This window comes from Cavia porcellus, unplaced genomic scaffold (genome assembly GCF_034190915.1).
Source record: "Cavia porcellus strain 051 isolate PalLab524CR breed Dunkin Hartley unplaced genomic scaffold, mCavPor4.1 scaffold_17, whole genome shotgun sequence".
Taxonomy (NCBI): domain Eukaryota; kingdom Metazoa; phylum Chordata; class Mammalia; order Rodentia; family Caviidae; genus Cavia; species Cavia porcellus.
The window spans coordinates 15,784,784-15,927,500 of record NW_026947500.1 but is presented as its reverse complement, the minus strand read 5'-3'; the positions used below and the strand labels follow the sequence as shown (position 1 = coordinate 15,927,500).

General features: G+C 49.4%; 2 protein-coding genes and 2 long non-coding RNA genes across 12 annotated transcripts in view; 2 read left to right on the top strand and 2 right to left on the bottom strand.

The window, feature by feature from the left end:
* The window catches only part of LOC134470851 (igE-binding protein-like), a 22,620-nt gene extending 7,276 nt beyond the window's left edge, over positions 1 to 15,344 (bottom strand). The window contains exons 1-2 of one of the 2 annotated variants that reach the window (XR_010040033.1): positions 14,883 to 15,344; positions 1 to 2,709 (exon numbers count right to left, since the gene is read on the bottom strand). The exon at positions 1 to 2,709 is cut by the window's left edge and continues 659 nt beyond it. The gene's annotated coding sequence lies outside the window, so the exon portion shown is untranslated. The remainder of the gene's footprint in view (positions 2,710 to 14,882) is intronic. The other variant, XM_063227254.1, reaches the window with a different exon arrangement.
* An 8,123-nt stretch (positions 15,345 to 23,467) lies between these two features.
* Positions 23,468 to 40,090, bottom strand: LOC106027182 (uncharacterized). 2 transcript variants are annotated; one of them, XR_010040032.1, is made up of 4 exons: positions 39,684 to 40,090; positions 39,279 to 39,473; positions 29,325 to 31,235; positions 23,468 to 26,286 (listed from the first exon to the last, which is right to left on the bottom strand). It is a non-coding gene; the product is annotated as an uncharacterized LOC106027182 (long non-coding RNA). The 2 variants fall into 2 exon arrangements; XR_001200746.2 differs by lacking the exon at positions 29,325 to 31,235 and having other exon boundaries at positions 39,684 to 40,074.
* Positions 23,642 to 89,127, top strand: Syk (spleen associated tyrosine kinase). 7 transcript variants are annotated; one of them, XM_063227250.1, is made up of 14 exons: positions 23,643 to 25,525; positions 50,650 to 51,087; positions 52,641 to 52,801; positions 65,929 to 66,067; positions 66,651 to 66,732; positions 67,081 to 67,106; positions 68,804 to 68,872; positions 74,665 to 74,731; positions 75,919 to 76,096; positions 81,316 to 81,525; positions 82,529 to 82,718; positions 84,189 to 84,329; positions 85,175 to 85,287; positions 86,747 to 89,127. In XM_063227250.1, exons 2-14 carry the CDS (start codon positions 50,674 to 50,676, stop codon positions 86,817 to 86,819), a joined length of 1,863 nt encoding a protein of 620 aa, XP_063083320.1. In that variant the 5' UTR covers positions 23,643 to 25,525; positions 50,650 to 50,673; the 3' UTR covers positions 86,820 to 89,127. The 7 variants fall into 7 exon arrangements, with proteins under 7 accessions (XP_063083322.1, XP_063083320.1, XP_063083321.1 ...); XM_063227247.1 differs by having other exon boundaries at positions 23,644 to 25,525; positions 74,665 to 74,755; XM_063227248.1 differs by lacking the exon at positions 23,643 to 25,525 and adding an exon at positions 41,434 to 41,658 and having other exon boundaries at positions 74,665 to 74,755.
* Positions 89,128 to 94,182: 5,055 nt separating this feature from the next.
* Positions 94,183 to 106,720, top strand: LOC134470850 (uncharacterized). The gene is made up of 2 exons (XR_010040030.1): positions 94,183 to 97,009; positions 101,815 to 106,720. It is a non-coding gene; the product is annotated as an uncharacterized LOC134470850 (long non-coding RNA).
* The last annotated feature ends 35,997 nt before the right edge of the window (positions 106,721 to 142,717 follow it).

The following is a 142,717-nucleotide window of genomic DNA, read 5'->3' as shown; positions in this document are numbered from 1 at the left end:
CAAAGTAGAAGATAGAGAAAGAGGAACTAGGGAGACCTTTTCCAAAGGGAGGTGCCCCCCACCCCACCCTGCAAACAATGGAGGGGTGGGGCCAGGGAGAGGGGATGGAAAAAACCAACAGAAGGAGCTTGTACAAATGAGAAGGGGACCCACAGCCAGAAGGGGCAGGGCGGACGGGAGAGAAAGGGATAAAAATGAACAACAGTGACAGACAAAAAGAATTAAATAGGTGGCATGCACACACACCAGGCCCAGTGATGACTGTAATCATTACATACTGCAAACATGGACAGCACGGACTATGAAAAAATAAAATCTGCACTTAGAGAGATCATGCTCAAAAAAAAAAAAGGAAAGAAATGAGTTGACAAGATTATAATGAACCAGGGAAAAGCATGCACACTTATTGGTGTGACTGACTGAGACAACCACTGAGCCTCATAGAGTTGAAAAGGTGAAGACCTGAGCTTTTCTGGAGGGAAGGCTGTCATTGTGGGTCTGGTCACCTTGTGATGCAAATGAGGTCTGCTGTGGACAGCCACTGTGGTCACCTTTGTCTGGGTCTCTGGGTGTCCACTCCGATCTTTATCTCCTGGGTACAGAGATGGAGCTGCTACCAGGTGGCAGTGCTGCTGCCCATACCCTCTGTTTATGAATGCAGATGGAGGGAAACGTTGTTCTTTCAAAAGTGTGGCCCTGACCTAGACCCAAGCCTCTCCTGGTGAGTGGGCTCCATTCATGGACTGAGAGGAGAGATAACAAGACTGCATCGGCAAACAAGCCGGGTCTGGGAACCAGAGCTACACGGAGGCCACCACCAAACTAGGAACAGCCAGACCCCAGACTCTTCTGGCAGGTGGGCTGGCAAACAAGAGGAGCCAATCCCACCCCTTACCCCCATAAGCGACTGGCTTATCCAGAGAAACACAGGCTGTGATGACAGCTCTGGAGGTGAAATGCCATTGGATGCCTATGGTGCTTTGGTGCTTCACTAACACTGCAGGTCCAGGGCCAGTGGTCTGATCATGGGTTCAGAGGGCAGCGGTACACAGTGTGGCATCTAGGGGGATCTCCTTCCGAGGGTGATAGCCTCTGTTGATTCCCAATGGTCTTGTTTTGAAGTCTTATATTGTTTCCATTCTTTCACTGGGTTGTTTCATGCTCTTTTGTTTTGTTTGATTATGTTAAATCTGATGGCAGGAGCAGCTGTTTCAAAGATAGCAAGATATATCATGGTAGCAATTTTGGATTTACTATTGGCTTGTTTGAGGTCCTTTATGGCATTGTTTTGTTTTTACTGTATCTATTCTATTCTGTTTGAGTTTTACTATGTCCCAAGGTATCTGCAGCTATTTTGAAGAATCAAAAGACATTATGGTAACTATTGTTGAGTTCATAATGTTTTGGAGTCCTGTATCTCTTACACTGGTTTGTTTTCATTGGTTTTATTCTGTTGTATTTTCTTTAAAATTAAAAATTAGGGGGGAAAAAGCGTGATCCTTCAGGGTTCATCCTGGGCCTGCACACAAGTTGAATCACCCTGAATGGTCAGCGGGAGGGTGTCAGGGAAGGGTATGTGGCAGTAGTTTGAGAGCCTCCCTTCTGGAAGGCCTCATGGGCACCAAGCCTGCAGGGTTTGCTATGGCTCACACAGAGGACAGGAAGAGCAGGGGTGCAGAGCCCACAGTCTGAGATCAGACGCCTGGGTCTAAATCCTTGCTCCGCTGCCCCGAGCTCTGAGATCTTGAGCGATTTGCTCAGGTCCAGTGGTCTGTTTTCCTTCTTGTGGCGCAGGGGTGGCAGGACACTTCCTTGGCGGTCTGTGTGAGCCAGTAACGCAGTACACAGATAAACCAACTCACCCCTGCACAAACCTTTTATTCTGTATCTTGCAAAGTGCTTTTATTCATAAGTGCTCTGGTCTAGCAAGGCTCAAAATGTTTTGACAAGTGTGTTCACTATAAACACACTGGGGATTGGTGGATGCACTGTAGTGGACGTGAAAACGTGGCATCTGTGGCACTAGCAGCTGGACCTCCGAGACCCAGATGATGTCTGGCCAATGAACTGTCCGCAGAGGTCACTTTTGTGGTTGTTTTCTCACTCAACACCTCCCCCTCAATCAATTTACCTGGGGAATCTAGCAGTCTCATCTAAATACCAGAGACATGAAATAAAGAAAAAAATGTAAGTTTTACATAACAAGAAGCGGCACATGCAACTCTGCAATCGTGCGATTTTGAGGCACTGGGCCCTGTTCACACCTGTCTGTGCTTGGTCATTTAGCAGGGTCACTTAGCAGTCTTTTAGCAGGGTCCGACAGCTCCTGCTGCAGGCGCCTGGACAGACAGAACCCGAGGTGAGGAAAGCACACAACCGCTGTCTCTTCTCAGGCGTGAAGAGAAACAAGAGCTCCTGTTCAAAGAGAAAAAAACCAAAAGGCCTCTCCAGCGCTTTCCCAGGCACGACCGCACACGGAAAGCAGATTTCACAAGAATCTAGCGCCCTGCGCTCTTCAGGGTCCTCGCTGGCGCTCAGGACTGGCTCCTTTCCAGCTAAGACTGGTTTTTGCCAGATGCAGTAGGATTTTCGTGCTGTGCTGCAGGGCGGGGAGTGCGCCTCGCTGGGACATGCTGCCCTCTGCTGGGAGTCAGCCGTCAGTTCAGGCAGGGGGACCCGTTGGAGAGTTGGTCACGGTTGATAAAGCCCCTGAAAAATAGGCATGAGATCTGCGTGCAAAATGGGGAAGGCGGTGGCAGCTGCAAAATTCCTCACTCTCCAGGAAAACCTAGGCGGTCAGGGGTGCGTTTGGGGCCAGAAAACCATGAGAGTCGTACGGATGTGGCGTTTGAGGAGGTGTGTCTGGGGTTAGCTGTTAGACACCGCTGGGCTGGTTTCATGCTCAGTGAAATGAGCCCATCCATAAAGAAGCTCAGAGGTTACAGAACACGCTTGTGAAGCCACTGACGGAGCACATGCTGCCTGCTTCCCACAGCTGCCGGTTATCACTGTAACTCCAGCTTCCGCCCTCCAGACACAAGCCCGAGGCTCCCGGAACAGGAAGCCCACAGTCACAGGGCTGCTGCAGGAGGGAGAGGCCAGTCCAGCCCACAGCTCCCCTCCCCGGATGCCCAGGACTCCGAGGAGCACCCCTAGCTCTTGACCCTCCACACTGCCCAAGACAGAGACCATCTGTCCTGATGCCTAGCAGACCCCAGTGGCCTGCAAAAGCAACCGTCTCCCTGTGGACTGGGCCTGCCATGTAGACCCATTTCCCTGAGGGTCGCCCAGCTGTCTGAGAAAGGCAGTGAGGCACTAGTGCAGGTTTCAAACTGGGGAAACTGGCCAGGGAGGGTGAGCTCCAAGGGCAGGGGTATCCACGGATTAAACTCATTGAGCCGCAGAAAGGTCTGCTCATGTTTTCTCTCCCTCCCTCTCCCTCCGTCCCTCTCTCTGTCCCTCTCTCCCTTCTTCCCTTCCTTCCTTCCTTCCCAAGTAGTTGTTGAGCCCTTGCACATGGTGCATGTTTTTCGGGCACTCATGTGGAGGAAGAGGACAGCAGTTGGTTACTCCTCACACACTTACACACCTGCTGCGCAGGCTGGTTCTCCTTTCCTGTGGTCTGTCACACTTCCAGCTCTGTGACCGAAACCATGCTGGGGCGTGTTCGTAACTCTGCACAGTGAGCTGCCCTTCGAGTAAACAAGCTTGGCCAGGTGGAGGGCTCCCCTGGACTGGAACCCTCAGGAAACACCACAGGTGCAGGAGAGGTGCTCAGTCCAAGACTGTGGGTGGGGGCACACAGCACCCAGCTGCCCACCATGCACCCGGACTTCAGACTGGAATTCCAGGAATTCTATCCGTGGCACTGTGTGTGTCCCTCCCATTAATCTTTTCTAAGATTCATGGGATGATGGTATCAACTTTGAAAGCTAAGAATTACAGATAGTAAATATAAAGACATGGCCATCCATGTGGATGGAGTGGATGCTAAGTGAACACCAGCCAGGATGAAGCGTTTTACCCCCGGCCACAATGCCTGAGTGGAGTGACTGCACTGCATACATGGAAATCCACACCACACCCTGGTGTGATACAAATGTCCACCTCAGTGTCTTTTCCATGTAGAAAAGCCCAACACTGGAGAAGAGGAAAGAATCACACTTCTGAGATTACACTGGGCACAGATGTTTGTTTAAATGAGGCACTGAAGCTGCCTTGGGTTATAGAGACCACCACTTTTTCATATTTAAAGGCGAGAGAAAAGTGTATTTCATGCAAAGGTGTGAAGATAACCACTGACTGCAAGTGAGATTTAAACACTTTTTGAGAGATGTTCCTCTTAACAGGCCTGACTTGTTGATTTCAAGGTGTCAGTGTGAGCAGACTAATAAAAACCCTGGGTGCATCTGTGGACCTGTGGGCCCACAAACTGAGGCTGGAGGGCTCATCCCTGATGTGAGGGCACTAAGCAATTGAATTGTAGCTTGTACAGAATACAAAGGGGAAAAAGAAAGTGTTTCCTTCCTCTGGAGGAGCTCTGGTCCCTGGCAGTGCCCTTGGTCATGGTCTTCTCAGCCTCAGCGCAGCCCAAGCCCTCAGCCTCTAACACAGACTCCTGAGAGTGACCCCCCAGGGGGCTGCTGGCCCTCCACTGCTGCTGGGTCCTCCGGGGAGCAGGCGGATGTTTGGGGTTCTTTGCCTCTGATTCTGCCAGTGGCCCTGTGACCCTTCCAACCTTTCTGTATGTATTTTATACAATTGTGTTTCTCTAGAGAAGCCTAACTAACACAATGGGTTTTCTTAAATGCTTTGAGGAAATAAAAGAAGAATCATAACATATCTCTTCAATCAACGTGGACTTGGGGCAGTGCAGGAAATCATAAGCACATGTAAAAATGAGTCTCCCTGAACAGTTGAGCAGCCGCCCTGCACTAAGGTACTGTTTTGCTAAAGGTCAGCTCATGGGCCAGCCTGCTGCTTCCAGAGGTCAAGCGGAGGCAGAACTGATTTACAGTCTCAGCGCCCGCAGGAGGGACTCCAGGGCCACCTGGCCTGGAATCTCGGAAGACAAGTTCTCCTTCCTGGACACACAGCTCTGAGAAAACTCTCCTCCAACCTGTAACTCAGGTTCTTGTTCTTCAAAATAGACGACAGAGCCACAACCTTATCTCAGGGTTAAATGAACGCTCGGAGAACAGAGAACATACTTAGGCTTGGGTAGATAATGCTTTTGGCTTTATTTGCATTTTAAAACTCCTTCAACTGAAAACAGACATCAAGGCCTGTAGGAGAAATTAAAACTTAACAGTAAGGAAACAGGATGCTTTCCCAACCCAAAACGCATGTATGGAAAGCCTACAGCTCTTGTATTCATGCACCTGGGACAAAAAAAAAAAAAAAAAAAAGAAAGAAAGAAAGAAAGAAAGCCTACAGCTGGTCTTGTACTTACTGGTGTCATGGGGTGCTGTTTCCCAGGACTGGGAAGGCAGTAAGACATTTGTCCTCACCAACTGTGTTCACACTGTATGTGCATGTCGGGGGTGACAGGCATTGCAATAGGACAAAAACAGGGGTCAAAAAAAGCAGGAAAGGAAGAAACAGAGCTGCCTCTGCAGAGAGCATGGCTCTTTACATCAAGAATTCTGATTGATTTATAGAGAAACTATTTTATTTTTACATTTTTTTTTTTTGTCTTTTTCCTTTTTTATCGGTACCGGGGATCAAACTCAGGACTGCCTGCTTGCAAGGCAGGTGCTTATGCCGCTGAGCTAAATCCCCAGCCCCTATAGAGAAACTATTACAGCATACAAAATTTAGCTACTGAAGCTGGGGACATAAAGTGAATCAACACATTTCCATTGTATACCTACGCATTATCAACAGAAATTAACGTTCACTAAAAAGCTATGCCAGTTTATAATAAAAATATTTGGGAACAAAGATGAGCAAAACTTATGCTGAGAACTATAGAAGACTGCTGAGAGAAATTAAAGCGGCCCTAAGTCGGCAGGTGCCTCGCTCTGTTTGACGGAAGAGTCCTTCTCGCTGAACTGATCTCTCCTCACACTCCCCAGACTTAGTGCGAGATCATGTTAGTCATTTCCCATCACTGCAGCAAGAACCTGGCATACTGGCCTTACAGAGAGGAAGGGTTTACTTTGTCTCAAGGTTTAGAGGGTGCAGTAACTTCACCTTATTTGTTGGGGCTATGGTGAGGTTGCACACCAGGGCAGGAGTCATGGCAGAGGAAGCTGCTCACTTCTGCTGTCTGAGAAGCCTTAGAGGGAGGCGGAGGAGGCCCAGGGTCCAGCAGTCTCCTTCAAGGGCATGAGCCAGGAACCGCAGATCCCCCCATCACCTCCCAAAAGAACCACAGACCAGTGACCAAGTCTTCAACACATGGGATTTGGGGGACGTTTCAGACACAAACTATAAAACACATCAACCAAAATTCAGAGAAGATCTTTTATAGGAAATAGCAAACATTTGCATACTTATATGGAAATAGTGAGGATCTAGACTAATTTAAACAGTCTCAAAAAAAGGTTGGAAAAATGCAGATCGTACTGCACTTCACTAATGTCCTAAGACAGTGTGACATTAGTTTAAAAGGAATAAATCATTAAAGAAATTCAGTGTCCACAGCAGAACTGCTTATATGCAGTTAAGTTATTCCTGACAAGAATGTAAGGACAGTTTAAAGAGAAAGGAAAGTCCTTCCAAGAAATGACGCTGCATCAGACAAGAAAGAGAAAAGATGCAGAGATGGAGCAAAACAGAGAGGGACCCCACCATCCGACCTGTGAGGCTCCCCGCTGAAGCAACCGCCACCGCCATTTGGTCACCCAATTATGGAAGCAACACACATTCCATTGTCTCTCTCCTGTACTAAGCTGCTTTGACTTGGGTTTCCCTCGGAGCCGTTTAAAGGACCCTGAAAATGTTGCTGCCATAGTTTCCTGTTGTGAAAACTAAAACATGCACTTGAATGAGATCCCTGGCAGCAAGGGTGTTACGACTGTTTAACTTTCAGCTCCCTGGGTTACAGTTCCCGCCTTTCAGCAGGCAGAGCAGTCCTGTACCTGCTTTCTTGCGCCTCACCACCCTTAGAGCAGCCGTCACGGTCCTGCGTTTATCAGAGATACTAAAACTATATTTATGATGGGTCCAGGCACTGTGCTGACTTCTCTGCCTGGATTGTCTGACTTTCCCCTTTAATACAGCCTGTGACGTGGGTCAGTTGTTGTCTCCGTTTCACAGATGAAGAAAGTGAGGAAAAGGAAGTTACCTGTGCAAAATCACACAGGCAGGAGGTTTCCAAACTGAGATTTGAACCCAGCCCTCTGTGTTTCTAGAGCCCCTCGTGCTAGTTTTAACCTTCACATTGTAGGTATCTGAGAATGTGGACATAAACCTAGTGAATACATTTCAGGAGTAAGCACATTACTTTTTCTAAATTTGTAACAGATTTTCACAGTTCAAAACACAGAATAACAGCTCTGTGTTACTGAGCAAATCATAAAGCTGTCATTGTAATCTTGGCAAAATGAGAAAAGAAAAATATCAGCAGTTGTGTTCCCAGGAGTCTTCCTGGTGGGTGCTCACTCAGGTCGAGCAGGTCTCGGGCAGAGTCTGTCACTGACAGGGCCTCAGCCACCCTGGGAATATACCCTGGGCCCGAGCAGCACATCGGGCACTGGAAATGGTCACCCGCTTTTGTCTGGACACAGAAATCAGAAAAGATCCTGGCCTGGGGTCCTTGTGCATGTGGGAGTGGCAGGAGAGGAGCATCGAACAGAAATTACCCGCGCATAGAGGCCAGAGAAACACTCGCTTTGGAGTGAGGCCATGTTTATGCTTCAGTTTCCACCGTTGTTTTCACTTAGCTGTTGGAAATGTGCCTGGGAGTCTGGTGAAGCCCAGGGGCTCTTATTTGAAAGCATGCTATTTCTCTTCAAAACCTGGTACTTTTGGCGTTGAAAAGGTCCTGAGTGTTGCTGACAAGCAGGGTGATTAATGCAGTGAGTGTATAAGACTGCCACTGATTGTTCTGCTACGGTAATAGCAAGCCAAGTGAAATGATATTCAGCATCTTTACAGGCTACTGTCTAATTTTCTCAGATAAACTCATTAATTAAAGTCTCCTTATTTTTTGTAGAAAATGACAAGCCAGTTTCTTCTTTACTGATAAGCATTTCTATTCTATTGTCAAGAGCAGCTGATTTTCTACATGAGCCTGGCATATTCCTTTACCTTCAAAACATTGCACAATCTATTCTACAACATATTTCTGTGATCATCAGCAGTAAAAACCCCATGTGGAGAGACAGAGGACTCTCACAGGGATCATATGGAGAGTCGCAGCTTTCTACTAGAAGCATGCATATTTCCTGTTAACAAGCCACTAAGAGGTTGTCCTGTCACTTTGCCAGCAATATTTTCATTCAACACACATTGTGTATTGTCTACTGGCCAAGATTTGCCCTGGAGACACAAGACAGGTGTGGTCTCCCTGTTCCACAAACTGATTGCTTAGCGGGCTACTGAAACTCATGAGGAGTCTAACCTGCCCAGCAATATGGCACAAAGATGCAAAATAAAGACAAAGAGGAAATCTTCTGCAGTTGAGGGGCACTGGAATGACCCAGTGTTCTCTGTGGGACAACAGGCCACAAGTCCAAAGGCTCATGGCTTTTATTGGCATCAGTCAGGGAGGTGGATGGACAGGTGTGGCAGAGTGCTAGGAGAAAGACACTGCAGGCATGGGCTATCATGAGAAACAGAGCGATCTTGTACCACATACAAAGGCGTCCACTTAGCAATACAAGGATAGCTTGATGTATGTAAGTCTGGCAGCTGTACTGCTAGGAAGATATAATTCTTCCTGAGTTTCAAGGCCTCCGTCGCAATGTTGTCTCATATCCTGGTCCTAGAATCTCTCTCTCTTCTAGCCCACATTCCAGCCACCAGCAGCGAGGAGCAATCTTTCTTGCCTGGACTCCATCACATTTTTTTCCCTTTCAATTAAGGGAACATCTGGTTTAATATAGCCAGCTCTGCAGACATCAGTGAACAGAGTGGAAGAAAAGGTAGGGGCCTGGTTTCTTCTGAGAGTGCAGCTTCGCGGTCTCCTCTAGTGGGCAGATGAGTGACCCACAACTGCTGATAAACATGCAGTTTAATTGCAGAGGTATTTACTGCTCTGAAGAATGGAGCACCGGAAGGAAGCAACAAAATAGTCAAGGAAGAGGTCTCTAATGTTGACTAAAGAGATGAGTGAGTTCGCGGTCTGTGGAAGCTGTGAGAGAAGAGTCTGAAGGAGGGCATGGAAGTGCGGAGGGTCTGGGTGTTTGGGGAGCAGCAAAGCCAGGTTGTCTGGGTGGACTGAGCCTGAGGGTGTATGGTAGGAGGCAATTAGAGAGATGGCTCATTGTTGCTTCATGGTAAGGGCTGTAAGTCACAGTAATTACTTTGATTTTGTTATAAAGCCAAGGAAAGCCAGAGGGAGATTTTTGGTAGCAAGGGGACTTCGTCTGCATATTTAAAAATATTATTTGACATAGAAAACCATATCATTGAAAAGCTTTAATTTTACTGGGTTATAAAATGAAGGCATCATTTGCATACAATAAATGCACAAACCTCATGGGCATGTCTGGGTAAATGTATAGAAAAATGTATATTTGGGGAATCATCCGCATCCACATGCTCAAAACAGAGCATCTCCATGGCCCAGGGAGCTACCTCTTTGCAGCAAGCCTCCCCTTTCCCAGAGTCAAAGCAAAATTTATGCTGTGACCTGAGATTATTTTCCTCTGGTCTGGAACTTCATCTACATGAAACCATATGCTTTATACACACTCATGATTGACTGCATTTTCTCAACGTCACGTTCTTAAGATTCCCTTCTTTTTATTGGACTGTGATGCTGTGATTTATGGTAAGAAATACCCACTGCATTTGGGCTCCATGCTTGTTTCCTAGACTACAGCCCAAAGCCCTGGGGCCCTCCACCTTTGCCTTTTGGCCTGTGACAGTGATAACTGACTGTGGGGCTCCTGGATAGACTCGAGGTGAAAGACGGGTACTAGAGGAACCAATTTCCTGATTGTAGGTTTGGGACTTTCAGGTTTATCTGGACTTCTGGAAGCGGGGGCTGAAGATGAACTGAACATGAACAGCTGATGATTGAAACAGTCATGCCTAAGTAGGGAACCCTAAAATCCCCAGAGAACAGGGTCTGCAGTTTCTGGACATGTCGGAAAGGTGGCACCAAGAGAGGGGCCCATATTCTCATTTTTCTCTGGGTTCCAGATCAGGAGCTGGCCCTAGGGATACTTGCATTTCACTATCACACTACTGATCAATAACTGGGCAGTTGCTTGTAAACACAAACATTTTGAAAAAACATTTTAAATCCTCATGACTTTATGGCTCAAAAGTTCAGGCAGGGCTCAGCTGATGGTTCCTCTCTGCAGGGCATTAACTAGGCTCATTCCTTGGCATTCAGCTGTTCTCTGGCCACTTACACATCTGGCACTGTGAGAGTGGCCGGACGAGGGGCTCCATCCAGCACCCGTCCACTGCACCTGACCCCAGGCCTGGCCTTTTGTACAGCCTTGGAGGCTCTTACCCGAAGTCCAGGGCTCCCAGAGACGGAGACATGGGCTGCCAACCTTCTAAAAAGGGTTGGAACAAGGCCCACCTCTGTCACACTCTCTTGGTCACAGCAGTTACAGGTCACCCCAAATTCCAGAGGAAGATTCTAGGACACATCAGGAAAAGGAGGCTCAGATGCAGGAAGCAAGCAGGCTGATGGCCTCGGCCACTGTGCTATTCTGCTGACACTGAAAGCCAAATGCCTGAAGTGCTGTGACAACAGGGTGTCTGGTCCTAGCTCCAGGAAGCAACCCTACCACCAAAGGAGAGGCCCCACAGAGAGGGAGGCTTCTGATGGATCTTCCCAAGATCAGAGTTCTCCAAACAGGAAACGGGTCATTTAGGACGGCTGTGTTCTTAGATACAGCGCCCTGGAAGCCCACCTCTGGACATAGTCTGCAGGGGTTCACTGGATAGAACCCTGGACATCTTCAGCCATAACTGCTAGCCACCCATGCACAACTCTGGTGGGCTTTCCTCACAGTTCCAAGCACACTGTGAGTTCGCAGAGCCATCACGGTGCAAATTCACGGCAGGCCTCCGTGCTGTGACAGGGTCCTTAGCACTGGCACACACCATGCATACCCCGCTCCAATGAAGTCACGTTTGCACTGACCACTTTACACACACACACACACACACACACACACACGCAGTGCAAACAGAAGCTAGTATCCCCTGGAGCAGCCCTGGCTAATGACTCTGGCTCATGTGAGTTACCCCAAGAGAAGACAGCACAGCTAGACCCAGTGTCTGGGCAACGTTTGGTGCCAGCACAGGTGGAGTGGTGCGCAGCACCTTCCCTTGGGACCAGAGCTTCCCAGGACCACAGTCCACAGGCAGAGCATCCTAAAGAAGCTAGAAGGAACACACTGTCCCCTCTGAGGTCATCAACAGAACTGATGTTGTCTGGAAAGATCAGAACACGTGGTTTCTTCAAACCAGGCTTCCCCTCTGCTGTGAAAAAGGAAATCATCCTATGTACAAAAACATGCGCTCGATTTGAGGCCTCAGCTGCAGGAGAAAGCCAATAAGAAGCCTGTGGTGTAACTGCCACATTTCCGGGAGCTTTGGGGATGGCTAGGGCTTTGCTTAGCTTAGTTTTGGCAAGTTTTTAGGGTCCTGACTCTGATTTCCAGGTGTCTACAACCTAGTGGGTCCTGTGGCTTTCATCGGCCTCGGGCCATGCTGCTATGGAATAACAGCAGGCCACCGGCCTGGGGTCTCTGCAGAGCTGCAGGCCCCAGCTCCCCTGCACTGACTCCCAAGGACAGGAGCAGCCTGCCCGGCTGTGGCCACACAGAGGACCCTGGAGATGACAGGTTCTTACCTTGTCTCTGGTGGTCGCCTGCCTGCTCCAGCTGCCTGGTGCTCAGCCAATTATGATATATTTAACTAAATTTCTTTCTCTTCTCTTCTTTTCTCTTTCTTTATTTGTTTTTTTCAGACAGGATGTCACTGTGTAGTCCAGGCTGGCCTCGAGCTCACTATGTGGCCTCGGCTGACCTCTAACTCATGTGATCCTTCTGCTTCAGCCTCCTGAGTGCTGGGATGTCAGGAAAGCACCACCATGCCCGGCTTTTAATTCTTAAACGTAATAAAATTCCATTTGCCCTGCTGAATTAGAAAGTCACTGAAAGGGTAAATTTAGACTTTAGGAAAAATTTTCTGATTACGACAGTTTTTAGTTTCTGAGAAAGATTACTGAGGGAGGTCTTGGGTTTTCCTCTTCCCCAGCATAGAGTCTCCAAAGATCCTTGGTTATCTGAAGCATTTTAATGTAAACAGAACAATTTTTCATCTCTGTTACATGGTTTTTTTGTGTGTTATGGAATCAAAATATCAGATTAGAAGTAACATCAGATTATAAATAACATCAGATTAGAAATAAACATCAGATTAGAAGAAATCTTCAAAGAATGGAGGTCCTAGTTTTGTACTAAAAACATAAACACGAATGTAATATTTGGGGGGCTGAGCGTGGCAGGGCACTGCTGCAGCCTGCGAGAGTGAAAGCCCAGCATGGAGAAGCAGGAAAGTGGTGAGAGGCTGCGGGTGACAGCGGCTGGTTCCCAGGAGTGGACGGCGGATCTGCAGCAGGCCGTCCCTCGGGAAAGCTGGTGGACAAGACCTTCTCTGACTTTGCAACTTTTCCCTAAATCCAAAACATTCTAGCATTGAGCTTTCATTTTAAAAATAAAGGACAAATTTGCTTTAAGGTAACATATTTCTCTGAGTCAAATTTGTTTCCTATATTGAGTAATAATATGCTTTTAATCCTTTCAATTCTACATGAGCCAGTGTCTCCCAGAGTTGTAAACATAAAACAAAAAAAACAAACTCCTTTTTAGAATCATCTATGAGATCAAATAAAAAAACTTTCCAAATGAAACCATTACATAGATTAAAAAGTTTTGAAAGAGCAACACACATTGACATGTAACATACTTGATAATGATGGTCTATGTAAATAAGCATATACTTAATTTTCACTTTTTAAAATTATATGGCCTGTAGTTTTATGTTTTTAAATGTATTCAGTTACAATTTACATACAAGGAAATTCACGTGTTGTAAGTGTATGTGTTCATCAGGGTTCTCCCTGGAGAAATGCAGCCAATTGTATGTGTGTGCATGCATGTGTGTGTGCATGTGTGCGTGTGTGTGTGTGTGTGTGTGTGTGCTGTGTAGGGGCAATGGATTTAAGGAAGTATCTCACGCACTTGTAGGAGTGGAGAGTCTGACTGGTAAAGGGTAGACCAACAGGCTAGAGATGCACACAGGGCTACAGACACTAAAAAAATAAATGCCCAAGCAGACTAAAAGATAAGAGCTCTCAAAAGCTTCAACCCCTGTCAGATGACAACTCTTTCATCAGTCTGATGAGCTCAGGCTAGGACAGACCCGGCTCCCTTCCTCACCTGGACCTCTGGGAGCCCATAGTACCATCACCCACTCTAATCTTGACTCTCACCCCCCTGCCAAGCACAAACTCGCAGCTGAGAGAACGTCTTCCCAAACATGAGTTCCTGTATGTGCCCCACACCACTTCTGGAAGGAGAGCTCTTCTTCAGGCTAAAGGCACCGAGCCAGTCAACCTCCCTCTTATTTAACCCTACATCTGCCTGAGATAGATGATCACAATTCTGAAATTCTGAAAATTCTCCTCCCGGGAATATGGGCTGAAGACTCGTCTCTGGGCCTGGCTGTCAACTGTGCTCCCGTATCCTGTGTCATGGGAAGCACAAAGAGGCACCCCTATCAGCTGCTAAAGCACTTCAGGATTCTGAAAGCTGTTAGTCACCTTGAAACGCTCCTCTGTTTCTGGCAAGAGCCGGCCAGTGCAAGGTCTGTGCTTCATCAACAACGCAGCTATCACCTTGCACTCTGCAGTTCCCAGCCCACACACAAAGGTCTGGGAACTCTCCTACCATTTCAGTGAAGCTCTGACAAGGGGGTTGTCCTCTCCTACACAGCCTGTGTCTCTGTCCCCTTCTGCTTGCTGTCATGGTTCCCCAAGAAAAGAATGCAACCGTACGTCCAGAGGCTTCAAAGCTGCAAAACGTTTCAGAAATGCACCTCTCCTGCCTGCAAAACGAGTTCAGGATCTCCACACTGTCAATGCCACCATGGCTGCCCGCCATCCTGCAGTCACCCATAGCCTGCTGGTACACCTGCCTGGACCTCAGGGTTGCCGTCTTCTGCCTTCTATTGGCTGCTGACAGCCCCTCTGTACAAAGACCCTAGCTCTGGATTCAAAAGCCAACTGACCTGGACTCAACATTCCTGAGGTTCAAAAACTTGTTTACCCTTTGCAGGAGCCCTCACAGCTAACCTTACTAATTTCTGGTCACAAAATATCCCTGCACTTCTAATTAATGACATCCAAGCTGCCGGCTGGAAGACACAAATACTCTTCTGCAGCATCTGGCAGAAACAGGCTACAAGGTATCTTGAGAAAAGCACAAATAGGCAAAGAAAAATAAAAGGTCCTCTCTACAGCCCCAATCTTGGGAATTCCAGATGTAACTGAAATCTAACTCCTTTGTTCATAAATGATGACCTGTGGCCTTAAAGATGCTTACTCAGACTGTCAGCCCCTGGGAGTACCTGGGGGCCTACCGGTGTAAACACTTGGATCCAGTTGCTAGGGGCTGTACCCCCTTTTCCACCTGCATGCTCTAACAGCCACTTCTGATCAAGAAAACTGACAAACTTACCTTAGACGGAGACCTAGCTGGTCCAGGTGCTGCGTTGTGTACTGGGCCTCCTGAATCCAACAGCTGGATCACTGGTACCAAGGACTCTGATGCAGAAATCCTCACCTTATTGTTGTGATAAACCACTCAATCTTCCATGGTGCCATGTACCTGCCCACCAAAATGAGCCTCCAGTGACCGCCTGGCACTAACTGACTGACTGTTCTTAAGCTGACCAGACTTAAAAATAAATCCCCCACAGAGGCTGACTCCACCCTGTTTGCGAGGGAAGTGGCTTTCTTAGGAATGGCTTGATACAATGCAGTCATCTTGGACACAGTTATTTTGGCTCTCACGGGGATGGTCTGCACAAGGAACTCACATAGGCCCTCAATTGGTCTGAAAATGAAAGGGTTTACTGCTTCCTGCTGCTGTTTGGAAACCTGCCAGCCAACCATGCCAAACCTATGCCCTAAACAATCCAGTCCAGAGTCCTAAGTCCCCTCTGGGGGCGCCACTGACTGAAACATCACCCTTTAAAAACATGGAACCCTGCCCTAGCAGGGCAGCAGACATCTGTTGCTGTGAACAGTGTAGTTAGTATCTGTCAGGGTATCTCTCTGCTGTGTGCCAACACAATTTTATTATTTTACCCACTTCGCTGAAAATAAGACCTACCCAGGAAACAAGTCTCAGCATTATTTTCAGAGAATGTCTTCTGAAATCATGCTAGAATTTGTTTTCTGGGCAAATCTTATTTAGGGTAAATGGGGCAATAGCTGGAATTGGGTGTTCTTTTACTTACAATCTAAAGCACTGTAACAGATAAATCCACTAGTAATTTGCATGCTTCTAATTTGACAGAGATAAAATCTGAGGACATGGCTAAAATGTGCATGTAAACGCTGCAGGAAAAGTGTAGGGCCTCAGAGTCTGGCTACAAGTGGTCCAAGGGTCACCCAGCTAACTGGAAAGACTCTCCCTTTTCTTGCCACTCCCCCACCCAGAAAAAAAGGGAAGAGGAAAAAACAAACATTTTAGAGAAAAGAGTACCTCTTAAGGAGGCGCACTGGAGAGTGCTGGCTCATACGGAAAGCGGAAGTGCGTGATACCCAGCGAGGTGGACAGACTCCTGCCGCGACCCTTCCAGCCGCTGGGACCTGTGTACCCCACACCTCCGTCTCCGACCCTGGGCCGTGGGTCGTGGAGACAGACGCCCTCGGGCGGGCGAGGAGCTGGAGCAGGACTCCCCCGGGCTCCGGAGGAGGTTGGGCTCAAAGGGGGCTGCAGGCTGGCACCTGCTGCAGGAAAGGGACAAGAAAAAGGTGAGCCCAGGGACCCCGGGCGGCACCCACCCAGGAGCAGAGCGAGGCCTGGTGGTGCCGCCAGGAATCTGCGGGATAAAGTCAGCGAACTTGCAACTGCGCAAAATTCAAAGAAGTAGTATGCCAAGGGTCCACAAAAGAAGTCCGGAGTGAAGGAAATTTTAAATGGAGTCTACAAAATAGCTTGATGAGAATATAAAATCAGTTTTTAAAAAACCTCCAGGGCGAACTGAATAAACAAACAAAATAACAAGACAGATGAGAGAAGCCAGAGAGCCAAGGAAACAACTTCAGGATTAACAGCCCTACCCAGAAATTAGGATGAAGTAGATTTGGACCAACAGTGAGCTGCTGATTTAGGAAAGGAAAATCACTCTAAATAATAAACAAAAAGAAATCACAGCAGTCAGAGTACAAAATAGGTGTAATGGAAAACAAAAGAATTATGTATGTGTTTGGAGAAACTAGTAAATGCCAAAGTATTTAAATAATACAAGTATTTATTTATTTACTTGCTTATTTTTGGTATCAGGAATAAAACTCACAGCCTTGCATTTGCCAGGCAGGCACTTGTGCCACTGCGCTAAACCCCTGGACCAATGCAAGTATTTAAAATAATATAGGTAAAATGAAAGACCTACATTTTCCAATTAAAGAGAATATTGTGCTTAAAGGAATAGAAAATAAAGTTTGATCTCTATTAATACATGTTCTTGCCAAGCTTTTGTTTTGCTTTGTTTTTTGAGATGGTCTCACTATTAATTCAGACCAGTCTTGAACTCACTATGAAGCTCAGGCTGGTCACTATGAAACTCAGGGTGATTCTCCCGCCTCAGCCTTCTGAGTGTTGGATTACATACACGAGCCATCCTGCACTCCTGCCATTTTCTTAATTTCAGAGTTAAAGAAAGAATCCTGCAGGTACCCAGGAGCAAGAGCAAGTGCCATGGATTGCGCAGGTTTGAGTGTATATCCTCCAGAGAGTCGTGTGTTGGAAACTTGGTCACAAGTGCGGTGACACTGAAGTGCTAGAGCCTGTGTGTGTGTGTGTGTGTGTGTGTGTCTGTGTGCGGTGGCAGTGGAGGGAGCTGGGAAAGGCAGTCAGACCCCTGGGGGCACTGACCTCAACAAGGATTCTGCAGTTCTCCTGGGACCAGTTCTCAGGACAGCAAGATTCAGGTGTTGCAATCCCTTTTCTGGTCTGCCTCACAATCCAAAAAGTTCTATCTGTAATCCCATAGAATTGTTATTAGAATCTCAGCAAGTTAATTCTAATCTACCACCTCTAATGCAACCCATGACAAGAATAAAGACACCAAGCCATGTTCAAAGTTAAGGGCAGCCAAGGGGTCCTAAGCCTGATCCAAGTGGGGATATGTGGGCAAACGCCCTGATCCGAGGCCTCTCCTAGCATTTATCTTCTCATGAAGAAGGGAGTGGCTTGAGGATGAGTGACAATGAGGATGGCAGGAACTATGCAGCAAGGTGACCTGAGCTGGCTGGGCAGGGAGCAGGCACCTCTGCAGTGTGCAGGGAGAAGGGTATGCAGAATGACCAGTCTGCATAACCCAAGTGGGCCAGCACCTGACTGAGTTCAGAGGCTGCTGCCACTGGGGCCACCCTTTGGGGCTGCCGGTGTTCCCGACTTAGGTTGGTGGGTGTGTGGTGCTGCTGCTCGGCTGTCTGCTGTGTAGAATTTTCTCCAGCCTTTTGATGTGATGTGGGTCATCCCATACGTTTGCCTCTTCTGCTGAGACTTTTGGTCCATTGCTAATCAGATTCCTTATTTATTATTGAGTTTGAAAGCTTTTGTGTGTATTTTGGATAAAAGTACTCTATAAGATATGTCTTCTGCTAATATTTTCTTCCAGTTTGTGGCTTGTCTTCTCATCTCTTGGCACTGTCTTTCAATAACAGCCTTCCTCTCTCATGGTACAGGGAACCGAAACCCAGGCCTCACACATTCTGGGCAAGCACTATACTACTTACACTAGAACCCCAAATCACCAACAGCCACTTGAAGAACTGTATTTTTGGTTTCAAGAAGAGAAAACTGGTCAACATAACACGATTAGAGTTCAAAAATAAGAACAATATACAATGAATACTAGGATAGCCATGCAAAGAAATGTATCTCAGCCCAGTGGGAAAAGCATTATTAATTAAAACCAGCATCACTGTTTACGCATTTGGAAGAAAACCAAGTCAGTTCTGCACATCACAATATATGTAGTTAAATTAAGTCCCAGAGGGAAGAAAGACATATGTATGAAAAGTTGAGAAGTGCAGAACACAAGAGACTGTGCAGACAAGGCACTTTATCTATTTTTATGTGTAAGATTGAACTCTGAATGCTATATCTTGTTTTGTTTTTAGAAATATTCCAGATTGATTGACATGTAAGTGACAAACAAAAGTTGTATGAATTTACAATGTCCAATGTGAGGTTGGAAGTATGCACCCATTGTGAACAACGTTTGACCTGATGGTTACTGCTGTGTAAGTGCACTGAGCACATTATGATCTGTTCTCTAGTAACAGCTAAGTGGGCATTTTTAAAAAGTAGTTTGGGAGTCAGAGGGAATCAATGTCTTTCACGAAAGCATCAAGAAAAATTAAAAACTTAGGAATTAACTTAATGAAGGACACGCAAGACCTCTACAATGAAAAACTGCAGCACTCTGACAAAGGAGATCAAAGAGAACTGATGTGAACTTTGTTCCTGAATAGGCAGAACCAATATAGTCAAAATGGTCCTATTTCCGAAACTGACATACCTATTTAAAGCAATCCAAATCAAAACACAAATAGCATCCTTCACAGAACAAGACAAAACAATCCTAAAATGCACATGGAACCAGAACAGACCTAGAAGAGCAAAAGCTTCCTGAGAAGGCAGGAAGCATCACAACCCTGGATCCCAAACTTCAACTTATACTGCAAAGTGACAGTGATGAAAACAGTATGGTATTAGCAAGAAAAACAGACATGTGGATCAATGAAACAGAACAGAGAATATAGAAACAACTCCAGGTACATTCTGTTACCTGATCTTTGACAAGGGGCCAAAAACACATGCTGGAGGAAAGAGAGCCTCTTTAACAAATGGTGTGAGGAAAATTGGTTTACACACAGAAGACTGAATCTATATCCCTATCTCTTGCCATCTGCTAAACTAAAATCCAAATAGATCAAAGACCTAAATATTAAAACAGAACCGCTTAGCTTGCTGGAAGACAACACAGGTGAAACTCCTGACACAGGCACAGGCAAGCACTTTTTGAGTAGAAGCCCATTTTCACAAAAAATCATACCAATAATCAATAAACAGGATCATGCCAATTATCTCTTCACGGTGCAGGAAATCACTAACGAAGTAAAGAGACAGCCTACAGGCTGAGAAAAATTCTTTGCCAGCCATTCCTCAGGCAGAGGACTAATATCTAAAGTATACAGAACTAAAAAACCAGAGCCCCTCAAGACAAAAGACCCAATGAAAAACTGGGAAACTGAAATGAACAGGCACTTCGCAGAAGAACTATAAGAAGCCAATAAATAAACGAAAAATGTTTAACATCACTAAGCATTAGAGAAACGCAAATGAAAACAACACCAAGATTCCATCTTCCTCTAGAAAGAATGGCTATTAGAGATCAGATAACAACAAATGAAGGTGAGGCTGCAGGGAAAAAGGAGGTGGGAATGCAGACTCTGTGGATAACCGCTACAAAGCAGTAGAGATTCCTCAAACACTGTACCTGGAAACCCCAGTCCCTTGTGACCCCAGCTACTCCTGTGCTGGATATATCTTCCCCAGGGCTAAAGATATCACATTATGGTGATACACACACATCAGTGTTCATAGCAGCACAACTCACAGTAGCTAAGTCTTGGAAGTGGCCTATACACCTATGGACAGACGAATGGATAAAGGAAAGGTGGCATTTATACACAGTGGAGACTTCTTCTGCCACAAAGGATATACTTCAGTCATTTGTGGGAAAATGGAGGCACCTAGAAACCATATGAAAGGAAACAAACTGGACATATAATCTTAAATATCACATCGTCTCTTTTACATGAGAAATTCAAATTACAGATAAAGAGCAAAATAAAAGATAGATATTAGGGAAAAAAGAAAGCTTCCTAGTGGGGTCTTTAGTTTCTTAAAACTTTGTGATTTTATTTCTAGATTTCTGTTTGCAGGGTTTGGAAAACAGTTTAGCTTCTCACCCTAAAAACCATATCATCATCATACCCCGTCAATTTCTAAAAGCTGGGGTCAAACAGAATATCCTTTACCCTTCAAAGGGAAAGGAAGAGGTTAACAGAAAGCAATAAAGCATCAGTATGGGTTAGATATAAAGCAACAGTATCAATAACATTTGAAACTTACAACTAGAATACATAAAGTCAAGCCATTGATCAACCTGGAGGGTAAAATCATTTTGGATATGGATAGTCTTAAAAATATCTACCTTTGTTTCTCAAAAGATGACTTGGAGACAACAGATTGTGTCCCACCAAAATAATGGAGTGAACCAGGAAGGAGAAAAGTATGGGATGTGAGTCACTAAGATTCCTAGGTAAGCAAGAGGCAGAGGAGTCTCAGAGAAGAAAAATAATCCCTGAGAAACTGCAGCCACAAGATGACCAAAGTTCTACTCCAATTCACGGCCCAGGCTCATATGCTCCAAACTTCCTGTTTACCTTAAAACACCCGAAGTCTAATTCCACCTTAGGTGTCGGACAGGAATAAAGGCAAACTGTCTTGGAAAGAAAGTACCTTCTTCCTGGGCCTGAACTAATCCTCAGAAATAAATTTTTCAGGACAAGGAATGGCTCACGGAGAAAGATCACCAGGAACACTGGAAGTAGCACTCTATGACCAGAAAACAGTACAAACAGACAACATAAATAGATGCAGAGACCCTTCATGTGCTGGTATTACTGTGGAAAATAAATATATTTACTATTTTAAAAATCTGCAGGTCAGGATCAGGACATGTATGAGTGAACACATCATCAGATGTGGTGGCATGTGACTGTCATTCCCGCATTCTGGGGGGCTGAGGCAGGAGGAATGAAAGTCCAAGGCCTCCCAGACAACTTAGTTTGTAGGGGAAAAAGCAAAGGCAGGGGAAGCATCTCTGTGACAGTCCTGGGCTTAATCACCAACACAAACAACCAACCAGTAAAGGTGTCGGAGGCCTTCAAGCCTAGCAGGTAGAGGGATTGGCGGGGCAGGGCATTTTTAGGACTTGGCATTTTGTCATAGTTGCTATTGGAATGCATTACACTGAAAACTATAAATCAAAATCTACTAAGGTAAAGGCAGATAAGAAGAAAGGCTGGGAGGAATGTGTTACATTACAACAAAAATTTCCCTCTAGGCAATTATGCAATGATTTTAATTTTTAAGAAATCCTGCCAAGTATCCTAGTTGACACTGATGGTAATTCCAAGAGAGGACCACAGTTATGCTAAAGGGAGCCTTAAAGATGAATCCATAACTCCACCTCCTCTCTACCACCCAAGAGCCCCTCCGAAACTTACAATCTATGTAAACCCCAGGACCAATGCCCACGTCTGACACACTGCCAACTCCGAAAACCTATGGACAATCAAAGCCTCCATTTAGGAAAAACTGCTATTTTGATAGGTTACTGAAGCCAAATTTAGTTTAATAACTAACATATAATCATAATAAAAATCCTCCACTTAGATTAAAATTATAATAGCACAAAGCAAAGGAAGAGATAATCTAGCAATCCCTGAAGTGGAAAAGGCTGAGGGACTGCTGCCAGCTGAAGGAAAACACTCTACACCCCCTTTCCTCCGCAGATGCTAAACTGACACATTACAGCTCACTCCGATTACTGTATCTGGGCTCAGGTTACCGCTTTTTTGGGGGATTGAACTCACGACTGCCTGCTTGCAAGGCAGGCGCTTATGCCACTGAGCTAAATCCCCAGCCCCCAGGTTACCGCTTTTTAAAAACAGGCACTGACCACCAGTGTTTATCAGGGTCTGGATACTGGTCTTTGAGGAAAATTTAATGAGGAAAGCTTTGTCTAAATCCAAACACAAGAGTCTCTGAAAAGAGTTTTGGGGAGTAGCAAAGCACTGCAGTGGGGGTAAGTGTACTGCAGTGAACTCTGAGGGGATTACCCTTGAGGCAAATGTGTGGGTCCAGCATATCCGTCCCTTAATGTTCTCTGTGCTTGTGTACTTCAGAATTATCCTAGCCAGCTGTGCCGAGGGATAGGGAAGCAATTTATGTTTACCCACTTGGAGTAACAAACAGCCAGGAGTATGCAAAAGTATCAAAACAGAGTTTGGACCCACCTTTATGCACCCACTAACTGGTTTTCCGTATGTTTACCCCAGCATCACAGAGGGCCAAACAGACCCACATTACTCCAAGCTTTGTTTAAAAAAAAAAAAAAAAAAAAAAAAAAGATTTTGATTTTGCAGGTAGAAGTAACCTAATTCAGTACAATGGCACATGAACAAGATTTGCAAGTTTTGGAGGAGATCAAAAGTGAATCATGAGATATTCATATATGGATGTTGAAGATGATCTATTATGGTCAAATACATGATTTCATAACAGAAGAGTGGTGTGGGTGGGTAAGTGATGATCATGATGACTCTGACATTGGTCATGGGAGCCGGAGTTCATGTGACAGTGAAAAGGAACAAAAATCAACTAACACAGACACAGGGAATACACACCACCTTGATACAGATGATGAAGAAAACAGCAACCACAGTACATATTTGACTAGTTGAAATGCTGCAAAATGGCCACAAACAAACAGAATGATCCAATGTTAGAATGAGGTCTGAAAATACAGTGAAAGTCTTGGCAAGGGAGAAACATTTTGGACAGAATGCCAGCACTGCCATTCGGTGTTGGAAATTGTGAAATACACAAAGACTAAAATACAAGTAAAACATTCTGTATACAACAATAGCCATATTCAAAAATGTGCTTTTTATGACACTACACTAGCTGAACTGAAAGCATTCATAGGTCTGCTGTATTTAGCACAGCTTTCTCATTGTGATTGCAGGAATGGAAAAGGCCTCTGGAAAAGTCATGGGTTTAAAAATGTATGCCTTTGTAGGTATGAAGACTTACTATTTTTTCAATTTAGACATTTACCTTGGAACTTGGCTATCAGGTTCTTATTCACATAGTAATAAACTGAATAATGTTGTGAACAGATTTGTTGCTCCCATTTCCCAAATTACAATGTGACATTTGACAGTTGATTTACCGATTTCCAATTGATGTTTTTATTTGCTAACAGAGTACAAGTTGACCAGTTGAGGAACTGTACACAGGAACAAAGCAGAAATCCCAAATGAAATTTCAAATTCCAATTTCAAAACATTGTACAATCTTTGAATTTCAGAAAGCTATAACATTAACTTTGTGTATGACAAAGAAAAGCAAACTGATACTGCTAATGTCAACATTTCAACACTGTAACAATTAGTAGGAAACCTGGCCAAAAGGGAAACCTGAGATGCAAACTTCCAACAAAATCAAATGTGGTATACAGGTTATTCATGAGTTATGCAGAAACTATGATGTCACTTGAAATACAAAACGTTGGCAATGGTTGTGCTTTATTCAATTCTAAATGTGTGGCATAGTTTGATAGTTTACAAAGAAAATAAAAAGTGTTAAGTTCCACAGAGAAAATTTTCTTAGGGGATTGGAACTAGAGTTAATAAAAGATTATTTACAGCAGAGGAAAAACATGTTTCTCTCTAGGGAACTATGCAAAAAAAATTGTGCGGCACACTGGTGAGCTGACAGGTAAAGAAGTGGGTGCAGCATCACAAAGACCTAACACAACAACAAAAAAGCAAAAAAGATGTCAATTGTGCCCTACAAGAAAGAACGGGAAAAACAAAAACATACTATCAGTGTAAGCAATACTTGTGTATGGAACATAGAGTTGTCATGTGTGAAGACAGCCTTGGGTGTGCAGTTGAATCAAAGCTTATTTTTCTGGTACAGTTTTATTGGTATTTAAATTGTAGTTAATATAGGATTTATTTCTGATGTTATCTTTTAGGCTTTGTTAAGGAAGTACACAGCTGCTTGAAAATATGATGTCTATTCTAAACACACAATACGAAGAATTTAATAATTTGTTGATATTTTGTCCCTGTGAATCACACATTATACACTAAGAACTTCCTGACACAACAGCAAGATCGCTGAAATTCCAGTATGTCCAAAAGAGGCCAGGAAAACAAGGGACCTGTGCTGTCAGTAAAGCAGTGCGTGTGTATGGAATGTGCTGTTGTCCTGTGTGCAGACTGCTAGGTGTGATAACTGAAGACTTTTTTTTGGTAGAGTGCTAGTGGTATTTTCATTGCAACTCATATTGGAATTTATTTCTAATGTTCTTTGTACACCCAAAAAGCAGTCGATGTTTCAAATTTCGATGCTTTTTTAGACAAATACTAAAAACCTCAGCATTTTATTTTTGTGATTTTTTTCCCGTTAAGTACTCACTGTTTAATATAATTAAACTCACAAAGTTACAGTTAGTAATTCATCAACAGAAATACTCTACAGACTAAGCGTGGGTCTCACCGACCCATGTTCATGTACCCTGATGAAAAAATCAGCCTTACACTCGAAACGCTAGGAGACTAAGGCCGGGGAAGTTTTGAGGAGGACTGCACAAGCTGTTTGGAAGCCCGAATCCTTGCTACCTGGATCACTCAGGTGGGCGGCAGGAGTCCAAGGCCGGGTGTGCAGGGGGCTGCAGGGCATCCTTGCAGAAGTTCCCCGCAGAGACTTCGTGGCGGTTCTCGTCCTCGGCTCCTGCGCCCTCGGGGCTCCTGCCTCAGCAGGACTGGTTATTATGTGGTGGTGAGCAGGCGACTGCTGACGGCTTTCACAGGAAACTGCAGAAAGGGGTGCGTGCTTCAGCCCGTTCTAGGACCGCGGCAAGGCTCGGGCTCCGAGCGCTCGGCGCCCACGGCAGCGCTGGGCGGCGGAGCGGGGACTGCGCCTCCGCCAGCTCTGGCGCCGCCCTGGCAGGGGCTTCCGGCCCGCGCTCCGCAGCCCGGGGCCCAAGTCCTCTTCCCGGCAACCGCACAGCGGGAGGGACCGCGCTCCGGGCGCCAGGGCGCGGTCGGCGGGGCAACACAAGAAAGCTGCCCGAAACGAAGAAGCGCCATACTCGAGGCGGCTGAGGCGACAGGCGAGTAACGACGAGCGGGCTCCCGAGCCGCGCCGGAATCGTCCGAGCCGTGCAGGAAACCCCGAACCGCGCCGGAACTACCCCGCCTCACCTGGCGCAGGTAGGTGTAGCCGCACTTTTCCTCCCCACGGTGTTCCCTGGAGGCTTTCGGGCAGGGACGCGGCAAATGGAGAGTGCCCACCGATACCTGGGCAAGGGCAAGTGTTCGCGGGCTGGTGCCCTTTGAAAATAGGGGGAAATGGGATAAACGCACTACAAAGGGCAGATTGTGGCAGCTTCCCTCCGGAACCTAGGCGCGGGGTCCCACTGTTGCGCGGGGATGGAGGGGCCAGGATCTTGGGAACCGGAAGTGCGGAGCGGCGGGCTCCTGGGAAGCCCGGGTTGGGACACTGGCGAGGCTCCTGTGCAGGAGGCCCGGCGTGGCCCCGTTCCTGTGGGTCCCGAGGCTGTGTGCATTCGCACCCTTCGCTCCGCAAAGAAAGAAGCAGTAGAGTGGAGGAGCGAACATTTCTGAGCCCGCTAATGTTGAGCACCAGTGTTCTGTTGGACGCGTTTTCAGTCTTAAGGAGCCCGGCCTGTAACACGTAGAGGAACCTGACTTCGAATTAAACACTTGGGGAGGTAGTGTGGCCCCCCAATCTTAAATCCACCCAAAACGGTACAGGTGGATTTCATTCTATTGTTTGAGTATTCAGAGGTTGCAGAGGCATTGCTGAGGTGGGCCCCTGCGTCTGTTGACGTTGGAAGCCGCAGATCTTGTTACCAGCTTCTTCGCCCGACTGACCGACCAAAGACTGCGCTGAGGCCCAGTAAAACTGTGGATTTTCTCTTTACTTATGTCCTTCTCTTCATTTTTTAAACCTTGAAAACATAGTAGTATACAGTCAAAACAGAAAGAAGCTACATAGTTTGTGTTATATGAGAAACTCAAGGTATAAATATAGAGGAAAATAAAAGATACAGGAAGTAGGGAGCTGGGAACCGAGGTGGAGGGGGAAAAAGGGAGGAGAGGCGAAGGGGATGAAAGGAGAATTAAACTGTGTTGTGTACCTGTACCCGCTCCCCAGGAGAAATGTAAGCATGTACTGCAAACATATACCAATAAAAATAAAAATTGAAAACGTTGCAGAAGAGACATATCTGAATCTTTTACGTTTCAAAAAAAGAACTATGATGCCCGAGAATTTCTAGAATAGAATTGATTTCTATCATCTGATAACTTCATTGTTTACATGGCAATTTTTTAATACATGATGTATCCTTTTTCTCTGCAAGGAAAGTCCAGATAGTGCATGGATGTATTTGTATTTGAGCTAAAAGACTTGTTTATAGAATATTAGGCGCTTTAAGAGAAAAAGGTTGCCTGTTGAAATTATTTTCTCAAATTTTATTCTATTCAAAGCATACTTTTATATTAATGTATTTAGAGACATGTTACAATAAATAAAAATTGACTTGTGTTTTCTGTATTTGAAGTGCCATATTGAGTTTTTTTTATATAGTCTTAGAATATTTTTCATGTTTTCCTTCAAGATACAAATGAGATATGAGCTTTGAGTTTTCACTGTTTTGAAGAGATGCAGTTGGTGGGATTATTTTATTCCCAGGTTTAGATTTCAGAAATCATTCCTCTAAATGGTCTTTCTTGGGTTCATACTTAATGTTGCTCTGCTTGTTAGACAAAAGACCTCCTAGTTGAACTTCATTTAGGCAATTCAATACGTATCTGTAGTCAGGCAGCAGCCAGCCTGTGTTTTGGAATTCAGGATTTTTCAGAACTTAGAATTTAAAGTTCGAAGCTACATATCAGAATATAGAAAGGCATTCATATATACTGACTGCTGGTTACAACTAGCTCCAGTACAGTCTGATAGTACCCTTTCACCCCACACGTTAATATTTCTGCACTTTCATGTTGGACAGTATGAATATTGTTACACAAAATTAATAAAGACTAGCTGTATGTCACGTTAGGGCAGGTACTGTCACTGAATAAAGTTCCCTAAAATTCACAAAACTATTGTTAAAAAGTTGCTTTTCAGACCCTAGGCTAAGGAACTGAGTTTGTGGTGTTTGACTTCTGATTCCCTTGAGTTACCAGCTACTTTGAAATCAAAGTGGTATATACTCACTGTGTCTCTTTGTAGGTGTGTGTGTGGTACTGGGCCTCTGCACTGAGCTACATTTCCAGCCCTTTTTATTTTGAGACAGGGTCTCACTAAGTTCCTTAAAATTCACAAAACAATAAAAACAAAACAAAAGAAAAAAAACCCAACTTGCTTTTCAGAGTTGAGGCTGAGGAACTGAGTTTGTGGTATTTGACTCCTGGTTCCCTTGAATTAATATCTGCTTTGAAAGCAAATTGTGTTTAGATAGCTCCATATCTCAGTCTTTCTGGTAAATACACAGACAATCCCGACTCTGTCCATCACCTTTGAAATAGCAATATATCACTAACAAATCATTCAAAATACGGATCCTTCAAGTAAGAGTTACAGCTTCTAACAGCAGTTTCCGAGTTTCCCACAGTCATGTGATTTGAGTGAAAGAGCAGAAATTACCCAGGAACTGGTATCGTCATCCTTTACAGCTGCGGAATATTCTTGAGAGAAAGACAGTTTTGTGTTCTCTCTGCGGCTGGCTCTATCTAATTCTGTTATCTCTACCTGAGGAATGCCAGAGCAGTGGGTTTTTTTTTTTTTTGTTTTTGTCTTTTTCCTTTTATCGGTACCGGGGATCGAACTCACGACTGCCTGCTTTACAAGGCAGGCGCTTATGCTGCTGAGCTAAATCCTCAGCCCCTAGGGCAGTCTTTGTAATCCAAGGTAATTTCTGCTTTCTCAATTTGCAATGATTAGATTCTATTCTTTCCAGCTACCCCTTCCTCAGCTCACCTCTTCTACCCGCCTTTTGTAGGTTTTTACATACATTTTTCCTCTACTTCTCCACTGGTTTTTCTGTTACTGGGAGGAAATAAATGAGAATTTAGACATTTGGGGAGTTTTTTAAATGTACACACACCACGCGAGTTTTTTTTCCTCCCTTCTAACGCAATTAAAGTCTGAAGGCAGAGGTCAAACAACATACCAAAAATAAGTGATTACAATCAAATTGGCCACCTTGGGTTTATGGAAAAAGAGATTTTTCTAATGAAAAACAGAAGATTAAAAAAAGAACTAGACTGGTTGGATTGTGGGGAAGGTCACATTTTTATGACATATTAGCTTATATCCATTTGATTTGTTTTCTTTATGAGTCAGTTTTATGTACATTTTACTCTGTCTCTTGAAAAGTTGTTGAATTGAAATCTTAAATATAAATTTAGCCAAAGCCAAAGATAGATAAAGAGCAGTATACATTTTTTACTTATATTACATTTGGTTTAACAAATCTAAAAGTGGCTCACTCTCTATTCTCTTGTTTCTTTGAAACTGCGTATTTATTCCTGGAAGCCAGCCCAAAGGTCAGAGGCGAAAACTACCCAGCCTAATTTTCAAACATTTGGTTAATATAAAAATATCTCAATGCCCAATATGCACCTTATTATTTTCTTAATCCATCAGTTTATCTTTGCTGATAACTCCTCATTCTTTGTGAGTTTGACAGTTCCTTTTTAGTTGCCATGGAAATGGTTTGGTTTGATCTGAGTTAATTTGTCTTTTTATTTAATCTTAACTTGTAACAGCTAGCACTATTCTTTTCCTCTTCCCCTAAAGCATGCCTTCCATCTTTTGAACTATTTCTTCTAGAACTATCCTCATTTGCTTATACTAAGTGTATTTCCTAATTGTTTTTGTGTAGCAGTTTCAGGCAGTGTCTGGGACTTCCTCTTCTGAGAATTAAATTGGAAGGGCTTAGACCACCTCTCACACCCCCGCCCCCAGGATAATAACTCTGACCTTGAGATTGCAGAGGTTTCAGTGGTTACTTTGCTTTGATCATTGAAGTGTAGTTGACAGCCACCAGGTCTCCACTCAGGTCTCTGCATGTTCCAGACAGCACAGCAGCTGGGAGCCCACTGCCCAGCGTTCCAGGACAGCAGCAAGGGGTGTGGCCCCTCAGATTGAAGAGCTGGGACCTTGGACACACGTTGTGGTCTGGATGTGATTTGAGTGTGTCCCTACTTCACGTGCTGGGAGCCTGATCCCTGGGCAGTGGGACCCTCCTCTGGGAGGTGGTGGTTGTTCTCTTGAGAGGCAGAGCCATTGGGCAGTGACTGGACCATGGACAGATTCCTGAGAAGGGATTAGTAGTGCTGGCATGGAGCTGGTTTGTTCCTGCATGAGCGGGCCCACAATAACCTGTATATCTGGCTTCCTGTCTTACCACGTGATCAGTCCACCTTGCTTGGGCTCCTGCATAATGCTGTTGATCATGCCCTGACATAGTCCTCACCAGATGGGACTGCCCCATCTTGGACTTCCAGCCTCAAAAATGGTCACCAGCATAAGACTCTTTTCTTTATAAAATGCCAACCTTCGGGTATTTTGTAATAACAACAACAAATAGATACGCACAACATATTGTGGTACCTTTTTTTTTTGGTACCCGGGATCTAACTCATGACTGCACATGCCATGCAGGCTTGTGCCTCTGAGCTAAATCGCCAGCCAGTGATAACTTTTTATTTCTCATACCCCTTGTTTTTCCTAGGGTAAAACTTGTTTTGTTTTTGGGGATTGCTGCTTGGCTTGCACTATGTCTGTTACAGTTTTCCTCCTACTTGTCTGACATAACACCAGAATCCCTCTTGACGGAAATGTCCACAAAGACAGAGATATACCAAGTAAATTCTTGGTTTCATCTTTCTTCTTTTCTGGACTCTCATTTTATTGCTGCATTCTGACACTGACTATTCAGTTGTGCTGCACATAGGTCAGTAACTGAAGAATGTCTTGAAATTTGTTTACTAAATATATTTCCTGCCTGTCCAAACCAAGCCTACCTTCCTTAGAATCATGTGCATAGCTCTTGGAAGTGACAGGAATCTTAGGGACAACCTAATGCAACCCACAGAGAAACAGCAAATTCCATAGGGCTTGGACAAAGTATCCTTACCCCATAAGATGTTAATACGCCAAAACCTGATGTGCTGTGGCTACCTTTCACAGAGTAAGTTCACTTCCAAGCCTACGTCCAGAGAGAACTAAGGTCATACCGGAAGCTCCTCCCCAAGGCAGGAACAGTGTGCACCACTCTTGGTCCACACCAGATGTCTGCAGTGGCTCCCAAAGTGATGTGAGTGTCCTCCCAGGGACATGGTCTCCAGTCAGTTAATACTGGGAGGTTCTGTGGAGCTTAAGTGGGAGGTTCTTGTATCTCTTGGAATCCTGCCTTGATTACAGTGCTTCCCATGCAAACCTTGAGTCCTCATAACAGACTTATAATAAAAGGAGCAAGCCTGATTCTTTCCTCTCTGCTCTGTGACTCAAGATGAGACTGTTGCCTGCCATTTACTATCCACATCTGCCATGGGACCTTCACCAGAACAGCCAATATAAGCACCAGACCTGTGAACTTCCCACCTGTGAGCCAAATAAGTCTGATTTTCTTTATAAGTAGCCTGACCTGGGTATTTCGCTATAATGATGCAAGGCTGACTAGTACAATATCTGCCCTTTGAGGGCAGGATTGCTGCTGTCTGAGTGCTTTCCTATTGAGAGGTGGGAAGCAGAAGTACTTGGTGTTGTGAAGAGTTGGGATGGAGTGGGAGGAAAAGGAAAATTTTAGGCTTATTTGCATTCAGCTGTGGTAACACTCATGATGCAGGTGGATGTCAGTGCTTCTCTCAAGGAAAGGTTCCACAGCGCCTGCAAAGAGAGATATGCAAGAAATTCCTTGCAGCTTACTTCTTCTAGGTAAGCTCTAGAAACTGCATTGGTTTCCTTCATATGGAGCGAAGAAATTAATTCCAAATTAATAAGGAGAAAACCCCAGCTGAACATTGGCAGAGCCATTTGTTGATATCTTCTGAAACTTGAAACCCTCAAATGCTTGAGGCAATCCTTGCACTTTTAGGAACTTACTACACATACAGGTTGACGAAAGTGAGTAGTTATGTGTATGCATACAGTAATTCATTGCACCATTTGATGTTACAGTACCTGAAAAGGGGGGAAATATATATATCAGTGTAAGAACTGGCTGAATAAACTATAATGTAGGTATTGGATCCTGTGCAGTCTTTTTAAAAATGTAAAGTTTTTCTGCATAAAGAGATAAAGATGTTTCAAATCATATTAATGAAAAAGCAAAATGTAATATGATATATTTTTAAAACTCATGCATGCATTTGATGGAGTTCACACTGGAGTGTCACTTACTGCATATAAATGCATTTCTGCCTATGCAAATATGCATGTGTGTCTGTGTGTAAATATGAAGAGCATATGTACCAAACTGGGGCAGCAGTTACCTAGAAGGGGACTAGAATGGGTTTGGAGGAAAAAAGATGAGAAATGTACACTTCTGATATTTCTGATGCTGATGAGTGTGTGTTTTTTTTCAACTCAGAGAAATAATAAAATAAGGTTTCCTTGGGGAAAGAAAAGGTGTGAATAGGGTGGGATCAGGAATGAACTAACATCGATCCACACCATCCCTCAGGACTGAGTGGACGATTCTGTCTTCAGAGGCGGGAGGAGGATACTTCAGGAGGCCAGGTGGCTTGCCCAAGGGTACCCAGCCGTGGTGGCTGAGGTTTTCAAATGTGTTTGTGCACTGTTGCCTGGGAGCCCACCTCGTCTTCTGATGCCTGAGCCACTGCCAGAGATACTGGTGTGGTCAGGTCTGCAACCTTCCCATCCAGCCTTCTCACGCAGCAGATGGGGGTGGGAGGACTGCAGAACTAGTCAGTAGGAGCTCATAGCACACACGTTCATCTCGGAGGAGGACCAGTTTTCAGGATTGGAATCAGGAGCAGGGTTTAACGCCAGCTCTGTGTGCCCTCGATTGCAGGATTGCAGATTGGGCAGCACAAAGTAGTCCCCCGTATTTGCTCTCTCTCTCTCTCTCTCTCTCTCTCTCTCTCTCTCTCTCTCTCTCTCTCTCTTTCTCTCTCTCTGTGTCTCGTGTGTGTGTGTGTGTGTGTGTGTGTGTGTGTGTGTGTGTGTGTGTGTGATGGACACTCCTTTGCATGGAAACCTGTCTCCATGCAGCCTGTCACTGCAGAAATTTGGGAGGAAAGCATTGATGTGGGGGTGTTGGGTGCCGTGCTCTCAACACACTACTGACTCACTTGTAGGAGGCAGACACACATAAAATAATTCTCAGAGAAGGAACATGCACTCCTACCTTTACATTTTCTACCCACGCTGATTTCTACCCAAAGCTTCTGTCTTTGCAATAATTTTTTCGTGTTATTCTTGTTCCACCGCAGACCATTTGTTATGTGCCTGCTTCATGTGAAATGTTTTTCTGATGAGAAGGACACAAACACTCCCCTCCTGGTTGAGACCCTGGGCTATGGTTTCCTGGTGTCTGTGGCTGTTTGTCTGGGCTTTGTAGGCTGGGGCAGCTGGTGACCAAAGGCTGCTGTTACTGTGGACCACCTGAGAAGGACTTGCTGACCGCCACTGCCCTAGATGCCTCTGTGGCATTGTGCTGCAGTCGTCAGGAGCCCCCAGACCTGCTGCACACACTTCATGGTGAAATTTCTAGGACCATGGCTTTGGCACACAAATGCCCACTTCAAAGAAGTGGTTCCCAAGCCCCTCCCTGGGGCGCTGTGGTCAAGACACCAGGCCCTAGAGTTTGATGCACATAAACTCTCACCACCTCTTCTATCAGATGAAGCTAAAAATACCCCACCCCTTGGGCTCTCGTCAGGTCCCAGTGCTCTATGCAAAGCACCCAGCCGACCAACTTGCACAGAAGAGGCCATCTGCACAGTGTTCATGGATAAGGGTGAGAAGTCAAGGGAAAATAGCTACTGGCACTGAGCAATTGAAAAATCAGGTCTCTTACAAGCAGCGTGACTTTAAAAGACTAGGGCAGGCCGCAGAAGCAGAGTGGCTTTGGCTCTGTGGTGTCGCCTGACTTGGAAGCAAGCAGTCTGTACACTATCTTTGGAAATTAGTAAGCAACATGTGGAGGTATTGTCCCCATCTCTTCCTTCCAGCCACAATCATTGGACAAGGGTACCCGGGGCTCATGGCACCACTGTGACACTGAAGCTCTGGGATGCTCTAGAACACTGTCATGTGGCCGCAGTCCTTGCATCTATTTCTGAAGGGTCTCGCTGGAGACCATGCTATAGTCCTGTTTGATTAGTACTTCCAGAATGGCACCTCTTTGGTGTTACCTGGGGCATTCGAAAAGTTTCTTTCAAACACTTTGCTCTATCAAATGTACTTTGGATACAACAAATTAAACACTGGAGAAAATACGTCAACCCCTTAAGAAAAAGAAAATACAGAGCCTCTAAGTCTAACCCAAGTTAGAGGAATTTCTCTGCTAGGGATGAGCCTGGACCACAATCCAGAGTATCCTGGAGGTGTTCAGGATGGATGTGGCTATTTGCATTTCAGTTACTTAAAATTAAATAAAACTAGGAGATTGGGTAGCAGTCACCCTTGTCACATTGCAAGAGCTCTGTGCCTAGGGACAGTGTCAGAAGACAGGTATTTCCATGACCACAACAAGAGCTGCTTGGTACCAGGTAGACCCGAGCCTCATGGCATCATCCCCCAGGGAGGGGTTTTACCCACCTCCTGCCCTTCTCAGCCCTTACGGCTGCTGCTCATGGGAAGGGCCTTGCAGGTAACATTTGCCACTTGCTGTGTGTTAACACCGTGGTGCCCAGTTTTCTTCTGGGAATCCAAAGCTGGGAATTGATGGGCACACATGTGCCCTACTCTGTGAGATCGCAGCCTGAGTTTTGTACACAGGGAACTGCCCCTTTCATCCTCAGTACCCAAGCAATCGCCACAGCGTAGTAGCTTCACCAATATGTGTGCACACACATTCACACCCCATGCTTTTGTAGTTCTAGTCTGTGGGCTGCTGTGAAGGAGTCCCATGGAAATAGAACTGACTCCAACCAAGTGCCTTGCAGAGGCCTTATAAATAAGAACAGAGCCTTGGAGAAACCAGGGTATTTTAATTACTTGTCTCGTCGCTGAGACAAAATACCTGACATCCAAAGTTAAAGGAGGAAAGGTTTATTGAGCTCATGGTTTGTAGAGGTTTCAGTTAGTAGATGGCTGGCTCCAAGGCAGGGTAGCATAGCACAGGGCCATGGAAGAGGAGAAATCATTCAGGCAGAACAGGGCCGACAAAAGCAGCAAGCACCAACCAACAAGCAGGGGCAGCAGCCTCCTTCTGTCCCTTCCATCTTCTATCCAGGCTGCACACCCTTAGGGAGGATGGCACCACACCTAGGGAGACCCTTCCCATTATGCACACCCAGAACTGTGCCAACCCAATCAATGGACCAGTGGAGCAACGCCACACCCTGGGTCCCAGCATCACACTCTAGATCCAGCCACTTCTGAAGAGCCTCACAGAGTCAGGTTAGGGGGGTGATATCTAGACTCAAGTCATAAGACCAAGCTAATCCAGCCTGGGTTAGATATCTGCGGTCCAGAACACAGGTGCCATTGGACAGCTTAACCAAACTCAGGAAGACAGTATGATTTTAAAATGTGACTATATTGAACAGAGTATTTTTCTTTTCATCAATCTCAATGGTACAATATAACAATTATGTATATGGTATTTGCATTGCACAAGGTATTGTAGGTGATCCAAGGATGATTTAAAGTATACAGGAAGGTATATGTAGATTACATGTAAATACCACTATGCTTGTTTATGTGAGGGACTTGAGCAGCAATGGATTTTAATTTTAAAACTGTGGAAAAGTACGACACCCTCAAAATTGATAAATATTGTTGTTTTAACATGTCTGTCTTCATTTTTCCTAAAAGAAGAATCTTCCAAAAATGTTGAAGCCCTAGGCCTTTACTGGGTGAGGAGATGGAGAGGGATTCACCCCGGCTGGGCCAGAGCTCAGGCCCATGGGTATCAGGGCTGTCATTCCTATCGCAGCTGCCTCACCGACCCAGAGCAAGTGTGCTGTGCCACTTGTTGGTCACACATGCCAGGTCCCCTCGTGGTAAAGCCAGTTGACTCACACTTTTCAATAAATGTAAATAAACCCATGCTTCTGAAAGCGGTTGGAGGTATTATTAGGGGTGAGCAGGGAGATGTGACCATCAGGAGCAAAGATGAGCTGAGGTACAAAATTCTTGCACATGCGTGCACTTGAAATCTGTTTGTGCTTGCGCTGTTTTGTGTAATAACCTGTACTTTCCTGTCTAGCTTGTTTTTGACCGCTGAGGATCTGTAGGAGTATTCAGTTTGGGTAAAGAGTGAATCTGAATCACATTTAGTACTCTTGAGTGAGAGAATACATAGTTGATCTTCTTTATTTGGGTTCTGTGTTTGTGAATTTGCCTCAGAACAGTTTACCCTAACCCCCAGACCGTGTGTGCAAATAGTTCCTGGTGAGTTGTGAACTTGCACAGGTGACCGAGGGAAGCCAGCAGTGTGTGTGCTCCAGCTGAAGAGAACAGGGCAGAGCTCTGAGGCTGGGCTGTAGCTCACGCTGTGAACAAGCATCCTTTCTCCTGGTCGTTGGGTGCCAGGGGTTTTGCGTGTTTTGTGCTTTTCTCTGGTGATGGTGGTGTTTCGGGTGAGTTCCAGCTATAGTGCTGAATGGCTGTCAGTGTCCCTCAGCATGAGAAGCTGCTGCGTGCCCAGTGGGGAAAGCTGTAGCGAACCTTGCTGAAGCACAAGTCACAGTGCTGCTGGTCACGAGGTCAGTGATAATGAGTCACAGAATGTATTCAGTAAGGCATTTCTAAACAGAAACACAAGACGAGGTCTTGCACTGACAGCTGATGACAGTGATTAGAATCAGAGCTCCCAAGGAGCAGTGGCTGAGTGTCTGCTAATTCAGTGTTGGAGGTGACCTTTTGGGACATACTACCTTAAGTAATGACAACTATATTGTGCTTTTCTTGTGTACAAAGCCTGGAAATAATTTTTAAAACCAGATCAGTGTGGCTATTTTTATTAAGAATCATGTTTGTGAAATAGTTTAATCTTTTTATAATCCACAAGTGAAGAGACTTCTTCACTTGTGTTGTACATGGGCTCACTTGATTGGCGGACTCTTGCTGTGCCTGATACTGTTTGGGAAGCGTGAGATAAATGACTCCAGAGCGTCATGGCTGAGGTGGTGGAGGGGAGCAGAGCTGGTCACATCACGACAGCAGAGGGAAGAAGGGGGAGGGGCTGTGCTATAGGCTTCCTTAGGCTGCTGCTTTCAACTCACCCTGTCTGCAGTCCATTTGGTGGTGTGCCCAAATTCGGGTGGGTCTCCCCATTCAGGCCCCCCTTGCCCATCACAGACTCACCTGGAAGTGTGATTCACTGACCCGTAGGTGTCTCAGGCCCACCAAGGTGACAAGGTGAACTGTCACAGGGCCTCCATGCAGGTAGACTAGTGGCCAACAGGTCTTGGCTTTAGCATCCACATCATGGATGGTGAGTTGATGGCATTTTGCTTTTATGTTTTATGTGAGAAAAATCTAAATTTTTATAACAAATATATTCTGACTTATGACCAGTCAAAGAACATGATATATAAGCAAGCATGACTTTGTTGTAGGAATAGTTTGTCATATTAGCTTTATCTTTTTTGACTCAAGTGTTTTTAGAGTAAACTATAGACACAGAAGTTTTCCCTAAATACTTCAGTATACCTCTGTTTTATCAAGACAGTAATATAGATGTTCCAGGACAACTCAGCCAGTGTGTAAGAACCAGGCACTGGTGCCATGAAACCGAATCAAAAAGCAGACAGATCCAGGTCTGCACAGAGTAAATTTCCCGGGGATGTTCTGACTGAAGGGCAGCAGCAAATGTGGCACTTGGGTCAGAAGAAGAGGCATAGAGATGCAGGTATAGGTACAGGTGCAGGTATAAATATAGGTATAGATAGATAGAGATAGAGATGCAGAGATAGAGATAGAGATGCAGATAACAATGACTTCATCCAAGCCAGGCTATACCTAGTTTATCTTCAGCTAGCATCAAAGAGTCAGGCATATTTCTGGAGCCAGAGAGCAGTGGGAAAGCCCCACACACGACTGTACTGGGTTTAGGGGTCTACAGTACACTAGGAAGCTGTGCGGGAAAACAGCCCAGGGTTACTCAGGAGTAAGTATGGCAGTTTGAGCTCAAGATGGCCACAGTCAGGACACACTGCACCCACCTAATTTAACTAATGTGACTTTGTACTCCTTGAGCTTGTGTGAAGCAGCAGACCCACAGGGTCTGGTGAATAGGGATATGTGGGCTAGGCTTTCTGGGAGTGAGGTCATATCCTCCCACAGGGGGCCACCTCTGCCTCCTCCAGTAGCACCAGTGCAGGCCGTGTCTGTCAGCCCACAGGGAGCACCTCCTGTGGAATCCCCAGACCAACTCTTGGAGGTGAGTTGTGTTGGTCTCATTGTGCACATGGAAGAAAAGAACTTTAAGGGTAAAAGCAGTGCAGCTGGTCTTTGGACCCAGGTTCTGTCCACTCTGGAGTGGGACTTGGAACCACTTCCCAGGCACCTCTCACCCCACAAAAACTGAGGCATTGGGGATGCTGCAGATGAGTCCTGCTCGGTATAAGGTCTACAGAATGCAGCTCAACCAAAGCGGAAGAAAGAAGCAAACACTGCCTCCAAAGCACAAAGCCCAGAGTGTTTTAGTTTTTAGTTTTTGGTGGTCTTGATTTACCCCTCAAGCTTTGTTAGAGGCCATGTGTGAGGAAAAAGAGGGATTGGGATATTAAGGCCCACAGTCTCTCCATAATTTTGGACAAAATTGTGGTCGACCAAGGAGCCTGCCGGAAAGTCCAGTTCGTCAGTTTGCTCATTGAGTTCGATTTGGTTGCAATGTGTTAAACGTTATTTCCTTCTGTATTCTTTAAGTACACAACAAAACAAGGATCTAACATTTTGAGGCAGAAGTCATTTTGGACTGTCTCAGTGTCTTAGAAAGCCTGGAAACTGGGTGCACTGCATGTCAGTTAAGAAACAGAGTTCCTGGGGACATGGGACCTCTGGTAGTGATTTGGAGTGAGGAGGAGTGGACAAGACTGGGAGCCCTGGGATTCCTTGGATTGGAAATGTGCAATTGGTGATAAAACTACATTCACCTCTCAGCCATTCATGCAGCAAATGCTTATGGGTCAGATAATCATTCATCCATCCACTCATACGTGTGTCAGAGTTAGAGACCATGGATTACATGACAGTCACGTCTTAACCCCTCACCCATCAGTGTGCAGTGGAGAAGATATTGTAGACCATCTGATACACATTAGCTGACTAAACAAACATTAGCAAAGAGAGACAGTCATCCGTTTCAGCTGTAACCCACAAAGAACTCTTCTGTCCTCCTTAAGACAGCCAGACACACTGAGAATCAGTGGCTTTTCTTAATTAACCAGATACCTGAGATCTCGGGAAAGATCAACACCTGGTGTCTGGAGACATGGGCACATCCAGAGGAGATGATGCAAACCTGCTGACCTGGGGCAGAAGCTACCAGAGCCAAGCAGTGCTAGAAGTTATTACATAGTGATTTTGGTGGCTTGCTGAAGACTGACTGCAGGCTAGACTGAGAGAGAAAAGCTCCTACAAATTGTAGGCTCAGAAAAGCCCCTATTTTCTTGGGCTTTCCCTCCAGAGAGCTTATCCTCCCTCTGGAGACCAGGATATGTTTAATTAGGTAGGTGAGGCACACAAACACACAAACAAACAACTGCTCTGGAGGAGGATGTTTATACTCACAGATCCCTGAGAACGAGAGGCACAGCACACCACAAAGGGAAGCAGCAGGGCCAGTGAAGGAGCAGCAGCAGCAGCAAGAGCCTTTATTCTGACTTCTGCAGGGAACATGAGGCAAGGAGCCAAGCAGGCGTCGAGTTGGTGGTTTGAATGATCTCGGCTTGCAGGAGCGGGCTATCCATCCCTAGGTCCCTGTGCCTGGAGTGAGAGAGAAACAATGGTGTGGTTTGTGAGAGCCTGCTAAGGAAGTAATTGAGAGATAGGCTTTTGATTGGTTGGTTTACATAGAAGTGTTTTAGTATCTCTTGAAATTGACCAGTTGCAGGAAGGACAATATAGCCAACACTCTTAAGACCCTTGATACCAAAATATTGAAAAATATAAACAATAAAAAGGGTTAATACAGACCTCATGGAGGTATTTTGGTGAAGATCTGATAAAGAGCCCGACATGGCTTGGGCTGAAGAAGAGGTGAGTTATAGTCATGAAGTGTACCTGGAGGCTTCACCACACAAAGAGTTACTCTTCAGGGAAAAGTACTCTGCCTGAGCCTTACCCAAACTGGAAATCCCCAAGTGAATTACTCATATTCCTGCACCCTCCTGACTTCCTGTGTCACTTAAAGGACAAAGTCCCCACAGTGAATATATCAGTGCTTCAAATAAATTGTTACATAGTGATAAAGGAATCAAATATCCCAGAAAATGTAATGCTCCTAAACATATATGCATATAACAATACAGCATCAAAATCCATAAGGCAAACACTGGTTAGACTGAGGAGAGAAATATACAAGTCTACTATTATGACTGGAAATTTCCTTTTCCCTGTGTAAGTAGCTGACACACCAAAGAGACAGAAAATCAGTAAGGCTCTGGAAGCCTGAGCAGCACTATCAATGGACTTGACATTTATAAACTGTTCAATCCAAAAGTGGAAAAATGCACATTCTTTTCAAGCTTACTTGGACCATTCACCATGATAAAAGATGTTCTTGAAAAACATGTGAACAAATTTAAACCAATAAAATTCATGCAAATTATTTTCTTGGAACAAAACAAAATTAAACTAGGTAATCACAAAAAGAACGGACACACACTCGTCTCCCAGTGCTTGGAAATTAAATAGACTTCTTTATAACCTATGAGTCAAAGAAGTCTCAAAAGAATTATTAAATGTTTTGAAAAAAAACTGCATAAAAATGAAAGCACAACTTAGAGAAAGTTTGGAGATGCAGTAAAAGCCTGTGTAGAGAAACATTCATAGCAGGATGTGTACATATGTCTTAGTGCATTTGTTGCTATAAAACTACCCAATGTAGTTTATATTCAAAACAGGTTTATTTTGACTCAGAGTTTAAAAGTCCATGTTCAAACAGCTTTATCTGATGCAGGCCTCATACCTCATCAAAACAGGGCAGATGGCATTTCACCGTGAGACTGTGTCCTAACATGGAAGAGATCACACATATAGGGTGGCCTTGCTTTATAACAACCCACTCGGGAAGGAAATAATTCAGGACCTGGAGATGTAACCCATGCAAGATGAATATTAATCTTTTCTCAGGGTACCATCCACAGTGACTTAATTACCTCCCAGTAGGGCCTGCATCTTAGGGGTCTACCATCTTAACACTGCCATGCGAGATACTGGGACCCCACTTGCAGCCCCTGAGCCGTGGGACACGCGCCCAAACCCTGTCCAGACTGAAGTGTATATGAGATATAAGAAATACATACAGCCAAGAACCTACAGTTCCATATAGGAAAACTACAGAAAGAAGATCAAATTAAGCCCTAATCAAGAAGAAAAGAACTGAAGCAGAATAGTTGGAATTGCAAACAGGAAAACAGAAGAGAAATAAGTAAAATCCATGTTGGTTCACTAAAGTTATAAAGAGATCATCAAACCTTTAGCCAATGTAAAGTAGAAAAGAAAGTTTTGCTGTATCCTAAGACCAAGTTCCTTTTAGTGGGGAACTCTGGGAAAGCGGATATCCTGGCTGATCGAGCGTGAATGGGCACAACCCTGTCCCCGGGCTTCTCTTCAGCTCACATAGGCTGCGGGGAGCCCAGTCCTCAGAGTGCAGCTTCACTCGGAATGTGAAATTAGAGGAGGCCGAGCACACCCAGCAGGGCCCCACACTTCTGCTTTCTGACTTGTTTTGCAAACTGACACTTTGAGGAAAGGCCACTTCCCTAGTTACAGACACAGTCCGGCAGCAGGAAACCCTCTTGCCTGCTGGGCCAGGTTTCTGCTTTCTCCCCACTTCAACAGCTCTCTTTGAGAATCCTGCCCTGCCCTGCCCTGCCCTGCCCTGCCCGCTCTCCATGCGGGCTGCTGCTGGCACGTGCAGACCCACGTGTGAATCTAGGAAAGGAAGGTAGGTGAGACGAAGGGGTCTCCTGTGGTGGGACGGTGTGATCTGGGGACCCTGGGCACTGTGGGTATGTACAAGAGGGTGTTAAGGCTCGTGGCTGTGCTTGTGCTCTCCACTGTCTGCAGAGGAGCTGTGGCGTTGAACAGTGGTCCGCAGTCCTATGTGGCCGAACCGTCTTTCTACCCTGGGCCTACCATTTACCACTTTCCATAAGCCTCAGCTATACAGTTACATGTCACGTTTGTGAAAGATACAGCTATAAAATCTCAAGAGACCATCATAGGCCTCTGGGATATTTTACAGTCATGAGTTTCCTGTAATTACTTCTTAACTGGCTAGTGAGTTTTTGTATGCGTTCAGCAAAACTCAGAGGGCTTCCTAGTCCAGATTCAGTGTGTCTTTGTTCAAATCGGTTGGATTGGCTGCTCTGGCAGCTGCAGGGTCCCTGTTCAGGTTGTGCTAAAAAGGCGGAGTGACAGAAACGTATGAATGGTGCCCAGAGGCTGGGCGTACTTTGGGGTCACATGGAAGTCCTGTCTGCTGACCTTGCTCACAGCTGTCTGTCTACTGCAGCCTTGGCCCGGCCTCCCCACCGCCTCGGTTTGCTGGGCTTAGAACAGCACCTCACTACCCTGTCCATCCGCCTCTGAGGTTTTCTCCAGAAAAGGTGAGAGCAGGAAGAGCAGGGTATTTTCATGGTAGATACTTTTTGTCCAGTAGTTTCGGCGGTTGCTGTGTCTTCCCTGGAGGAGAGTGGGTGGTGATGGTGAGTGGCTGGTGGGGCACAGTTCACGGGCCAGGTACCTTCGACGTGTCCAGACTTACTGCCTGCAGCTCTGCCCTGTCCTTCAGGGTGATCCTGGCCTCAACCCACTATTCAGTCAATGTTTTGCGAATGCCAGCTCCCGTGTAGCCCCACAGTTGTGACTGAACCCAGAGGCTCACTCACACTAGGCAGTTGCTCATCCCAGCAGGCCGTGGCCATGTGGCCCCCTCCTCTGAGCCCCCGTGCCACCTGTGCTATGCGGGGAGGAGCCACAGAGAGGGTTCCACGGGTGGGCCCGGGCTGGGCATCCCACCCAGCAGCAGCGTGGCACAGCGACTGTCCTGCCCTCTCCTTCCTGTTTTGATTTTCTGCCGATGACTCTCAGCTCACCTCCTGGCTGCCTTTCTCCCAACATGGATGTGCACAGGTCAACTTGGTTATTCTCTAGTCATGAATGCCATGCAGGGAGTGAAATACTGGCTCACAACAGAGGTTTGGTGCATTGGACTGCTTACAAATCACCACGCAGCTGTTCAGAGTTTAGGCCTGCTATGTCCATGGCTTCTTCGCTGGGCTGTGCAGACCTTGGGGTGACATTTCCAGAATGTATCATGGGAGCTGCCCGAGGCCAAGGAAGCTCTGGATAGAGGCATGGAGAGCTGGGGCTCATGCCCAGAAGCTCAGTCTGCTCGTGGCTTGAGCCAGTCATAGCACAATGCATACAAAGGTGTAACGGACAGAGAATGTGACACACACTGTCTTAGGATGGAAGGGGCCTCTTAGCTGGATCCCCACTCCTTCCCGGGAGCTGCTCCTCTCTGCATGTGGTCAGAGAGGCCTCTTTTCAGTCCAAATGGCACCTAAAATTACAACTAGCACCTGATTGTCGCTCACTGGGCCCATGAACTGAATTAACACTTTACATTTTAAAGTAGGTAGGCTGGAGGCTTATGTGTAGCCCTGAATATTGAAAGATAACATTCGGGTGGGCATCAAGGAACAATGTGATGTGTGGGAATTATATCCAGGCAGCTGTAAAACAGGATTTGGGAGCATCTCTTTAGAGCCTGAAAATGCCCAGAGCCTGGTGGAGATGGGTCAGACTTGCCTGGGCTAGGTTAGCCTTTCCTTTGTGCATTTTTAGGCCTTCCAGGTTCCAAAGATGCAGCAAAAGAATTTGGTTCTGAAGATTTAGAGGATGTTTTCAAGCATTGCACCTGTATTTCTAAATGACGGTAAAATTGTGCTTGGCAGCCTTCCTTTTAGTTTTCATGTCAGCAGTGTGGGTCCCCATATTCTAAGAATTGCCCTGTGCCTGCTCCCAGAGAAAGGACCCGGAAGGGTCCACAGAGTGAGTGAAGTCCAGGCTTCCCCTGGGGGCCACGCGTCTGTGTCCCTGGTGTTCTGGGACAGGCCCTCGGGGCCTGCTCATATGTGGTCATGAAGCGGGGCAGACACAAGGCCGATTCGGGCTCAGAGATGCTGGGTTCCATCCCCAGCTGAGGCCTGCGTCCTGCCCCTGTTCTGTGTCTTCTCCTGGGATGAGACCCTGGGGCAGAGGGCGGGGTCCCATTACCCATGCAGGCCAGCGGGGCTGTCTGGAGGGCCACGTGCTGAGTGGCGTGGTCCTGGCCAGTGTGCCTCTGCTTGATCATTTCCCAGTGACTAACCAGGCTGCCGCGGAGCAGCCCAGCAAGACTGATCCTCCCGCTTGGCTGGACTCATCCCTCCTCTTAGGAAAATCAGTCTAACCCACAAGGAAACTGTCTCTTTAGCCAAGTCCTGACGCTTAAATTTTTCATTTAAGTGGGTTTTTTTTTAAGGCTGCAAAGGCAACTCCCAGCGCATTTGAATGGGGTTGCTTTGCATTGGGGTGGCTGTGTGGTTTCAAGAGTGATAAACCTAAATTTGCATCTTCTCCATCTCGTTCCTCAAATGGTGTGAATTTGGCAGAAATTACCTTCCAATGTTGTTTCCCCACAGAGCCACGCACTTTTGCCTCGGTTTGCGTTACCCCCCTGCTGGTGGGCAGAGGGGCCTCGTAAACTGCAGAGCACTGCTGCGCATGCTCACTGTAGGAAGTCGGAGGGCGGGGGCGGGGGAGAGCAGCACCTGCAGGAGCCATGCTTCAGCGGCAGCAAGAAAAGCAGAAGCCTTGACTCACAGATCTGAGGACCCGTGATGACAAGGTTGGACAGGGAAATTAAGCAAAGAGTGCAGAGACCCACGCTGCCTCCTCTACGTCCATGCCCAGCTGAAACACTGAACTTAATGTAGATTTGGGGAGTAGTGTATTTAGAAGTGTAGTCTTATATATAGATTGGTGGTTTTCCCAAAACATCTAAAACAAAATGATGTATCCTTATAAGGAGGCTGGATCTCTGCAGGGAAGGTTGGGGATAGAGGCAGAAATGACTTACAGTCAGTGTTTGTTGTTCATGGCTCCCCTGTTTCCAGATCTACCTATTCACTCAAATGTATGTACAACCCTAAAATCATCCTGATGGTGGCATCACTTTTGGATTTGTATAAAATGGTGGAAATTTTCAGACATGTGCTAAAGTTGGAGAGGGTGGCACTGCCTTTTGTGTTCAGCTCTTGTGGGGTGAACAGGTGGTGTTTCCTTATTCTGCGTAGGGTCACTTTCATTCGAGCATTCTTGTGACTTCGTTGGTGACTTCACAATTTAACATGGCCCTGAGCATTGTTAAATCATGAGTCATCAACAAAGTCACAATAAGGCGCTGCCTCGTATCTCCAAGTGCCTTGCATGGGGATTGTGCATGTTAGAAACGCTTCCTACAGGCATGAGTCAGTGTTGTTGTGCTCCTAACAGCAACTGATATGTATGAAATAAGTTTCTCTAGATAGAAACACAGGTAAAACAAGGTTATTTGTTGACTGGTTAATAAAAACATAACCAAAGTCTCCCAAGAACTGAGTCTTGTGTTTTCCCTGGAAGCAAAGGTGCAGAATTTGCAAATTCACAGTTCCTGGTGAGCAAAGACAGTAGTGACTATGTTGTTTCATGCGTAAGAAAAAAAATTAAGAGTCAAGAATACTGATGCTGATGAAGTAGAGAGAGGAGAGGAGAGAGAAAGGAATGACAGAATGTGGGGTTCCGAGTCCTGACTGTGGGTTCTTCTTGGATCCTGCTCCCCTAATCTGCGAGCGCTAGGCTCAGCTGCTGTGGCCCTTGCTGGGCTTGGAGACAGTCCTGTCACCTGCCCTTCCTCTCGAGGTCGACATGGAGATGCGAGAAGGCTGAGGAGGGTGGCAGGTACAGGCACACGGGAACAAGGCGATGAGGGTCCTTCCTTCTGACCTCCCTTTTCGTATCCTGGACACTCCAGAGAGTCCTGCCTGACTCTGCTAGAGTGCTGCTGTGACCTCTGCTACCTGCTCTGCAGCCACAGATTGCTCCGATCCCTGGGCTGTGTTGACATTTGGGATTAGTTGTCTTGCTGCTTCACGAGTCACCCTAAACACAGTGGCTTAAAAGAGGGGTCACATGTATGGGTTCAAATGTTCAAACTCTCAAATGCTCCAAAGTCTGACACTTTTTGTGTGCTGACATAATGCCACGAATAAAAAAATTCCACACTGTAAAATTTTGTTTCATGCACAAAATTATTTAAAATATTGTATGACACTACCTTCAGGATATGTGTAATGTGTCTATGAAATGCAGATGAATTTCTTTTGGTTATGATGTATGCAATTTAAGTGTTAATATACCTCAATGAAATACATGCATGTTGGACATGGTGACACACAATCCCTGTAATCAGGAGGCTGAGACAGGGAGGCTGGACAGAAGGATCTCTGTGAGTTCAAAGCCAACCTGCACTGCACTATGTAAGACCCTGTCACACACAAAAAGAGGGAAATAAAAAGAAGAAAATACAAACACACCAACTACCTGAGCCACACACAGAGTGAAAAGGAAGCGAAGAGTTGACTGCAATCCTAGCCTCTTTTTTAGCTAAGATGAAACCGAGTCCAGAGGACAGTGACAGCGGTGGTGAGGCCCCAAGGCCTGCAGACCAGGTAGAGTTGTGATGCTTCTCGGCACCTGGGCGAACAGGCAAGCAGGTGCACCATGCGCGTGCTAAGGTCAGGCATCTTCTCCTTTTTCCTGCTTTATTAGTGCTCACCAGCAGCACGGTGTATCTGCATAGCTTTGTGAAGTTGATCCATACACACAACACATCTTAATTTCTTTTCTCCCCCTTTCTTTCTCCTTTCTCCCTCATGTTCTGACTTGGGTCACCTCCCCAGGATATCTGGTCAGAAATGTGCAACTGTTCCGAAATCTGAAAAAGTAAAAATTCTGGAACAGCCCATTGCCAAGCAGTTTGGATAAGAGACTCGTCCTGTGCTGCTTCTCATGGTTCTCATGGCCAGGCATTTGAACCAGCTGGGTTGACTTTGGTCTCTTGCGTTGCCATCAGGTGTGAGCTGGGGCTGCAGTTTCATCGGGAGGTTTGACGGTGCCAGCGGAGCCTCTGCCAGGTGGCCCCTGGGCTGTCAAGGGAGCCTGGCTGCAAGTCAGGGAGGCCTCACTGGCCTCCCACAAGCCTGCTCAGGTGCCTTCAGGGCGAGGCTCCCCGGGGAAAGCAGTGCACTTGTAGCTCTGTATGATCAGGCTGGGGCTGGCCTCAGACCTGCCATGAGTCACTCTGCAGTCCTCCTATCAGTGTGTGATGGTATGAGGACCCACGTTTGAGGCTTGTCGGGCACCACCTTGGATGCTGCCTGTTGTGTGCATACTCTAAGTCTCCAGCAAGCCTTGCAGGATGGAGACTCATTCTTAAGATTGCCTCTCTTCTGGGCAGCAGGAACAAAACAGTATATGTGTTTACACTAGTAGGATGGCAATTCTAGTGCCTTTGGGAGACATGGAGAAAAAAACAAAATGTGAGGCTGAGGCGGGTCTGCCAGCTGGGTGTTAGACTTCAGCCAGGTTCACTGTGTTGAAATTCACTCTGGTTGTCCCTTTGCAGGTAATGAAATTTTCTTCCACTATGGTCATGGGCTCTGAGCAGCCCTTCAGCTGATTTCCCAGGTCTAAGTGTCTGCCCCTAATCTTCCCCAGAAGTCTGACTGTTAATGAACTCAGATGTCAGCAGACACCTTGTGTCTGACAAGACAAATGATAGATTCCAGTCTCAGTGCCTGTGAGAGGCAGCCTCACCTTGGGCCTGTGCATGTGGACTGTAATTGTCCAGTGGGAAGGGGAGGTCTGAAGGAGCTGGTCAGCTCAGAACGATGCAGCAGCCTAAAATAAGACATATGCAAGACAGGAGGATGCCCACAGGTGCAGTAGGGCTCCTTGGCATTGCAACAGTTCCTTCCTCAGCCTGCAGAAGGCCACCCGAGGGATTCTTAGGCCTGGGCAGACAGAACCAAGGTATGTCAGTAAATATGGCATCTTTCTGGACTTAACACCTCACTGTATACTGGGACGGTTTCTAGAAGGATTCTGTGGGAAGCAAGCACGGGCTTTGGTTCAGGCTGCGCCTCCAGTGGGCTGGGCGCCATCCTCATGTGGTGTGCCTGGGTCTGTCTTTCTCCCCAGAATGCACAGCCCCTCCTACTGCTCTCTGCTGCATCTCACCATTTCCTGGTCCTTCTTTCTGTCCTGAGCTCCCACTCACAAGGTACCAGTTGCCACGGGCACCCTCCACACACTCCATGCTGACTGCAGTTCATTGACGTGCCTTCAGTATTATTGGGATCCCTTCCCTAGAAGAGGTCTGGGTCACATGGAGCTGGGATGCACCGCCTGCCTTCCCATCCTCAGGCCCTGCTCTGCACCCTAGCTCTACCGTCTGCTAGGCTACTGGGGCCACCCACGTGGGTTCCATTCATTTCTGACCCTCCCCACCTTCTACTTGTCAACAACGACACTAACAAATTAGATCACACTAATTCACTGGTGAGGATTAAAGCCATAGACAGCACACATTATATTTGTGGTTAGGTCATGGCAGCTAACCCAGTGGATTTCAATCAGGAATTTGTTTGCTCCCAAGGAATACATGGCAAATACAGGGTGATCCAGCCCCAGTGCCAGAGTGCCAAGGTTGAATAACCCCACTTAACACGGTGACAGAGGCCAGATGGAAATGGGTGGAAATGGCAGAGGGTGGGGAAGTGGGGTCTGTGCAGCTGTCCTAATGTATAAATAGAGGTGAAGACTGCGGTGACCACATGTGAAAAGGAAACTTGATCCTCCAAAAGCCAAACGTAGATGGCAGACACCTGGGGCCATCTACAGCTGTGCGAGTGGACCGCTGGGCACAAACCAGAGATGTGGCATCTGCGGCATCAGAGTTGGTGGCCCTTTTAAGAGGAATTGAGAAACATAAAGTTTTGTGGACCAGGATATGGAGATGACGTCAAGGGGGGAGGAATGCACTGATTTGGGGTGGCTGCTGTGGGCAGGTCCTGGGAAAGCTGTTTTGAGGAAGCAGAACTGCGGGTAGGTTGTGTGTTCTGGGGGTACAGAGGCCTGGGACTGGAGAAGAGGCAGCAGGGAGTCAGATGCAAAGGCTTTTTATAGCAGAGGCACCTGAGGCTTGCTGGCATTGGTTCCCTCGCCTAAGAAGCTGTGAACCTGGGCAAGACCCAAGCTGCACTGATGCAGGGATAGCCAGGGCAGCTAGAAGATGGAGTTGGTGGTCTCCAGGGATCTGTGAATGCATAGCAACGGGACATGCAGCACTTTGACTGGGAAAGCAACATGGCAGTGTGGAAGCCCTCCCCACTCTGCACCCCCAAAACCCCATGCTTCCATTAGGCAGGTATTTTGTGGACATCTAGTAAACCTCATGAAAAGATTGTCAAAATTCGGGTAAGGTGCAGCCAGGTGGACAGAGGCAGCACCCTGAGATGGGACCGTCAGAATTCGCTCCCTAAGAGGACGATGGTGAGTTGAGACCACAGGCCAGAGAAGGTGGAATGCAACCAGGGGAAAATGTGGCAGCTGGGAACAGCACAGGCCCAGAACACGAGGATAACAAAGGGGCAGTGTGGCCAGACATGGACAGCAAAAGGACCAAACTGTGATAACACTCGTTCCTGTTCAGGGCCACAGCCAGAGCATTGTTAAGGGAAGTTCTGTCATCCTTACCAGGCCACCAGTGTGTGTAGGCTATGCAGCAATGGGCCGGATAGTTTTATTTATGTATCCCATATATGTGTGTGTGACATCATGCGTGTTTGCTTGTGTGTACAGTGTGTGTATATGATGTGTGGTGCATCTGGTATATGGTGAGTGTGTATGATGGGTGGTGTGGCTATTTGTGTGTGATGTGGTTCTGTGTGTGTGTGTGTGTGCACACGATCTATGTGGGGACAAGATATATACGTGGTGTATGTGTGATGTGCCGTGTGAGTGGGTTGTGTACGTGTGAGGAGGTGTGTGAGTATACCATGTGTCTGTATGCGTGGTGTGCCATGTGAGTGTGTCTGTGTGTGTGTGAGGAGGTGTGTGAGTAGATTGTGTGATTGTGTGTGTGCATGGTGTGTGTGTGGTGTGCCCTGTGAGTGGGTTGTGTGTGTGTGAGAAGGTGTGTGAGTAGACCGTGTGTCTGTGTGCGTGGTGTGTGTGTGATGTGCTGTGTGAGTGGGTTGCGTGCATGTGAGGAGGTGTGTGAGTAGACTGTGTGTCAATTATGTGTGGTGGGAAGAGCTGGGAAGCAGGAAGGGGTAGTGCTGTCTTCTGGATGAATGAGCAGCATCAGGGTCTTCTTTTCCAAGGACACCCAGCCCCTTTGGCTACAGTGCAAACTTCTTTGGATGCCTTTTGGATTGGTAAAATACTCCCTTGATAAACATGCGCCTAGACACCCGGCTTCTCTGGGGTCGCCTATGCCTTGTGGCAGGGTCTTTCTGTTGAAATCTTCTAGCTAGCCTGGGGACACATGTGCTGTCTCTGCAGGGGCCAGCGGTGGTGAGGCTGGCCGCTCAGCACATGTTGAGACGTCCTGTTCAGCCGTGTTCTATCAGTGGGAAATGTGGTGCTTCCACACCTCAGGGCACTCTGGGAGGACCTCACTTTCTGCACTCAGGAAGGAGCTGGATGGTTCCTGCACTCTAGGCTGAACGTGGGAAGGGCCGTGGCGACTGCAGACAGTTCCACAGAATCACAAGAAGGGCCCTGTGCCATCCGGTGGCCTTGCTGTGGGGCCCTCACCACACTCTCCTTTCTGTGCCTCCAGGGGTGCTGAAGGCCCGGCACAGGCATGGCCGGCAGCGCAGCGGACAGCGCCAGCCACCTGCCCTTCTTTTACGGCAACATCACCCGCGAGGAGGCAGAGGATTACCTGGTGCAGGAGGGCATGACCGACGGGCTGTACCTGCTGCGCCAGAGCCGCAATTACCTGGGCGGCTTTGCGCTGTCGGTGGCGCACGGGCGCAAGGCGCACCACTACACCATCGAGCGCGAGCTGAACGGCACCTACGCCATCGCAGGCGGCCGCGCCCACAACAGCCCCGCCGACCTCTGCCACTACCACTCTCTGGAGCCCGACGGCCTGGTCTGCCTGCTCAGCAAGCCCTGCAACCGGCCGCCCGGCGTGCAGCCCAAGACAGGGCCCTTCGAGGACCTGAAGGAAAACCTCATCAGGGAGTATGTGAAGCAAACGTGGAACCTACAGGTGGGCTCACCCGCCATGCCGCCTGCCCACAGTCCCTGGGTGCCCACTCTGGGCGCCCAAATGAGCACCCTGCTCTACTAGAGCGCCTTGCTCTACAGAACAGACCCCGCCTGCTGCACGCCTGCCTCCCTTCCTCCCTTCCTTTCACAGCACCGAGGCTTTTCACTGAGCCTGTTTTTATTTTTCATTTTGAGACGGGGGTTTTGCTAAATTGCCAAGGCAGACTCACAGTTTCAGCGCCCCTTTCTTAGCCTCTTACAGCACTGTCATCACAGGTGGCACCGCCATGCCCAGCAGTCTTTCCTGTCCCACGGCCACCGGCCACTGGCCACCGCGGGGAGGGGCCCTTCACACCCGTGATGTGGGTTTCTGCATCACAGAAAACCAGCTGCCCACTCCACTGGTCCCTGCTTGGTGTCTCCGGCTTTCATTTACCTTGAGCAGGGCCACACTGACCTCGCAGGCCTTCTTGGCACCCGCGTGTGGCCATGGCACTGTTCTTTGACAGCCTGGCATTTCCTGCTGCACCCCAGAATTTATTTAATCAGCACTGCCCATGGCCACTTCTATTGTTCAAAGACCATCCTGCCAGTGGCACACTCTGTGGTCCTCTACACTAAGGTTGTGGACCATGTCTGCAGGATGAATGCTGGGGGACTGTGTGCCATGCCAAGGATGTGTCTCATTTGGACGCAGGAGAGTGTCCATCCTGAAAGGTGACACCAGACACAGCAGTTTACATCCTGCTCGTGCTCTTCCCCGTGCTGACGACCACACGTGATGACCACTCACTGTCCCACTGAGCTACAGCCCGGCCACCAAAGTCTTCAGTGTGTGTGATTCAGGAGCCCACAGGTCTGGATGCCAGTCTCCTGCTTGGGCTCCTGGTGACTGGAGCTCCATCCCTCTGCCCGTGTCCTGCCCACTCTAGCCTCTGGAAGCCACGCATCCGAATTCCATCGCTACTGTCCACCTTTTCCAGAGTGTCACGTCAGAAGACAACACTAGTCTATCCAGAGCGGCTTCTTTTGTCCTGCGCTTTGCCTGTGTCGTCGCCTGTGTCCATGGTGGTGCTGGCTGACGTCTGAGTGGATTCTGCATCCCTCTGCCTTGGCTCTGCTCACCTTGCTCCGGGTGCTTCTGTCGCTGCCTGCATTGTCGCTGCCTGCGTCCGTGAGATGGGATCAAAGCCCCAAGCTTCCGTTTCTAGCTGTCTCCCCTCTGCCTGCCAGATGTCTGGGGTGGTTCTGTTTCCACTGTTACTGCTTTGGGATTTCTTTATAAATGTAAATCATCAAACTACGGCCTTTCATGAATCACCTTCAGAAAGACCTACCTCTCTCCCGTTAAGAAAGTGAGGGAGTCAGTTCGCTTAGCGCTCTCCCAGCTTTGGCTTCTGTGTTGTCATGTTCTTGTGGTCCTCACCTGCACAGGGGTCAGGCTGTGCGTGCCCCACAAACTGCACACTTCCTGATGGCCAGTGACTGATGAGTGAGAGTAGCCTGGACGTGACTTGTTTCTCCGACTTTCCCATCTCTCCCTCCTCATGGCAGGGCCAGGCTTTGGAGCAGGCCATCATCAGTCAGAAACCACAGCTGGAGAAGCTGATTGCCACCACAGCGCACGAGAAGATGCCCTGGTTCCACGGAAATATCTCCCGGGGCGAGTCTGAGCAGATCGTCCTCATCGGATCTAAGACAGATGGCAAGTTCCTGTGAGTACCCTGTCTCTCCCTTTGTCTCCTGCCACCAGGCAGCTGGCACAACGAGGGGTAATGCAATGTCCCTGGAAGTAGACACCACCCACTCCCGTGTAGGTGCCACCCAGCACTGTGACAGGCACCTGCTGGTCTGTCCTAGGGGTGCTCTGAAATAGAGGGGGCACTTGCGACCCAGTCTGTTTTGCCCAGTTTGATCCTAAAGTGAATGTCCTCATTGGGTACTGCGGGGATTGCACATTTAGAGAGGACGGGATTTACACAGATGAGTATTCCTTTTCCACAACGCTTAGCAGCAGAAGTGCCCTGCACTTGGGTTTTTGTCTAATTTTAGAATGTTTTCACATAGCCAATGATATTTCTTGGGGGTAGGGCCCAAATCTGCACTCTGCATTTACCTAGGCACCTTCTGCACATGGCTCAAGGTGGTTTCATGCCCTGATTTTATCCCACCTGTGCTTTGACCATCGCATAAATCAGGTGGGGACTTCCCACTTGTGATAGCAGTACTGATGCTCAAAGTGCCAGGTTTTGGAGCATTTCAGAGTTCAGGTTAGAGACGCTCAACCTGAATCCTTCTTTTCAGGGCAAATGTGTGACACAGACCAGCTGGTGCTCTGACAAAAATGTGAGCACCACAACTTGCTCACTCCAGCGTCCCCCAAGTCTCATGTAATTTCTGGTTTTCCTTGGGCAGATAGTTAAAAAAAATATCCAGGCCTAGCTTACACACATGGCCAGAAGCTGCTTGATAGAGCAGGTCGTGGTCTTTGGCCTTGAGGGTGAGTTCTGGTTTCTGACCCTCGTCCTGAGGAAGCTGATGTGAGCCTAGGTGTCAGGAGGCTCCAGGGAGGTGTGAGCCAGCTGGGCCAGAACCCAGAACTGATCAGGTGCCTCTGCTGTAGGCGAAGCTCCTTCCCCAGCACAAGGCCGCAATGACTTAGTGGCGCTGCCAGCAGGGGACACACTTGCCCACCTTTGTCTCCACGCAGTGCCCCTTCAGAGATGCTCCCTGGGCCCCTGGGGATGCTCCACTGGTGCACCCCTGCCGCTGGACTTCCCTGGAAATAGGGTGCAGCTGGTTGGGCACACAGGTTAACACCCAGCCGATGCCAGGGGCTTTTCCTAGAGAAGGGGTATGTTCCGAGTAACCAGGTGCTGAGTGAATTTTCCTCATTGTTCTGATTCAAGCAACATTCTTAAACATAATCCTAAAGGAAAAGCCAAAGAAGTGGCCCAGCCTGGCATGCAGTGAGGCAGCCCCAGGTGCTGGCAGTGATGCTGGGTGGGGGCAGGGTGCTGTCTCTTGGTGCATACACAGCGGCTCAACTCCTCCGAGGCTAGGCATCTTCCACCCTTTCTGGCACGCATGTCCTGGGCTGCAGATGGGCGTCTCCATGCGTCAGGAGCTGGAACCCGAATGCGGGAGCAACCCACAGACTTCTCTCTGCACCCAATACCTCTCAGGCTGCCAGGAGCAGCTGGGGGGGGAGGGAGGGGCTGAGGGTACCCTCTGTGATCACTGTCCCCTCGGAGATGGGGATGTGTTTAACTCCAGAGGCTTCGAGTGCCAGCCTCTGTGTCTTCTCAGGCCCCCTCAGGGTGCACCCAGCACCAGCTCAAGGCTCAGGGCACCTGTGGGCAGGTAATTCTCAGTGCCCTGTACTCGCATTGGCCACAGCATGAGCTCAGATGCACTGCGCTCCCCTGGCCTGGGCACACGGATTTTCGCCAAGTCCCCTAGTCGAGCTCCTCCACTGGGTTCTTGTCCCACCTAGCGTTGCAGCTGCCCATGGACACTATGTGGCACCAGCCTCTGTGTGCTCTTGCACTTGGCTTTCTCCCGGTGTCACCGCACCCCTGCCCCATCTCCTTCTCAGCTTCTGCCGCAGCCACATGGCTTATCCTGGGGTGGATATGTAGGTGGTAGCTGAAGCTCAGCTGTAGCCTTCCCTGGTTACACACACACACACACACACACACACACACACACACACACAACCCATATGACTTGGGCTAAGAATCATCTTTTCTGAGATTTGGTTCTCTGGAGTGAGTGACACTCCCTCCTGCGGCCTTTGAAGACTGGGTGGAATGCTCGCCAGGCTCGCAGCATGGTATGTGTGCTTCAGTGCCAGTCTGAGCTTTCCTTTCTCTGCTACTATATCTTCTTTCTCCATCATCAGCACCTGGAAATTCTTGTCCCAGGATCTCCTGCATAGTTACTAGTGCTCATGAGCACTTCTGTCACGGGCTGCTGAGCTGGAAGGATCCTGTGGCTGTGCATGTGGTATGAGTGAGTCTGTCCTGCGTCCTGGCAGGTACTGCGTGTCCATGGTGGAGAGGAGCCAGGTTGCAGGAGACCCTGTGCTTGGTTTGGAATAATTCCAGTCCGGCCTGCTCATGGGTCATTTCGTACCATGCTCCAACTTCTAGCGAATGCCACAATTCCTGTCAGCGCTGACTCCAGCATGGGTTTCCACAGCTGCTGGGTATCCTCACTTATCAAAGCAGGGGTCACCAAAGGCCACTCATCCCGGGAGAGTGAGGGCTCCGCAGCCATCAGTTTCTTCCCGTTTTGTTCACATCTTCTGCAGCCTCCTCTGAATAGGATGTCTTGGGACTTTCCTAGGACTTTACCCATTCACCCTGCTGTGACCTGGGATAGCTGGGTCAGTAGTTACCCAAGGTGCTAAAAGCTGGGCCACCTTCATGGGCCCTGGGACTGGAGACGTTAGACCTGTGATTATCTGCATGCATGGAGCTGGCATCTTAGTGAGGAAAGGGGACGCCAAGCAGTTAGAACTACAGGGCTGGGTGCCCTGGTGGCCACAGGGAAGCTGAATAGGAGAACTGTACATCTGAGGCCAGCAGGGCAATTTGGGGGACACTACATCAAAAGAAAGAGACAACTTTGAAGGGATAGGGGATGGGGCTCAGAGGCAGTGCCCCCTAGTTTCCATCCCCAGTACCACAAAAATAAGTTCTAAAAAAATAAAAAACACTGTGTAGTTCAGCCTTTGCTCCATACCTCTGGGGATGACGCTCCAGGACCCCGAAAATCAACAGTGCCGGAGTCCCTTGTGTTAGATGTGTGGCGTTTGCACAGAGCCCACACACAGCTACTTCAATACTTTCCTCACTCCCGGATTATTTATCGTACCTGAGCGATCTGTGCTGCGGAAGTTGCCATATTGTGTGGTCTAGGGAGTAAAGACAAGAGAAAAGTCTGCTCGTGTTGGGTGCAGACACAGGTATTTTCCCAACTGTTTCACTTGCGGTTGGACACAGAACTCCTATTAAGAGAGGACTGGCTGCACAGAAGGCTTGTGGGGCTGAGGCAGGGCTGGGGTCCCGCTCTGGGCAGCACTCAGGAAGGTTCTTCCCAAGCAGGAACAGCACCCCGGAGCCCTGCAGTGTCCCCCCACCACCACCACCACAGGAGGCCGTCACCACTGCGCAGGGCGAGATGAGGCAGGACACAGAGGACTCCACCTCGGAAGGTCGGCTCCCTGTGGGAAGGGTAGGGTGTGCACAGGCAGATGGATCCTGGGCCAGCAGGGAGCTGTACAACCACAGGGTGTGGCTTGCTTTGGAGGCATTTCAGGCCTTTGCATTCCTGTACCCAAGCTCAGGCATTGCATTTCATGTAGGTCAGGAGACAGCTCGGCCTGTGCTGCAGAGGCCACAGGACAAGGGCAGATGTCCCTGCTTCTCCACCATGCCCTGCATCAGCCCCAGGCAGACCCTACCTCCTCCTAGCCCTGGTCCTCAGCGCAGTGGTGACAGGGCTCTGTGGCATTTCTGCACACGCCCTTTTCCTCTGGCAAGCTGCTGTGGGGAGCATGACTCAGCTCTGTCCTCTTGTTTGGGACGCACAGCAACAAGGTGGAAGGCAAGGGCCTGGGCTGGACTCCGGCTGCTGTACTCTGGGCGTGACGGCCTCTGGGTTTGCCTCTGCTCTTGTGCTTGGGAGGCCCAGTGATTCCCCTGGTATAGCGGTCCATCCGTGGATTGGCGGTCTGTAGAGTGGCTCTTCCATTCCTGCGGCTGGAAGGCCATGGTGGCTGACTGTGTGCAGAGTCAAGAGCTGGGTGGTGGAGAGGGATAGGGAAGCACAGTTGTCTCTGAATCCAGGGCTCCACCTCCATTTGTGATCAGAGCACCTTTGCAGACCTGCACTGGCACTGAACCTGTGGGGACTTTGGAGGTCGTTATCGCCCTGTGTAATTCAGTCCAGCCTCTCTTTACCCAGCACTTCACTCTCTTAGGTTATAAGAAATCTAGACACGTTTTAAAGTGTTTGGGGAGGTGTGTACAAGTTCTGTGTATCTATTATACCAGTTTGTGAGAGTCTTGCACATCTGAGGGTCTGAAGATCCTAGGGTCTGGGGTGGACCCCTGTGGGTGCCCACCTGTGGAACTGCAGAGGAGGTGCCAAACCCAAGATAAGAGAAACATTTTCCCTGAGCCAAGTTGCAAAAAGGACACAGCTGGAGAGCAAAAGCTGTCAGCAGACCTTTCTCTGCTTGATTTCCTGTCCAGAGCTGGGGCACCGCTCTTCCCCTGCCTGTGTGGGTCTACACCCAGCACTTCTGCTCTTGGTGAGGCGCCAGCCTGGTCTCTGCAGTGCTCCAGCCACCCTACGGTGGGTTTGCAGCCAAGAGGACCCTGCCTGAGCCCCCCAGTCCATCCTCCTCCAGTCTTCTGTTATGAGGAACCTCAGGGCTCTCTGACCTGGAAATAGAACATAGTTTTTGTGATTCTTAACACAGAGGGTAGTTTAAAATGAGTTGATGTGTGTGCACGTGTGAGGCATAAAACCAGGCTCTGTAGGTGCTTCATGAGCAAGGCCTGAACAAGACCCATTAGTGAGCGCAGGGAGCAGAGTCTCAGAGACACCAGCACGGTGCTGTCCAGGCCTTCCAGGTGTTCCCTGCCTGCAGAGGTGTGGGTGGTCCATGTGAAGACAGACTTCACCCACTGGGTCTGCTCTGCAGTTCAGTGTTGCAAGCCCCTGTTCAGTAAAGACGGCACTCAACCACCATCTCAGCGCCAGACAGTACCTCCTGCAACTTGTGTCCAGTGGCCGGTGTCCCATCTCTGCCTTTGCCGAGGTGGGGACCAAGGCAGCAGGGTGCAGCAGGGTGTGGGTGCCCCAGCACCTCTGGTTTGTTGGTCACCAATAGAATGTGATGACCACAAAGTGAATTTGTCAGAAAAGGAGAACAGAACTTATCTACCAAAAATTATCTATCCCAAACATAGAGGCAGATTGGGTGAGGTTCACAAAGCATGCTCAATATGTAGACTCACCTTTTTTAAAAGCACAAAATAAAGTACAAAGAAGAATGTATTTTTTAAATGAGAAAAAGTCACCATTGCTTTTAAAGCTGCTAAGCACTGTCATTTAGACAAGGTTTTAACCGCTCCTGACACAGCTCAATGCCCTTTATTTTCTAAAGGCTTTACAACTGCAATGTGCTGACCAACTCTTTATTCAAAACTAATCCAGTAGTGTTGCTTCTATACACAGGACACAGATAGCTCGGTCCGTCCTCTGGAGTCACAGCTCACAATTAGTAATGCCATGTGGATTTTTAGGGCCCCTGTCAACTTTGAGCCATGGAAGTGGAGGAAAGGGTGGTCTCTGCTGCTGTGACTGAAAGGTCTTATCCAAAGCGTGTGTGAGCCGGAGGCCATGAGGCCACCCTGCTGGGCCCCACCGCAGGGCGAGGCTCTGAGGGGGATGTGGGGGCCCGAGTGCCTTGGAGCCCCATGGGCAGAGAAGAGAGCTGAGCCAGTGTGCAGGGCTGGTTCCCAGTGTGGCACTCATGATGGAACAGGAGGGGACGTATCTTTCATTTTGTTGTGTGAATTGTCTTACAGTAAAAATGCCTGAAATCCCACAGCATACTGGATTTGAAACACAGGATTGTCACTTTCGTTGTGTTTAGTATTTTATTGCTTTTGGCCAAGAGCCCTTGCAAATCTTAGAGCCAAGAGCAAGTTCTAGGTGACTTTTAAAACACAGAAGAGCTAAGTAATGTTATAAATAAGAGGAGCATCAAACCCGTTAATCACTAAAGGACACTGCACTGTAGTTTCTACTTTCTGATTTTTGATATATGTGGTAGAAAACCAAAAGGGACACCAAACACCCTCAGCTGAGAAATTCCATGTGCATCCAACCAGGGAGCCCCAGGCAGCACAGTGGGCTCTGGGGCTGTGCCAAGGACACAGACGTGACCTCCCCATCCTGCTTCCTGCATGGGGGAGATGTCACATGTGGCACACATGCTGCAGTGCCACCCACATGTGACAGGTGTCCGTGGCGGGGTTCCTGGCTTCTTCTGTCTTCACTGTGTCTATGTGTTTGCTGTCCCTCACTGGGTTTGCTCTGGATACCCCAGGAACAAGGACGGCTCCGTCCTCTTCACAAGCAGCACCCCCAGCCACAGGACAGGGTCGCAGGGTGTAGGATCTTCCAGGCAAAGGGGCATTCTCAGCCACTGATGGGGCGAGGGAGAGCGTCAGTGAGGAGGAGGATATTCGGGGTGGAGGAGGGTCTGTGCTGGCTCGGGGACCCACGTATGGCTGAAGCTGCCTTGCGCTGCTGCGTGTGGTAGGGAGGAAGTCAGACCAGATAAAAGGCCATCGGAAACAGTTGGCCCTGTGATTTGCCGTCCCAATGGCGACATCATCAGCATGAGCAGGATGCGCTGGCTGCATGAGAGAAGGGCCAGGTGGACCGTGTCAGACCCCAGTCCCCCTACTGACTCCCTGAGGTGGCATGCTGAGCTCTGGTGTGGAGGAGCTGCCAGGTAGACGTGGGCGGAGTTGAAGTCTCACTGGGTGGAGGCCACAGGACAGCCATGAAACCAGGACCCCAAGGTGTACAGCAAACAGAGAGGCCCTGGTGCTGCAGCCAAGTCAGGTGACGCCTGGGCCAGCACCCCAGAACCCGTGTAAGGCCACAGAGTGAAGACCGGAGGGTGTGTGAGTGTCCCCTTCCAGTGAGTTCTGAAAGTCTGCTGAGGCCGTGGGACACTCACGTCTGTTCGAGATGCTGATGCCTGGGTCAGCTGGATTAAGAGCAGTGATCCCTTAAGATTTCCACAGTTCACCCGAGGACCTGCGGTGGCACGTGCCAGCGTGAATGTCTCTGCAAACACTGCCCTGTTTGGCTGTGAGATGGTAACAGTGTGAAGCCGCATCTATTTAGAGACAGTCTGGGGAGGCAGTAAGGACACTCTAGTCACGAGTAACCCCAGCCTGCTGCATAAGAGCTCTGGGGTTTAAACACAATACCTAGTTCTGCTCTCTGAATCACATTTCACTCAATAATAAAATGTGCAAACTACAACAGTCGCTCTTATCCATGATTTCATGTCCCATGATTTCAGTTTCCTGTAGTGAATTAGGTTCCGAAAATATTATATGGAAAGTTCCAGGAATTGTAATAGTCCAGATGCTTTCTTAGGTGTTCTTAGTAGCAGTCTTGCGATTGCCTGTCTCATTCCCCCTGGAATGGGGGTTTCATTTTCGTCTTACGTCTCTGTGTTGTTTATGCTATGCACCCGCTAGTCACCTCTTTAGCCTTCTCGGTTATCAGATTCCCTGCAAGCTGTCTCAGGGCCTGTGCTCAAGTCACCCTATTTTCTTTTATAATGGCTCGAGGAAAAGCAGTGATCTTGGGAGTCCAACTGTGTCAAAGAGAAGCCATGGGGTGCTAAGTACACAAAGCGTGGTGCTTAGCATCCACAGAGCCCAGTGCTGTGCTATCCACAGTTTCAGGAGTCCGAGTGGGGCGTGGGAGACAGTGGGTGACCACCATCACTGTTTCACTTTGAGTCATTAAGGAGACACCAGAGGTGGCAGGTGTGAGGCTCGCCTGGTCCTTCTTGGGTGTCTGTGTTTCCTACGGCCATGACTCTTTCAGCAGCTCTGACACATACTTTGCTGTATTTTCTGTCTTCGCATATTACGTTTCTTCCTTCAGAGGTGCCAGTTGGATGTGTTTTGGACCTTCCTAATGTATCCTAATTTATCCTGTGTATTCAGTTCTCTTTTCATTACCTTCTTCTATGTGCTGTCTATGCATGACACCACTGGGCTTGCATCTGTCACTGACTTAGGCTTTCTCTTGTCTAATTTTCTGTTCTACTCATTCATGGATTTTTTTTTTTATCAGTTGAACTTTCCTAGCACATTCATTTTTCAAACATCTCTGGTATTTTCTAGGATATTTTATCAGTTGGTAACTTTTATACTTCCATCTTTTATTTCCTTAAGTATTTCACATAGTTCCTATTCCATCTCGCTCTCGTACTAAAGGTCAAGGACCACTGATCTCCAGCTCCTCCTCTTCCCTTTTCGCCATGCCTTTTCTCACGACTCATTCCCTTTGTTTTGTGAGACACTCATCTATAGGAGCTGTGGATTCTTTCCACCACATTGAAAAACAAAGAGGTTTTCATGCTCTGCATGGAAATCTCATGTCCAGGTGTCCCTTTGCTGCTGGCCTAGGGGATCATCCTGCCCACTGCAGAGGTGTTGCTTGGTTTGTACCTTTAGAACAGACCTACTTTTTTGTACCCCCTTTCTCTGCTGTGGTTTTTAACTCATTTTCATTTGATGCCCACACTTCAGAAGTGAATTGTGGCCATCAGGAGAAACCTCCTTACTTATCCGTGAATGAGACGGGCTGCCACCAGCCTCCCTTACACAGTGACAGCTCAGTTTTGTCTCGAACGCTGTCATGATTGATCAAAAAAGGCCTCTGTACTCGCTGTATGTGGTTTTGCAGTCATAGATCAGCACAAAGCATTGCAGCCTGTCTGAGGGTAAGGTTCAAAGGCAGTTGTGGGTGGTGTCAATACCAGTTCATTGGTGCCAATCAAAGTCCCCACAGAGCTTGGAGAGACATTGTGAACTAGTCCACCTTGGTGAACTAGAGCAGACTGAGGAGAGAGAGGGGAGCAGACGGACACCAGAATAAAATGTTTAGGAGGGGGAGGTGTTCAAATGGAGCAGCACAGCCCCAGATATGTCCCGTGCTCCAGCCTTATCTTGCTTTCAGTGGTTGTGTGGAGTGTGCCTCAGTGGACCTACATGTTGCTGTTTGGTGTTTTGTTTTGTTTTGAGACAGGGCCTTGCTATGTAGTGCAGGCTAGGTTTGAACTCACTGTATAGCCCAGGCTTGCCTTAAACTCACAGGGATCCACCTGCCTCAGCCTCCTGAGTGCTGGAGTTACAGGGATGCACCATCATACTCAGCTTATTGCTATGTTTGGAGGTAAAAATACCCGACATGTTTTCCTTTGTCTTTGAGGCTTTGGTAACACTCGCATCCCTCCCGAGTTGAGGCCCCTCAGCAGGCCTTCTGTGGTCATGCACATGCCCCTACCTGGAGAAACCATGTGGGCCTGATGGCTCTCGGGAGGGTGCCCACCCCTCAGTGTGGCCCTGGCCCTGGCTCTGTACAGCTATGGTGAATTTCTCCCCATGCACACAGCCAACTCCAGGCGCCTGCCATCTGATGCCCTGTCTAGAAGTTCCCTGCTCTGCCCATAGTTCCTAGTGCTCATGAGCACTTCTGTCACAGGCTCTCTCATGAGAACCTCTGCTGTGCTGGGCTGGGCCTCCCTCCTCTGCTCTGTTGGCAGGGCCAGTAACATCCCAAGAGCCTCAGGGAGCCTGTGGGCCAAACGCCCCACCTCCTCCTGGTCCTCATGTCACCATTCGTGCCCAGCATCACGGTCACATATCCCTCACCCAGAGGGCATGAGGGGGCTGAGGAGGGGCCTGCCCTGCCTCTTACCTCACCTCTGCAAGGGGCCGGGGGCCGCGGCCGCCCACCCAGGAGGATGCCCAGGCAACACAAGGCCTTTAGGCCAGTCCGTACAACTTCTCAACGTGATCTTGATTCCAAGCCTCAGAAATCCCAGCAGACTCCAAAGCTGCCAGCTTACTGCTTCTGAGTCAATCACTGGGTCAGAAGCATTCAAAAGTAGTCAAGGGCTTTGGCCCACGTCCGGGTGCGCTGATCACACAGGACACACAGACTTGCCTTGGCTATCCCTGTTGGCCTGGCGCACACATTCATGCATGCACCAATGGCGCCCCCAAGGATGGCTTGCTCTGTAACAGCAGAGGGCAGGAGGAGCAACCAGGAGGCAATTTCCACACCAGCTTACACAGATGTGAAATTAAAACTCGCCCAGCCCAGGCCCTGCCTGCAGCTGGCAGCGACCTCCCTGTTGCTGGCCGTTACTGCGGCTGGACCTTCTGGTCGGTGCCACCTACAGACACCAGGCCTGTGGGTTTCCCTTGTCTGCCCTCACTTCCTGCCAGCTGCTGGGCACTGCTTGGGCTGCCTGTCCACGGCACCAGCTGCACCTGGTGGTTACCCCCGAGCAGTCTGTGCTATGGCCGGCCGAACAGAGGGACTTGCCGGCAGCACCTGTTCCATGGGAGCCTTTGCAAGAATCATCTTCCAAGATGGAGAGGTGGTCTCCATTACCTCCTGCCATGGTGCCCTTTGTGCCGTGCTTACTGTGAGCCCTGAAGCCCGGAAGATGCAAAACTGTCTAGATGCGACTGACTGCCGGGCAGCCCGCACTGCTGAGGACCCTTCTCTGCCCCACGCCGTCCCGCTGGAGAGGCCACTTCCAGACTCATGTGCTTGTTGTGCCCTAACGTGTATGGGCTTTCTTCTGTGTTTGTCTTTGTGTTTCACTTTATTTTTACCACCTAGTTGTATGTCTCTGAACTCAATTGTTTGCCCATGGGAGACCTCGAGTATGTGGGTCTCGGATGTGTTTTCTGTCAGTGAGACTTTGTGTAATTGTCGTTGCTTTCATTTTTTGGCTCTAGCATATTCCGTTCTACGAGTAGATCTACAGTGTGACGTGTTTACTCGGTGGTCAGTGAACACTGAGGTTGTATTCGGTATTTGATAAGCACAGAGAAAACCACTAAAAGCATGGCCGCATGTGCCCTGGAGACATCCCTGGAGGTGGGGCCGTTGATGCAGGAAGTCATCCGAACTGTCTCGTGATGGGGCTGGATGCCCCCTCAGCAGTGCACGAGGGCTCCCTGGTCACCGTTCTCAGAAGCACCGTTCTTACACTTCTGAGTCTCTTAGATTTCTGGCAGTGTGAGCACACGGTGGCATCACTGTGATTTTCACTTGCCTTTGCCAATCTCTGAAGTGAATTGTGCCATCTTCATGTGTGATTTTCTATGTGAGCTTTTGCTCATTGTTGACTTTTATTTACTCATTTCTTTAAGAACCAGAGTCTTAATAAGTAACTAAGATTGGTCTGAACTAGGCTCAAATGAGCCTTCTGCCTCAGCTTCCCAGTTAGCTGGGACTGCAGGTGTATGCTTCCGGGCCCAGATTGCACATCAGTGTTAACAGGAAACAACCAGGCTGGGTTTGTGGCAAGGTGGGTTGGTGCATAGTGGACATGGACTTAGCAGCGCTCATCTCATTTTTATCTGCATGGCCTTCAAATCTCAGCCGTTGAAGGACTCTAAGGAAGGGAAAACAGCATTTTGGTGTGGCCTCTGGTTATCCACCTTAGGCGCATGCATAAATTCTTACTAGTCTATTATTTATATAGTTCTTTATCCACCCAAACTATTCCACGGGTCACAGGTGTTTATAAGATAAACAAAATAAGCATGGATAACCCTGTATTATAGAACAACTTCCCCATAAAATAGATTCAGTTCTCTATTCACATAAAAACGTTTCATTGTGTGGTCTGGGTTTTTTCTGGTTTACTGGTAGCCTGCTCTGACTGGCCATGTGACCATGGTGGTCGACTTCACATCTCAGGGTGATGGTGACATGGGTGGTTTGGGAGGATGTCCTGTTTCTACAGCGGGGAAGTTTCAGAGTAGCTACCTGCCGGCCTCGGGGGTCTGAGTGTGCATCTTTCACTGTGGTCAGCTGCCCCCATCAGCCAGTGTGCAGGGAAGCGACCACTGTGCCTGGCCAAGCACCACTTGAAAAGAAACTTGTTTTTAAAGTTCAGCTTCCCGTGCCCCATCAGCTTTCAAGTGCTGGGTAAATTTTTTGAGATGTGTCTACACAGCGGGGGAAAGGGAAGTGTGGTCACGTCCGGTGCCAAAACCTGCCTGACTTTTGTGTGCCCATAGCTGTGACCTGATGAACCCCACAGAGGCAGTAGAAATCCCCCAGTACACAGAGGCAGGGGACAGTTGGGCTCTTCCCGAGCAGGGGCCTGGAAGGGTTGCCCAATGCTCAGGGACCTCCACATCCTCATTTCTGTGAAGGCCAGGACTGAAGAGGCTTCCTGGTCACTCACCTCCGGAGCTGGGAAGGGCCAGAGACAGCTGGGGTCACGTCCGCCTCATGCCTTTCCAGTCCCAGAGAGACTGTGTCCTCCACGGACCCTGCAGATCTTCCCGGCAGCCCTGGTGCCCCGGTCCTCCCATAGTTCTCCCGCCATCATGGTGGCACAGTGGGTGTGTTCCTCCACTGCTGCCAATTCTGGAGTCTCAGTTCACCAGGATGTGGGCTGCAGTGGCACTGAATGTCACCTGGGACAACAATGACAGCAGAGCCTCTGGCCCCCATGCTGTCTCCTTCATTGTGATGACATTTTCTTCTTAGGAACATCACCTGACTGTGTCGTAGGCACGTTAAATCCTGGCTTTGCTCTTGTAAGAGCACAGGGAATGCAGTGAAGAGGGATCTGGGGAGCCGAAGCTCACATGTCCCTCTGTCTGCACCCCAGAGGGCTCTGATTAGCCTGTGACCCAGACACCCCTGGCAACCCCCCAGGGAGACCACACAGGGAGGTCTCAGACCCAGATGACGAGGCCGTCCGCTCCACCCTGTTGCCCACTGAGCCTGGTCTCCTCAGGCCTGCTGGGCTTAGCCATGGTCCATCCCAAGCCTCTGAGCACTTCCTGTTGTGAGCTTACTGGTTTCTACCCCAGCTGAGACAGTGCGGTGAGCACTGCCTGCAGGCTGCCTGTCCCTCTGAGGGGTCCCTGGGCACCTGCCGACCCAGGCAAGGCCTCCTGCTAGACCCCTGCTCAGGACTGGTCCTCACGGGGTGATGTCGCTGTGTCCTCTCTTCCAGGATTAGGGCCAGAGACAACAATGGCTCCTACGCCCTTTGCCTGCTGCATGAAGGGAAGGTGCTACACTACCGCATCGACAGAGACAAGACGGGGAAGCTCTCCATCCCCGAGGGGAAGAAGTTCGACACACTTTGGCAGGTACACGTCCTCTGCCTCTTAGCATGGCACGGACTCTTGGGGCTGCCACAGACTCTCTCACAAGACCGTCCACTTTTTATGTGCATGATCACATTGGCTTTTTCTGGACAGCACAGTAAGATATCGCTAAGCCCTAACCCAATTCCAGAGCTCCAGTACAATTTTTCTGGGAGTTAGTAATCATTATACTACTCTGTTTTTATTCTTTACTTTAGCTCAGGAGTCTGAAAAACCCTTAGGTCAAATCTGGCTTGGGTTCTATTTGCAGTCCTTGAAAAGAGCGGTTCCTGTGCTTTCAAAAGGTTGTTTTGAATGAATGAATGACGAGGTGACAGAGATGATATATGGTTCCCGAAAGCCTAAACTCTCCCTCTGGACATTTGTAAAACTGTTGGCCGGCCCCTTTCCAAGGCCATCTGCAGTTGTGTTCCAGTCTCCCCTGCCTCTCTGGGCAGTGGGCTGTCTGGAAGCATCAGATTTAAATTTCTTTGGGTCACTTTGAAATCCAACAAGCAGCTGCATCTCTCTGTCACTGGTTCCCCATTTCTTGCCCCATTACTGACCATACTTTTTTCTCTTTCAGCTAGTTGAGCATTACTCTTACAAGCCAGATGGTTTGCTAAGAGTTCTTACAGTTCCATGTCAAAAAATTGGCGCACAAGCTGGTGAGTGGCAAAGGCATCTGAATTTTTTTTTATATTGGTCATGGTTGGTTTCATTTCAGATTTGGTGCATTTCAAACTCAAGTCAGATGAGATCTTGTTGTCAGAGCATTCCAGGTGTAGGTATCCCGAATCAAAAGCTAGTCAATCACTTCTGTAAAACTAATTCATGGGTGAAAAAGCCACTGAAAGAGATTGAAAGAAATGGGTACAGAAAGTTTGTGGTCTTTTCAGGCAGCAGTGATACAGTCTTACTCACTGTTCTGCGGTGGACAGGGGGCCAAGTAAGTGGTACTCACTAAGATAGCAACTGTTCAGAGCCTTTCTAATCGGGAAATGTTACTTTTGCAGCTCATCCACAAAGTTCCAGTTTCGCGGTGAGTATCATCACAAATCCCACTGGCACTGAAGCAGTTATGAATTTGCACAAATTCAAAGCAAGCTAAGCTAACAGGATAGCAGTACTGTTCTGATGGCACTTGAGACTGTCCCCCTTCATCTAGTGAGAATAGGTACAGTCAGCCTGATGTCAGCACTGAGCTAGCCAAGTATTCTTAATTTCTTGGCTACATTAATTTCCCCTCATTTTCTAGAAATGTTACAAATGAGGAGGGAACCCAGTGCTGAATCAGGAGCAGGCCTCCTGCCAGATCTGGGAGATGAGAGTCTCCTCACAGTCAGCCTGGGACTGTGTGTGTTGACAGCTCTGTGTCAGCCCCAGGGCCCCTGCTGGGGGCAGTGCAGGCTGGGTAGATAAGATGTCTCCCTGAGGTTGTATGACCAGCTTTGGCCTATCAGCTGACACATCACTGCTGAGAGACTTGACCTTTCTGGGTAAAGTGGGTTGACTGAAACTTAGGGGCAGGGATGCTTGGAGAGATCCTAGATGAGAGGAAGCCCCAAAGAGGGATGCAGTATCGGCCAGAGCCACGTCCCCCTGTACATCAGGAGGAAGAGAGAATGTACCCACTCATCTCTCCATGTGGTAAAAGGGAAGCCTCCCTTCCCCCTCCAGACCATTGAGGGAATGCATGGATTCATAGTCGAGGCAGGAGCTAGTTTCTCATCCTTTTGGGAGACTTCACTGTGGACTTTCAATGTCTTTAATACCATCTGGGAAATGGGCCCACTGTACCTGCTAACCCCTGAGAAACAGCATCCACAGAAAACCTGGCATACATTCTGCCTCCAACACACAGGATGGACCTTGAGCTCATGTTGAAAGCACCAGGGGCAATTCTTTTTTTTTTTTTTTTTTTTTTTTAATTTTTTTTTTGTCTTTTTCCTTTTTATCGGTACCGGGGATCGAACTCACGACTGCCTGCTTGCAAGGCAGGCGCTTATGCCGCTGAGCTAAACCTCCAGCCCCCCAGGGGCAATTCTTGTTATCAGATAGAGAGACCTTGACCTCACTAGAAAACAAACCACTGGAAACTTTAGGATCATAAATTCCATTCCCTTCCGGAGTCCGCAGTGGCTTTCACTATACCACTGGTGGACCAGAGCCTCCTCTTGGACAGATCCTCTTTGAGAGGGATCCATTTCCCTTAGGCGGATAAGGGCTTAAGCTGAGAACTCCCAGGAGATGAGGCTTTAACTGTGTCACCCAATGGCTTTCAGGGGACATACTGTGGATACGTTTTTATTAACTGGTAAGATGCATATGGAAAACAATGCAGATTGCCAAAGTGTGCAGCTCTGTGACTCCCCATCGACCCAGGGACCTGGTACCCACCCTGTGGAAGTGACACCACTCAGCAGCATGCCTGCTGTGGTTTCTTTCCCAATGATCTGTTTGAAGCTCAGAAAGTAATTCTCCATGGGAAGCATGGGCTACTGATGTCAGCACTGATTTTGTAGCCTTCCGTGGAAAATTCTTCCTGAATATTTTTCTAGATCCTTCCAGTGGGACGAAGGGTTTCAGATGATAGAGAGTTGTACATGGGAAACTTCAGTGGCGGGGCCACAGCATGATTACAGAAGCAGAGGTCTACAGCGTGTCAGCTCTACAGCTGTGTGGAGTTTGTGTCCTGAAGCTGAATTGACTGTTCCTCTTTGCTATTATGGTTTCTAGAGCTGGTCACCGGGTGGAATAATCTCCAGACTCAAATCCTACTCCTTCCCAAAGCCTGGCCACAGAAAGGTGCTAACGCATCCCCTGCTCCCTGTCCCTGATGAGTGGTAGGACTGAGCTGCACGCAGCCACGCTCGCTGCCCGTACCCTGCACTCTGCCGCCTGCCGCTCCTTGCTGTGTGCAGCCCTGGCTGGCACCTGCCGCTCTGGCAGGGTGTATCTGTGCCCCAGTGCATCTGTGCTTCCCTGCGGGTCCTCAGTCGCTCTGCTGCTCAGCCCAGCAACGTCTGCTCAGGTGCAGCATTGAAGTTGTTCAGTGAGCAAAGTCCGTGGCAGCTAAGGTCAGGCCAGACGGTTTCTTCAGACAGCTGATTTACTTTTCACTCGTGTATTTGTTGTACTGTGGATTGAACCAGGAACTTCTGCACTCAGCTGCATCCCGGCCTTTTTTATTTTTAATTTTGTCACTAAGTCATTAAGGAGCCCAGGCTGGGCTGGAACTGGTTCAGCCGCCCAAATGCTGGTGTTACAGGTGTGTACCACACGCCCAGCTGCAAGCTTACTTCTGATTTGACAGAATCGCACATGACAGCAGTGTGGCAATGATTATGAAAGCTACACTGCGAAGGGGGAGAGCCCAGGGGCCTGTGAGAAGCTGTGGACCGCCCAAAACTGTGCAGGCACTGAGACCTGCAGCCTTGCATTAATGCAGGGGTGCATAGGATTAGAATCCATTATCCTAGCTTATTAGAACTGAGTAATGTTAGGTGATGGGTTAGGGTTATGATGTCTGTTAATTCACCATCTACCACTCATTTAATTCCTTCAACATGGTCAATTCTGATATAGAACTTTAACATAAAAGAGAGCCTCAAATCCTACTCCTTCCCAAAGCCTGGCCATAGAAAGGTGCTAAAGCATGCCCTGCTCACTGGCCCTGCGGAATTCCTTCACGGCAGTGCCAGATGCTGAGGGATTCAATAACGATAGCTCAGGTTAACCGAGCAGTCACACGAGAGGAAAACACGGCCACCGGAAACCAGTGAAACAGCCCGAGGAGCTGGGCTGCCTTCTGCCATTTTCTAAGTGGGCTCAAGCAGCCTCAGGCCACTCACAGTAACTGAGGAAGCACCTAGAAAATCAGAGCCGGTGCCTGTTTAGACAGCAGGAGGACAAAAGCAAGTAGAGGAGTCAGCACAACTACAGCAGGAAATACAGTTGGTAAGGATGTGTCATCAAGAGGAAATTAGGAAACGGAGTAAATATTAGTAATGATGGCACACACGCGTGTAAGTGCATACGTGTGTATGTGTGGTTCACCATCTTAACGTACAAGGAGACTGTAAATCAGGAAGAGAGTGTCATCTAAGGGGCAAAAATGTTGGTAGGTAATTTAGAGCAAACCAAATACAAATAATTCTCAAACAAACAAAAAGCTGTTGAACTTCATAGAAGACAAATACAGCTATGGTGCGCCGCTTCCTCCACTGCGAGACTGAGCCAGACATAGACAGTCACCCACCTCATCAATAGAGCTTGGTACACAGTTGCTTCTGCTCTTCACTGGAGCACGGTGAACGACAGTCTCTCAGGAGGGCAGTCTTGCAACATCTATCAAAATTAAGAGTACATAAAACTCAGCTGTGTGAGTCCATTTCTGGATATTAATTGGAAAACACCTTGCAATTTCTGCAATCGTGTCTATGAAAGTGTTTTTTCCGACACTTTACAATTGATAGTCGGGTAATAATGTCAATGCCTGCCACTGGGAAATAAGTGAAATCAGTTACAGTAAAATTGCCAGTGTGGGAGAACTGAGACCTCGACTTGTTTCCAGATTATATTGTTAAAACTGTAAATGACAAAGTCATGGGTAGATACATAGGTGGCATCGATATGGTATGGAGTATCCTGGAAAAATATAGAAAATACTAGTAATATTTGCCTCTGCAAACAAGGGTATAAAGAGACCCATTTTTCCATATAAACCCTGTAGCTCCTTTTGAACCTACTAAAATATTTCATTTCTTAAAAACAATGGAAGATTACAAATTAATTAGTATTGTGAAGATGCTTTCCTTGTTTTTAATAATTCAGGTACAAAAATACATGTAAAAACCATGAATTAACTCCAGCATCTAAACAGTTAAGGGAAATTATACTTTGCTTTTAAAATTATTAGTTTTAATTTTTTATAATAGAAACTGAAAAGCAGATGCATTTAACCTTTTCTTTAGAAATCCCCTAAGGTGCTCAGATTGAAATGTGTCCAGGATTTCTCATCCAAACCCATCTTCTATATTTTATTCAACACGTACATTGATAATTGGGACATTGAAAACCTTACATCTAAGTACTCAGTTTACTAGGGCTCGGTGAGGAGAGAGAGAAAAGAATCCTCAAGTCCCCTCTCTCTGCTCAGTAATGCCTAAACAGAGCACAGCACTACTGAGAAGCATGTCATATAAAGGACCAGGTTTTGATCTTTCCTGGAAGGTGAGAGAGGACCAGTTGTGTAGGCCCCTGGTTACTTTCCTGGGCCAGGCAGGCTCAGCACCTCCACACACCCCCAGGAGGGTCCACCTGCAGGGCCTCCTGCCCTTTGACCTGGGTCACCCTCCTCAGACCCTTCCCATTCTGCTGTGCAGCCTGAATTCCTGAAGCCAACTTACACACCCTGCAATCAGATGAGTGTTCAGTGTGCTGTCACCTGCAGAGCCTCTGCTGCCTGATTTGGAATAGTCTTTCAGAGAACTGGGAGCAAAAATAAAGCTCCCGAAAAAGGATCAAAAGTGTGCCTCGGCCGTACTCTGGAGCCAAGCAAGTCTGAATTAGCCTATCTGCTCCTAGACGCAGGAACTGCTCTCTCTGTGCACTTCCAAATTCCCAGTTCTCAAAAAAAGTAGGCACTTAAAAATACTGGTCAGATGCATTCTATATGTTCAGTGTAGACTAAATAATGAAGGGTGAGGTACCATAATTTATAATCAAACACAATTTTCAAGTTCCTATTGCGGACAGGCCTGCATTAAATTCAATTTTGCGCTCTGGAAATTAGAAAGCTGGGAGCTGGCGCCATCTAGTGGTGGCCAACAGTTGTTGGGGGGGCAGCTGGCATTTTCCTTTACCCCTTGTTCTCAGTGTGAAAAAGACAGTACTGTCCACGGAGGCAGAATCAGATCATCCAATAAAGACAGAAAGAATAACGACAACTACTAGCAATGTGTACTGTACCAGTAACATACTTTTCATTACAATCAACATTTCCTTAAATTTAACACCCCAGACTTCTATAGGTCATTGTGAGCCCCTGGTGCTCATTTTTGCAGTCTACGATTTCTGTTTTGCACCTGAGCACTGGCTTCCAGAGGCGCTGGTGGCCGAGGTGCTACTGAGCAGCTGTTCATCCAGGGCGGATGAGGCCTGCACACCGAGTCTTCTCGGAGGGCGCTGCTGCCCCTTGCTGCAGAGCACACGTCCTGCTCGGCAGTGCCATCTCGGGCTGTAACCCCGTCTGGCTCCAGAAAGGAGAGGGGCTGGGGCCGGGGCATCTGGCTGTGCTGATCCAGGGATGCGGGGCTCTCTGTGGCTGTGCCCTGAAGGCTGCCCCTCCTGACAAAGTGTTCTTGTTGGCTTAGGCCAGAAAGCCCTGCACCACCTCACTGAAGCTGTGCAGCCCAAACCCCCAAAGACCGCCAGTCTTCCAGGGAGTGAACATGCTTCCACAGAGAGTATGAATTCTGTCCAGGAGTTTAGGTTCCCGGGGTCCCTCGTTACTGCTTACTCTGGATGCATTGGTAGTCTCTTTAGCATTAAAAAAATAACTTCATTCATTTTTAAAAATTTCTCAACGAGATTTCTAGGTTAGGTAATTGCATTCTCATTTAGTTGTAACATGCCTTTTGAAATTCTCATGCCCTGGAGAACACTCTGGAAGGCTGTGGCCCCCCATGCTGCCCTGAGGGGTCAGCGGGCAGGGCTCCCCTCTCCCTGTCTCTGGTAGCTGGTCCAGGGGCATCCTTTAACTCCTTGCCTGTCAGGTTTTGTCCTGAAATCTCAGAGTCTTTCTGCCTACAGAGAAGGCAGGAGTTGCAGTGAGAGTAAATGTTAACCCAAAAGGACTCCTTTAAAAAGCTACTGTCAGTAAGAGTGCGCCTGCAGGCGGGAACAGGGCCTGGGAGGCGGGAGAACCTGGGAATCAGCTTGATTCTGCTAGGAGAGGTCTCCTGAGACGGGGCCAGTATGTTAGAAATTAGAGCTGAAATCAGAGCACATCCAATAGCCTTGAAATACGCAAAGGTTTAAAAGAAGTAAATTACCATTGAAATTACCAGTACCTATTTCTCTCTGTGAATGTGAAGGTTGCAGAGGTAACTCATTTTTGAAGCACATTAGTTTGTACTTTGTATCTCCCAGTTAGGAGAGGGGATTTGTTTCCATCCATCCATCCATCCATCCATCCATCCATCCATCCATCCATCTATCCATCCATGCATCCATTTGTCCAACCCATTTTTATCAGGCACCCATAGTGAATTAAGGTCGTGTACCCTGGAACTTATGTTCCATTGTCGTTCTTGATGTGCATGGTGGTGGTTTCCACTGCACAGGACCAGAAGGTCTCTGAGCTAGTCCGTGTGCAAGCATTCCTTTGCCTGTAAGATCAGCACCCTTTAGCCCTGCCGAAGGGCATTCATCCCCAAGGCAGGGCCACCCTCTCTGAGAGCAGTCAGGAGGCTGCAGACTCCCAGCCAGGTGGCACTTTTGTTGTTTACTTTGTTTTGTGAGCTTGGACTGTCAAAAGGCATTAGCAGTTGAGGATTTAGTGTGTTCTGTTATGTAAGTGACCGTGTAACGTGTAACGTGAAGCTTCATGTCTCTGTTTCTTTAAACATCTCTGAAACCTGGTGTTATCTCATTTTTGTAGCCAGGGTTTGGGCTCTGATAAGATAAATGGATGTAGAAAGCAGTTCCCCAACTCCTACCACACCAAAGCCAGGCAAGCAAATGAACAAACAGGAGGGTGTGAATTGTGCTTTGGTTTTCTTCTAAATGCAGTAGCAGTCACCTGATTGAGGCGGAGTGGGTCAGGAAAACTCAATTCAGGATGCTCAGAAGGGGAGTCCTTGGAGTATAAGGGGCAGATCCCCCCCCCCCCGTTATTTCACAAAGCAGAATGACGTTAATTAAATACATAACCGAGTCCTGAGCAGCGAAGCTGTGCTTTAGATGTGCTTCTCTCACCTGCTGTGGCCAGAAGGGCCACCTCCTAGGGAAGCAAAGCACTCCCCACCGGAGAGGCCCTCGAGTGTCCTGGCCACCAAGAAAAGTAACGATAGCAGCATAAGCCGTGGCAAGGCCAGGACAGCCAGGCTTGGTCAGGACTGGTCAGGACAGTCCTACTCCCAAACGCTGTCAGATCACTGAACATCAGGACGCAGGCAGAAACGCTGGGCGTGTGTGGAATTCTCACACGTGCTTTGGGGTCCAGACAGAGACAGAAGCAGCTGATGGAAGTTTAATTTCCGTTTTTAAGTAACTTTCACATAAAATAAGATCAGAGAGATAGAGTTACAGGAGGAGCATGAATCCAAACACGAAAGCCTTACATAGCTGTGGAATGTGCACAGGGAGCGTGGGTTCACTGGCAGCACCCTAGAGGCCCTGTGGGCACCCCCAGGACCCAAACAGCCGCTCCAAGAATGAGATAATCCACTGTTTCTTCTTCTCTTTCCTCCTAATTCTTCCCTTTGTCATCCCTGCCTACGTTAATCTGTGGTGTTTGAAAATACATTGTCATTGCTTGGGTGCACTCTGGGCGGCACCAGTGGGGATGACACACTGTCACTCATGTGCTGCAGGCCCAACCGTCCCCCGGGAGCCGGCCGGAAAGCATGGTGTCCTTCAACCCTTATGAGCCAGAGCACGGTGGGTCCTGGGCTCCGGAGAGAGGTGAGGGCAGCGCGGTGCTCGTGGTGGCCTCTGAGTGTGTCCAGTTGGTACGCAGGGGCACCCCACTGTCTGTGACGACTGGGTAGGGACGCCACTGGCCAGCACAGGCAGCAGACACCTCGTGTCCACAAACAGGGCAGTTCTGTGGAATGAAATGATCTTTCACAGGAAAGGACTTTCTAAAATATCGGCAAGGCTGGCGATGTCCATTTTGCTTCTTCAAAATTCTGCACCTCTAGCAATGTCCTGGCTCCACTCAGGTGAATTTCTGGAAAGGTCATGTTTCCAGAGAGCTGTTGGTGTCCACGCTCCCTAGGGAGGCACAGCAGCTGACGGAAGGAGTGGCTGAGTGCTCAGTGTATGTAGGGAGCCGAGCAGACTCTGTGAGGTGCACCTGTGCTGACTTGGGTCCAGAAATGGGCCTTTGTGGGTTGGCCTTGGTTCCCGAGGTGTCCCCAGTACATTTTTATTAGGGAATTTGGAATCTGTTTACCACTGCAAAGCCCCCTCAAACAGTGGCACACAGCAGTGGTAATCAGGTATTTGTCATTTAATTGATCCCTGTGTCTCAGGATTTGGACCCAGCTCGAGGTCAGTTGTCAGATTACAATTGGAGCCCACAACGCAGAGGTGGTGATGAGCCAGGGTCTCTCTGTGCCTCCAGTTGGTCCCAGGATCCCTGGTTGTTCTCTTTGGGTGGGCTTGTTGGGGTTCTCCCAGTGTGGCAGCCTCGGGGCTGTAAACAGCACCCAGGATTCCCCAAGATGCCAGGAGCAGAGTCTCCAAGGAGGCAGACAGCATCCCCGTTCATAGCTTTGCCCGGGAAGTCACGCACATGTGTGGCTTTGGATATACTCTGTTGGTTGACACAGTTCTAAAACCCACTCAGGGAAGGTGACAGAGACCCCACTGCTCAATAGGATGGGTGTCAGAGAGTTTTCAGACCTAGCTAAAGCCACCTCAGTCCATGGAAGGGCCCCATGTCCTGCTTCCTCCTCTAGATGGCCTTTCCTTGATGACCCTCAACCCTGAATCCAGTTCCCAGCTGGACCTTGCCTGATCAATGTAACCAGCGGTCTGTGACCACAGCGGGGCCGTGGGGGAAGACCACTGAGTCTTCACAAAGGACCCGGCCCCAAGGTTGTCTCCTGGCTGCATTTCAGGCCCCCAGAGAGAGCCCCTGCCCATGGACACCGAAGTGTATGAGAGCCCTTATGCAGACCCAGAAGAGATCAGGCCCAAAGAGGTCTACCTGGACCGGAACCTGCTGACCCTGGAGGAGAATGAGCTGGGCTCTGGGAACTTCGGGACCGTGAAGAAGGGCTACTACCAAATGAAGAAGTAAGTGGGGTACTCTCATGCCACTCTGATCCTCACATGTGCTGTGCTCTAGAAACTTCTAAGAAGTACATGGGGGCTCCCTCATGTCACTGTCATCATGTGAGCAATGTTCTAGAAACTTCTAAGAAGTACATGGGGACTCCCTCATGCCACTGTCATTTTCCTGTGAGCAAGGTTCTAGAAATTTCTAAGAATACATCTATAATGTTCATTTAATCTCAAACACATTTAATCTAACATGACAAAATCATGTTTTATTAACACAATTTTTGTTCATTCCTGGTACACTTATAATGAAAGCATCTGTGTATACAAGGAACAGACACGTATTTTAGTTTTCCTGCCTTACAGAAAATTAGGAAATAGAAACAGATATGTGAAAAGAACAGCATATTCACACTTCCCAAGCACAGCCACTCTTACCCAACCTTAGTGCATCTCTTGTTTCCTCAGAAGGCACCGACATGTTCACACTCATCACTTCACTGAACGGCACCCACTCAGTAACTGTGCAATGTTCTATTCATTTTCTGAGACTACTGTGCTTCATCTTTCTTACCTAGAAAGTTCTTGGTTTTGAACAATTAAAATATTTTTTGCTTTATGACATGATTTAAGTAACAATGTGTATTATACAGCAGTTAAAATTACTACACTGCCTTCATATTTCACCTGCTTTTTAAGAAGCGTCCCTGGAGAATGTTCAGGAAAAGGCTGGTTTCCAAGTCCCTTTGAGACAACCCTCCCTTTGAATAGGGCTGCCTCTGATACGAATATGACCCGGTTGGCTGGTTCATGCTATTGGAAATGCAGGGAACTTTTGTTAAAAAGTTGACTTGAGTAGGTAACTTACATGATTCTGGGATCAAAGGTATCCACGGGGGCCATGGGTGCAGCTTAGTAGCTCAGCATTTGCCTGGCATACACAAAACCCTGTGTCCAACCCCCAGAATCACGAGAAAGAGAAAGAAAAATATAGAAGCCAATGCATACACCAAAACTTTGCTTCCAAGCCTTGCCCTCCCATATGGGTATGGGTATGGGTATGTGTATGTGTGTATATGCACATGTATACACACACTCCACTGGTTATGCTAATTTTTAATATATGTACAAATATCACATTTTAAAACCATTAATTTTTATATGTGTAGGAATTATCTTCTCAGTTCGTTGATCATATTCAGATTCCTTGCTAAAATACGTGAGTTAAAATAGACATAGTTATGGAGACACAATTCGAGCTACAGAGTTTGCGGGGAGGAGAGGCTACTGAGTCAGTCTAGGCCAAAATACCGTCTCTGCCGGATGTGGTGGTTCGGTCCATAAGCAGCCCACCGTCCACATGCGCAGGTCTTCCTTATGGTCTCCCAGTTTCCCTCTGCTGACTGCTTAGTTTCCTGTGTGTAGGTCTCAAACAACTTCTGCTAAATACGTTCTTTGGTATTTAGCACTTCTGACATACAGGGTGTCATTTTAAAAAGATTTTATTCCTTAGTCGCTGACATCCTTGCACGTGGAACTGTGCCTGACTCTCCCATGGATCTGTACACCACGGCGTGTTGATCTGGTGTTCATGATGTGTTAGGTGTCCTCTGAGTGACAGTCTTACTTCATCCTGTGCAACCCCTGGCCGCGCATGCGCCTTTCCTCCTTTACTGTCACACGGCTAGCACTGCAGAGCCAGTCTGATGTCATTGTCAGCAGCCTTTGTCTGAGACCAGGGGAACCTGCCAGGGTTTCACCAGTGGCTGTGGCGTTAGCTGTAGGCTTGCAGCTGTTCTCTTTCAGGGTAAAGAAGAGTCCTGATTTAGCCTATACCTTTCCGAGTGATTTTTAACATCATGACTGTGTGCTGAATTGTACGGAACACCGTGCTCTGCTGAGATGGCCTTGTGGCTTTTCTCAGGCAAGTTACACTGATTGGCTCCCACATCCTATACACATTGCTTATTCCTGAATAAACTCCCTTGCCATCATTCATTCATTTTAGCCTTTTTTCCCTTTTTCATAAATCATTAATTTTAACTTACTAAGCATTTTTCTTAAAATGTTACACCCGTGTTCACGAAGGGTCTCAGTCAATTGTTCTTTTGCAATTTCTTCATCTGGTTTTGGCATTCAGAATAATGCTGACTTTGTAAAATGAGTTGGGAAATTTTCTTCCTCTTCTATTTTCCTTTTCTTTAAATTTTAAAGTGGATAAAACTAAACATAACAAAACAGAACAAAGAAGATCAGAAGAAAACAATGTAAGTGACACAGATTTCAAAGCAGGCAACAGGAGATATACCATGGCTACCATAAGGTCTCTTGTTTTCTTCCAAATAGTTGTGCATATCTTCGCACACAATGAATTCATACAAAATAAAATAGTATTAAACTGATCAGAACAGAGTGATGAAGGCATTATAGACCTTCAAATCCAGACAATAGGGAAGTCAACAATGGCTGCCATAATGTCTCTTGTTCTCATTCAGATTAGTTGTCCATACCTTCATGTATGTTAAAATTAAACAATGCAAAACAGACTAAAACCACTCTGAACAAACAATAGTAGCATTACTGGATTTCACAGCATGATGAAAGAGAATCAGTAATGGATACCATAATATCTCTTTTTCTTCAAAGTAGCTGTTCATTTCATTATGCATAATATAATCGAATCTCATAAACTGTTTAGGGGAAGTTCTACACATGTTTAAGCCTCTACATGTACACCTATCCTTTCTGTATTAGAAAGAAAAACAAACCAAAACAAAGAAAATTACTCAAAAAAGACAAATAGATAACAATAGCAAAGAGCCCAAAACAGTGACGATACAGGCCTTCACAGCAAGGTGGTAGGAGTATAGCTAGGGTTGTTATTTTACATAATGATCTTTAAGAGTTCCTCAGATCACCAGACACTAACATGCAAACTTTTTCTAATCCTATGAATGTTAACTGTTTTGTTCTAAGAACTTACGGAATTTGTAGCACAATCATCTTAGCTATCCTAAGTGTGTTTATCTAACGTTAGATATCTTTTTCTTTTCCCTTCCTTTTTCTTTTTTCTCCTTTTCCCTGAGATATAATTTTTTTCCTTTTGAGCAGATTCTTATACTTCCAGTGTGTTTATTGAGGGTTTTGTATCTTATGTACTCTTAACCATTTCTTACACTGTGGAGACAATACAATATTTATACATGTAAGTTTGATTTATTTCACTTACGAGTATGGTCTCAAGTTATGTCCATTTTTAATAAATATCTCAGTGTGATCATTGTTTACAGCTGAGTAGTACTGCATTGCATAAAAATACCACATTTTCAGCTTTTTAAGGAATCTCCAGACTGACCTCCACAGTGGTTTCACCAGTCTACACTCCTACCAACATGGGGAGGAGAGTTCCTTTTTCCCCATAGCCTCTCCAGCATTTGTTGTTGGTAGTTTTCTTGATCCTGGTCATTCTTTCTGGATTGAGATGGAATCTCAGTGTGGTTCTAATTTAATTTCTCTAATGACCAATGATTCTGAACATTTTTTCATGTATTTATTTGCCTTTTGTATTTTTTCATCTGAGAAGTGTGTATTCATCTCAGATGCCCTTTTTTGGATTGGGTCTTTCAATTTCGGGGATCTGATTTTTTAAAAATCTTTTATATGTTCTAGACAGAAGTCCTTCGTCTAAGGAACAGTTGACTAACACTTTTTCCCAATTTGTGAGTTTTCTTTTCCCTATGCTGGAGATTTCTTTTAACATTCAGAAACTCTTTAGTAAGACGAGATCCCAGTTGGTGATTCTGGGAAATATTTCCCATGCAGTTTGATTTTTGTTCATGAATTCTCTACCTATCCCAATGTCTTCAAGATTTCTATCTACTTTGTCTTCCAACAGATTTAGTGTTTCTATATAATATTTAGATCTTTGATCCATTTAGATTTTAGTTTGGTACATGGTGATAGGCATGGGTCTAATTTTAGTTTTCGGTATGTGGAGAGCCAGTTTTTCCAGCACCATTTATTAAAGAGACTGTCGTTCTTCCAGTGACTAGCATACCTCACAGATCTAGAGAAATCACTCCTAAAATTCATCTGGAACTAGAAGAGACCTAGAATAGCAAAGGCAATTCTAAGCAGCAAAGGCAAGGCAGGAGGCATCACAATACCTGACTTGAAGTTATACTACAAAGCAACTGTAATAAAATCAGCATGGAACTGAAATAAAAGCAGATCTGAAAATCAATGGAATAGATTGTAAAATACAACCACAACTACCAACACACTCAAACACCTTATATCTTTGATAAGGGAGCCTCTTCTATTTTTCTCAAAGAGTTTGTGGTATTATTTCTTCCTAAAATAATTGGAAAAATCGAGCATTTTTGCTTCTTAAATTTGACCCCTGACTCACACCATACCCAAATCAGTTTCAGATGCATAGTAGACCCAAATGTGAAGGGCAGAACATCTAGCTGTGCAGCGGTGACATCAGGATGCAAGGCGGGGATGTTCTGAGTGCTGTATGAAAGAACACAGGAGTGCTAAGTCAGTAACATCCTCTGAAATTGTGTGTGCTCTCTGCATGTGTGTCAGCCTTATTCTGTCGTCCTTGATTTGACTTTTCACCCTCCAGTTGGAGAGTTTAACCACATAGGTATGCTGTATGGTAGAGAGGTGCAGGTTTTCAAACCACGCGTAGTTCAGTTCTGTTCTTTCACTTAAAGCTCACTTTCTCAGAATATTTTCAAGGTAATATTTTTATGAAAAGATAAAAAAATCTAATTTGTTGCAAACTTGCTGAGGCTTGTTTAAAAGTTAACAAAGCTCAGTAAGGGGAAAGGGTGCTTTAAAAAGACAAATTATGAGCTTTAACATTGTACACTAATTCCATAGCCAGAAATTCATTTTTAATTCCTACTAAAGGGATGTTACACTCATATGCTTATATGGATGGGAAATTGCAGAACGTCACTGGCAGCTGTGGACTTCGGCAGCGTATAGGTTTAGTTTGGGGTGGGGCTTTCTTTAGCACCGGTCCTTTAGCACCATTATTGGTAAGTGCTGAGAATATTTTTTTTGGTAGGCTAAGAGAGGGTGACTGGAGTCCAGTCATTTATTCCATGGCGTCCTCATCTCTGTGTCTGTTCTGCAGCAGGTATTTCTGTAGCAACATCTTTGCATGGCAATTATGTTTAGCAAATATTTTCCTAGAGCTTGGCCTTTTTCTTCCGCAGAGGCGTGAAAACAGTGGCTGTGAAAATCCTGAAGAATGAGGCCAACGACCCTGCTCTGAAGGCTGAGCTACTGGCTGAGGCCAACGTCATGCAGCAGCTGGACAACCCCTACATTGTGCGCATGATCGGCATCTGCGAGGCCGAGTCCTGGATGTTGGTGATGGAGATGGCCGAGCTCGGCTCGCTCAACAAGTACTTACAGCAGAACAGGTGTGTGGAGGTTCGGGGCCACGCACAGCCAGCCCACAGCAGCCTGATCTCCGAGTTGCCTTTCACTCCTGATGCTTCCTCCACACACGGGGACCAGGAGTGGAAGGAGAGGAGCGTAGCGGTGTAGAAAACTTCCCTGACCCCAGAATTTTATGTCCCTTCTCTTGGGCTCACTCTGGTGGTCCAGGGAGGGGCCCAGCCTCAGGCTACCTGCAGGAGGCTGTGGCCTGCCAAGCAGGGCAGATCTTGCACTCTTTGAAGAAACACAGACAGCCAACACTTTCCGGGGATCGAGGTTATGTGTTCCATTGTCTGATTGACCTCAGAGTTCCCATGAGCAACCACTTCTGAAAATATCAGGCGCTGTTAACGGATGACATCTGTGAGCAGAATGATCCCATGGTGCCCACTAAAGCTATTGTTATTTCTTTTTAAATTTGATTTTATGAAAAAATAAAACAAAATTCCATTATCAAACAATAAGAGAATAGTAATAGTTTTATACTGTTATCAGTATCTTCAGAGTAGTTACTCAGAGTGTAAGGCATAAGCCAGAAAGATTCTTATGAAAAAGAAGCAGGTGGTGATACACAGTGCCAAGACAGAGAAAGTCACTTGAAATAAGACTGCACAGTGGTCGCTGCCCAGCTCACCCTGTGAGTGGTCTCCAGACAGGGGAGGCGTTGCTGTCCCTCCTTCACAAGTGAGAAAGGACAGCCCTGGCTACATCACCAGTTCTATATGAGGACAAGGAGTCAGGGTCGGCAACTCCTTTAAGCTGTTTTTCATGCAATTCAAAGCATATATGAAAGCAAACCCCACTGAACAGCAGGGGGGGTGGTGTTTGGTCCGGACCAGGACCAGCTGACAACAGGTTGTCTGTCACCACTCCCCGCTCTAGTTCTTGAAGAACAGGGAATGGGCTGGCTCTGGGGTGTGAGGCGCACGGCTGATCATGATGACACAGGCCACTGTCTACAGTGACTGATGCCATCCCTTTCAGGCATGTCAAGGATAAGAACATCATAGAGCTGGTCCACCAGGTCTCCATGGGAATGAAATACCTGGAGGAGTGCAACTTCGTGCACCGAGACCTGGCTGCCAGGAACGTGCTGCTGGTCACGCAGCACTATGCCAAGATCAGCGATTTCGGGCTCTCCAAAGCACTTGGTGCCGATGAAAACTACTACAAGGTAGGGACAGGCCACCGGGGCTCAGCAGCAGGCTGTATGAACATGAAAAACATCCGTGTTCGTTTTACCTTACTCTGGTAGGATCAGAAGCAGTTTTACTAGTAACACACACGCGCGCACACTCCTATTAAGCTTTGTCTGGAGGAAGGGCTGGAGTCGCCAATGGCGGGAGAATAACTTTTCAGCATACTGAGGGGGCGTTAAAAGTTCACTTCCTGGGGGCTGGGGATTTAGCTCAGCGGCATAAGTGCCTGCCTTGCAAGTGTGCGGTCGTGAGTTCAATCCTTGGTACCGATAAAAACGAAAAAGACAAAAAAAAAAAGTTCACTTCCTTATCAGTTCAGAATTCAAAATGAACTTGAATCAGCACACAGGACTATATCGTTCCCAAGTTTTGAAATAACAATGTAAAGATAATGCATTAGGCGGCTGAGATAGAAGCCGTCAGCTGTGTTGTTCTAAGTTGTGTAAGGCACTTCCCTCCCCAGAGCAATGTCCCTGGATGGCTTTTCACTGAAATCAGGCCTAGTGGACTGAGCCCAGGCTGAACGGGGACATCAACAACCATCGTATTAAGGCTGAGCAGGGAGCACCCTGAACCCAGACTCCAAAGGAAGGGGTTTGCTGTGTTCAGTTTTGATGTTTTTATTACCCCCAGATTTCTTAAATTAGGAATTTAGAAAATTTAAGGACATCTAGTATAAATTTTTAAATGACATAAGAAAAGTCTTTGCTAAAATAATTAGCATTGACTCAAAACACTAGACAAATACCGAGTGGCATTTAAATGTGCTCCTGGCACATACTCAGGGCAGCACACCCTGCTCGGCCCTGCGCCCACAGGCTGCTTCTCCAAGCCCTGGGCAGGCAGGGCAGCAGCAGAGGAAGCAGCCCAAGAGCGCAGGTAGTTTGTCCTGCATCTCAAGGAAGCACATCTAGATACTAAAATTAGTGGCTAAGACTTGAAAATAAAGTAGTATTTTAAAAATTCATTCCAAATACAGGCACACGCGCATGCATGCATGTCCACACAGCATTTTCTGGGTCATGATCTTATTCTTTTTATGAAGTCACTGTCATGCGAGTAGCACGGCGTACACTCACGTGGGCTCCCAACCCATCTGCAGGACACTCTGCATCCCAGGAAGCTGTGCGCAGCTCCTCGGCACCTGGTGTCCACTCGAGGGTCATGGGCAGCCCTGCTCCCTACTGTTCCAGGCCACTCGCCCACAGTGCTGGCCCCAGGTGGCCAGCTGATCTCACACAGCACAAGGCCCACAAATCCACGCCCTTCTGCAGCCTACACCACTGGTCCCTGCTCCTGTGGCCGTCCACATGGATGACCCTTTGTTGTCCACTCACCCGCAGGCAGCCACTCGGGGCCTCGCGTCACAGCTGGTCGGAGGGAACTGCTGGTGAGCCTGGGTGCGCAGACCCCGTTACTCATCCCATTGCCTCTGCTCCTCGCAGGCCCAGACCCACGGGAAGTGGCCGGTGAAGTGGTATGCCCCGGAGTGCATCAACTACTACCGCTTCTCCAGCAAGAGCGACGTGTGGAGCTTCGGAGTGCTCATGTGGGAAGCCTTCTCCTATGGCCAGAAGCCCTACCGAGTGAGGCCACCCTCCCCCCTCTCCCCCCACCACTCTCCCACTTCTCCTCCTCCTCCTCCTGCCACTTCTTCTTGCAGTGCTGGGGATTATAGCCAGGACCCTCATGCTGAGCTCCATCTATAGCTCTTTGGCAAAATTTTAATGTGGAGTTCTGCTAAATCACTGAGTTGCCCATGCTGGGCTTGTGATCCTCCTGCCCTGCCTCCCAGAGCAATGGAATTACATGCAGGGGCCACCACGCTAGCTGAGTAAGCCATTCCTAAAGGCATGCATACTTTCCTAACTCTGTGGCCTTTAGGACAAGCACCAGGTTATCGGCACAAGAACCTGAAAGTCATGAAACCCCAGCATCTCCTTGGAGTCTTTTAACATGGCGCAGTTAGGCCCACCTCAGTTTCTACTAGACTGAAAAACAGTTACTAACTAGACAATGTTTTTTCAATATGTGTCACATATACAGATACACATAAAATATATACCCACCCAGGTCATCCTTCATTAAAGTGAAGGCCAAAACGATGACCACTGGCAGCTTCCAATTTACAGCCCAGTTATAATTGTAAGATTTTTTAATTAAAAAAGACACAGAAAGTGCATAGATCATGAGTACTGCTGAGTAAGTGCTGGGAAGCTGGCCTCTGGGAGGGAAGACAGGATGAGGCTCTCTGCTTGCCTCTTCCCTTCCCCAACTGAAGGCCCTGGAACCCCAGCACGGCGGACGACTGCCTCCCACCTTGGTAACCCGTGCAACTGTAATGACACTGCTGCTTCTTTTGCCTTGGGGTCTCGGGGTGAGCTTGCTACTCTGTGCTGTTCTAAAGGCCTGGGGCATCTTCATGTCTTAGGGGATGAAAGGAAGTGAAGTCACCGCCATGCTGGAGAGAGGCGAACGCATGGGCTGCCCTCAAGGGTGTCCAAGGGAGATGTACGAACTGATGAACCTCTGCTGGACCTACGAGTGAGTACCTGGAACTTCCTGCAATCTTAGGGAGGCTCTGAAGGAAGATAGCAGGTCTGGGCATGGCAAAGAAGCATAAATCCCATCTTCCTGTGGGTCTGAGGGTGCCCTCTCCTCAGTCAACAGGGACAGAGATGGACTGCTGTAAGGGTCAGGCTGTACAGAGATGCTGTAAGAGACAGGCATATCACCTAAGGACAGGATGTGACCTGAAAAGGCTTTGGTAGGTGACTCATCTCTGTGGTGCGGTCGTGTAGCATTCTTATAGACCGAGGGACAGTGTCACCAGGTGATGCGATCTTGTGGGGGCTCCGTGCAGTGAGGTCTCAGGCATGCGGAGCGTCCCTCACCTCTGACGTGCTGGGCAGCATCGGCTGCTATGTCCTTTGGAAAGATGGAGAAGAAACCAAACACTCTGATGCCATTTGGCAACCCTGCCCATTGTGGGTCTCTGCTGTAATAACATGGAGGGCCACATGGTCCTTGGGCTCATACTGTGGCCCATCTCACATACCAGGACCAAAATGGAATTGCTATAAATCAAAGCGGTTGTCTGTGGAAAGCTCAGCCTTAAGTTCTGTTTCACTCCTTGGCGACTTCGCCTGCTTGCTGGCCCAGTCTTGTGAAATAACAATTTCTAAGCAGAAATGCTCAGTCCCTGCAGCTTCAACCTTGACAATTCAACCAGCTGTGGGTTAAAAATACTTAGAAAGAAGCACGACTGGGCCGAACGTGTGCGTTCACTCTATCATACAGATTGGGAGCTCTTTCCACAGCACTCACTGGACAACGTGCCAGGTAACCTAGCGATGCACACAAACACCATTCCACTTTATCGGAGGGACCTAAGCACACGTGGGCTTCCTCTCCGCGCAGGTCCCAGGCCAGTTCCTCACACATACCGAGAGTTAGTACCGCCCTGTACCGGATGCTTACATTGGAGAAAACAAAAGTGTCTGCACCTGCATGTTCAGAGACCCCAGCCTATGAAAACCTGTAACCTGTAACCTACTTGCGTCAGCCTCACCCACACCGGCAGGAAACCTTGCTCCACTGCGATTCAGTCTGGCTCTTTGCCTCAGCTGTGCCAGAGTTTGAGAAATCTAGAGCTCTCGGCTGGCCAGTAAGGAGGGGAGCAGAGTTAGGCCTAGCAAAGCTCGCAGAGTCCCAGCCTAGTGTCAGCTGCGTGCGGCCCACAGGCACCCCCAGACACTGTAGCTTGCTGGTGCCACCTGGAGGTCGCCCGTGAACACGGGGGTAAATGACTGAGCTCTGTTGCAAGCGTCAGCACCTCCAAGGTGGCCGTAAGTGTCCCGGGGGTGCTATGGACTGGGGGTGGGGGTCCTGGGGCACACCGGCGTGGGGTACGGAGGGACCAACAGGGCCTGCATTAGCCAATGTCCTGGAGGTCGCTCTGGGCAAGCACAATGGCAAGGACTGACTGCTCCTCCCCTTGCAGGGTGGAGAAGCGGCCGGGCTTCGCAGCGGTGGAACTGCGCCTGCGCAACTACTACTATGATGTGGTGAACTAGCAGTTCTGGTCTGGTCTGAGGGTGCCCTGGGTCAGATTTGCAGCACAGGACAACGCACTCAGACAAGCAGATTTTCAGGGTTTCCTACTCCCTCTGCCCGGGGAGGGCACCAGCCCCGCTTGGACCTTTGGAGGCGCTGGCGACTCAGCGGAAGCTGCCTGCTTCGGCCTTCCAGAGCAAGCCCGGCCCAGCCTGGCACATGAGCAGCAGGACTGAGACTCCGGGTTCCCTGGCCTTGACTGTGCGGTGTTCCTGACAAATTGCTTTTAGGAACAGTCTCCAGTTCCTTCCTGCTGATGCACGCTCTGGGCCCAGGGCTGAGAGGTTCCCAGCTCTCCAGGCTCCACCTTTCAGCATCCGAGTCCAGGCGGGACCAGAATGGGGTGCCAATTGGAGCTCCACCACTGAGAGGCTGCCGGGAGGGGAAAGGGCCGCAGCTTGGAAAGGAAGAAGGATCAGGTTTGACCAGCACAGCTTCTAAGCTAGCAGCCACAGTTAATGAAACGGTAATAACGGTGTCCCGGAGCCCACACACACACTGCGCCCAGGACAGGAAACCACCAGGTGGATTGGGCACCGCCTGCAGGGGCCCACCTTGGCTCCCTCTGAATCCCCTTCCTGTGGACTACCAGGAGGACTGCCCAAGTGTGCCATACTGGGGCCGTAACCCAGGGCCTGCAGCATCCCGTGGAGCCAGGATCCTCACTTTCCTGGGCGTCTTCGCTGCGGGCCCTGGTCCTCTAGCCTCTGTTACTATCACTGAATGCCTGACGTAATTTATAAAGAAAAACATGTTTCTCACGCTTCTCAATACAGGGGAGTTCCATCAAGGTGTAGTACCTGGGGCTGTCCTTCCCACATCAAAGCTTGGTGAGGTTGTCACTGGGAGACACAGCGAGTCTCAGCACCCCCTCTTCCTAGCCATCCAGAGGGGCTCCCGAGAGAGCCCCCTGACCTTCAACAAGCACAGGCCTCACCAAGCCTGACTTGGGGCTAAAGATGCAAGACCTGGAAATTCCCTTCTCGTCTCCTACCCTTAGCTACTTCCTCACTTAGGGTTCACTTATGCAAAACATCACATCACCCCTAGCTAGGGCTTTGCTGAGGCTCTGGAAAGTTAAAGTGAGCCGGCCCTGTTCTGTCAGCAGACATGGCCAGCCTGGGTACTTTGCATCCTCACAGCTCAGGCTGTCAGCGGGCACCTGAGCCCCTGCCCCACCGGGGAAGGAGGCAGGAGAAGAGGGGTGGGCAGCAGCTCTGCTGAGCCACAAGATGGGAGTCACGCGGAAAACCGGGGTCAGGGGTGTTTGGGAGATGGGCTAGTGGTTTAATTGTTCTGTTGAAGTTGGGTCCCTGCATGTGGGCACCGAGCAGATCCCACAAACTCAAAGTCCCACAGGAACTGAGATAAGTGTCAGAGTCTGCCGTGAGGCTGAGCTGACAGCAGGGTTTGATGGTGCTGCCAGAGGAAGGCGGCACACAGGTCAGGGGGCCCCTCCCCCCAGCTCTGTCTGCAGCACGGCCCATTGCCTGCGGAGTGGGGTGGGGTATGGAGTGGCTGGAGCCCTGTGTGTCTTCTTTACAGTGATTTTCCAGCTTTGGCAGCAGCCTTTCCCCCAAAAACCTTTGAGAAAGCTGGCCTGCCAGGCCTCAGGCTCTTCTCTCCTCCCTGGAAGAGGCAGGCTCCAGCCCACAGAAGTCCCAAGGTAGCTAGCATGATGGGTCACTTCTAGGGATCCACTCTCCTGTCGCTGGAGTCGCCAGGCAGGACAGTGGGGAAGGGCAGTCCAGTGATTTAGGGTCATACTGGGAGAAGGGCCAAGTCCTCCTGGAGCATCCGTCCTGGGCTGGGTGTCCATGAAGCCCCAGGGCATGCTCACCTATGTCTGCCCAGCACTGGTCATCTGAGTGCCTCCCCATCCCTCTGCAGCAGGGTGCAGAGGTCCATCCAGCTGTCTGCCACATCATGCTGCCTGCAGATGCCAAAGACTCCTGGTGCCTCGGGGACAGGTGCTTCCACACCCACACACTGTCAGAGTGGTGATTTATGCTTGCATCTGAGCACGTCCTGTCCTCCTGCTCTCCAGCCCCAGCCCTGCTTTGATCTGCTGGACTGTGACTTTATGTGGGTGTCACTTGTGGCTCCTGAGTATTCCCCGGATCTCCCATCTTAGGAGCTGTTCGTCCTCCAGCCTCCTGGAGAGCTCCTGCCACACAGTGTGTTTTGTTTTGCATTTGTTTCAGTGCTACATTTTGTCACTGGAGATTTTTTCAGACTAATTTTTAATAAAAACATTGAATGGCTTCATGGTGACTATCACAGAAGCTGTGGGGTAGGATGGGTATCACCACCGCTGGTGTTAAGCAGGTGTCATACATGTCCTGTGAGCATGCAGGCTGTGTCCCCTGCCTGCTCCAAAGGCAGATATAAGCAGCCGGACACTGGCCACACCGCAGCCCCACCCTGCCATGGAGAAGGCTTGCGACCTGTTCTTGGGCCGTGGCTCTGGCAGTGAGGAGCTGCAAGCCCACACCCTACCCTACCAGATAGAGGACTGAGGAAAGCCCAGTAACCCTGAGTGGCAAGGGTGTCAACTCTGCCTTCTCTCCAGAGACTCCCAAGAGCATCAGGACAAGACGGAGAGGATCACAGAGCCCTGATCTGTTCTAGAGAGATCTCTCTCACATACATGCATACACACATGTGCATGCATGTGCATATTGCATTGTGTACATGCATGGTATGTATGAGTGAAAATGCACATGCAAGTGCATGCAGTGAATGCACAAGCATGCATGTATATATGCACACATACACAATCATGCGTACATATATGACATGTGTAAATACACATATACACATACACCAAACATACTGCACACATACCACCTATAAGCACATACCCACTGCACAAACATATACAGCAGACAGTATGTGTGGATCACATCAATACACACATACCAGAGTCCACTCCAAATCACCATCAGCAGTCAGCATGGGGCAGTGCTCTGTCCAGAGACACTTCCTGTGCGTGTTTCCCTTCTCTCTGGACTAGGCCTCGAGGGACCTTCCTGGGCCCTGGGCCTCTCTTCTCCTGTCACCCAAGTCAGTGGTTTGAGAGCGGAAGAGAGTCAACCTGCCCCAGCCCTGGGACTGTGGTGACACAGAGTAGCTAGGATGGGTCCCCATGATCATCTCATCACCTGTCCCTGGAGGGTGCCAAGTCCATGTCGTACATATCAGCGGATGCCTGGGCCCACACATCTCTCAGAGCGATTTGGTGAGCTACTGTGGCTTGGGGACGGCGCCAGCCTTGGGCGCCCACACTCATGCCAGAAAGGGGTCCTGTGACGCTGGGAATCGCTGAGATGGCCTGGTCACTCCCCCCAGTGCAAGCAGGGAGGGCTTGTAAGACCAGGCCTGTCGATTGGATACAAGGGCAGACTTCAGGGCTGACTGGCAAACATGGTCTCATTCGGGGAGGGACAGAGTTATCTGAGAGAGTGTAGAGGAAACTGGGCTTCTGGGTTATCTCTTAGTCTGGGATAAATACTGCAGGGTTCCTTTCTTTCTTGGACACTAGCTTGTGGAAATGTATCTGCTCCAGGGAATGCAAAGTAGAGTTTTCTTAATTTTTCAAATTTTGAGGCCAGAGTGTCACTAAGGTGCTTGGGCTGTCCTGGAACTTGAGATTCTTCTGCCTCAGCTTTCCGTGTGGCTGAAACGACAGCATGCACCACCACATCCAGCCCAACGAAAGCAAGTCTTGCGGGTCAGTTACAGCCCTGGGGCCTCTCTGCCCCACCTTCCCCACACCCTCGCCTGTGACTGGCAGCATGTTCTGAGGCATCCTCCGGGGACCCGGACCCGGGGTGTAGGAGGCCATGCAGCAATCAGTTTCCTTTGCAAACGCAGCCGAGTCCGTTCCCACCACTGGATCGGTCATGACGCCCACCAGTCCATGCAGCACGGGGGGCCGCTCCTTTCAGGCTTTGCACAGGGCTGGGGACGCGAATCCCTCTTCAGCCTGCAGGGGGTGTGCTAGGGCTCAAGGGCAGAGTCTCTCACGGGAGGGGCAGTGACCAGGCTGCAGTTACTCAGCCCCCTCCATTGGCTGCGAGGCAATCCTTCCTGTCAGTCCACAGAGGTCGGTGCTCCTGCCCTGTGACTATGCCTGAGAAGCTGCTTGGTGGAGGAAAGGCTCATGGTGCTCATGGTGTCAGAGGCTGCGGTCCACTCTCTCCTGACCCATTGCTTGGGGACCTGCAGGACGGCAGCAGCCTGCGGTGGGGAGCAGGAGGCTGAGGAGAAGGAGCAGGTCCCATCATCCCCTCCCCGGGGCCTGGCCCACAGGGCCGACTTCTGGCACTGGGCCTGACACTCCAGAGTCATGCGGGCTTAGGAGGACATTCATGGTCCACTCTATAGCTCAGGGCCAGTCTTTGTGCACAAGCATGCGCAAATATGGGCACACGCATGCACACAAAACATATGATCTGTCCTAACAAGAAGGAAAGAAACAAGAGTGTCTGGATGCAGTGAGGGGAGCTGGAGTCCACACTCCGATGCTCCATTATGCAGATGCAGACAGGTCCGAGGCCACCACTGTCTCGTGGCTTTGTTTTGTTTTAGGAGAAAAAAGAAAAAATAGATAAACCGAGAAGCAAACAAACCTACAAAACACAACAAAAGCAAAACTAAACTAAAGCACCTATATCTGTACATAGGTTTTCAAAACAAGGTGGTAGGAATTTAACAATGGTTGTGATTCTGCACATTGCTATCTTCAGGGTAGTTGCTCAGGCCACTCAACACAAGAATAAAACAAAACAGTGAAATGGAACAAAACATGGGATTTCAAAAACAAGACAAGAGGAAATCTCCCACAGTTCCCACAACGCGCACCGCTGTCTTCCAGGTAGACGCCCTGACCACCAGCCTCAGCCTGCAGGTCAGCCAAACACAAGCATCCAGCTGTTCCTTTCATCTCAGTTGCTGTCATCTCACCCAGAGTCCTCCGAATCAGCCGGTTGCTTACCCATGGTGGGTGGGATGCTCCTCTGGTTTCCCAGCCCCACTGGCTGGTTTGTCTTCTTGCTGAGTCTCTTACTGATCCACATGGTGGTGCCTGCCTCATGGGAAAGCGTGATTCTGCTTCTTCTGTCTCATAGTTTTGCAAAATTAGCCTGTAAGAAAGCAAGATCCCTCTTCCAGAGCCCCCGCTGCGAAGCCCAGTGGGCTGATCCGGTCCCTCCCCAGGCCTGCCTGCCCCTCCTCAGCTCTACCCTCACCCCACCCCCACCCCCACCTGCCTGCCCCTCCCCAGTCCCTCCTCCCCAGGCCTGTCCCTCCTGGGACCTGTCCCTTAGGCCATCATCCCCACAGGTCCAGCCTGTACCCTGCACAGCAGGGCTGAGCTTGGAGGTGTTCTGAGCCAAGCTTTAATGCTGGCAGTTGTAACTCTGGGGACTCAAAGCTTCCGGTTTAGGAAGTCTTTCCATGACCCAGTTTACCCCGAATGTCCTCCTGCTGTGGAACAGTGAGTGAAGGATGTAATCTGGGCATATACATCTCTTCCTCACTTAGATGAGGTGAAAAGCCAGTGGGTAGCCCTTTCCTCCCCTCACCCTGTTGGAGGACTTCATGTTTCCCGCTGAGCCATGGGCCAGACCACCTTCTAAACTGCCTGCCAGTAGCTGCTGCAGCTCGGCTGTCCTGGCCCAGCAGCAGAGGGCCTAGGACAGCCTGCCTGGCCAGTCCTGCAGGAAATGGGTGGGGTGGGGAGGAGAGAAAATGACCACAGCCACCCAGGACGGTGTCTCCACCCCAGACCTCCTAGAATGCGGTGTCCACACCAGCCTAGGCTGTGTGCACTAGGCCCTGGGAAGCACAGGTGCCCTCGGGTGTCCTGTCCTCCCAGAGGTATGCCTGCCTGCCGTGCGGCTGGGTGGGGGCCTCTGCTCGGCCCAGGCAGGAGAGTCTCCAACATGCAGAGGGTGGGCAAGGGGCTCGGTGTAAGAAAACCCAGCCCGTAAAGCTGGGCATGGCAGCCCCCACCCCCACGCAGCAAGTGTCTGCTGCATCCACTCACTGCATTTACTCTGGGCTTTCTCCCCGTGACGTGAACAGGCACCCATCCTCACTGCTTCCCCGAGGCGTTTTGCTCTGTGTCATCCCAGCACCTGAGCACAGGAACGATGGGTCTCCAGGGTGGGGTGCCTAGGCAGGGGGTCTTCTCGGGAACCTGCTCTTTGTCTCTCAGGACCTGGAGCATAGGCTCTGGACCGGCCACTGGGACCTCACCCCGCTGTGCTGTCCTCACTACAGGCATGTCCAAGGATGTAGGTGTGTGTGCCCCAGTGTTATGTGTTTATATTGTGAGTTATCTGGTGTGTGTGTGTGCCATGTCTGTAGGTTTGCAGGTTTGTGATCTGAGTGTGTGGTATGTGTCTATGTGTGTATATATGTATATAACTATGTGTGTCACGGTTGATACTCCGTGTCAGCTTGAGAAGTCTGGGAGCTTCACTAAGTGACTCAGTAGCTCTCCAGCCTGGGGTGTAGAGGACAAGCACTTACTGCTCTAGGATGTTGTTCCTTGTGCAACTTGAGAAGTTTAGAAGGTTAAGGAAGCGAATCAGCAGGGGCCAGGGTCCTCACTTTGTAAACACCCTCAACCTGTGCAAGAGGAGGGCAAGGAGATGGTGTGAGTGCTACACTCACCCTAGGTGGGAAGCCTGCTTACAATATAAGGGAGGAGAAGAGGCGAGGCGTGCCCTCCCCACTTTTGTTCTGGCTGCTTTTCTGCTGCCTTGAAGTGTTGCCCCAGTGCCACGCCACCCTGCCTTGGAGCCAGCTGAGTATGGACTGAAACCTCTGCAAACTGTGAGCTAAATAAACCTTTCCTTCCTTCATTTTGGGTGTTGAGTATTTTGTCCCAGCAAGGAGAGAAAAGTTACCAAGACAGTGTGTGTTGCGCTTACACATATACTTGTATGATGGTATGTATGTATATTGTGCAGTATGTGTGTATGTACCTGTGTGATATTTGTATCTGTGTGGTATATTTATGTGATATATGTCTGTGTTTGTATTGTATGAGTGTACCTGTAGCGTGTGTTTATATATGGTGTGTGTGTGAGATGTGGTTCTGTGTGTCGTGACTGTATATACGTGTGTTGTGTGTGTGCAATGCGTGTGTGCCAGAGCTCCGCGGCTGAGCATTATGGGGGCGGGGGGTGGGTGGGGTGGAGTGGTGCAGCCTGGCTGGACGCATGCGCAGTGCCAAGCCGAGCCCCTACTCCGCTGAGGGGCGCCCCCTGGTGGACAGTTTGGGCGTCTTTCCCGTTTGGCCCGGGCCTGGACCTCCTGCGGATTCCGCTTTCAGCAGCTAGAGCAGAGCCGGAGGTTCCACAGGGAAGGGACAGGAGTCAGATGCGGGGGTCATGCCGTGTACCCTGGCGCAGAGGGCGGCTTTGCGGGGCCCCGTGTCCCTTTCTGTTGTTTCTGTTGTTTGTGGTACCGGGGATCGAACTCAGGACCTTGTGCCACTGAGCCACCTCCCCAGCCAGAGGCCCCGCGGCAGGACAATGTTCTCCAGCCGCTCGGCGCCCACGGGCTCTGCTCGGGTCCCTGCTCTCTCCTGCCCACGAGGAAGCCAGGGCGGGGGGCGCCACACGCACGAGGAGCGCGCGGAGCCGCAGACGGAACCAGGCGCGGGCTGAGCTCGTCGGGGACAAGCCAGGCCCTCACTGAGGCTCCCGGGGCGCGGGACCCCGGGCCCCGCCTGAGTGGGGCGAGGCTGCGTGGCGGTGGGAAGGCGCGGGCTCTCCTGGCTTCCTTAGCGCCTTCGCTCTGCGCAGCCAGGGGTCTAAGGCCCTCGGCGTCCACGGCTCCGTGGCTGCAGCCAGATCCAGACGGAAAGTACTGGAGAGAGAACCGCCGGGGCACTGCGCGGGCACTGCTTCGCGCGCTGCCGGCCCGCGGGGCCCACCCGGCTCGAGGTCGGCGGCGCGGCCGGAGCGGAGCGGCTCGGGAATCCCGCCGAGTACCGGCCCCACGCGCCCGCTACGGTGACAAAGGGCTGGTGCAGCCCTCAGCAGCGGCTCCCACCGGGAGCCCAGGGCCGATCCCGTCGTTGGAGTCTGCTTATCCCTGGAGTCCCAAGGTCAGACGGGCAAGACCCACGGCCTCGGGGACTTCACCTTTGCAGTAGCTCCGAGAGTAGCCGGTAGGGGGCAACATTGCTCGCATTCTTTCTCCACTCCTGCCAATTTCTTTTCCTCCACTAAGGTTTGAACCCAGGGCCTTTACCCTGAACTACATCGCCAGCTCTTTAAAAAATACATTTTGAAACAGCCACATCACCAAATTATTGAGACTGAGCTTGAACGTGAGACTCTCCTGCCTCGGCTTCCCAGAGCGGGGGCATTACAGGCCTTCACCCAAAATGTCCCAAAGCGGGAGGTGGGGAGGAATCGAATGGGCAGAAAGTGGGCTGCCAGATGCCAGGACCTAGCGCTCAGGAATCGCTGCCGCCATGCGAGTGACCACGAGGCGGCGGTAGCACTTAGGCGAGGGCTGCGCGTGCACCCACAGGCAGGAAGCAGAGCCGCAGCCTCCTGCCGCACTATTTTCGCAAGCGACAGCAGCGCGATGCACGTCTGGAAATCCCACTCAGCCGGTGTAAACGCACGTGTCGTGTGCGTTGTGTTCAAAGCAGAGGCCGCAGGGTTCGGGGACAGTCTCTAGTCCCGAGATCGCAGGGAGAGGGTCGAAGCAATTTCCTCCTCGCCGCTGCTGAAGACCTGCGTGGCTCTGCCTGTTTCCGCTGGTTGCGGTGCAAATGCGGCCATGCTGAGCCTGGGTGGGGGACGTCCGAGCCGGAAGCCTGCAGCCCTCTGACTTTCACTGGCACCCGGAGAGGGTCTTCCAGGCAGTGGGAGGCCAGACACCCCGGGCTTTTGGTTGGGGAAAATCGGGAAGACGAAATAAGGAGCTCCCGTAGGACGTGCACAGTGCGGTTCTCAGGACACAGAGTCCTGCCAGGGTCTCATCCAGCGTGTGCTCTCCAGGTGAGGAAACTGAACCCTGAAATCTGCAGCGGAGTAATGTGGGTGTGGGTAGAGACCATGGACCCACAGCTCTGCTGAACCCCACTTGGCTTCTAGCACCTTCTCACCCGCAGCGCGTCAGGAACCCCGCTGTCTCCTGTTGACTTCAAGACAGCGTCAAGGCCAAGGCCGAGCTGCCTTCCGGACTGGTCCGGGAAAACCTCTGTGCCACACGGGAGGTACCGTACTACTGGGCGTGAGGAGTGCGGTGTTCTACAAATTCCCTCAGCTCCCCCTACTGACTGACAGCCAGGCGGTGCCACGTGGCCTGGGGACCTCCTGGGGTGCCTCAGTGCCTCTGGGAACCCCATCCCCACCCCAGCGAGCCCAGGGAGGCTCGGTGCAGGGCTCAGGCTGCTAGGCCGAACTGCATCCAGCCGGTGGACACAGCCAACAGCCAGGATTCGAGGGTACAGGCATCAGAACGGCTGGTGGGGTGACATCACTCAGTCACCCCAGTAACCCACTGGCAGAAGTTTCTTTCTGTGCTCACTACCAAACACTGTGTGCCCTTGAGGGAGGATGGATGTGTCTGTTGGGGACACAGCAGGGAAACAGCTGTGACCCCAGAAATTCCCCATCCAGTTGGTGGAGGCCTGGATAGAACAGATAAATAAGGAACCGTGAATCTGCTATGTGCTCGATTGGGGACCCCAGCCTCTTCTGTCCTCACCGTGGAGTCTGGTCTGGGAGCTTTGGACTCAGCCAGGACACACACCAGGCCCCTGGTCTGGGCCCGGCAACATCTCTGACTCTCCTAGGCCTCCCCATCAGCCAGTGTCTGTCAGAAATACCTTCCCCTGGATCCCCAGAATCCAGGAGCTATGTCCCTGGAGAACCCCAAATCTCACTAGCCTCATAGGTTTGCTGTGGATGAGATGACACACACCCTTCTACATCCGTGCAGCTTCTTAGGGGCCTGAGTTCCGCAGAGCAGCCTCATCAGCATGCAAACTCAGTGCCACAGAGGCTGACCGCTTTACAGATAATCTGGCACTGACTTTAGCATTTGCATCTTGGAGTTTGTCGTGCGGTAGATGTCGCCAGAGGCCTGGAGCCCAGGGCAGGAGAGCAGGGTGAGTGGGGAGGGGCATGTGTCTTTCTTCCTTCTTTTTCTTTTTCCCCTCCCTTGCTCCTCCTTCTCTACCTCTTTCTTCCTCCTCTTTCCTCTGTCTCTCTCTCCTGGAGGTGAATTCAGAGCCTCAAGCATGTGGCTTCCCCCTTTACCACTGAGCTACCCAACCTATTCTGTTTATTTCACACGCAAAGCGGCTCTTCAGATACTATAGGAATATGCATCAGGTTTGCAGTGTGGGTCAGAATCCCTCTACGTGAGGGCTTTGTAAACGCTTTTTACAGTACGTTTGACCTCGCACAGATGATGATAGCAGCAGCAGTAATGCTGACTTTCTAAGTACAAACCCACAATGCTGGGGTTTGGAGTCTTGCTGGATAGAACTCCTGTGCTGATCTTTGAGGACGTCAGTTTGCAGGACCAAAGGACCCCAGGTGTACCAAAGTGGGAGCTGGAGGCCAGATGCCCTGCACCCCTGGCCTGTGGAAAAGCTACGGATGGTCGCTCTGTGCCCTCATGCTGTCCCTACTGAAGTCACTGCAGAGGTGGGACCAGCTGATGTCTCACCAGATGCTGGCCTCTGCGAGGGCTATGGGCTGACATGGTGTGGAAACGAGTTCCTCAGGCCCATGTTGCTCACTGGTCTTGGCTCAGCTGGAAGCCCAGGGAAATGGGACACAGGGCATCCCTGCCGCCTTCCCAGCACGGTGGAACTTCAGAAGGGCAAGTGCCTGGAACAGGCAGCGATGGCACCAGGGCACTTTCCTGCTGCTTTCTGTAGGGACTGGAGGGCAAAGCCAGGCCTCACCCATGCTCAGCAATTTGCCCACTGGTGGGCCTCGCCCAGCCCTCAGCAAGGATGTCTCAGGAGCCTCCTGCCCACTGGAAGCAGAGGCTGCCACAAAGCACTGTTGGGCCAGGGCAATCTGGTGCTTGTGGAGGAGGAAAGGGACTTGCCTAGAGAGATGTAATGGGATGAGGGACGGCAGCTCCAAGACACAGAGGACACCTGAGAAGGCCTCTTATGTGAAAACAGCAGGGCTGGACCGGCTCACAACTCAGGCCCACCATCTGTCAGCCTAGGATGCCGCCTCATGGCAAGAGCAGGTGGATGGAGGAGCCCCATGGCCAGGAAGCAGGAGAGTCTGGGGTCCCAGGTCCCCTTGGAGGCCACACCCCCACGTCCTGACTACTCCCGCAAGGCCCGCCTCTTAAAGGAGCCCCACCTCCTGACAGCATGCCTGTGCTGGCACAGCCTCTGTCACACAGCCCTCCATGCCGCTCCAGAGCCACACCTAGCAGGAGGGAGCAAGTCTATCTGACAGTTTTCCTTGTGATCAGGACAGCACTTCAGGGAGACCTCCAGGTCCACTCCTGCAAGGGCAGCAGTGCCCAGGCCTGCCGGTGTTCAGAGCAGGTGCATAGGATAGGGACTTACTAGGCAGCTCCTCTGAGGCCATGGCCAGGTCTGGCCTTGGGTTCCTGCAAAGCTCTGCAGTCCCACGCCCAGTCCAGGGGTCCTGCACTCCAGGCCTTCGGGCCCCCTGTGGATGGAGAGGCTCCTGAGCAGGCCCACATCGGTCCAGCCATGGTGTCTGCTTCAGTGTCGTCCATTCCGAGTTGGGGTGTCCCTGAGCCTTTGGGAGGTGAGGAAGGTCGATCGGTCACTGGGCCATGCCCCAGAGGAAACTAGGGGGCCCTATCCCCTCTTCTTTCCCCTTTGCTTCCTGGGCTTTGCTCTGCCATGCACACCTTGCCCCTCTGTCTGATGCCTCCGTAGGGGGCCTAAAGCAGTGGTCCTCTGGGTTTTGGACTGGATCCTTTAGAACTGTGACCTAAACAGATCTTTTCCAAGTTGCTTACAATCCTTGTTACAGTGGCAGGAAGCTGATGAACACTCTGGTGATGCCCCTGGGATGGGGCGATGGCTCCCCAGCCTCCTTCCAGCTGGGCCCTGCTGTGGCCCCACAGATGCCCCTGGTGACCCACACCAGCCCTGCCTTGTAACCCGTGGAGGGGTCTGGCCCTTTGCAGCAGGTGTAGCTCACTGCTGACCTCGGAGGTTGGATCTGAGCCATGCATGAGGATCAGGACACCATGGTCCCGACTCCCCAGCTGGGGCCCATCAGCCCCTGACCATCACAGCTGGGGCCACCGTCCTGGCTCAGTGTGTTCTGCTCAGCAGGAAAGAAAGTTCCTGGGCTAGATGCCAAGGACCCTGCAGCTCTCGCCTATGGCTGAAGAGCAGAGCACATGCTGAGGGTGCAGCATGCCTGGGACAAGGGTCCCCTGCACCTGGGGCTAGAGCCCCTCTGGGTCCTGGCCAGCTGCTGAGGATCGAGGGGCTGTTTGCTTTCCTTCCCACTGGGTCAGTAAACCCCAGCGTCTCTCCACCCTGAGCTGGCCCCAGCCTTCCCACTCCTGCAGTGCTCACGTCCCAGGGACAAAGCCATGAGTGTAGTGGCCACTGCTACCAGACAGCAGGGCCACTTCCTCCACCCACCCTGGCACCAGCGCTGTGGCTCACTCAACCCAGCTCGAAGGGGAGTCAGCAAAACACCCCTCCCCAGCTACCACAGGCCCTGGCACAACCAGGGGCTGCTTGCCTGAAGCGAATGCTTGGATGAGTTCTCTGTATCTGAAGAGTATAAGGGAACGTTTCCACAGCCTGTCTCTCATGTCTGTACCTGTGCCTGTCTGTCCATGTGCGTCTGTGTGTCTGTGCATGCACCGATCTGCACATTTCTAGGATCATGCGTGTTTGTGCGTGTGCACATGGTGTCTGGCGAGTTGAGCTCACACAGCTGTCCTGACCATGCACTGCCACAGGATACTCGGGCATCCTTCAGCTCTGGCCTCACTGCCCTTTCCACCTCCTGGCCCAAGCCCTGCCTGTGTCCCAGCCATAGCCCCACTGTGACAGCCCCACCAGGCTGTGTCCAGGCCCCTGGCCTTGTTCCAGGCAGGCCCTGTGCCTACTGTGTGAAGTAAGCTCCATGGGGACCCCCAGGACCTCAGACACAGACCCAAGTGTCTGCCCCAGTCCTTAGGCCACATCCTGCTCCCCTGGCCTCACTCTTCAGGCCTGATGGGGACAGGGCCCAACTGATGCCCCACAGCCTGAGCCTGGGGCCAGGACGGTCACCCTCCGTGTCCAGCCCAGCACATGGCCCAGGGCTCCTGGCCTGGGTCCTCTGTCACCACTCTTGCTTGCTGCATTTCTAATGAATGAACTCTACCTTCTATCCCAAAGAACTTCAAAAACTCCCCTTCCCTTAGCAGCCCAAAGTAAATCTTTAAAAATTATATTCTGCTATAAATTTGGTAGGTCCCTTAAAAGGGGCCAGCTCTCCAATTTATAGAACCTAGAAAAAACAGATATGTATACCCAATAAAATAAATAAATAATAAATAAATAAATAAAGCTTTTCTTTTTCTTCCACATTCTCTCTCTGACCTGCTGTTGGTGGTTCTGCTTGTTTCATGTCATTCCATGTAAGATGATAAGAATTCCAAGATGGCAACAACCCCTGATCTGCTGGTGCTGGGTCCCGAGGACCTCAGGGCTTGTCCATGGTCCTGACCCACCAGTACTGAGACTGTGGACCTTAGGGCTAGTCTGTGGAATGGGTCATGTGCCCAGGGGTCAGCCTGCTTTTCAAAGCAAAAAACAATGCTGTTACGGATTAAAAACTGGTGGTCAACTTAACGCCAGCTGGATTCTATCAGCATGGCAGAGTGTAAATGAGTGTAGATGTCCTACCTGAGGAAAGTTGCCAGCATAAATAGAGATGTGGAGAAGGAGAAGCTATTGTGTTAAGGCCTTGCGGGTTCTCCTGCGAGTTGCTGTTTGAGCTGTTGGTTCCGCTGGAGAAGCTCTTGTCCTCACATTCAGCCCTGCTTCCTGGCTCCAGAGGGGAAGACATGTGCTGCTTGGTCTCCAGGATGAACTCGTCACACTGGCTTCCTGGCCTGTACCCAACTGTGCTTGTCGTCGGAGGAGCTTGGGGCCTCCGTGTTGCTGAGGATGGGAGTAGTGCTTTCAGGACAGCCCTGGTCTTTGTTGTGAGTGTGACTTCTCAGCTCCAGCGTAGACCCCTTATCCCACCAGCACAGCTCCTTCACACCACTGTCATGGACTTTCTGGCTTCCACCACTGACCTTTGGGCCTTCCCGGCACAGATCCATAAAAGAGACTGGCGTGAGTCGTTCTTATAGGCTCTGAACCTCCAGCTGGACTTGTGGGAGGCATTGTCATGAGCTCTGGGTTTTTATCTGTACTCATGTGGGACATTGCTGTGGGATTCAGGCCCTTGTCTAAATATTCTATGTCTTTGGTGTTGTGGATAGATTTCCTGCAGTTTCTTGTGTTAACTCCCGGTGACTATCATATAACAATATTATAAACTCCATGTCCTGATTCTAATTGTTCTCCCCTGACTACAACAAATGCTCATCTGTTTTGTTCTGTTGCCTTTGCCTCTTTCCCTCCTCTGCTTCTCTGTCTTCTCCCTCCTGGGGTCCCGGTGACACTCAGGAACTTGCACACATGGCTGGTCTCCCTCTGACCCCTCTTCCCAGGGAAGGACATCCCACAGGAACCTCTGAACCTTTTAGTTCCCTGGTTTGTCCTTCAGTCCTGTTTGTTTTACTACTCAGCTGCTTTACAGAGGTTTTCACAGTCACCTTTCCCACTTCCTAGACCTGGAGTTCTTTTGTCATTGTGATCTCCTTGTGTTTTATGCGGAGTTTATCCCCACTAATCTTGACTGTCTTCCTCTGTCTTCCTCGTGTCTCTTCTTTCAGCTGTTTCCTGGAGCGGGAAGGACTTGGCTGGCTGCCTTTGGATGCCACCGTGCTTGTGCTTATCTTGCCCCCATATTTAGATCTTTGGCTGATCTGCGGCTCCGTTTGGCAATCCCTGATCAGCTGCATGTCTCTACCCCACTTTTCTCATCTGTACAGTAAGAGATTCACGTCAACCAGTGCCCACACTGAGCCCCCGTGAGCACCGTCACGTGGAAATGTGTGTGCAGGGGTGCAGTGGGAGCAGAAGAGAGCAACACTCACCGAAGTGGATGCGAGATGCGCCCTGGAGTCAGCAGTGCAGCCTGGTGCACCCTCCTGCAGCGGTGAATGCGGTGTGGGCTCTGCTGCGGTCACAGCTGGAGACCCACGATCCTCCCGCCCCTGCCTCAAAGCCCGGCTCTCCAGTGGATGCCCCGGGCAATCCACACAGGCCTGGCCAGCTTCTGTGCCACCTAGGTTGACACTAGGAAGCCACTGGTCTTGAGTGTTTACACTGGCCTGGAAGAAATGGAAAGGAGCTCCATGGATAGGAACTCACAGTATCAGAGCAGAGTGGTCATTAACAGCTTCCATCTAGAAATGAAGTCCTAGAAAGGAAGCCTCGGAGAGGAGTCCTGGAGGACGTGGGATTTGCGTTGTTCATTTAAGTGGAACCAAGTACAAATGAGACTGGATCGGTTGAGCTCAGCCTCAGCCTCTGTGACCATGCAGAGATGGACACTGTGAATGCTGGCGTTCTCCCAGCCATTAGGAAGGGGAGAGCTGCGCTTTCTGTTAGACCTCAAGGCTGCACTTTCCCCACCACAGGGCCCAGCCAGCACCAGGTGGGGAGAAGGCTTTGAGGACATGAGTCCAGTTTCTGATCCAGAAATAGGCCAGAGCCCCAGCGGGAAAATACCTGTTGGTTAAAGATAGGCCTGCACAGCCCCGTGCCTGTGTGAATTTCCTCCTGTGTGCTCCAGACGCAGCATAGAATGAGGAAGCTCGAGTTTTGATTGCGCGGCACTCTTGATCTGGAAGAGCTCTGTTCATTTCTGCAGGGCCAGCTGAATTCATTCCTTTTCGTAAGTGTATTCTGCATGAATCAGATTAATAATAACTTTAAAACCTGAGACCCACAGTGTTTTGCGAGCTGGAAGCCTGTCCTCCATTTCTGTGGCTCTACGAGGTTCCCTCCCTTGGCTGTGGCCCTGGAGGAAGGTGTCCTTTGTTCCACCTCCGTGTTCTGCTCTCTGTCCTTTGCAGGAGATGTTCTAGGGGACTCCCTGGGTCTCTCACTGTCACCACCCCTGTCCTGGCACTACGTGTTGGCAGCAGCCAGCATCACAAGGGCACCTCTGCTTTTCCTTTGCTAGTTCCCAGCACTACGGGGGACACCCAGGCCCCGGCTCAGGCTGCCCAGCGCTGAGCAGAGTCCAAGGTGCGTGGACTGGGTGGAGAGCTGCAGTGGCTAAGTCAAGAGGGTGCTGTGTTGGTGGAACAAATCACACCTGTCTTTACCAAATGTGAGAGCTGAAACACGGATCCCCAGGATCAGGGAGTCGGCTGGTAGATGCTAGTAATCAGCAGGTGGGGGAAGGGACAGAGAGGATGGAACAGTTAAATAGGAGCAGTGAGTTCGAGCACCACAGCACAATAAGACAGCTCCAAGGGGAGATTTTCAGGTTCCCAGCACAAAAGAAAAGAACATCCCAGGTGAGTAAAATGTCAGTTATTCTAATGGGTCGTTACTCATTGAATACATGTGTGAAAATATCACATGAAACTCCATAAATATGTCTAATTGTGATGTATAAGTGAGACAAAATTTTTAAAGTTAAAAATAAAAAAGAGAATTTTTCTTTAATTTCCTTGGGAAGTGAGGGGCATGGCCTAGGAAGGAGGGAGTTTATGTCAACTGTTAACAACCACTCAGCATATTTGTGGCAATTAAGTGAGGAGCACAGAAAACCGTCATTTGGGTCAGGTGGGCAGAGTGAAACCCTGTCCAGCTGAGCTTTTCACAAGGAGAAGGTGGTACCCAGACAGCAGGCCCAAGGGCTGCCTTTGGCCTGCAGCCATGGAGGGCGAGGAGGTCAGGCTGCATGGAGGAGATGGGACAGCAAATCCAGTGCGCCCAGGGCCACCGCTCAGTGTCTTTCATGAAGCCAATGCGGAAACTGCCCATCACCCACAGTGAAGGCTGCTTCAGGCCTGGTGCATCCCATTTATTATGTCACCTGGACATAGATTGTCACTCCGGGGAGCGTGTCCCGCTGAAAGCAGTCCTCTGCGTGGGGCATGGGTCACACTCACCAAATAGTCTCGTGATACATGTGGGGCCTTAGTTGGAGGCTGGAGAGAAGTAGGAGCCCAGACTGCAAGCGAATGCCTGTGCCAGGATCATCAGCAAAATGCCTGCTCCACACCCCCCTGGTGCCCTGGTGCAGCCACTGCCTGGAGCTGGGACCTTCCCTGAAGCTGCAGCAGCATGCAAGGCCTCCTTCCCAGCCCTCCAGGTCAACACGGGCACAGTGAACCCACTCCTCCTGCCCTGCAAAACCAGCTCAGCACATGCTGTTAATCACACTGCAATGAAATGACGCCCAGGATCAAGTTGCAAGGGATTAGTATAGAGGACATTGTTTTCAGCTTCCAGCCTCTGCACACTGCAGGGACACTGGGAAGCCAGCATAGCTCTGGTCTGCCGAAATCAGAGTACAGACGCATTGACTTGCATAGAAGACCAAAACTGCTGGTGGTGGGTTGTGGGGCATCTGTGTTTCTATGCATGTTTGGCATCTTGTGTGATGGCGCTATCTCCCCACGTCCTGGGAGGGCTTTCCTGGTTCCTGCGCCTGGCAGTGGTGGCGGTGGGGTGGGTTCTGTGAGGAGGTAGATTGCCCACACCCCCTGCACCCCTTGCAGACCCAGGTGGCAGCCCTGTGATCACCATTGCTGGCGTGGGAAGGCAACCCTGCAAACTGGCTTCAGGGCTTCATTTCATTCTCCTGCCACACAGTTAGGGCTTGAGTGATTTTGTTTTTTAAGACACCGAAGCTGAAGGAAGAGTGTATAACAATTCTAGGGCAAGTGACCCACAGGAAAACAATGAAAGGCAAGTAAATGATCTGAGTTAATTCAGGAGGGACAATTCCAAAGCAGAGCAAAATGAGAAGCCCTGGGAGTCCTTCTGGAAATGTGTTAGAGAAAGCCAGACACGTGGGAGGATGGGGTCAGAGTGTGGCTTCGCCACCCATAACACGGGCAGAGATGGACACGCCCATCCCTCCAGTGGGGTGGAGAGCTCTCAGGGCTGATATTAAGGGTGTTCAGCCACATTTTCAGTTGCAGATGGGCAGGATTTAGGGCCCCGGGATGCTTACTTCAATACTCCAACCTGCAGAAGCGACAAGAATATCTGATGTTAATGCTAAACTCACGGTGAGAGAACCAGAGAACCGCAGCTGTGCTCAGAACCAGCCAGTCTCTCGGCCAGGCCTGGTGGCTGCTCGACTGCTAGCTATGAGTCCAGAGAGTCTGCTCTGCTGCCCACACAGGGAAAGTTACATGTGACATTCACCCCCGTGCCAGGATCACCCCTCTGGCTGGCATCTTCTCATGCTGAGCCCACCCATTGACTTTTCTATCCTAGCACCTCATGCGGGGCCCAAGTGCCCTGCTTTTTCTGCAGGTGCTGCCTCTTCACTAGGACTAAGGCCGTGAGGAATGAAGGGGAACTAAGATGTCTGTCCTGTCCTAGGACCTTGTCAGTCCAGTGCAGGGACAGACTTCAAAAGAGCAGAACTGAGCCCTGTATGCCTGCTGGGCTCCAGTGGCTGGAAATGCAAGAAAGGAACCTTGAGCCAGAAGAAATGGATCAGTCAGATGATCGAGGCTGCACTTCTGGCTGGATCCCCAGAGGCTGACTCTGCCATGGACACCTCTCCTCCAGAGAGGAGTGGTCGGTGAGGAGGGGAGAGCATCTGGAGGGTCTCTTGGTGCAGATGAGTGTCTCCTGGAATGGACTCCTGTCGCTCATGTCCAGCGCCCCAGTGGCCAGGAACACACCCCTTTTGTGAGCCCCCAGAACACAGTGACAGGAGTTTCTAATGTGCAGCACCAGTTGTCCCCAGAGCCTGGATGGGACATTGGGAGACAAAGGCACAGACTAGCTGTTGGTCCATGCAGGGTGTCAGCATGGGGAAGTGGGGAGCACCATGAGGAGGAGCCCCGAGAGCAGACCCTGATGGTGCTGCAGGGAGGAAACAGGGCTGCAGGAAAATCAGACTCCCCCAATCCAATAGTTTATTGAGCATTTATCACATTCACAACAAGACAGGGGGGAGTTAAGTGGCGCGGTGCCTACCTGGCAAGGGTGAGGTCCTGGGTTTGATTTCTGGTACCTCCCCAAAAAGACAGAGGGAGCTTGCCCGTGGCGTAGTGGGAAGCTGGAGGTAGCACCAGCACTGCAGAGAGCCGTACTGGGAAGAGCCCACCAGCACTGAGCAGAGGGCTGCACCGAGGAGCAGCTGGAGGCCTCTTCCTTTATGCTGGGGGGAGTCTGACACAGTGTGTGCTGGTCTCACGTGGTGCACAAACACCAAGTGCCAACCCTATAGTGACACAGATATGCTTTTCTTTACGGTTAAAGCATGTATTTTAGAAAATACATTTTTATGAGTTTCCTGACAGGATCCACAAGGTGAGGGTTGGGGCCCACAGGCCGAACGGTCACCACCTCACAGAGTCCCACATGAGTCCTCACCGAGGCCCACTCGGGCAAGGTCATCACAAGGGAACTTAGAGGGAGAAGGGAGCTCAGAGCCCGACAGGAGCACAAGACAGCTTCCGCCTGCTCACATCAAACGGCCTCTCACAAAATGAAAAACTAAAAATAAATTTAAAAGTAAGGCATCAACCATACCTGCTCTTGGTTTTATGTGGGATTGGACAGTCTTGGGGTATAAAATGCAGGGACTGTTGTAAATGTAAGTACCGTATCTTCCATCCAGTGAGCCAATTTTTTAGGGTAAGTACCTAAAAGCACAAGGACACACGTACAAATATTTGTTCATTACAGCTCTGTGTCCACAGTGTCAAACTAAAAACAAGTCAGAAGTCTCCCCAGAGGAAAGGGCTCTATCACCAGTGGACGCGGAAGCTGCCAGGACTCCATGAGCCCAAGGGCGGCTGCTCCTGCTGCTTCCTCTGACGGTGCTGTGCTGAGTTTTCTGTCCCCAGGTGCCAAGTGAGCCACTACCTGGAGTGGCTGCTGGGAAGATCCACAGCCTCGGGAGGGGTCCTTAGAAACCTGATGACCCTGGATTGGGGTCCTGCTTAGGCCCCAGGGAGGGGAATGTTGGACATACAATGGTGCCACCGTGGGTCACCTGTCTCCCCTCCGAGAAGCTTGGGCCCTGCCTGGCTGCACTCTGGGGACTCATGAGGTTTTTTGTGTTTTGTTTTGTTTGGGCTTTTTTCCCAGACAAACAGCAGCCTGTTTAATGAGCAAAGACAGCTCCCAGTGTTCTGGAACCAAATAAACTATTGGATTCTGCCCAGTACGCTATTTATAGCCTGCAGGACAGCAAGCAGCATCCTGAGCCTCCCTCCTGTACAAACACTGTGTTCTTCTGAGGCAATGGGAGGGTCTGTCACTCTGGGCAGAGAAAAGGAGCCGACAGGCCTGCTTTATCGCAAGCCTGGGGACGGCCGGAGAGGCTGAGTGTGAGGCAAGGCGGGAGATACTGTCTGTGGCCTCCAGCAGCTGCAGCTCGTGCAGGAGGCCCTGCAGCCCCACCCAGGAGTGCTCTCCCAGGCGCAGGTCTATCCCCAAGGAACCCGGGATCCACCAGCGCCAAGCGGCACATGGCCAGCAGGGAGGGGACAGGGCTGGTAAAGCCCTAGTTGGCCAGGCTCCACTTGGCTACTCCGAGCCAAGCTTTGTGCTCTAGAGCTTCAGAGACCTCAGCTCGCCCTGCTTCTGCACTCCCCAGGGAAATGTTCCAAGAGGACACTGAGGCGGGCGCACTCCGGCCAGAGTGTGACTTGGGCAGCAGGATTCACTCAGGCCACAGAGGTGCTGCTGGGAGAAAGTGCTGCGGCACAGGGCCGAGCTGCTCTATGCGTGTGGCTGAACTTGCACCCGTTTGCAAATGACGCTTAGGAAGGTGACTCTGAGCAGCAAGATGCAGTCTGCAGTCTGCAGCGACAGGCATGTCGGTGCGGAAGGGCTCCACCTCGGCCACTTCCAGCTCATCCTCTAGGCAGGCCCTAAACCTGGGCTCTTGGGTCCCACTGAACTGGTCGCTGGCTGCAGCATCCTGACCATGGGGCTAGATCCTGGCTCAGGCAGGCTGGGGGAGGGCTGGACCGGGGGCATGCAGCACGAGGTGCTGCAGTCCCTGATGGAGATGGCAAGCAGCGGTTCCAGTATGGCAGACCACCCCGAAAAACCCTGGGTGGCACCTTTCCTATGTGCCTAGCCCAGGATCTGTGCTTCCAGTCAAATTATGTGCAAGAGGGTTCAATGATGCATAGATGACTCCCAATGAGAGGATGAAACGTCAGTGTGAGGTGTGTTCCTTACAGATGACTCTTTACTTAGGCAGTCTTAACACATCTTGAATTTACAATGGTATAGGATGGCATACACTTTGTCCCACTTAATAGAAACTTGTACTTGAGCTGGTCTTTTCCAGGACTAGTGGTTTACAGTACAGTCCTCTCCTGTTACCCTAATCCTGACCCTAAGCTTGGAGAAGGGAACCCTGAACCACCAGGTGCAGTTCAGGGGTCATCTGGGCTCATTAGCCCCCTCCAAGCACTCACTGGCTGAATCGGCCTTTGGAGAAATAAACACTGGCAATTAAGGTTGCCCGGAAATGCCCCAAGCAAGCCCTGAGTCAACTTTGAGGGCCCTTGAGAAATGACAGAGCTATGGGTGGGACACCTGGATTCAAGGAGCTGCTCAGCTTGGGATGAGTTGTGGCTGATTAAACAGGACACTGTGTTCTCAGCTGCTTTCCTTGATGGGTGAATCCAGTTACCTACTTCCAGAAGTGCTCGGACCACAGAATGTGGTAGGAGCAAAGATCTGGGACTTCTGAGTCTATGTCTTAATAAGACTCACAGTTTCCACCCAGACCCCTTGGAATACCCACTCCCAGAGCCTCGCAGCCATGGTTGAGTTGGATATATGAGAGCACCATACCAGGAGGAAGCCAGAGTAGCAGGAACAGGCAAAGAGCCAGGGAAAGATACAGAGAAAGACAGAAACAAATGCCTGGCTCACATCATACCCCATGGAGCTGAGAGGACCCTGTCCTCCTGGAGCCTGTCTGGACCTGCCTTTCACCCACAGAACTGACGCACAATAGTGATGCATGGCTGTTTCCACCACTAGGTTTTTGCAGTAGTTGTTGCTGTGGCTAACTAGACGTGGGCCGGGCACAGAGTATGAAGCAGGACAGGATAGGGGTACTCAGGTCCACAGACACCAGCCTGGGGATCTTCGCAGCCCTGGGCTGGACAGCAACGCTGTCTCTGCATAGTCACTCACCCCCAAGCAGGGCACACGGAAGGCTCTGTGCTCAGATGGGAGGAGGCTGGGACCACTAAACCCTCCAACAAACACTCCACGTGCTGTGTCCTGACACACCCCACCCGGGAGTCAGATTCTCCTGCGAGGTCTGGGATAGACCCAGAGAACAGTCACCCCACAGGGAAGGCAGACACCATAAAATTCATGTCATTCAGTAGCTCCATTCGTGGCTGTGTCCACCAGCATCCATGCATCTGGCAGCTGCATGGAGCAGGGATGCTGGAGTCACTGGTGGCCAGGGGCACAGGTTCACCTCCTAGCCTTAGTGCTAGCAGGGGAAGCAGAGGTTCCGCTTGATGCTAGTGTGTCCTTGATATCCCTTGCAGCCTCTCAGGCCTGAGTCGCAGGGCTGAAGTGACACCACAGCCACTTCTCCAGCCATCTCACCCTGCTGGCCCTTCCAGCAGAGCAGGGGCACGCAGTGCAGTTTACCTTGTACAAAGGGTGGCAGGAGGCGGGGTCCCCTGTGACTTCTAGGCCTCAGCATTGGTGCTTTGTTTCCTTGGCTCCTTGTAAGGGCACATGGTCCCGAGTCTCCTCTGAGGCCCTTTGCTCAACTAACACTGCCTAACACTCCAAGAAACCTGCCCCCAAGAGATGACGGCTCAAACGAAGTCTCCGGAGAGTCAGGATCAGATTGGCTCAGTGCATCAGTGCTGGCCCTGTCAGGAGTGACCTCCCCCCACTACTGAGCTGAGACAGCTGGCAAGGTTGACAAGCATTCTGCTGGCTCCCAGCAAGGAACCGTGCATAGCAGGACAGTGCACCTTGCATCGTTCTTATCTAGCTACACAGAAGTGAGTGTCTCTCCTCCTTGTGAACTTTCTCAAGGCTGGGGAACAAAGGGGACTTTGAATAGCAGTAGGCATGGCCTCAGCTCTGATGAAGACAGCTCCTGGGGGCCCTTGAGTTCAGCAAGAGGTGAGAAGACTTTCCCAGAATGTTCCCCTCCAGTAGAGGTGAGCCAAGAAGAGAGAAGATGGCGGCAGAAGGAAAGCAGGGCGGGCTCTCCCCTAGATGCCTCCTCCACCGGGGAAGGAGCTGCCAACCCCTCCGCCCTGGGTAAGCTGAACTGAAGCCACGAGCTCAAGCTGAATCACCTCCCTTTTCAATGATTTGCAGTCCAGGGGACTCCACAGTGGTCCTTTAGGTGCCAAAGGGCCAGTGCCTAAATGATACCCAAGGTCAAGCATCTTCTTCCCCTCCCTTTGGCTGAGTTACCTGGGGATAAACATCACCACTGAGAGCAGGCATGGTGACATTTGTGTTGTGCAGAAGTCAGTCCCCTGGTCCAGGTCTCCTGGCATTCATCTCTCCCCACCCCCCACCCGGGCTGGTCCCAGAGACTGGCAGCAGGGTGGGGGTGGGGGGCAGAAGGGTGATGTGACCCCTGAACCTGGGCTGTAAAAGGCACCAGCTTCTCCCGGGTTTCTGGGTCACTCGCACTAGGGAGGCTCTCCTGAGAAGAGTCAGGGCCCTCACTGCCAGCCACATCAGCAGCTGCCTCGGAGGTGGCTCTGCACCCCGAGCCTCCTGATGGCCACTCTGCTTGCTAATACCTGACCTTGGCTTCACAAGCTCTGCTGATCTAGGACGCCCAGTCACGGTGCCCTCAAATTCCTTCGAGACGGTAGATGGGTTGGTACACACAAACCTCTCTTCCTTTTCGAGTTTCAGACGCTCAAGCCAGCGGAAGCAAACTGCTCTGCTTTGGCTCTCCCCTCCGACTGCCCCAGGTGGCTTGAGCAAACATCTCTTCAGCTCCGGCTGGAGGAAGCCTGGCTGTTCTCAGGTTCCCACTGCGCTGGCTTGTGCCCACCTCTCTGGGAAGCTGGGGCTGGCTGGGCAGTGTTCGTGGGCACTCTCTGTCCTCTACACCCCACCCTCGTTCCCAGCAGGAAGATCTAGTCACTCTCAGATAGAAACTGAGGAGCTGGAGCCGGCACATGGTGCAGCCTTGAGGCTATACTCAGCAGTGCTGATCCTGTCTGCAGGGCCCACATGTGACCCAGCTCAAGGCAGAGGTGATGGTGATGAGGTGAAGGTTCGAGGGTGGTTTCCTCCCAAAGGGAGGTACCCAAGGGTCACACAGGGAAGGCCCTGGATTAGGGAGGGGGCCCTCCTGCAGACAGCCCTTCATGCTTTGTTCTACAGAAAAGAGGCTCAGGCAGCAGTCTGCTCTTGGGTGTCGGACCCCCCTTCAGCCTTGCTTGCTGATCGCTGAGAATTCCCTCACCGGTGCCTCTTCATCTGGCTATGGGGTGACTGTGTGTCCTCACCCACCTGACTCGTTCTCCTCTGGTCCCAGCGACACAAAGCCTGTGTCCCATTAAGCGCAGAGCCCCAGCTTTGGTTCAGATGCTGATGCTTTGTACCATGTGGACAGGACCCCATTGCTCGTGGCTCCAGCTGGCTCTTAGCCATGCTTCACTGATGCTTGACTGGCATTTTTAAATTGAGAGCTGTGTAGGTGGTAACGGTGAAAATGGACGGCCAGGTGGATTCACAGACACCAGGTGACAAACCAGAAAGTCCAGACTCCAGAGATGGCACAAACAGGAACAGAAAGAGCTGCCAGAGGCCAAGTCACTCACGCTTCACGCTATCGTAAATCACCACACAGTCTCTTCGGCAGCTAATGAGACTCAACCGGATGTTAAGGGCGGATTTTTAATGTTCCCAGCCCCCAGAATAACTTAGTGAGATGTGGGGCTGGTTAACCAGCTTGATTTAATCTTTCTACAGTACTTAAAGCATCACAGTGTAACCCATAAAGGCACACAGTATTTGTCCACTAACAATTACTATTTTTAAAAGACCAAGATGACTTTCCCTATTGTTTGTCAGTTAGAGAGAAACTAACATGTAATGCTTCATGTTTACTTGAAACGGCAATTAAAAACAATCATGAACACATGTAAGGCAGTAACGACCTATTTAACCAAGATTTAACCAGAGAATGATCGATTTAATCATGTTCCGTTCCCCTGGAATGTAGCAATATTGATTAATTTAGATTGAGGATTGGCAAACTCTACCCTCTGAGCTTTACGAGCCTACGGCCGTCTGGAAAATGAAACTTTAGGACCACACGGGCACACACACTCATTTCTGATATCCATGGTTGCTTTCATACTTCGACCACAGTCTTGGGTAGTTAGAACCCTAACCGTGTGGCCCTCAAACCCTAAATTACCTACTGTCTGGCCCTTTAAGGAAAGATTTGCCCATCCCTGGTCTGGCCTTTGGAGGGAGACCATGCCAGACAGGAGTCTAGGCGGGAAGTGACAGTGGCCCCACACCCAGCCTCTGGCTCCCCAGGGCCAGGGCCGGGGCGTGTTCGCCCCTGAAAGAAGCTGCTCAACTGAAAGCACAGAACTGAGGTCAAGCTGAGCCCCAGGTTGGAGAACACGCAGACCGCAGCCCCTAGTCATCCAGCTGGACTCTAAGAACCAGCTAAGTCCGGGACGCAGGCCCCATGCTTCTGCTTTGCTAGGGCGTCTCGAAGTTGGGATGACCGTCCCAAGCTGATGGAAAGAGACCCTTTTCTGCTTGTGGACAACCAAAAGATAAGCCAGATCCACACATGGGCAGCTCCCCTTCCCCCTGCAGCAGCACCCAGAAATACCAAGTCCCAATCTCAGCCACAGGAGGCTCTGTGCACCCAAGTCCAGTGCCGTTAGGCTTGCTTGCCTGTCCCTAGGATGACTGCATCTGACAAGTGAGGGAGGCCATCCCAGGTGTGGCTTTTCCTGGGCCCACACCAGCTGGACAGGTGCTCACTGCTGCTCCTGGATGCGTGGATCCTGCTGGCTTCCCAGGCCCCTGGTGCTGCTCAGAGCAGGATTGAACTCATGCATGTGGGTGTGGACAGTCCAGGCCCAGGGCTCTGCTGAGCTCTCTGGCTGATGAAAGCGAGGGAGGACTGGAGAAGATGCAGGGTGGGGCAGCTTCCTCTTCCTCCAGAAGCATCTCTGGAGTCCCCTTGGGCCCTTTCCTTTCTCTTGCTTTCTCCCTCCTTCTCTATTCACAGCCTTCCTTTCTCCCACGTCTACAGACCTTTGCATGCCCAGTGTCCCCCCTCCCTCTCCTGCTCCACCCGTGTCTTCCTCCTACTTTGTCTCCTGCCGCGACATCTCAGAAGTGCACCTAGATCCTTGGGAGACACTGGTGAGCACCACCCAGCCCCAAGGGGTACATCAGAGGGGTCAAAGCCAACCCCAGTGGCCCCTTTCCCCTTGGGATGGTTGGATTTGGCTCCTGGAAAGTGGGGCACCGCCTTCTAAAGGACCCGGGGGCTATCCTGGCCACTGGGATGCAGAGGGTACAGTGCTGCCGCTTCACTGTCCACGGCTGAGTGTGGTGTTGGGTGGGGGCAGGTGACAGGTGGGGGGCTTGCCCACCTCAAATCCACACACAGAATGGGGAGACCCAGGTTCCAGACAATCATGAAAGGCAGTGACTTAACTTCAGAATCACCCCAACTCCAGAAATTGTAATCTGTGGGGAAATACGTGTCCATTGTGATTGAAGTCAAGCCACCCAGGTTAAGCAAGTCCCTGCCTGCCCTAGGACTCTCTCCATGTACCCTGGGGCCTCTGCTCTGCTAGACACAGAGACTCTTCTTAGTAAAGCCACCCTGTGCTCTTCCCACAAAGATGCCAGTGTGCTTAGTTTTGAAATCTTCTCTCGGCCTGCATAGTCCTCCACTTCCTCCCACCTTTCTCAGAGACCTGGTCAATCTTAATTAAAATGGACTCACTGAACTTTCTAGCTATTGGAAACAAACTTCTCGCTGAGAACTACAAATGAAATCTAAGCACAGATTGAAGCCATCAGGTCCATGGCTGTGAGAACTGAAAATAAACAATTGGGGGAGCCAGGAGCCGAGGGAAGATGGAGATCCTGAAGTGAGCTCTGCCCAGAACAGCACCCCAGGGGCTCTGCAGCATGGCCAGCTGCTCAGAGCCCTTCTCACAGACTCGGAGAGCTGTCCCTGAAGTCAGGTGTGAGGGGATGCAAAGCCAAGGAGACCCTGACCCGCAGGGACTCTGGAGGCACTGCAGCGATGCGGCAGGGAAGAAGAGGTGCATGTGAGGTGCTAACTCAGCCCCAGATCTGCACAGAAATGGGAGGAACCGCAGGTGGCTGTGCACCATACACAGGCAGCTGGGGCCCAAACGTAAAAGCAAAAGAAAACTTTGGGGCAGGAGTGCAATAGGGTATTTCTTGAACGTGGACTAGAGAAAGGCTAATTAAACAGGAAGCAAAAGGTCTCATCCACACAGGAAAAGACACAGTAGTCCTACGGTCATGTTGAAACCCTCTGTAATGAGAAGACATCCTTAATAAGGAAGAGATAAACCATAAAGTGGAGAGAGTCCCATCAGGGGGCCAACAGTGACCTTTTGGTCAGAGGTGGACCACATGTGCCACTGTGGCCCCCAGGATCACAGTGGAGCCGAAGAGCGCTTGCCACCTGGGCCCAGCGCCTCATGGCGTCCCAACACTGCGCCTGGCCTCGGGTTTGTGGAGATGTGGTGTAAACAGACCCACTATGCCCAAAAGAGATGCAGCCCGTGGCACATGGAAGTGACGGTAAACGGCTGGGTTGGTACATTTTCTATGTTCTTTGCACACCTTCCATCGTTGGGCTGGCAGCAGCCCACACACCCTGCATGCTCTGTGTCTCTTCTCGAGTCCCCTTCTTGCTGACTTGGCGTGATCTTATACTGCTTGGTGTAATCATCTTCAGCCTGGCACCACACAGCTGGAGCAGGCGGTAGTCCCTGCAAGCACATTCTCAGAATACAGCTCTTTCATGAAGTCACACACGTGCCAGTGTAGTGTGTTTAACATGCAAAGGATTCCTACAAATGAATTAAGCAAATGACAACCAAATAGACACTGAGGAGGAGACTGCAAATGACAAAGAAAGATCTGAGTAACAAGTCGAGGAAAACGAAGTGGCAGTCTTCATGGGTCAGCCTTACTTACATAAGCACGATGGCTGAGGAGCAAAAGGCTGAGAGACTCACGCCTTGGGCGAGGTAGATGGTGACAGCGTCTTCCCACACTGCAGGGAGGGTTTAGACCAGTTCCACCACTCGGAAGACAGCGTCACATAATTTATTAAAAGTGAAGTCATAAAGAAGCTAGGACCCAGCAAATTAGCCTCAGGACATCCCCAAAGGAATGCACAACTGCGTGCACCAAGGGACAGACATGAGGGCTTACTCATTTTGTCACTGGGACACAACACATAGCCCCACAATTTAAAGGAGCAGAGATTTACTTGGCTCACACTTCAAAAGTATCAGTTCTTGCATGGTGTAAGAGCCCAAGAGGAAGAAAGCTGCTCACATTGAGGCAGCCAGGAAGCAGAGGTAGCAGCTGGGAGGGAGATGTGCAGAGTGCTTCCGGTCACACCTCCAGTGGCCCACCTCTTCCACCTTCCCCGTCTCTTAGGAGAGGGTCTGCTGCAGCATCTCTGGAACCTACTCACCTTCTGCAGCTCCATCTTTAAGTGCACGAGGCATAACCAGACATAATCCATAACACACACACTACATTCATTCTAGCAATGTTTGTGGAGCCCAGAACTACAAATGACCAGATGGACGTGAGTAACAGGGATGTTACTAAGGAGCGGTGCCAGGAAGGACTGATTTTCTGATAAACACAGCGAGTCATGTACCCTGGCAAGCTCACCCCGACATCATTAAGATAAAGATCAAATCTACGCCTGTTGCTGAGTTTCTGGAGAAAAGCAAGGAAGTGTCCGTGAAAGTCAGGACACTTGTCACCTTTGGAAATAACAATGCTATTCTCTCAATATATGTTATTTTCAGGGGACATTTGCTGAAATGTCCATCCTTCCCATCAGCTAGGATTTCCCAAAATGATTCAAGGTGTTACACAGGCAAATGCCATATCCTAATAGATGTGTATTGATTTCATAGCATATTTTTTTAAAAACCCAGCACATCTAACCAATGCCTTCAGTAGTGATACCAAGTTTTCTTTATAAACTCATAAAAAGAATCCATTGCAGGTAAGCTGTTAGGCAGGTGAGGACAAAGTTGAAATGCTGTCGTAGTCTGTATGGAGATCTGTGGAACCCTGTGAGGAAAGGAGGCCAGCTTGACCCAAGTACAGCAGCTCCCGGGCTCTCTGGGCATACTTCATCCAGCTTGAAAAGATTACCATGACCCAATCCAGGGCTCATTCACAGCCCAGAGGACAATTCATGCTAAAAACTATTTGGATGTGGATTTATTTTCCCATCAGAGAAGACAGCTTTATTTTAATTCAGGATTTCAGTCCATGGTCAACTGGTTCCACGGGAAAAAATGACATGGTGAAAGGGTACTATGGCTTGTATCTAGATGTTCCCCAAAGCTTCATGTGCTCAGAAGTGGGGCTTTTGGAAAGTGGTTGGATGCAGGTTGTGTAAATATGGATTAATGGCATAATTTAATTAGTCTACTGATAAGTTTGGCATAGTTCTGGGTATGGATAATGAGAAGACCCACCGTGGGTACAGGAAGCACTAACCGATAGCTTGTGGCCTGAATGAAATGAAAGGGAGAAGGAAGCTCAGTGCTGCTGCTTCCTGTCTTCTACCATGCCTGCCAAGCACTGTTTCTCCTCTGCAATGCCCTTTTGCCATGCTGCCCTCCCTGGGAGCCAGCTGATTGCGCACTGAAACCTCCACAAACTGTAAGCCAAAACAAAACCTCCCTCCTTAAGTATCAGGTATTTTTGTTTCAGCAATGAAAACAACTGAGACCAAGGGCATGGCAGGAGACCACTGCTCAGCTCATGGCAGCCAGAAATCAGAGAAGAAGAGAGAAGTTGAGGATAGGAACATATTCTTCCAGTGGCATCCCACCGTGCCACCTCCAACCTCACCCCACCACCTAACAGCACATTCAGCATTGAGCTTACTCACCCATGGGTGAATCCATTGAGTAAGACACCCACATGATCCAATCACCCTCCAAACACACAAAATCTTTGGGGACATTTTAGATCCAAACCGTAACAAATGCATACATTAAATTCTCTCATTTTTAAAAAAAATGCCATTTGAGCTGGGTCTTTCTCCTCCCCCAAAACCTAGGGAGAAACCCCTGGCTCAATCTACTAGTAACATATCCTGGAAAAATGATGAAACCCCTCAGATCTATCCCAAGTGTCAAGAAGGAGCTCGGTGTCCCTGTATGTGGTTTTGCTTACCACAGGTTAATCACAGTAAAAAAAAAAAAAAAAAAAAAAAAAAAAAAAAAAGGAAAATTCCAGAAATAAATAATTCTCAGGCTTTACATGGCATGGCACACCATTCTGATTAGCAACTCTGACAAATCACACCATCCTACCACCCTATCTGGGAGACTCCCCGATTTACCAAACTGATTTATACTATGCTTGCTGCCACCCTAGTGATAGTCTCAGTGGTCACATTAGCTGTCCCAGTGTCCCAGTGCTCATATTCAGGTAACTCTTATTTTACTTAATAATGGCCCAAAAATATAAGGAAAGTGATACTGACAATTCAGATATACCACAGAGAACTCTTAAAAGGCTTCCTTTAAGTAACAAGGTTCTAGAATACCATAGGAGAGAATGCACAGGGCAAGCATAGCACACATGGTAAGGTTCGGTCCCGCCATCGTTTCAGGGTGTTTATAACAGTGTTTGGTACTACCATTGTTTCAAGCATCCAGGGAGAGCCTTGGGATGTATCTCTGGTAGGATAAGGACTCTACATACCCTACTGTGAAGAGAACAGGAGAATGGGTCAGGTTAGCAGACCACTCGGGGGCTCAGAGCTCCCTAGCATGTAACAGAGTTGGACCCCACACGAACAGAAGGCCGAACCATGGACAAAACTCTGAAATTTTTTTCTGAGTACAAAACAAGCAAACAAAAAGCCTCCTGTATTTCCATGTTCTTTAATTTAATAAAAAAAAATTTCAAATGATGATTTGATGGTTAGGGATAGCAGCAATAGAATCCAGTCATCATAATGCCAGCATAACTGGGATGGACCAAGTCCCGTGGTCCCAGGGGTAGGCAGCAACCTGAGCCTGGGTGTTTTTGTCACAGCATTGGCCCCCTCTCCTGCTCGTACTCACTGGACACCCCATGACTCTTCTTCCCCTGATCATTACAACCTAGAGGGCAAAAGGGACTTTGTGCTGGCTCTGTACAGCCCAGGGTGAGGTCTGAGCAGCCTGTTCCTCGAAGCTGGCTGCACAGGAAGAAGCCCCAGGGGAAAGAAGGAGACAGCTTCTGAGAGCAGAGACCTCTTCCGCACTGAGGATGGAACCCAGGGCCTCACCTGGGTCAGGCTAGTTCTCTTCCACTGAACTCTTCTAGTCCAGGGAGTTTTTTTTAAGACAGAGTTTCACTCTGTCTAAACTTGCCCTAAACTCATGGCAATTCTCCTGCCTCAGCCTCCGGAGTACTGGAATTACAGGTGTGCACTGCCACCACCAGCCCAGGAAGCTTTTAAGAAAGAAGTTCTAGTCTTTCTTTATGGCCTGTCCACAGGCACAGGACCCAGAGGAGGGGTCCACAGTCACAGAACACCTCTTTATTTGATCACTGTCATAGACCAAGAACCAAATCAATTTTAGTAAAAACAACTCTGTACCTGCCCTCTTAAGCAGAGCAGACATGTTCTCCATGCCTGGATCCCCTTAAAAGTTACGTGGCTTCTAAAAGTCAATTGCTAATATGCTCCATTTTGAGAAATGAGTGTGTTTTGTCCTGGAGAGTTCGGGTTGCACATGGGGTTAGCAGGAGATACCCGCTTCTCGGTGTAGGTAGAAGCCTGGCTGCCATGGCTGGCATCTCTGGCACAGCGTGCAGAGTGAGGTGTGTGTTTGGGTAAAGGGTTGTGTCCTCAGAGACTGGACTCAGAATATTGCTGCTGCCACCTTGTGGGTCGGGATGGTCATCCTTGACCAGCACCCCGGAGCCCTCGTCTCCCACACTGCCTCCACTCTTCTGGCCGGTGTTTCTTATCATCCTCCTCAGAATGGAGATTTGCTTATTGAAGTACATAGTGATTGACTCAAGTATTTGAAAAGCCAGGGAAGAAAGCAGTGTGTGAGCCACACTGCGTCACATGTGTCATGTGGGTGGACAGGAGACCACATCCATCCTTCCTTGAGGCTCTTGCACCCCAGGATGCAGCCCCCATCCCTTCCAGCTGCAGAGGCTGGGAGGACAGGGAGAGTGGGGGGCAGGGAGGGGTCCCTGAGCCAACAACCACACCTGTCCTGCTTGGGAACTAGGACGTGGCCTCGTCTGACCGCCAGTGAGGACCAGCTGCTCACCTGCCATCTCTTTGTCTGTGCCCTCTTGCTGTGCTCAGTGCCGCAGATGCCCACAAGTGACAGGGATCTGCCTCTCATAGTTCTGGGAGCCAGAGGGCCAGGACAACGTCACTGGTCCAAGATGCCCCCTAGCTGGGGTCTGGGGAAGCCCATATTATGGCTCTAGGTGGTATCTTCATACCACATCTACTTCTGGAGGACATAGCAGCAGTGGCTGTGGGTCCCTTTCTAAAGTCCAGGGACAAAAATTGCATTGAGGGAGACTTTGCCCCAGCACCTGTGTCCTCCAGAGGCCCAGCACCCTGACACCTGGCCTTGGAGGTGAGAACCCTGGTGTGTGAGTGTGGTGGATGCAGGCTTCAACCAAGGGCAGCCACTGCGGTGCTCCCCAGCAAGTGTGCGGGTGCGAGCACTTCTCCATACTTTGCCCCTCTTAGTCACTGGGTGGGTTAATCTAGGACCAAGGTCCTCCATCCCTGGGCACTGGGCATCTGTTTCCTGTCATTCACAGGGAGAGCCACCTTGTAGGGGCTGGGATTTCCCCGTGGTGGCGAAGCAGGCCCTGGGCTCTGCGGTGGATGCCGTCTGTGGGTCCCTCCTGTCCCCAGCTCGCCCTTTCCCAGTGGCCTCTGTAGGGGGAGCAGGGATGTCTTAGCTTGTTCAGGATTCTTTTGCGCTTATAGCAGCATCGCTTAGTATGCTGAGGTCCTGGGCTCCATCCCCAGGAGCACGTTAAAACATCCTTTGAAAGAGGCCACAGAGGATGTTTGGGAAACGTGGCACCAGTTTCAGTGGCTTGCAGCTGTTCAGTTTTCTATCTGCTCTATAAACTCTTACGCCCTTTTTTTCACCAGGAGCTGCAGCCGCCGCGGGAGCACAGAACACAGAGAGGGAAATGGTGATGGAAAAGGACTCGATTTCTCTGGAGAGAGGCACCAAGCTTGGTCCCTAGTCTGTGTGCTCTTGGGAGGTGGAGCACCTTAAAAGTGGAGCCTGGGGGTGACTCAGGTTGCTGAGAGCAGGTCCTCAGAGGTCCTATAGGACCCTCATCTCTTGTTTCTCTGTCATGTAGCTGTAATGAGCCAAACAGCTTCGCCCCACCATGACACACTGCCTTGCCTCAGTGCCAAAAGCAGTGCTCAGATATTTTGTTATGGAGATAAAAAGCTGACTAATACAGAGGTGCAGACCTCCTGTCAACCATGGCATACTTGAGTATCTCATCCTGGCTTCAGCTGAGCACCTGAGGGCTCCCCTGGAGACTAGCACCTGGACTCTGAGTACAGTCGGACGCTGGGCCAAGACAGGGAGGTCTTCCACTTCGACAGTGCTACTTAGGTGTTCTGGCTTCGTAGGAGTTTGGGATTCGGGGCTCGTCTTCTTTGGGCTCTGGTTTAGAATCAGCTGTCCCCCAGTTGGGCTTTGGATCTTTAGGAGATGACTGGGCCAGTCTGTGGTTCCAAGGACAACCCCGGCAAGCTTGAAGTTCAAGTGGGAGGCCTGCCCCATTAATTGGATAATGCATATGTAAGAGCCGATCACACCTGCAGTGAAATCAAAGGGGAACTCTCCAGCCAAGCCGCCTTTTAAGTAGGTTCGGGTGTTGTCACTCCAGGCTCCAGCAGTGGGTCTGGGGGAATCTGTCTGTGGCCCGTAACACGCTCCGGAGTTTTGTCATTCTTATTTTGTAAATGCACAAGAGACAAAACTTAAGCAGAACTCAAGGGCTTTTTTTTTGTACTTAAACCAGAACAGATGCTTGCTTTTCCTTGACATAAAATCCAAATGTCAAAAAAGGAAAAAAAGAAGAAAGAGGGGAGGCAGAGAAAGAGAAAGGGGTGAGCTGGGGATCGACCTCAGGACGCCAGGTTTGATAGTCTCACAGATGCTAAGTCCAGTGACTGCTGGAGCCTCGACCCCTGTCAATCTGCAAGACGAGAACAGGTTTCCTCAGAAGGAAAGACAATGGCCGTCCTCAAAAGAGCCAGCAACTGAGGCTTCTGTGGGCCGCACTGCCCATTTTCTTAACTTCCATTTAGTTGGTAAGGACTCCAGCCCTGGATGGCCCCCTGCCCACTGACCCCCCATACCACCAGCCCTCGCCTGCTTCTCCAAAGGCTTTCAACTGCCCACAGGCCAGACCTCCCAACCTGTGGGCCTTTTGAACAACAAAACATAAAATCAAATATTAATAAGTAACAAACCATAAAACAACATGTATAGCTTGAGTATCCCTTATCTGAAATGCCCAGGACAGAAGTATTTGAGGTTCCTACCTTATTCAGATTTTGCGTAGACACTGTCGGGTGAGCATCCCTAGCCAGAAAATCAGAAACTCAAAAGTGCTCCAAATCCTAAAGGGGTGCTGTATATGTAGATGGTCCAGAAAGATCATGTATTTTAAAGTGAAAGTCCAGAATTGAGTCCGAGTAAAAATCAAGTATTTTTGTTCAATTCATTCTAAAAACAGCAAAACTGGTAGTGGTTTGCTATGCCTCACAGGCACAAAGGAAAGAAATCAGTCTCAGGCAAAACGCTCCAAGCAAGCCTCACTGCTGCCTCCTAGGTGCTTCAGAGGCAGAGGGTTAGGATAGCACGGGCGACCTGGCCCTCTCTGTCCTGCAGCTGCGGAGCTGGCTAAAGTGTGCAGCTTCGAGGGTCTAGAAGGGAAATCTGTTGTGAATGGCGACCTTTGAGACTGAGCTTAGCATTGAAAGAACAGCGCTTTCTGCCAGAGGGAGGGTGGGCTGCAGCGGGCTGGCTCCTGGCTCCTGCTCCTCCGGCAGGAGTCTCTGGTGCACTGAGGTACCATGGGCCTGCCCAAGTTTGCAGGAAGCAGTGCGTCCTGGCCTCGAGGCACAGGCCCAGCAGAAGGGCTTGCTGCAGCCCGCTCCTCCCGTCTTCCTCCCTCTCTGCCTCCCTCCTAGCTCATTGTTCTGCCACAAGTCTCAGCCCGACTGCTCCAATCTCTGGAGTCTCTGGAGGCCCCGAGGAGGGCCTCATGCTACATAGACATTAATCACAGAAGTGGTCACACCAGAAGTGACTGCTTCCTCGGGGTGGAGGGATGGCCCTCGGTCACTCAGACATACACAGAGTCACAGCAGCTGCCACTCATTGGCACTTGCTGTGTGACAAGCAACTGTCCGGCTCTGTTTGTTCTACCCCCACCCCCACCCCACCCGGCACTGCACTGTATTCAGGAGGAGACAGAGAAATGGGCCAGTGGGCCTCTGCAGGCCAGACAGAAGCTGAAGGAGCCTGGCTTGCCTCAAAGATGAGATGTAAAAGCCAAGACCACCCTTCCTGACCCTGAGACCTCCGCTGGGCCCCGCCTCTTGCTTCCCATCTTCCCTGTTCTGTGGGAGCATCGCCTCTCAGTGCTGCTCCCCACACTCTGAGAGCCAGGAGAACAGTGAGAGAGGTAAGGGGTCCAAATGCACTCTGAGGGCCAGGAAGGCAGTGTTCGAGGGGGTTGGAAGAAGTTGCAAAATACACTGCTAATTCAAGCTGCCTAAGAGACTGATCTGCATGACTAGAAGGGAAGTTCGCTAGGGGTGGACAGGCTGACCTGGAATTCATGCTTCACCATGGGCTCTGGGGGGCCGAGTCCTTCCAGGCTGACTCCACTAACAGACCCGAGGCAGGAGGCTCAGCCCTGGCGACCTTTGTTCCAGGGGCCAAGCATGACAAAGCAGAGCCATGCAGGACGCAGCCTGCTGAGTCCTGACAATCTTGGCCCAGGGAGGAAGGGTCCTTCTCATGGGGACCACACACCAGGAAAAGAGGCAGAAGTGGCTTCGCCAAGGACATCTATTTCCCCTCCACCCAGGACCACTGTGAGACTGTCTTACTGGCAGAAAGCGACAGGCCGGGAGCTACCCAGCATATAGCTTGAGGCCCAGAGACAGAGCCAAACCAGGGACGCTGCCCACACAGAGGGAGCTGGGGGACCACAGCCTCCAAGGCCCGTAGCATCCTGATCAGGTTCCTGGGTGGTGAGGCTGCCTGACCAAGCACGGGTGTGGCTTGACTCACACAAGTCCTGGAAGCACAAAGGACACGCAGGCCTCCAGGAAAGACTGCAGTGAGCGCCCCAGGATGCTTCGCCCACTGATGCCTTGGAGCTCGTCCTCCCCGTGCCCGGTGAGCTGGGCACAGACCAAGGAGTGCTGCTTTTTAAAGTAAAAAGTAAATAAAAATAAAATAGGCTGTGAAGACAGACATGCCTCTCTCCCTGCTTCTGCTCCTTTCTCCACCTGCTCCTCTCCTCACAGGTCAGAGCCGCCCACAAAGCAGTGCTGGATAAAGAGCACCACGCCATGCAGGCTGGGGCTCAGCACACTGGGGACCTCCCCAAGCACCAAGGAACAAAGCCCTAGACTGTCCTCCTAGAGGCTGGCACACTTTCTCCAGGGTGGCATGGCTGTGCAGGAGCTAGCACAGAGAGAAGTGGGCCTGTTTCTTAAATGAGGCACCCAACCTGGGTGTGCTGTTGTACTCCTGTAATCCCAGCTCTTTGGGAGGTTGAGGCAGGAGGACTGCAAGTTCAAGCCCAGCCTGGGCAAATTAGCAACACAGAGAGATTCTGCTCAAAATTAAAAAAAAAAAAAAAAAAAAAAAAAAAAAGGAAGGAAGGAACAAAAGAAAGAAAAGAAAAAGAGCTGAGGTGTAGCTCAACGTGAAGGCCCCAGTGCTGCAAAAAACAAAAACAGAGAACAGAGGCACCCATGAGGGCTGCTCCGAGGCTGCTCTCGGGACAGGCGGCACTTCTACCTGGCAGGGCCTCTCCCAGGCTCAGAGCTTCAATGCGAGCTTGGCACCATGCAGGCCACCCCTTGTAGCAGGCCTGTCCTGAGGTGCTATGTGCAGAGCCCTCTGTGGGTCTTCCCACTCGAGCTGTGAAAATGGGAAAACCAGACAGGCATCCAGGGAGCCATGGCATCACTGAGGTGATGCGGTGATGACCCTGCAGGCTGGAAGGAGCCCTGAGAGGCCTCCAGAAAGAGTGGGCTGTAACTCGTGCCATGCCTGGTTCTGACCCGACATGTGCTCGGGACAAGGGGGGTCCCCCGGAAGGGAGCAGAGCAGGAGCTGTGCCAGGGGCGGGCAGCGTGGACACTGCTCCACCCACACCTCTCAATTTACTTAAGACTCAACACACGCAGGGACCCAGCCTGCTGCCCAGGGCTGGCACTGCCCTTCAGCCCAGGCTCCCCAGTCAGATTGCCGGGGACCTTGGAGCCCCCAGCTCCAGGAGGATGAGCTGAGCTGGGAGAGCAAACCAAGAGGAACACACATGTGCGTGCGCACACACACACTATCCAGCCCTCTGAGAACAATCCTGAGCACCGATGGCCTGACCCCTGTAGACCACTCGGCCTGGTGCTGGACATTTCTGGGCTGGCAGAACCTGGCTGTGCTCTCTCCAGGCGGCTCGGTTCCCTGAATTCCATGAATAGGAATCTATCCTCAGGGACTCCCAAGGGAGAAACCAATCCTCCATAGAACACAGGTGGACTCTACTGGGTGTGCTTGGCTTTAACTTAATTTGGTAAAAATCAGGGATAATAAGAACAATTGTGATCGCTTCAACACAGGTACAGCTTCAGAGCCTCTCCTCCCTTCGACCAGGTGCACATGGCTCCCGCCCACCACCTCCACCTGCCCCAGCCCAGCTCCGTCGGCACCACTGAACCCCACCGTCCCACACAGGGGTAGAGAGCCGTCTCTGGAGGTGGGGACCCTGGTCCTCCTAGCGTGGAAGCTCCCGTGTGAGCCGCTTACACAGCCAGGAGGGGCGTGCTCGCATCCTGGACTCTGCACACCGGCAGACACCCTAGGCGGGGTGTGTGCTGTGGGGCCCAGGGACTCAGGTTTCTGCCTTTCGCTCCACGCTGCTGACCCCTTACACAGCCGGTTTATTCCATGCACAGCCATCCATCTCCATCTGGAAGAAGGTGCGGGGGGAAGGACTGGGGGTGAAGGACAAGGGTCCCCTCTGCCCTCCATGAGAGCCTTTTGCAGGGAAGGGTATTTCACAGCTTCATGAAGAAGGGAGCAAATAAGCTACATTCCGACCAGGACTGTCCAGTGCATCCAAAAGGTGGGATCTTCAGGCGCCCGTATGTGTTTCACAAAAATCAGGCTGGCGACGGTTCCTCCCCTCTAGCACCTGTAGGTTTTTATTTGTGCCACATGGCAGGCATAAAAATTGCTTTTCTTCCTTTTTAGTTACCTAACATTTTACTAGCACCTGTTTAAGTTTGCGACGTTGGCCCTGGTCTTAGGAGCGGGTAGCATCCCCGGCCCCTCTCGGTTCTTTTCTGTTCTTTCTCTCTCTGCCCACCTCCCTCCCTGATTCTGAAGCCTGTTCCCATTTTCACTCTTATTGTTGCTATTGTTAGTCCGTGTTTACGACAGATCTGTTTCCATTCCTTGTGGGTTTTGGGACATGCACATGACACATCTTAAATCTTCCCCCTCCCCCTTCTCCACCCACCTCCCCTTGCCTCAAACATCTGGACTCCTTTCCATTTGTAAAAGCTCTGTTTCTCTGCATCCTCCTGTATCTTGCCTGTTTTTTTTTTTTTTTTTTTTTTTTTTTTTTTGTATTTCGCCTTACTCAAATGAGGGGTCCCATAAGCCATTTAAACCAGTGTCTGATTTCTCCCATTTAATGCTATGTTTTCCAGGTGCACCTAATTTCCTACAAATGTCTTGATTTATTTTGCTTGTAGTGAGCAGTAATCCATTAAGTGTGGACACATTTTCTTTGTTCACTTGTCTGCTGATGGGCATACAGGAGGATTTTGCTTTTATGAATTCTGCTCCTATAAACACTGGTGTGCATACATATTTGGCTGTGGTGTGATAACTTCAGCTCCTTGCGGAAGGTTCTAGGAGGACCAGCACAACTGGAATTTCTAATTTAGTCTCTGAGAAACCTCCATGCTGGTGTCCATGATGGTTATACTAGTTTGCATTCCCACCAGCAGGGTAGGACGGTTCCTTTGGTACGGCTCCATGCCAGCATTTGCTACTCTTTGATTTTTTTGATGATTGCCCTTCTTTCTGGTGTAAAATAAATCTTAGTGTTGTTTTCATTTGCATTCCCCTTAGGTCCAGAGATGCTGGACACTTTTTTCATATGTTTGTTGGCCATTCATACTCTATTTTTTGGTGTTTTGGAGACAAGGTCTTGCTGTGCAGCCCAGGCTGACCCCTAACTCACCACAACCTTCCCGAGTGATCACGGGACCACAGGCCTGAGCCACCACACCTGGCCCATCTGCACTCCTTTTCCTGGGCTCGCCACTCATGAATCAGGCTTGCCTGGCTGGGAAGAAGAAAAGATAGGAGTAGCCGAGAGCAAAGCAGGGGACCGGGCGTGGGGTGGCATCTGACACTGGGGCTGAGAAGGGACCTGGCCTGGGTGAGAGAAGAGGGACGGGAGGACAGCAGCAAGGCTGCCCTGAGTCGGCGCCCCTGTCTGCACCTCCAGCCCCCCGCCCCCGCCCCACAATGCTTTGCAGCCCCCAGCTCCTCTACATGTTTTGCAGTCCTAGTTTCCCATTTCCAGAGTGCTCATCTCCTCGCATGTCCTTGTGACAGATTCCAGAACTGGGGCTCCCTGAGTGCAAACCCCAGCTGCAGGGCCTGTGGCCTTCTGCCTCTATTTCCTTGTCTGTGAGCATTCAGCCCTTCAATGACTAGGGCTGCATGAAGGGACAGAAAGAGCCCTTCAGTCTGGGAGCATTGGTGGCCTCGCCCCCTGTATCCCCTTCTCCTCGTTCTCTTCTGCTGGTGCTGCAGAGCAACTGACCTGCAGGGCAGTGAGCTGACCTCTGTGCTCTCGGAGCCAGTGCCTCCCCACTGTGCTCCGCAGCCGACTCCGTCAACCCAAGCCCACTGGCCCTCTGAGCTGCTCTGCACTATGCACTGAGGGAGTTGGCACTGGCTGCAGAGGGCAGGGTATAGGCCGGGCTGTCATCCATACTGTACTTGGTGGCCATGGAGTACAATGCCCTCTCCGAGCACCCACTCTCAGCACCAAGCTTGCCCCAGGCGGGCGCGGGAGTCAGAGGTGGCTCATCTCTGTCACATGGGTGCCCAGCACTGAAGAGGCCCCTGGCAACAGGACTCTGAGAGGCCAGGACTCTGGACTGGCCAGTGCCGGCCATCCCTCAGAGGGACGCTCTGCAGAAGGACCTTCCTTTGGAAAGCACCGGGGCACTGAGCTGCGGCTGGCAGGGTACACTGAACTGACACGCTTTTACGCAACCGTGTTTGTGGTGGCCTCTCCTGCCTGGTATCTGGGACATCTGCCGGAAATCAGGCCCTGTCTGTGGGATTCCGCAGCCATCTCAGCTGGGTCCTGTGCTGTTGACTGAAGCCACAGCCCGGGCCTGCACCTCAGACCAAGTGATAAAAAAGGCAATGTGGCCGGGCCATCAATCAACTCTGGTTTTTCCATCAAAGGTGAATCTTACGCAAAAATAAAATCAAAAGCCCTGGTCTAAAATATCCTCCAAGGGAGGCAAGCAGAGTTCTGCCCGCAGTGGGCAAGGCCAGTCCACAGCACCTGCAGTCCCTAATTATAGGGCCATCTGTGCCTGGTGTGTCCTGTGTGGCCCGAGGCGGCCTGGTCTGCACAGCCCCTAACTGCCGTGCCCACCACCAGCTTCCCTGGCGGAAAGCAAGGCTTCCGCCCCATGAGGCTGCTGACCTTTGCCTCTCGGCTTTACACTGGTGAGTGCTCCACCTTGGATCTTCCATGCATCTCCAGAACCTGAGTGAACAATTCCGTTTTCAAGCTCTCAGAGCCAGGAAAAGTCATTTCACTGACGTCTGGAGAAGGAAATATGCATAGACCAGGATGCCACATGTCTAGGCTCCATGGCTACCTAAGATCTACTACTGTTGTTGAAGCCGCTCAGTATGCAACAACCCAATGGCCTCAGCTGCTGCCCAATCCCCATCCTGAAGGCATGGAGTCCTTCATCCAGGGACAGGAGCAAGCTGCTCCCAGGCGCAAGGTCTCTGGTGAGTGTCTCTCCCCCACCAGAGGAGCCTTCGACGGATGCTGGGCCCAGCGCATTCTGCTCCAGCCCATTTCCACCATGGATCCAGGTCTCCTTGCTCACTGCTTGGTCACATGTGTTCCCTACCACTGTGGACATACATGTAGGCCCCAAGTTGACTCAGGAACACCTTGGTGGGTCTCTTTCCTGCCAGCCCCATGCCTCTGTCCTCCCTCAGCTGATTCTTTCCCACCCAACCCCTGCATGCACTAGATACAATGCCAGAGGCCCCAGCCCGAGGATAGCTCTGCTTGGTCCCACTGTAGCCACCTGAGCCATCTGGAGAGACATCAGGAGAGAGAAAGGAGGCCGACAACAGTAGGGATCCTTGTCTCCTGCTGCTCTCCCATGGGTGTTTGGTTCTCTTTTGTACAAAAGCTCATTTCAAACTCACAGAAGTGATGAGTGTACAGAGTTCCTGCCCTGGAGCTCCATCTTCTCACACTGACACTTATGTATAGCATCCTGTTCACACTACCACATCTCAGGAGGGCAAGACTGGCCCCCCACATCACACACAGGAACAACAAGAAGCACCAAACTGAAGGGATACACCTACCTCCACCTGGCTGCTAGGAAGAAAGGCTTAAGCTTTGCACCTAACCCACCAAGGTCAGGAGCCGGGACGCTGAGCTGAGATTCTTCACTTTATGTCAGGGACAAAAAGACCAGGAAGGTGATACTGAAAAGAAGGAAAATACACAGTCCCCACTAAGGGCAAAGGATCACCACCTAGGAAATCTAGGGCAATCCCTGACAAATCATTCCACCTCTCAAGAATTTCTCCTGTTTACCAGATAAAACATCCACAAAACATAAAGACTCCTATCACAGTGATCCATGCATACCTATGTTTACAGCAGTGCAATTTGTAATAACTAAGTTTTGGAACCATCCTGTATGTCCATCAGCAAATGAATGGGTAAAGAAAATATAGTATTTACACACATAGAGTGCTACTCTGCCTTAAGGAAAAATTAACTTGAGTCATTTGTAGGAAAATAGATGCACTTTGAGACCATAATACTAAGTGAAGTAAATGAGACACATACTCTTAAATATTGCATAGTTTCTCTTACATGAGAAACCCAAATTATAAATAAACAGCACAGTAGAGGGAAGATAAAAGAAGTAGGAAGACAGGTCTTTCTCAAAGGGGAAGGGGACCGAGAGACAGAGGGAGGCAGAGGAGGGAGGAAAAGGGGATTTTAAAAAAGGAACTGAGACATGAAATGTACATGTACCAGCTTCACACAAGGAATCTATTGTATATGCTGCAGATTTGGACTAAAAAAAGACCCACAATTAATCGCACACTTTCTTTACATAGTAATAACCAATCAGAAAATACAACGGTAGAGAATTCTACTTACACTAGGGACAAAGTCTTATAATGTCAGCAAGCATCATTTGAAACACATAAAGTAGCATAAATTTTTACTTAGAGCCACAATGGGTCCTTTGTTATACGGAGACACACAGCACACACGTCAGTGAAGAGTATTATTCAGATCAGTGCTCCTCCAGCCACACCTGTAAATTCAGCGGAAGACCAATTAAATCCCAGCACGGCACTCTGCTAATGGTTTATAACAGTTCAGTCATAAGGGAAAGCTGAACAAGGCAATGGTCTTCATATTTGTTTTACTGCACTATTTCCATCTCTACTCACCCACCTATTCATTATCTTAATGCACATTAAGGTTGCAGATATCAGTATTCTTCACCCTTACACAATTCACTTACATATCACAGTCAGTATTTGTTCAGAATAAGGGAAACTTACAGATGCACTCAAGCATGAAGCCAACAGTTCTCCAGGCCTTGGGAGGATGTCTGTGCATATCACAGATCAGTGTTGTCTGAGCTGCAGGCAGTGCCCTGCTTTCCCCTGGGCCTCAACCACCCAGTCCCTTCTCCTACTGTGAGCTTTTGAGGTTTTTCCATCAGTCAGTTCAACCTCAAGTCAGATTTTGTATACATGAAGTGCTTTTGTGTGTCTGACTTCTTGCACGCAGCATAATGGTGGAGAATTAACTAATGGGCAAACGTAACCCTAGCTGAACTGAGTCAGCGTGGTGCAGGGTGTGGAGGACCCACCGGAGCACTGTGGCCGACAGCATGAAGGGAGAGCTGGAGGGGAGGATGGTGGTGCTGACCTCCTGGAGAAGCTGTCACACTGGCTCTCCTGATATGACCTTGGCTGTTATCATCAGAGGAGCTTGAAGGGTCCTCACTGTTGCTGAGGATGGTTATGGCAGTTTTCAGGGGAGCCCTGGTCCCTTACCTTGAGCATCGCTTCCTGGCTTCATCGCAGATTCTCGGCCTGCTGGCACAGACCCTTCACCCCACTAGTGCAGACTTTCTAGCTTCCACCACTGATCCTTGCGCCTTCCCAGGGCAAATCCTTGACACAGACTTGCATGAGTCATTGTTCTGGCCTCTAGGCCTCCAGCTGGACTCATGCAAGACATTGCCATGGGATCCAGGCTCTCACCTGGATTCTTTGGGTCTCTAGTTTATTTACAGATTTCCTGCACTCTTCTGCATTTGCCTTTTTAGGTGAATCTTATAAAACAGTCCCATAAAGTAGGTGTCCTGCGTTAAATCTATTCCCTTGTAAATCCTGCCAATAATTTAAGGTTCTGCTAAGTGCCTACACGTATCAGTAGTTCAGTTGGATTAACTGCTGTAGAACATAATTGTTTTCTGTTGCTGTAATTCAGTACCCGGGATCCACAGTATGGAGAATAAGAACTGTTCACCTCGGAGTTTCCAGGCTGCAAGTGCAGGGTTGGGAGTCTCCATCTGTTTGCTGGTTTTCTGGTTACACTGAAGCAAGGCAGGGGGCGTCACATAACCAAACGTGGGGGATGATAGCAACCTGTGTGTGCAAAGAGGTCAGGTGATGAGTGAGGGGCAGGGCCAAGCTCCTCCATATCAGCCCTCTGGAGCTGGCATGGCCCCAGGAAGCTGCCTGACCCCTTGGAGTGACACCCCCAAGCCCTGCTGGGTCTGAGAGCCCCCTCCATGCCCTGAAGGTCCTGGGAGCCCAGAGCTGCTGACACAAGTCTGCAGTGGGACACATCCACCTGTGCCATGAGCCCTGCATGAACCAAGTGCAGTCCGGTCTCACATCCTGCGGGGCTGTGTCTTAGTCTGCGGTTTGCATTTTGTTTTTGTTTGATCAGCACATGTTTGCAGCGCATCACATCTAATGCCCCGTGAGAAGTCAGTATGCACACAGAGCGCATCTAAAGCCCTCTTCCACCCCTTTCCCTACGCTGAAGCTCCCTCCTCCACCTCTTGATTCCTTTCCATTTAAGAAGGCTCCTTCTCCCCACTTCCCAGTATCTGTCTTTCATTTCTCTCTGGGTTATTAGGGCTTCTCGAGTATCTAAGCCTGTATGTCTGATTTACTTCTCTTGGCATTATGATCACAGGGTGCATGCATTTCCCCCCAAATGACTATCCTTTCTTTATTCTCAGGCAGCTTCTGAGTAGAATTTAGCAACATAGTTCTGAAATTTATGTGCAGGACAAAAGTACAACAGTGGCCAGATGGAAACTTCTGTGAGCGTGGATTCCACAAACATGACTCACTGAAAGCCAAGAAAGCATATTTATGCAGATACGATAGTTAAAAATGTGGGCATAGAAAAGGCAAACAAATCAACCAAACGGAATTTAAAAGTCTAGAAACAGACTGATGTGTTGAAATAAAAGTGAACATTTTAACAGTCCTTCCCCACAGATTGGACATGAATTTGAAAATATATATACATGAGCAAATCAAATAAACCTCGGCAAAGTTTTCCTCTGAGCAATTCAAAATGTAGAGGTGATAAATAGAAAAACCAGTTTAAAGCCATCTGTACAATGAAAATAATTTAAAAAGGTAACCAACAGAGTAGAAAGAAAAATGTGTTCAGATCCTTTAAGCATCTACAATTCAGTAAGAATAAGATAACCTCTAGAAAACTGAGCCAGTGAAATTTAATGAGCATTGTAGGAAGGCAGAAATATAAATGGTAGTTATAGTTTCTTTAATGTTAAATTTTACTCGTGGTTAATAAATTAGTAAAAGGTCATCACTTAACAAAGTATTTTTAGTTAAAAATAAACACTATTGACAAGACTTGTGAGCACTCATATAGCAGGTGCGATCTAAAAATGTAGTGAATATTTAAATTTTTAAGAAATTTATGACAGTGGAAAACACATTGCCATGAACTCATCTCAGAATCCTTGGCTGTGCTTCAAACACACTTCCTGTCATCCGAGGGACTTTCTGAAGCAGCTCTGGAATCCTCTTCTCTCAGTGTCTGGGCTGTTCTTTCTGAGCTGCCTCTGTGTCTGGTCCTGCGTGGATGTTAAGCTTTCGCCTTTTGTGGTCATTTTGACTTTGGGGAAGAACCGGAAGTCACGTGCACGCGGTCCTGTGAGTCAGGTGCTGCAGACACCCCGACGTTAGGAGCTGCCTTTCCACGGCATGGCACTGCATGGCACGTGCCCCAGTATTCACCATGGTTTTTGTTTAATCATGTGTCGTACAGAAATGTATTAACGTAAAGGACTTCTCAAGCTGCTTCAGAAAGTCTTGGGAATGATGGATAAGTGTGCTCAACTAAAAGGCGAGCACTTTGAAGGGGGGAAATAGCAAATCTTTTACTGTAATAATTTTCTATTTCTATTTTTTAAACACAGCATATTTTTCACTCACTTCTTGCATATTATTTGTAAATGTGCATGTTTCTTTCCCTACGAACATTTCTGTTTCCTAACCTCCTGTGTCTACAGAAACACCAAAACAAAAATATTGTGTTTTAAAATTAAAAAACCAGAAATCATTAAAATGTTCAGAGGAGACATATTATCTTCACTCCTTAGATAGAAATCTGGGTCTTGGGGATGTCGCACAAGAGCCCAAAGCCTTACGGCAAAGCAGCAGAGATGGGATCCAGGGCTGCCTTGTTCCCAAGGCTCCTTGGTCGCTCCCACACATCCGTGGCTTCTGACAGACATGTGGCTTTTCGTCATACAGCCGGACCCAGGGCTGCTTGAACTCCTGCTCGGCTCTGCACCTGTCCACAGTGGAGCTGTGACCACAGCACTCAGCTGGCCCTGCCTCGCCTAGGGGTTCTGAGGTCGAGCTGCTAGAGGGTGCTGCCTGGACACCACTACAGTCACATGCTTACAGTCACACACGGACATGTACACGCACGCACACCTTCACACACACACTTATTATTAGAGCCTCAGCTCCTCTGCATGTCTAAAGCAGTTAGGCTGACTGAAGAAATGATGCTTCTTCACATCTTCTTACGGCCTCACGCTCAGCTTGTGGTGCTGCTTGACACTAGCCTGTATCAGGCAGGTGCCACACATGTGCTGTGCTCCTCAGATGTGTCCTTCCAGCTCCCTCCCACATCCTTTGGTCCAGGGTGCTCACCAACCTACCACACTTAGAACAGTTTTAAAACGTGTGCTCTGGGCTGGTTTCCTTTCCCCGCTCTCTGCTCTGTGGTCACTCACTTCTCCCCACCTGGCTTCCCCAAAATAGTCTCCAGAGCAGGCTGGCTATCTATGCCCAACCACAGTGATCAAGATTTCTGTGCAGCCTCAAGGCTGCCTGTGCTTCCTGCCTCTCCCCAGGCCACCCCACCATCACCCTCCCAGGAAAGACCACCCTCCTGCTGAGACAAAGCCACTGAGTGATTTCAAGGGATTCTCAACCCATAGTAGATTCCAAATGGTCAATGGCCATGCCCAGGAGTCCGGTGGCAGTAGAGCCGATGATGCCAGAAGGCAGAAACTGGAAGGCAGATGAGCCTGTTGTCCTTTGATACTGCCCACTCTATTTTGGTAACTGTAGTTGCTGTTTTAGTGTTGCACAAAGTGGAACTGCGCTAACTGCTGCTGCTGCTGCTGCTGTACCATCTGTCTGCCCTGCCATGGGCTGTCTCTCCTCCATGAGGCCTCTCTGTGAAGCCACCCTGCCTTGGAGCCAGCTGCGAACTGAAACCTCTTCAGACTGTGAGCGGAAATAAAGCTTTCCTCATTTAACTTTGGTATTCGGGATTTTGTCTCAGCAACAAGTAAAGACACTTGGCTCTGAGAATCACTAACAAGGGTGGCTTCGCTCCAACAGTGGCAAGGTGGTTTAGTGTCCTTGTAGGACAGTTGCCTGTGTGAGGCTGTGGTTGCCTTTGCGCAAGGCTGAGATTCTGGCAGAAACTTTTGTGACAGTTCTTGTCATCAAGCTCCTATTCAACCAATTTTACAAACCAGCCTTGTAAAATCCACTAAATTTCAAGGCCTTGGAATCTGCATCTCAAGGCTTCCATCTTCACTCTGGGCCGAGGGCCTCCACAAAAGGTAATATACAGCTAACAACATAGACTGAATGGGACCCTGTATATTGTTTTCCTATGTGCACATATTTATGATACAAGTATAAACAGGGCCCCACAAGGGATTCAAACACCCAATAATAAAATAGAATACCTGTAATAGAAGTTATGTGAATGTGGTCTGTCACTCTTCGTGACTTTATCTCTTATCTTCTCAGTAAAAGGAGCTCTTACTGATTCTCTTTGGCACATCTGATTCTCTTTGCCACCATATCTACTCTTGTGTTTGGGGGGCTATCATTAAATAAATACTGGTTACCTCAACATGGGCACTGTGATCACATGTCACCTGATCTAATAACTGACACACTTACTAAATGACTAATGGGAAAGTAGCATATACAATGTGGATACTTTGGATAAAATAATAATTCTTATCTTAAATGGGACAGAATGGGTCACCACAAGATTTCTTCACACTTCTCAAAACAACACATGACTTAGAACTCGTGAATTGTGTACTTCTAGAATTTTGTTTAATTTTGGGCTATAGTTGACTTCAGGTGACTGAAAGCATGGACAGAAAAATCACAGGTAAGAGAGGACTAGTCCCTGCTGGGAAAATTTTTGCAGGTATAATTTTTCAATTAAATTTGTGGACCGCATGTGTATTTTCACTGAGTTTCACTCTGTTAGTCAAGTGTTTGTACACAGGAACCTTTTCTTAATAATCTTTCTCTATCTCTGATTTTAACCAAGAGGGCGGGAGGAGGAGTCTTATACTTTCCAGAGGTTTTTTCTGGTCTCACTGAAGAATATCCATCTCTCGTAAGCATGGCTGAATGCACTGAACCTTTGAGATTTCCAGGGTTCCCACGAAGAGCTAGAGTCACGTACCCAGCCTTTTCTCCATGCCATGCTTTGCCTTTCACTTCGAACTTCCAGGACTTTTGCCATCTGGAAAGGCTGAGAACTCTGAAACTCAAGAGGCAGATCCTTGTATCTTTAATAATTCTTCTTTCACTTTACCTCATTATATCAAAGTTTACCACTAGCAGCAGAATGAATCCAGTAGCATCTTCAACATTCTGCCTGTAAATTTCCTTACCTCCATGTCTGAGTCCATTGCTTATGGGTCCTGCTTTCCACATAGTTGTGGGACACATTTCACCAAACTTTCTGCAGCTGTGTAATAAGAACTACCCTTCTTCACATTTCCAGAAACATGTTCTTTACTTTTCTCTTTGCCCTCTCTGGTGGTATCCTTAATGTTAGACTTCTCACAGGCTGCTCAGGGCGATGAGACTTTCTCTAAGATGAGTCTGGCTTTCTCTCCAGCACTCCTGGCTCCCCTTTGGAGGCAGATCTTTATCACCCGTGCATGAGTCACCTGAACGAGGTGTTGCAGTCCTTTCCCATCCATCAAACTAAAGCAATGGCTCCAGACTCTCCTAGCAAGCTGACACCAACACATTCTGGCTGACTGGAAGCTATGTTCCCTTTGCCTGAGACCACACCCTTAGGATCAGTTGTAATCAGGGTTTGCAAAGAGAACAATTACATACAGGACACATAATTTATAGTACTATTATGGTGGTCACCCAATGAGTCAAATACAAAGAAAGGGTAGGAAATCTGACCACACACTAAAGACCCAAGAAAATCCAGCAAAGGGCCTGGATCACACAGACCCTGTCCTACATGAGTCCAGCTGAAGATCTAGAGCCTATGACACTGCCCCCTGAGTCCAGCTGGAGGTCTAGAGCCCAGAGCAATGACTCATGCAAGTCTGCATCAAGAATCTGCACTGGGCAGGCCCAAAAGTCAGTGGTGGAAGCTACACAGTCTATGTCAGCGGAGTGAAAGATCTGTGTCAGTAGGCTGAAGATTCTGCACTGGAGCCAAGAGGTGATTCTCAAAATAAGAAAGCCAATGTGACAAACTTCTCCTGGAGATTGAATAGCACACATCTTCCCCTCTGGAGTCAGGAAGCGATGCTCAAACTAAGGACCAGAGCTCCCCCAAAATGAACCACAGCCACTCTCAGCAACAAGGTCCTAAGCTCCTCCAATGATAATGGCTGAATTCATATCAGGGAAGCCAGCATGATGAGCTCCTCTAGGAGAACCAACAGCTCCAAACAATGACACCTAGGAGAGCCCACAATGCCCCAATCTTCCTTTCCACATCTCCTTCTATGCTGGTAACTTTCCTCAGGTGGCCATCTACACTCGGCACCATGCTGATTTAACTCAGCTGGTGTTAATCTGAGCACTAGTTTTTAGTCCATAATGGGGTCCATCCCAGCACATGTTCCCAAGGGTCCCATCCCTGTGGACAAGAATCACCTCAGTTCTTCTGTGAGTGTCACACCCTTCCTTCCATAGGTCACACTCATACCTCCCCTTTAGGGCCTGGTGGGACATGAGTCCAGTTACAGGTTTGCAGGTCCTGAGGAGCCTGCACAGTGCTCAGAGGCTGCAGTCTCAGGAGAAGCCCTGCAAGTCTCCAGGCAAAAGAGGTCACCTCGGGGAGCAGGCTAGGCTGCTCCTTCTGTTATAGGGGGCCCACAGATGATCCCTCAGTCCAGTGATTGGCAGAAGAACTCATGGGGCTCAGTACATCATTACCATGGCTGCTATGGCTGATGACTTCGGAAGGATTTTAAGTATAGCAACAAAGATGGAAACAAGCCAGGAGGGAGCTAGGAGCAGCTCCTGAGGTCCCCTCCCTGCACAGGCACCCTGCATTTCCCCGGCACTGTGACACGTCACCTGCCAGGAGAGCGAAACCTTCAGGGCCACGGTATTCACTGCAGGCTGGCCACATGCACAGCCCTCTGCAGCCCCACACTCAGAACAGATCTCCACACACACCAGGTGTTTGTGCAAATAGTGGGGCAGTGGGAATGAGTTCTATTACTTACAGGGTGGGGGAGCCCTCCCAAATCCCGGGTTCAGAAATCCACCAGGGGCTGACCTTACAAGCAGGTTTACTCTAAGGAGAGGAGTTAGGTGTTGCTGACTCTATTGTGTGATGAAATTTAAGCTAGCCCCTTAACTACTGCTGCCTAACAAATCTCCCCAAATTTAGCAGCTGGAAGTGGTCCCACCCTGTCACTTTTCTCAGCCCCCATGACTCAGGAATTCAGGCAGAGTGAGGGGTCAGTCTCTGTCTTGTGGTGTTGGGAGCCTCTTCTGGAAGCCTTGAAGTGCAGGTGAGATCTACCTGAAAGCCATAACTGTACCACAGTTCTGAGGTCCACGATGACTGCTGGGTTTTGCTGCAAACACAACACATGGCCTAGCCTGGGGCCTAGGGATTCCCTACAGCATGGTCTCTGGGATCCAAGGATGCAGCCCAAGATAGCAGTGGAAGCCAGCATAAAGGAAGACCTTTATGGTCTGCCTTGCAAGTCCCCAGCATCACCCCCTTGAAGTGATGGAGATTCAGGGGAAGAGGCAGGACTGCTCACCTCTGTGTTGAGAGAGAGTGGTTTCCGGGCTGGATATATCCTTTGTCACCACCTTTGCCAAATACAGGTGCAATAGAAAACACAGCGAATGTTTAGATGTAAAGCTGTGTTATAGTAAATGTTACACCATGAGATCTTAATGTTAAGTGAGTGAAATAAATCAGACACACAGGCTAACACTTGTAATTTCTCTTGTATGAGAAACCCAAAGTATAAATAAATAAAATATAAGAAAGTATAAATAAATAAAAGTATAAATAAATAAAAGATAAGAAACAGGGAGATCTTTTGAAAAACAGAAGGTGACCAAGAGAAGGAGGAAGGAGGAGGAAGGGTTAAAAAAAGCTGAGAGGTGTTAGGTGCATGGACCTGCTCCCCGCCAGGAACGTGATCAACACATACTGCAAACGCCAACTCACAGGAATATGAAATTTTACAGTTCCTCACAGTAAAAGACACATTGTGATAAATCTGCCACCAAATACTTTCCCTTGCTTCAAACACACGCATCTCTGGTCCTTGCCGCTTTGCTGTAAGTCCTTTTTCCTGTCTTTCTTCCTGCTGACGGGGCTGCCTCGACAGCCTGAGTCAACTCCAAACTTTCCCCTCTCAGGTCGTTCTGACCTTGGGGAGTGTCCAGATGTCTCATGGTGCAAGATCTGGTGAATAAAGTGGGTGAGGGCGCGTCAGGAGCCTGCCTTTCCACTGGATGGCACCACTCTCCGCAGCAGCCCTTACCGTGATTCTATGGCATCTTACAGTCACACTCACGAAAGAGGATTCCAGAGCTGCTTCAGATGGGGCAGGAATGTTGTCTAAGTGTGCCTGGAGAGGGAGGAGCTGGAGGGCGTTCCCCTTCGGTGTGTCTTTACCAAACCAATCATCTCCCCCTGCATCTGGACCACACCTCAGTCACCTTGCTACAGCCTGTGGCAGGGACAAGAGTGAGCTGAGAAAGAACACAGAGTCTGCGGGGAGCAAACCCGTGAAGCAGCAGCACGGCTGCCTCTCCCCAGGCTGTTGACGTGGTTGAAAGCTCTCAGGATCCAGGATCAGCACTCAGTATTTGTCTTGAAGGAAAGAGTCCCGGACACTGTGCGCTATTTCACAGGTAGTATCCTGCAGCGCTGAGCCTCGCTCTGCAGTGGAGAGGTTTGTCCAGGCTCTGAGGCCTGGGAAAAAGTGTGTGTGTGTGTGTGTGTGTGTGTGTGTGTGTGTGTGTGTGTGTAGGGAGAGAGAGCAAAAGGCAAAACATGAAGGGGCTTCAGGGGGGCAGCTGTAGGTGGGAGGAGCCTAGTACCTGCTGCAGGCCGCCAGCTGACCTCCCCAATGGCCCCTCCATCGTGCCCTCTGTGGAGCAGTGTGCTGCCTGACCCCTCAGCCTGTCCCACCACCTGGCCCCCAGCTTCTCCTCGGGACCTAAGCCACCGCCAGGAGTTGCATAGGAAACATGTCTCCCAGCTGTGAGTGTGGAAACCGCCTTTTCCGGGGAGCTGATGGACGGTAGCCTATACAGGTTACCATGAAGATGGGCAGTGCTTCCCACATGGTGACACACATTGGCCTCCAAAGCCCGCTCTGCACACAGTAGGCGTTCTGTAAACTCAGAGCCTTCCTGAGCAGTAGAGGCAGAGCAGGGCCTGCGCCTCTCGACCGCGAGCTCAGGCAGCCCTGTGTCCCACACCGTGCAGTCACCCCAGACCCTGGGCGACACAGAAGGCCACACACTGCATTCCCAGAGGCTTTGGCCTGAACAAAGATCTCACCCTCAGAATAGCTGGTTACCATTCACAGTGTGGAATCAACACCCACATCAGCCACAGCTTGAGGAACCAGCAGGTGAGTGAGCCCCAGGAACTGGGTGCACGACGTGACCGGGTCGATGAGCTTGGCTGTCACTCTGCTCTCTCGGGCTTGCCACCCTGCTTTTGAAAGTGTCTCCTGGAAGCACAGCAGTGAGACAAGCGAATGGCCCACAGGGCCACCGGCTCTTTGTAACCAGCCTCCTGGTCCCTGCTATAATGAGACGCAGCTTCGGTTGCTCATCTTCAGACTACTCCACTGGTGTTGTTCAGACTCCTGGGCACCCTCTCTGTTCCCTCAGAAAGCCTTTCACACATAGCCAGGCCACCTCGGTCACTGCTGTGAACATTGCCTGCAACCACAAAAGACCGCAGTCACAGGCTCCTCAAAACCTCCAGTCTCCCAGGTTGATGTGGTATTCACAGGAGGTCTGTTCCTGTGACAATATTTTTTGAAGTTCAGTATAAATTCTCAGTATTATATTTAAACATAGATTTTGCGCCAGCAGGATCAGGAATAACTTGCAAACTCTATTTCCAAATTTATCCTTTCTCCTTTGTCCAGTGATGACTTTTTAAGGAATTTGCCTATTTCCCCCTAAAGCTGTGAAGGAAAGTTCAGATGGGAGAGTACAGTGAAAGAAACATGAAGGGGCATGGTGGTGTACTCCTGTGACCCCAGCACTCAGGAGGCTGAGGCAGGAGGATCGTTTCAAGTTCAAAGCCAGCCTGGGCTGCAAAATAAGACCCTGTCTCAACAAATGAGCAAACAAATAGGGAAGAAATCTCTTGACTCTTACACTTCAAAATATATTTTTGCCAAATAATTGAATGAGTTGGTCCCACAGCCTCAGAAGGTTCTCAGTCTATTTCCCACTGAGGTGGGAAGAGGCGTGAGGACTCGGGGCAGGGGTGGACACCTGTCCTTTGAAGGTGGGGAAGGTAACACGGTTTCATAGAAGCTGCAGAAAGGCAAAATGACCCAGGCTCAGGTAAGCTCAGAAGAGAAGTCTGTGAAATCCGAGGCCGCCTGGCCCTTCCTGACATCCAGAGTGTCACCCAGCCCTTCTCTGGCTGGAGCCAGGGTCCCTTTAGCCCTGGGATGTCCTCCTTAAGCATGTCCAGTCTGCCATCGGTGACCTGAGGAGGAAGCTGAGCTGTGTGACCAAACAACTTACTTTTTCCTATTTTGCTAATTCCTCAAAGTAATGTTACTACCACTATTATTACTACTAATAATAACAATAGCAATAATAATATTGCAAATAACAGTGGTGATGGGGGATGCTCTGATGTTTTTAACATTAGCAGAAAGCATAACTTTAGAGAAAGCATTACAGTTCTTCTAAAAATGAAATATTTATGTTTAGTTGTTTAATATTTTACAGTATATATTTTTTCTGACAAAATACTTCATATTTTAGTAGCTTTTTAGTCCTATTTTTAGTTTGTGTAACAAATAGCTAAAAATTATTCAAATTTTTAAAAAAGCTTCCTTTTTTTTGTACTGGGAATTGAACTCACAACCTTGTGCTTGCCAGGCAGGCACTGTGCCACTGAGCTACATCCCTAGCCCTCAAATGTCTGTAGGACACACAGTCTGTATTTAATGTACCAATTTTGTTTATAGCAACATTTTTCCTAACATTTTAATGGGACTATTTTATAGGGTGTCTTAGTTACTTTTCTCATTGCTGAGACAAAATACATAACACCCACAAGTTAAGGGAGGAAAGGTTAATTTAACTCATGGTTTGTGGAGGTTTCTGTCCAAAATTGGCTAGCTACAAAGCAGGGTGGCACATGGCAGAGGGGTATATCCAGTCTACTCAGACTGGGGTGGTGCCAATCCAACCATGAACATCAGCAATCACCCACCTTGAATGCCAGCACCTTAACCCCAGCATGGCGCTGCACACCAATCACGTGCTCTAGACTCAGTGACCTCCAAGAAGTCCACCCCCCATAACTGCATGAGGCTTTGAGGAGACACCTAGACAAACTATCACACAGGGCATTCTTGAAATCAGTAATGACAGTAACACTGCCATAGAACAGAGTAACAAGTACTTATTGTACCAATTTCTAATGTTTACGCCATGGAATATCCTGTAACATATTTAGACACTTTTCCAAGAGCACAGCTATAGCATCACCTGCCTAGAAGGAGTTAACTGCACCACATGTTGCAATGCAACAGCTTACTTTGTAAATAAAAATATGCCTTAAAAGATAAAAAAAACACTTGGTGCA

Bases quoted from the DNA above. Each gene is read 5' to 3' on its own strand.
- Syk (XM_063227247.1), top strand. From the start codon at position 50,674: ATGGCCGGCAGCGCAGCGGACAGCGCCAGCCACCTGCCCTTCTTTTAC. The intron at 74,756-75,918 runs GTGAGGGCAGCG...GCTGCATTTCAG, and splicing joins GTCCTGGGCTCCGGAGAGAG to GCCCCCAGAGAGAGCCCCTG. The intron at 84,330-85,174 runs GTGAGGCCACCC...TTCATGTCTTAG, and splicing joins ATGGCCAGAAGCCCTACCGA to GGGATGAAAGGAAGTGAAGT.